General features: G+C 45.6%; 1 protein-coding gene across 1 annotated transcript; it reads left to right on the forward strand.

Moving 5' to 3' along the window:
* Positions 1-14,663: 14,663 nt before the first annotated feature.
* LOC115081136 (extracellular calcium-sensing receptor-like) lies at positions 14,664-65,705 on the forward strand. Its single transcript, XM_029585644.1, has 6 exons — positions 14,664-14,716; positions 35,431-35,722; positions 36,059-36,898; positions 48,013-48,240; positions 51,643-51,766; positions 64,432-65,705. Exons 1-6 carry the CDS (start codon positions 14,664-14,666, stop codon positions 65,379-65,381), a joined length of 2,487 nt encoding a protein of 828 aa, XP_029441504.1. The 3' UTR covers positions 65,382-65,705.
* The last annotated feature ends 78,474 nt before the right edge of the window (positions 65,706-144,179 follow it).

A 144,179-nucleotide genomic window follows, 5' to 3' on the forward strand; every position in this document is an offset into this window, starting at 1 on the left:
GCGTCCAAATGAAAAAAATGTCATCGATGTAACGAGACCACAGCAGAACAGATAGAAAATGTGGTGAATGATAAACATGCTTTTCTTCGAATCTTGTTACATAAAGGTTTGCAACATCAGGGGCTATGGGAGAGCCCATTGCAACCCCATGGGTTTGCAAATAGAATTTCTGTTCATACGAGAAAAAGTTGTTATATAATATAATCTCTGAAAGGGCCACTAAAAAATCGGATGGAATCCGGTGTGGTCTCAGCAACCGATGATTATTCAAGCCCAGTAGCCATACGAGCTTGCATATATAAGCCACTCAGCTTACTGTGGCCATGTATGATGGTTGCTAGAGAACACATATAGAGTTCTCTTTAGCCAAATCTTTGTGTGATAAAAAAGGGGCATGGTTAGAGTAATTTTCCAGATACTGTGTAGTTATTTTAGCTCAACACACATTAATTTTATTGCACAGTGTGGAGAGAGAGAGAGAACCTCTTTACAGTACTCTTATATATGAAAACTATATCACTATAAGAAGGTCAACTAGAACTCGGGATGAAGTTTTGGTGGTGGGCTAGGTTTAAGGGGGCAGTTTTACATGCACAGTCAGAGGTACAAAACAGCACAGTAGACAGCAGTGAAGATTTTATGTGATTTGAAGTGATGAAAGGTATAAAAAGTTTAAATTTGTACATTGTACTCTCAACCTAGCTTTCTGCACTTTCTACCTAGTTGCTATCAGGCATTCTAGGAGGAGGCGTAGCCTGATTGTTTGTCAGCAGCGTATATGCCCTGATGGGGAACTTGCAGCATCTGGAGGTGAGTGCAGCCAATCATGGCCCTAGCAAGGCCAGCCAAACATAACATGGTGCAGCATTCCCTCCACCAGGGGTCCTCAGCAAGCACCACTCCAAGCTGTGCAACTTACCGTCCTCGCTGGTCATCTGATGCCTCAGTCCCATCCCTACTTAATCCTACCCAAGAGAACAGTGTACAAATCTCAACTTTTTATTCCTTTTATCACTCCAAATCACATAAAATCTCCACTGCTGTCTACTGTGCTGTTCGCACCTCTGACTGTGCATGTAAAACTGCCCCCTTAAACCTAGCCCATCTCCAAAACCTCATCCCAAGCTCAGAATGGCCCCTCTTAGAATGGTATAAAAAGTTTCTAATAGGTGTCTCCCCAGAGGTGCTCTTTCTTTCTCTCTCTTGCTCTCTCTCCTCCCCCCCCCCCAAAAACGGGATTTGTGATAAGAAAGGCAGAGCTATCACACACAATGTTACGTGCCACTAATTTCCATTTACTCCACCCAGTCTGGAAACATTTTGAAATTTGCATATGCATCTTGAGATGCAACAGATAACGCCCTAACATGATTTGATAAATGACCCTGTAAGGTTGGCGAGGTCAGGGAGCCTAGGTCAGAGTGCTCCAAACTGTGTGTCGCGACACGTTAGTGTGTCGCCTGCCGTGTGCAGGGGCGGCGCGCAAGCCCGGTCAACTCCCATGCGAGTTTGGGCTTTTTTTTTCTAGCGATTCACTTTTTTTTTTTCAGTGCGTGGGTTGCTTATTATTGGGCGATTTTTGCTGTTAATCGCGTTTTTGGGGCTTGGTGGGTGGGACTTGGGTGCTAGTTGGAGAAAAGTTATTTTGTGGATTTGGTTGGAAGTTCCTTTGGGTGTTAGGATGATGAGAAGTTTGAATGTCAATGTAGACTTTGTGAAACAGCCATGTTTTTAGGTCTTTTTTGAAAGTTTTGAGGTTAGGTTGGGTTCTCAGATCTTTTGGGAGGGAGTTCCAAATTTTAGGGTAGGCAATTGAAAAAGCTCTTTCTCTGGTTGTTGTCAAGTGAGCATCTCTGATGGGGGGGGGACGGGACATTTAAGCGCCCTGAGTTGTTTGAGCGTAAGTTTCTTTGAGGATTCTGGGGGGTTATGTTTAAGCCAGTTTAGAATAGTTTCCACTAGTTTTCCTGGCACTAAAGTCAGGCTCACTGGTCTATAGTTACCCGGATCGCCCCTGGAGCCCTTTTTAAATATTGGGGTTACATTTGCCACCCTCCAGTCTTCAGGTACAATGGATGATTTTAATGGTAGGTTACAAATTTTAACTAATATATCAGAAATTTCATTTTTGAGTTCCTTCAGTATCCTAGGATGCATACCATCCGGACCAGGTGATTTGCTACTCTTTAGTTTGTCAGTCTGGCCTACTACATCTTCCCGGTTCACAGTGATTTGGTTCAGTTCATCTGACTCATCACCCTTGAAAACCATCTCCGGAACTGGTATCTCCCCAACATCCTCATTAGTAAACACAGAAGTAAACAATCCATTTAGTCTTTCTGCAATGGCCTTGTCTTCCCTAAGAGCCCCTTTAACCCCTCAGTCATCTAATGGTCCAACCGACTCCCTCACAGGTTTCTTGCTTCAGATATATTTTTAAAAGTTTTTATTATGAGCTTTTGCCTCTATGGCCAACTTCATTTCAAATTCTCTCTTCGCCTGTCTTATCAATGTTTTACACTTAACTTGACAATGCTTATGTTTTATCCTATTTTCTTCAGATGGATCCTTCTTCCAATTTTTGAAGGATTTTTTTGGCTAAAATAGCCTCTTTCACCTCACCTTTTAACCATGACAGTACTTGTTTTGCCTTTCTTCTACCTTTCTTTATGCATGGAATACATCTGGACTGCGCCTCTAGGATTGTATTTTTAAACAATGTCCATGCCTGTTGCAGCTGCACCTTTTAGTTTTTTTCTGACTATTTTCCTCATTTTATCAAAGTTTACCTTTTGAAAGTTTAGTGTTAGAGCTGCAGATTTACTTATTGTCTCCCTTCCAGTTATTAGTTTAAATTTGATCATGTTATGATCACTATTGCCAAGTGGCCCCACCACCATTACCTCTCTCCCCAAATCCTGCATTCCACTAAAAATTAAATCTAAAATAGCTCCCTCTCTTGTTGGTTCCTGAACCAATTGCTCCATGAAACAGTCATTTATTACATCCAGGAAATTTATGTCTCTAGCAAGTCCTGATGTTACATTTACCCAGTCAATACTGGGTAATTGAAATCTCCCATTATTATTGCACTGCCAAATTGGTTAGCTTCCCTGATTTCTCTTAGCATTTCATCATCTGACCATTTTGTCCAAGAGGACGGTAGTATACTCCTATCACTATACTCTTACCAACACACATGGGATTTCTACCCATATAGATTCTACTGAGCATTTAGTCTCTTGTATGATCTTTATCCTGTTGGACTCTATACCCTCCTAGTGATAAAGTGCCACACCCCCACCAAGTTGATCCTCCTTATCATTGTGATATAATTTGTACCCTGATATAGCACTGTCCCATTGGTTATCCTCCTTCCACCAAGTCTCTGTGATGCCAATTATGTCAATCTCATCATTTACTGCTATACACTCTAACTTTCCCATCTTACTTCTTAGACTTCTGGCATTGGCATACAGACATTTCAAAGTGTGTTTTTTGTTAGTATGAACAACCTGCTTTTCAGTTAGGGATAATTAGGGAATCATTAGCTTCGGTGATTTTTTACATATAGGCACATGGATTACGTTTTCTTTTATTGGAACCTCTCTGTTGGGATGCCCTAACTCTCCTGTTTCATTAGTATCCTTCAAGGATACATTTCTCCAAACCATGCACTGCTGAGTGACTGTTGGCTTTCCCCCTTGTTCTAGTTTAAAAGCTGTCTATTTGCTTTTTGAAAGTTAGTGCCAGCAGCTTTGTTCCACTCTGGTTAAGGTGGAGCCCATCCTTTCGGAAAAGTCTCCCCCTTCCCCAAATGTTTCTTCTGTTCCTTACAAAACTGAATCCCTCTTCCCTGCACCATCATCTCATCCACGCATTGAAACTCTGGAGCTCTGCCTGCCTCTGGGGACCTGCACATGGAAGAGGAAGCATTTCAGAGAATGCCACCCTGAATGTTCTGGATTTCAGCTTCCTACCTAAAATCCTAAATTTGGCTTCCAGAACCTCTCTCCCACATTTTCCCATGTTCTTGGTGCCCACATGTACCATGAAAGCCGGATACTCCCCAGCTTGTCTATAATCATATCTAGGTGACGCGTTAGGTCTGCCACCTTAGCACCAGGCAGGCAAGTTACCAGGCGGTCCTCATGTCCACTAGTCACCCTGCTATCTACATTTCTAATAATTGAATCACCAACTATGATGGCCGGCCTAACCCTTCCCTGCTGGGCATTAGCCCTGGGAGACTTGTCCTCAGTGCGAGAGGACAATACATCACCTGGAGAGCAGATCCTTGCTACAGGATCACTTCCTGCTACACTAGGGTGATGTTCTCCTACTGGGAAGCCTGTCTGATCCAAGGCAGCACTGGGGCTGCCAGACTGGATTTGGGACTTGGCTACTATGTTCCTGAAGGTCTCATCAATGTACCTCTTTGTCTGCCTCAGCTTCTCCAAGTCTGCTACTCTAGCCTCCAGAGATTGGACTCATTCCCTGAGAGCCAGGAGCTCATACAATCTCTCACCGGCGGGTAAAAAGTCATACATGTGACACTCAATGCAAAAGACTGGAAAGCCCCCCTCTTGCTGCTGGACTGCTGCCTTCATATTAGTTTTATTGAGTTCCTACTTAAGTTTAGGATACTAAGGGAGTTGGAATTAGAGTCCTTTAAATTTACAGGTGAATTTACTAATTAATCAGCTAGTGTCCTACAAGGGGATGATTAAACTTTCAATAAGGGCTGGTACAATAGTATGATTTAGATAACACCCTGATTGATTTTTAATGAGAAAGTGTCTCTTGCCTAAAAATCAAGGGTTGAGTGGGTGGGAAAGACAGACACTAGAATTAACTAGGGATGTGAATCGTGTCCTCGATCGTCTTAACGATCGATTTCGGCTGGGAGGGGGAGGGAATCGTATTGTTGCCGTTTGGGGGGGTAAAATATCGTGAAAAATCGTGAAAAATCTAAAAATCTAAAAATCGCAAAACCGGCACATTAAAACCCCCTAAAACCCACCCCCGACTCTTTAAATTAAATCCCCCACCCTCCCGAACCCCCCCAAATGAGTTAAATAACCTGCGGGTCCAGCGGCGGTCCGGAACGGCAGCGGTCCAGAACGGGCTCCTGCTCCTGAATCTTGTTGTCTTCAGCCGGCGCCATTTTCCAAAATGGCGCCGAAAAATGGCGGCGGCCATAGACGAACACGATTGGACAGCAGGAGGTCCTTCCGGACCCCCACTGGACTTTTGGCAAGTCTCGTGGGGGTCAGGAGGCCCCCCACAAGCTGGCCAAAAGTTCCTGGAGGTCCAGCGGGGGTCAGGGAGCGATTTCCCGCCGCGAATCGTTTTCGTACGGAAAATGGCGCCGGCAGGAGATCGACTGCAGGAGGTCGTTCAGCGAGGGTTCCGGCGCCTCGCTGAACGACCTGAATCGCTCCCTGACCCCCCGCCAAGTCCCAAATCCAGTCTGGCAGCCCCAGTGCTGCCTTGGATCAGACAGGCTTCCCAGTAGGAGAACATCACCCTAGTGTAGCAGGAAGTGATCCTGTAGCAAGGATCTGCTCTCCAGGTGATGTATTGTCCTCTCGCAGGAGGTCGTTCAGCGAGGGTTCCGGCGCCTCGCTGAACAACCTCCTGCAGTCGATCTCCTGCCGGCGCCATTTTCCGTACGGCCGGCGCCATTTTCCGTACGAAAACGATTCGCGGCGGGAAATCGCTCCCTGACCCCCGCTGGACCTCCAGGAACTTTTGGCCAGCTTGTGGGGGGCCTCCTGACCCCCACGAGACTTGCCAAAAGTCCAGCGGGGGTCCGGAAGGACCTCCTGCCGTCCAATCGTGTTCGTCTATGGCCGCCGCCATTTTTCGGCGCCATTTTGGAAAATGGCGCCGGCTGAAGTCAACAAGATTCAGGAGCAGGAGCCCGTTCCGGACCGCTGCCGTTCCGGACCGCCGCTGGACCCGCAGGTTATTTAACTCATTTGGGGGGGGTTCGGGAGGGTGGGGGATTTAATTTAAAGGGTCGGGGGTGGGTTTTAGGGGGTTTTAGTGTGCCGGCTCACGATTCTAACGATTTATAACGATAAATCGTTAGAATCTCTATTGTATTGTGTTCCATAACGGTTTAAGACGATATTAAAATTATCGGACGATAATTTTAATCGTCCTAAAACGATTCACATCCCTAGAATTAACTATCTCTGGCTTGCTTATTACCTCAGACACACACAATCTCTAAATAATATATCCCTCTATTTCACCTTTCACCAAACTTTTATAAGTCCAAAGATTTCCCAAAGCTATACTTACCAATCCTCTTTACCACCATTAAATTGATCTTCACTCAGTTAATTGAAGGGTTTGAGATTTGCGGTCCTTTTCTACTGCAAAGGGTGTGGGGCCTCTGGAAGCTGGGGCTGTGGAATTCAATCCCTGGATCACTTGCGGTGACCTCTGGACTCCTCTCCTGGGGGATGCTGGGAGCAGTATGCAGAAGAGCCTTCTGGTCCTCTTCTACTGTAAAGGGTGCGGGGCCTCTGGAAGCTGGGGCTGTGGGAATTAAATCCCTGGATCGCTTGCGATGACCTCTGGATGCCTCTCCGGGGGGATGCTGAGTGCAGTATGCAGATGAGTCTTCTGGTGCTCTTCTATTGCTTTCTGTTATGTCTATGTAATGTTGCTTTAACATGTGAACCACATGGAATTCAGTCTAAATAAACTACTCTAAACTTAACCTTAACTGAAGAGGAAATTAGTATAGTCATTCATACCATTCATTCTCCATGCATTCAATAGCTGTTCTTTTGTTTTTACTAGGTTTCCTATACTTATTAGGCCTTAGATGAGAAGAAGATCAGCAGCACCTCCTCTCTCTTCAACAGCCAGCTCCTAAATGATCTAGTCTTCTAACCGTCACTTGGTTTCACTGCTTGGGTTATCGCTGCACTTGATGATGTCATTGTAAGAAATAGTGCCAGGGGCTGTGTAATTAATACTCTTACTGCTGTTTATTTGGGTCCTTTCTAATGTATTTTAAATACTGTTGTTGTAGACAAATTTTTAATTCTATTGGTTACTCTTGATATTTTCATAATTTTAAATTACCACTCCATGCTTTATCCATTGTTTGTATGCTTATGCTGGACTCATCACCTCTATCTAGGGGAGCTGTTGTCATGGATCCCTAGATATGGCTTCTCTTCCCCACTTGGTTGCCAAGGTGGTACCCAACTTCCAATGATGCTTTAGACTATACTATGTAGTATGGGGGTCCATGGTTGATACCACTGTCAATTTTATTAAAGATTTTTCTTTCCATTTAACTCTAAAAAGCTTTATATTCACTATTAAAATATTATTGTGCTCATTTAATTTTTCTTAAGCCATTCAAATCCTTTACAAAGCCTCAAAAGTGTTTAGTAATATTTTATTTATTTATTTTTTTAAATCTGTCACTCCTAGAATATTTTATTTTGCTTTCTGAGTCTTTTTATAATTTTTTCTGTTACCTCTGGCTGGAGTTTTTTACTGTTTTGAGTAGCTTCTTGTTTGTAAATAGTAGTAGGGATGTGAATTGTTTTTTGACGATTTAAAACAATTGTCAGATATATTTTAAATGGTCAAAAATCGTTAGAGCCGCGATACAATAGCAATTTCCCTGATTTATTGTCAAAAAATCGTAAATCGGGGGAGGGGGGAGGGCGGGAAAACCGGCACACCAAAACATACGGGTGACATAGTGAGGGCAAAAGTAGCGCCGGCGCTATTTTGAATATTGGCAATACGGCCCGAGTGCAGGAGGTCACTCCCGGACCCCCGCTGGACTTTTGGCAAGTCTTGTGGGGGTCAGGAGGCCCCCCCAAGCTGGCCAAAAGTCCCTGGGGGTCCAGCGGGGGTCCGGGAGCGATCTCCTGCACTCGTGACGTCGAGTGACAGGAACCAAAATGGCGCCGGCACTAACTTTGCCCTGTCATATGGTAAGGGTAAAGGGCCACCTGCGCCATTTCTATTAACGCAGCCATGGCCCGAGAGCGGGAGATCGCGCAGGGACCCCCCCCATTGGACCCCAGGTAATTTAAAACATTTTGGGGGGGTTCGGGAGGGTGGGGGATTTGTTTTAAAGGGTCGGGGTGGGTTTTAGGGTGTATATGGGAGTTGTGTGAAAACTCAGCCCAGTAGGGAAGCCCAATCATCTTGGCGATGATTCACGAAGAGACGTAAAAACATCTTTAGTCCTCTATTGATGCGTTTCGCCTGACCGTTCCCTTGCGGATGAAACGCCGTGGTAAAATCTAATTGTATGCCAAATTTCTTGCAAAGCGCATTCCAGTATTTGGCTGTGAATTGAGGGCCTCTATCAGAGGTTATATGAAGAGCGAGTCCATGTAGGTGAAAAATATGTAGAGAAAATAGCTCAGCCAATTCAGGCGCAGATGGCAACTTAGGCAAAGGCATGAAATGAACCATTTTCGAGAACCGATCGACCACAACCCATATTACTTGATTCCCATCAGAAAGAGGGAGATCTACAACGAAGTCCGTGGATATGTGGGTCCAGGGTTCTTGAGGAGGCGGAAGGGGCTGGAGGAGGCCCCAGGGTCGACCAGGTAATGGTTTTTGATGAGCACATTTTGGGCAAGAAGTCACGTAGGCCCGTACATCTCCCTTCATCTGCGGCCACCAATAGTAGCGCGATAGCAGCTCCAAGGTACGTACTCTCCCAGGATGGCCTGCAGAGAGAGAGTCATGCGCCCAGGAAAGCACTTTGGAGCGAAATCGGAGTGGTACCACAGTCTTCCCGGGGGGTATGGTCTCGGTAGAAGCGAGCATCAGCTTGGCAGGATCTATAATATAGTTAAGTCTCTTGAGTGTCCTCTGTTTCATAAGATCTGGAAAGTGCTTACGCGCGGCTATTCTTGACCGCCGGACGATATCGTAGAATAAAGTCAAATCGCGAAAAGAACAATGACCAGCGGGCTTGGCAAGGGTTAAGGTGCTGGGCTCTGTTGAGATATTCTAAGTTCTTATGGTCAGTGTATACAGTAATGGTGTGTTGTGCCCCTTTCAACCATTGTCTCCATTCCTCGAAGACCATTTTGATGGCCAATAATTCCTTGTCGCCGGTTCCATAATTCTTTTCGGCGGGAGAACATTTTCGGGAGAAGTAAGAACAAGGAAATAAGACGCCTTGATCCGAATGTTGACTGAGGACTGCTCCGACTGCAACTTCAGAGGCGTCTACCTCCACTATGAATGGTTGGGTAGGATCCGGGTGGTGGAGGCAAGGTTCTTGTAAAAAGGCAGTCTTAAGATTTTCAAATGCCTGTATGGCCTCACCGGGCCACTTCTTGGTGTCAGCTCCCTTCTTGGTCAGAGCGGTAATCGGTGCCACGATGTGAGAGTAGTGTGGAATAAAGTTCCGGTAAAAATTAGAGAAGCCAAGGAATCTTTGTATCGCCCGAAGCCCCACTGGTCGTGGCCAGTCTCGAATACAGGCCACTTTTCCTGGGTCCATTTGAAAACCAGTGGTAGATACAATAAACCCTAAAAAAGGTATCGACTGCCTCTCGAAGAGACAATTTTCCAGTTTCACAAATAGGCGATTCTCTCTTAGACATTGTAGAACTTGTCTAACATCCCTGCGATGGGTAGCCATGTCCTTCGAGTAGATAAGAATATCATCGAGATAAATAATCACCTGCTTATACAACATGTCCCGGAACACTTCATTCATTAAATTCTGGAAGACCGCAGGTGCGTTGCACAGGCCGAATGGCATAACCAGATACTCGTAGTGGCCATTACGGGTGTTGAATGCGGTCTTCCACTCGTCTCCAGGCTTAATTTGGACCAAATTATATGCACCACGTAAATCAAGTTTAGAGAAGATTCTGGCCCCGTGCAACTGATCGAGTAATTCAGGTATCAGAGGAAGAGGATATCTATCCTTGCGAGTGATAGCGTTGAGTCCTCTGTAATCAATGCAAGGTCTCAAAGACCCGTCCTTTTTAGGTATGAAGAAGAATCTTGCCCCTGCAGGGGACGTGGAAGGCCGAATAAACCCTCGTTCAAGGTTTTCCTTAATGTATTCTGCCATGGCCTGCGATTCTGGCCCAGAAAGAGGATAAACCCGCCCCCTGGGTGGACTGGTATTGGGAAGTAGGTTGATGGCACAGTTGAACCTTCGGTGGCAAGGAAGAATCTCCACTTTCTCTTTAGAGAAGACGTCCATGCATTCGGAGTATTGGGGTGGCACAGAAAACCTGGTGGTAGTTACCGGAATCGCCGGTTGGGGTCTCTGTTGGATACAGGTCCCCAGGCAGTCTGGACCCCAAGCAGCAATCTGGAGTGTCCTCCAATCTATAATAGGAGAGTGTCTTTGTAACCAGGGCAAACCCAGTACTACTGGGTGGACCGCTTTCTCTAAGATAAAGAAAGTTATCTCTTCTTGGTGGAGGATCCCGGTTTGGAGTACTATGGGAGCTGTAGAAGATGTGACTCGCCCCGAAAGGTTCTCACCCTGGATAGATGAAATGAATAATGGAGTCTGACGAGGACGTATCGGGAGCTGTAGCTGGTGGAGAAGTTCGGCCAGGATAAAGTTCCCCCCAGCACCGGAGTTAACCAGGGCCTGAGTGGTGAAGGGCCCCTGCTCACATTGCAATGTCACCGGAACTATGAAATGAGGAGCGAGGTTACTTCCTAGGGTCTGCTCCTCAGAGACACCTAGGATCTGTAGTTTCCCGGACGCTCCGGGCACTGAGTCAAAAGATGTCCTCTGTTGCCACAATACAAACACAGTCCCATCCTTCTCCGGCGTAGTTTCTCTTCTGCAGTCAACCGACTTCTTCCCAGCTGCATAGGTTCCTCTTTGGACTCTGCTGTAGCTTCCGTAGCGGTGGGAGAAACTAATGGACGGGAGAAGCTTGGGGCCAAAGGCACCAGACGACGAGGTGGTCTCGCTTCCTTGGCGCGTTGTTGCAGACGTCGATCAATACGTCCTGCCAAGTCAATAAGCGCGTCCAGGTCCTCCGGAAGCTCCCGGCCAGCGAGTTCGTCTTTGATGCGGGAGGACAAACCCTCCAGAAAAATGCCCCGAAGACAGTTCGTTCGCCATCCCAGTTGTGAAGCGAGGGTGCGAAACTCAATTGTAAAGTCTGCCAGGGTGCGGGTACCTTGTCGTAGATTTAGAAGCTCCGAAGAGGCTGTGGCTATCCGTCCCGGCTCGTCAAACACCTGGCGGAACGTCTGAACAAATCGAGACAAGTCACTCAAAATGGGATCCCCTCTCTCCCAGAGGGGAGAAGCCCATGCCATGGCTTTTCCGTCTAACAGTGAGATGATGAAGGAGGTCTTCACCTGGTCATTGGGGAATTGCTGCCCTTGCAGAGAAAATCTGATGAAGCATTGGTTCAGGAACCCTCTACATAATTTAGCCTCTCCAGAAAACCGAGGTGGTGTGGGCAAGTGAGAAACCGAGGCAGAAGTATTCGGAGGAGCAGGTGCAGCAGTGGCTGCCTCGGTTCCCTGAGCAGAATCCAGCCGACGGACCAGTCGTTCCACAGTGGTGGTTAACGCCTCCAGACTCTGCTGCTGTTGCTGTTGCTGCTGGCTTTGCTGCATCATCTGCTGGGCAAGACCTGGGATAGCCTGGAGACTAGATAGATCCACCAGGTCCATGGCCTTCGCAATCTGTTATGCAAGTGAACCCTTGAACTGGAGCGAGAGATGACACCCACCTGCAGGGCTCAGGCGAAATTGTCTCCGGCAGGTGAAAGTTCTGCAAGGCCTTGACATGGAGTCCTCGGTGAGGAGGCTGGTACGCAGACCAAGTACCAAACATGGGTCTAGGCAGGCGGCAAGCAAACAATGTCCAGATTCCAGGCAAGGGTCAGGGCAGGCAGCAAACAACGAAGTCCAGATTCCAGGCAAGGGTCAGGGCAGGCAGCAAACAACGAAGTCCAGATTCCAGGCTAGGGTCAGGGCAGGCAGCAAACAATGAAGTCCAGAAATCAAGCAAAGGTCAGCAGGCAGCAATCCAAACAAAGTCCAAAAATCCAAGCAGGGGTCGGGGCAGGCAGCAAACAATGAAATCCAAGGCAATCCAAAGTCGAACCAGGAGGCACAGGCAAACACAGAACACAGCCAACTACAGGAACCTGTTGCGAAGGCGTCCTGCTCCTTACTGAGGGAGTTTAAATCTCCCTCACTGATGACATCATCTTCCAGGGCCGGCCTCGCTTCCGCGTCGCAGCCCCTTTAAGAGGCGGAGCCAGCCGCGGCTTCTTCGACGCTGCTCCCTGACGTCTCCCTGCCTTCGCGCCGTGGCCTGCGCGCTGCTGACTGCCACGAGGGGGATCCAGAACGGCTCGAAAAGAGGAGGTAGGGAGGACTGGCCGCAAGTGATCACGGCCAGAACTCACAACACCTGCAGCAGCAACCATCCTCATCACTGCTGCTTGCTACTGGTCAGCTGATTTCTCCAGTTTTGGTTCTTCTTATTCCTGTCATCATGCTCTTTACCCGCTCCCCATTTGCTGGCAGGATTTCGATTGTGCTCCTTTCTAGGGGTGTGCATTCGTTTTGAACTTAAATGTAAAAAGCAACTTATTTTTTTTTTTTAACTTAAAAAAGTGATGAGGCGAAAACGATCGGATTTCCAACTTATTCAACATAGCTATGTTGAATAAGTTGGAAATCGCGATTGTTGATCCTAAATAAAAATTTAAACCCCTCACCCTCCTTAATCCCCCCCCCAAGACTTACCACAACTCCCTGGTGATCCAGCGGGGAGTCAGGACGCCATTTCTGAACTCCTTTGTGAGGAGCACGTGACGTCGGCGCCACGTCGGAGTGACGCAGCGTCACGTGATTCCCCGCGGGTTCGCTCCGGGACCCTCGTTGGGCCCAAAAGGAACTTTTGGCCAGCTTGGGGGAGGGGGGGGGGGGATTAAGGAGGGTGAGGGGTTTAAATTTTTATTTGCACGTATGGACATAGACTCAACTTATGGAATTCTCCATATGTCCATATTGACCGCAAATGGGACCCCCTTTCGACTTATGGACTTATGAACATAAACTTTTGCTCTGCACATCCCTACTCCTTTCTCTGCTTTTGTAACTGATTTCTCCTCATTGGTTTATCATTTTGGTGTTTTGCGGTCTCTTTTTGTGAGGAATCAGTGCAGCACTTCCAGGTTACTCATTCTGGCATCCGTTCCTTCTGTAGCCTCTCTTCTTTTTCAATCTCTTCTTCAATCTCTCTGCTTCTTACTAGTAGGGCTTGGTTGGAGTGGCTCTCTGATGCCGTACTCACTACTCAGGCCTCTCTTCATAAAGCTGTTCCGGTGCCTAAGTATCACAGTCCACCCGCTTTCATGAGCCGCAACGTCTGTTACCTGATGCCGGTATATTTTATTGTTTTGTTTTTTTTTTACTTTGCTTTTCTGGGTTCATTGTGCTTTGGAAGAACCAGAAGTGGCTTAAGCCCAATGTTTCACCTCTCGTTCAGGCTCCCCCTTCTCTTCCAATATGGCTCAACAACAAGGAGTAGAATCCAATTGCGGCCCCGATCATGGGCTCTACCTTGGCGCCACACTCCTTAGTTGCTTCCAGATATTTCAATAATAGAAGGGCCCGGCACTGATTCACAAACCCCCCTGCATTTCTTGGAGTGCCTGGTGTACCAGGGTGAAGCCAGTAGTGGGGCAGGAGATGGCTGTGGGCTACCAGAGGTAGTGGCATGGATGAATAGTGGTGGGGCCGCTACAGTCGAGAGTGCATCCAAATATGTGGACAGCCTGTCCATGGTGGCCATCAGGATCTCCAATATTATCTTCTGGTCTTACAGTTTATGGGTGAGATCCTGGATGGCCTGCAGAGATGTCAAGTCTACCGAATCTATGGCTTCAGAAATCTGTTGAGTTCATGTTCCCTTGAGGTGAGGTAGAGTTGATGCAACATGCAGGGAGGAGCCCTACTGGTCTCCACCATTGGCAGGAGGACCCAGATGAATCAGAGACCCCACTAGAGCTTCACCTTTACCAGCCCACATTCCCCTCGAGTTCAGCCTTTGGGTGTCGGGGCCAGCAGGTCTTCAGTGGGGGCCTCTGCTGATGGTGGAGAGAACTGTTGGGTTCGCTGGGTCAGATAAGACATAGGTCAGATGAATCTGGTAGCAGGTAGTAGTCAGTGGCCAGTGGTGGTCAAGAGTATCCAGGAACAGGCAGAGGTCAGTGGTCAGGAGAATCCAGAAGTCAGGCCAAGGTCAGCACTAAGTATCCATCCAGTGGGAAGGCAGCAGGGAAGGAGGATGAGGAGAAGATCAGGTGGGTCACATGTAGATAAAGATAACTGAAGAACTGAAGATTAGGATACTGGAACTGAAGATAGGAGACCCTGTGACAACACACACACTACTAGCAAGTAGGAAGACCTGTTGCCGAGGTATCAGAGGAGAGTCCACAGGAGTATTTTATAGGCCTGAAGGGATGATTTCATAAAGAGTAGCCTTCAGTACTTTCCTTCTGCTGGCCCTTTAAAACTGAAGTTGTCAGGTGCGCACCCTAGGAGGAATGGGGCTAGGCAGGGTCAGTGGCATCCTGCCGTGGGAGCTATCAGTACCATCCTGCCACGCTGTCATGTGGTGGCATGCCGCAAATATGCCAGGAGACTGGATCATGCCTGAAGCTGAAGAGCAAGGCCCAGCTGGGAGGTGAGTATGGCGGTTCATTGAAGGAACAGTGGAACTCCGAGTGCAACACCAACATTTCTAGTAATTGACCTTGCTATGCATGAGATTACTACATAAGAACATAAGAACATGCCATACTGGGTCAGACCAATGGTCCATCAAGCTCAGCTTCCTGTTTCCAACAGTGGCCAATCCAGGCCATAAGAACCTGGCAAGTACCCAAAAACTAAGTCTATTCCATGCTACTGTTGCTAGTAATAGCAGTGGCTGTCAAGTTAATTAATAGCAGGTAATGGACTTCTCCTCCAAGAACTCATCCAATCCCTTTTTAAACACAGCTATACCAACTGCACTAACCACATCCTCTGGCAACAAATTTCAGAGTTTAATTGTGCGTTGAGTTAAAAAGAATTTTCTCTGATTAGTTTTAAATGTGCCACATGCTAACTTCATGGAGTGCCCCCTAGTCTTTCTATTATCCGAAAGAGTACATAACAGATTTACATCTACCCATTCTAGACCTCTCATGATTTTAAACACCTCTATCATATCCCCCCTCAGCCGTCTCTTCTCCAAGCTGTAAAGTCCTAACCTCTTTAGTCTTTCCTCATAGGGGAGCTGTTCCATCCCCTTTATCATTTTGGTCGCCCTTCTCTGTACCTTCTCCATCGCAATTATATCTTTTTTGAGATGCGGCGACCAGAATTTTACACAGTATTCAAGGTGCGGTCTTATCATGGAGCAATACAGAGGCATTATGACATTTTCCGTTTTATTTGCACTTATCCACATTAAATGTCATTTGCCATTTTGATGCCCAATTTTCCAGTCTCACAAGGTCTTCCTGCAATTTATCACAATCTGCTTGTGATTTAACTACTCTGAACAATTTTGTATCATCTGCAAATTTGATTACCTCACTTGTCGTATTTCTTTCCAGATCATTTATAAATATATTGAAAAGTAAGGGTCCCAATACAGATCCCTGAGGCACTCCACTGCCCACTCCTTTCCAGTGAGAAAATTGTCCATTTAATCCTACTCTCTGTTTCCTGTCTTTTAGCCAGTTTGTAATCCACGAAAGGACATTGCCACCTATCCCATGACTTTTTACTTTTCCTAGATAAAAACGTAGGCTTGCAAGATTTGAATCTACTCATGGTGCTGGCAGCCACAGTAGAAACAGCGCAGAGCAGGCAGCAGTGGGGAGATTTACTCCCACTACTCAAGTTTTTTTTAATGAAATGACAAATCATACTGAAGGAAGATATGAAACCCCAATATCTAAAAAGGGCTCCAGGGATGATCCGGGAAACTATAGACCGGTGAGCCTGACCTCAGTGCTCGGAAAAATCATGGAAACTGTTATAAAGAATAAAATCACAAAACATTTAGATAGACATGGTTTGATGGGATACTGCCAAATCTACAAATGTACATTTGTAGATTTGTGAGGCAAGACTTCCCTTGGGTAAATCCATGCTGGCAGTGTCCCATCAAACCATGTGAAAAAACCATGTGAAAACATATGTGGACAAAGGTGAACCAGTAGATGTGGTGTATTTGGATTTTCAGGAAGCATTCAAGAAAGTCCTGCATGAGAGGCTTCTAAGAAAACTAAAAAGTCATTGGATAGGAGGTGATGTCCTCTTGTGGATGTTGCACTGGAAGAGGACCCTTGGCCTGGTGCAGGATTGGTACGGCCCTCTGGTCGGACCCAGAGACCGCCTGCCACCAGGAGGCAGAGCACACGAGGAGACAGAGGCTAGCTGGAGCTTCACCTATAACAGTCTGGGGTTTCCGGAAGAGCAATTTTTGGGTAATTGCCAGGTTCTTATGGCCTGGATTGGCCACTGTTGGAAACAGGATGCTGGGCTTGATGGACCCTTGGTCTGACCCAGTATGGCATTTTCTTATGTTCTTATGTTCTTAAATTTGGGTGATCCTAATTTGAAATTCACTTATACTTGGGACAAAACATTGGTGACCTTCTTGGATATGATTGTATATGTACAAAATCATAAATTGGTAACTACTGTATATCTAAAGACCACTGATAGGAATACCTTACTCCACTTTAACAGCTTTTATCCGAAACAGTTATGAGATAATATCCCGATTGGTCAATTTCTTCGATATAGAAGATTATGTACATCAGTTGATGAATATAAGACCCAGTCTCAGAAATTAAGAGACCGGTTTATTGCTCGGGGTTATAAGCCATCAATTGTTAAGAAAGCATATAAAAGAGCTTTATATGCAAACAGGGATAATCTCCTTGTACAATATGAAAAACAAACCCCTGAAAGAATTGCATGTACTATTCCATATTCCTCCAGGACTAAGGAGATTAAAAACAGTATTTTGAGGCATTGGCAGATGTTATCATCGATTTCTACATTCGGTGAAAATCCTATATTTGCCATTAAAAAAAGACAGAATTTGGGGGGATATTTGAAACATCGGAGATCGAAGGAATGGGCGGAGCAAGAGTGTGGTCAAATTACTTGTGGTACATGTTCGGTGTGCAAACATGTTTTGGTAATAAAGGAGTTTCATCACTCTAGTCTAAAATATCCATACCGACTGTTGGTTACTTTTTCATGTGACTCTGGCGGGGTTGTTCACGCAATAATATGTCCGTGTGGCTTGATCTATATTGGTCAGACTAGTAGAATGGTTCAATCTCGAATTATAGAACATAGAAGCCCTATTAAATCCTTGAAAACTAATGCACCCCTAGTTGAACATTGGATGGAACAGTCTCATACAGTAGACGATATAAAATTCTTTGTCTTGACGAAACTACATTTACCTAATGGAGGTGACCTGTCAGCATTGCTTAAGCGTCTTGAACAGCGTTTCATTTTTAAATAGGGTACGGTGGCCCCGGGTGGACTCAATGGTCCTATTGAATGGGAGGCATTCTTGCACATGAGTTGAAGATTCCACAGGTGTTACCCGTTGAGTATCGGTTTTTACGATATATAAGCCGGAAGAGATGAAGCTACGTTCATCACGTTTGTTTGACATGTGACTTCCATTGTCTTGGGAGAGAGATGTACACTTGGTGAAGGTAGGATATTGGGAGTTGGTTGGTTTGCTTAAGTTTAAGCCAGGTCTCTATTTTGTAGCTGCTTGTTTGAGGTATTGCGTTGTTTAAGTTTCAAGTTTGAGATATTGTTTTTCTGAATTTCAGAGACTTGAATGATAATCTGAAAGACATGAGTTGTGTTTAAACCCACTACATCTACGCAGATGATGTGCAAATATTCATCCCGGTTATGGAATCTCTACAAAAAACACTAGAATTCTGGAACAACTGCCTCCAAGCCATCAACAATCTGCTCATGAGCCTTAACTTAATCCTTAATTCCAAAAAAAACGAATTACTCCTCATCTCACAGGACTGTAACTACGCAATGTCTAACATACTCCCTACTAGTCAACCATCCTTCTCCTCTCAAGTTAGAAACCTCGGAGTCATCATGGACAATCAATTAAACCTAAAGAGATTTATTAATAATACCACTAAGGATGGCTTCTATAAATTGCAAGTCCTGAAACGGCTCAGACCGCTCCTCCACTTCCAAGACTACCGGTCAGTTCTCCAAGCAATCATTTTTTCAAAAATTGACTATTGTAATTCCCTTCTACTCGGCCTCCCAGCTAACACCATAAAACCATTACAAATGCTTCAAAACGCTTCAGCCAGGATTCTGACTAAGTCTAACAAAAGAAATCATATTACCCCCATCTTGAGAAACCTACACTGGCTCCCAATTAAGTTTAGAATCTCTTACAAAGTACTAACAATCATACACAAATCTATACACAAGCTCATTCCACTGGAACTCAATATCCCTTTTCAACCACATATACCCTCCAGACTGGTGAGAGCAGCTTATAGAGATACTCTCCTCAACCCACCCATCAAAACCTCATTAAATAAACGAACTCTATCCACAGCGGGCCCTGCGCAATGGAACTCTCTACCTCCAGAACTCCGGAAGGAACCTTGCCCAATCACCTTTAAAAAGAGACTCAAAACTTGGCTATTCGAACAAGCTTTTAATCCATACCAATAATCTCCCCTCAATCTATCCAAATATGTGCACCATGCATCGTGACTCCTAGATATTTAGCCAGGTTTAGTCTTAGCTCCACAAAAGAATCTCATTACTTTATTGTATTCATTGTACTTTATTCCCCAGTTCCTTGATCCAAGTTTATCTCCCTGTTCGATGTAATCACATTCTTACATGCTTGTTAATGTTATAATGTAAACCGAATTGATATGTAACATTGCTACATGAATTTCGGTATATAAAAATGTTAAATAAATAAATAAATAAATAAATAAATAAAGTGTGTTTCGATTCTATATTAGACTGAGTTTTGATAACCCTCATGTGGGAGTGAGGTTGGTAAAGGTCAGTAGATCTGATATGACTCATGATTTGAGTAATACATGGTTGGTAAGAGAGTATTAAGCATGTTATGTTTTTTTGACAGAAAAGAAAAATTATGATATTTGTTGCATTGAATAGTCCCTGATGAAGCCCCGGTGGGGGTGAAACACAGGATCCTTTGTTGGACGTAGTATATGTTGAACAGTGAAGACGAATTTAGCCCTTGTGAAGAAACGGGCACGGATTTTATTCATAGTACGTCCTTGAATGAAAAAACGGACTCAGTTCCTGTGGAGGAACGGGACGGATTTAACCCCATATATATAAGAAGATGAGAAGGGTGGATTGATAAAGAATGCTCTTTGAAAGTTGTATAAAAGTTGATTATATATTCTGTGGGTATTGCATTGTGTATTAGAGGAGAGCTGGGTGAGGACAAACACACTATTATATATTGTAACATATAGGGTGTCACATTGTTTCTTGATGTTAATTTTTAATGGTGTGGATGAAGTGAGTGAATGTGATTAGTTAGTTTTAACTCTGTCTAGTGAGAGTTATGTTTTTATATCAATAAAAATATGTTTTGCATGATACCATTGTACTTTATAGTAGATTCTCTCATTGTGTAAATTGTTGTACTTTTAATGCATGACACCACAAGAGAGAAGGGAATAGAAATGGTATAGATGTGAAAGGGGTGGAGAGAGAGAGGATGCTGGGGGAGTGGGTGTGTTGTGTGGACACTGTGATGAGCAGCATCAAGAGCCAGCCTTCAGGCTGGGCCATGGAATTTGGCCTGAGCCCCAGGCATCAGACCTGGCCTGGCCACTTCCATGGATACTTGGATCAGGTAAATTTGTTCAAGGAAGGGGGGGGGGGGGGGGGGGCTAATCCGAGGACCCAGTATTGGCCTGGAACTAGGCTGAAACCCTGGCATCATGTTCAGATCTAGGCCGTGGCCCCTACTTTTGGCCTATGTCTATGCACACTTCATGTGTAGGCCGAGGCGTCAGCGACATGCTCAGATGTAGGCAGTGGACCCTGCTTTGGGCTTCGGCTTATGCCCTAGGCAAGGCCCTTTCCTCAGACCTAGGTCTAGGCCATATGTATTCATTTAAAACTAATGCAACAAATAAGGTTTGTTTCATTTGGGGGAGGGGGGTCTCGATTCATTTCGAGGCCCCCAAATGAAATGAATTGGCTTTATTCATTGTGTTTTGCGCATTTGTTTTAAATGGATGCACATCCCTAGTGTATAAATATCTATCTATCTAATAACAACAGGAGCGCTCGAATCACAAAAAATCTTTAGAGAACATTTTTAACTTGTAAAGGCTTGGGAAAAAAAATATTGTATTATATTAAAGTGGGGGAAAAAGCCAGTTCATCACTTACCCCCGAAGTAGCAAGTCAACTTGTTAAGCCGTTGCATCAAGTGCCGACCAGCTTCAAGCTTTTATAATCACTACTGGCATAAAAAACCTCGCTTAGAAAACTTTTTTCTTCTTTTTTTTTTTTAAACTTGCTCGGTCTAGTCTTGTCTTAAGAACATAAGAACATAAGAAAATGCCATACTGGGTCAGACCAAGGGTCCATCAAGCCCAGCATCCTGTTTCCAACAGTGGCCAATCCAGGCCATAAGAACCTGGCAAGTACCCAAAAACTAAGTCTATTCCATGTAACCATTGCTAATGGCAGTGGCTATTCTCTAAGTGAACTTAATAGCAGGTAATGGACTTCTCCTCCAAGAACTTATCCAATCCTTTTTTAAACACAGCTATACTAACTGCACGAACCACATTCTCTGGCAACAAATTCCAGAGTTTAATTGTGCGTTGAGTAAAAAAGAACTTTCTCCGATTAGTTTTAAATGTGCCCCATGCTAACTTCATGGAGTGTCCCCTAGTCCTTCTACTATCCGAAAGAGTAAATAACCGATTCACATCTACCCGTTCTAGACCTCTCATGATTTTAAACACCTCTATCATATCCCCCCTCAGTCGTCTCTTCTCCAAGCTGAAAAGTCCTAACCTCTTTAGTCTTTCCTCATAGGGGAGTTGTTCCATTCCCCTTATCATTTTGGTAGCCCTTCTCTGTACCTTCTCCATCGCAATTATATCTTTTTTGAGATGCGGCGACCAGAATTGTACACAGTATTCAAGGTGCGGTCTCACCATGGAGCGATACAGAGGCATTATGACATTTTCCGTTTTATTCATCATTCCTTTTCTAATAATTCCTAACATTCTGTTTGCTTTTTTGACTGCCGCAGCACACTGAACCGACGATTTCAATGTGTTATCCACTTCAATGTGTTATCCACTTCTTAAATATGTTGGGGTCCATAATCAGAGTCTTATGCGTAGGAAAAAGATATGACATATCACGCCACCCTTGATGGATTTACATTGGTTTCCAATAAAGCAGAGAACTGAATATAACATTTTGTGTATCATACACAAATCGTTAAACTGTGACCAAAAGGAATGGCTAAATGCCTCCTTACATCTGCACACACCTGAAAGGAATCTTAGGTCCGCAAATAAAGGTCTTCTTACAGTGCCTTCCATAAGAACAGCACATCTATCTGAAGTGAGAGACAAAGCAATCTCAGTGGCAGGGCCTAAACTAGAGAACTCGCTATCAGATGAGCTTAGACTCCAAAAAGATATAAAAATATTTAAAAAAAAAACCCTTAAAACCTGGTTATTTAAAAAGGCTTATGAAAATTATGAAAACTGTCAAATACTATATAGCAGTCAGTCGCGATAATGTAAACTTTAAAGCAATGGACTAAGCAGCATTCTAGCAGGCAGATGCTTTTTCCTGTAAACAATTCTTTTCCCTTTTCCCTTGTTTTTCTGTATTACCTTAAATATTGTGTTATTATTTTATCCATATATTTTTTTTTTATTTTATCTTTATTGACGTAATCAAAAAGTTACAAAGGATAATCACTTTGTACAGACACTAAGAAATAATCAGCATAATTTCACAACTTTCACAATTATGTTACTTCAAAGAATAACAATATCATTAACTTGACCCCAAATATTACAAAAGGGGGCTTACTACCAGGACATAGGAGGAGATAATCTCTTAAGTAAATTCAAGAGGAATAAGCTATTCTTTCTCTATTGACTCCACAATAGTAGCATCCTGGACTAGAGGAGTGGGGAGTGATCTTTTTTCTATTTTCAAGCAAAACTTTCATTCCCTGTACGTACCAGGATCAGTCCAGACCGCTGGGTTATGCCTCCCTTTCCAGCAGATGGAGTCAGAGAAAAGCTGAAAAGCACCCCCTAGATATACCGGGGTGCCACTTGCGATCCTTCAGTATTTCTCTGACTCCAGCAGATGAAGGAAAGCATGACCTGCTGTCCTGTTCCTTGTCAAATTCTGTGATAATCCTGTACATTGGGAAAGGTTTTGGCATTTGAGATATCCCTTAGACCTTTGGCTAGATCAATCTTCATTAAAAAAAATAAAAAAAATAAATATCTATATAACTAATAATAAATACTGTCAGGAAAGGCAAGTGTACTGATAGTGTCCTGAAGGGGAGGCAAGGCAGGGCAGTGCCCTAATGCCTTTTAACCCAGAGATTGTGTCCCTACCCGGTGAGCCGGGGGAGTATTTACTGGTGGGCCGGTCACTCTTCCCCCCTTCTATACAAGCCCAGAGATGATAAAATTCCTCTGGTGGGTGCCAGCTTGTGCTAAGGTATCCCTGGAGGTGTTTCCCCTGCTTGGTGGCTGATTATTTAAAAGGGTATTCAGACCTTTTCTTCAGCCCTAGCCTGCCGTAGTTTCCCGGGCCTCCGGAGGGGGTGGATTACTTCACTGTAGGAGTAATGAAGAAGCCTCAGACAGCTTTCATGGCAGGCAGGAAGAGAGAAGGCAAAGAGGGTTTGCCCTCACGAGCCTTTTCCTTTTATTGTACATTCATACAAAGGCAGATGATGTGTCATTACATGATTGGCTACTTTCCCATAGCAACAGAAGAGTCATTACACCATTGGCTTTGGCTCAGGGGGTGTGCACGGATCATATCATTGGCTGCTGAAATCTATACCTCCTGACTTTGTCCTGCCTCTGACTAAGGAACACCCAGCCCCTCCCCCAGGAATTCAGGGCCAACAGGTATCCTTTCCCAGGCAGAGACTTAAGCACAAGTGATGCTTTTATTCAGGCAAAGTTCAGGGAGAAGGGAAGTTAGTGTTTAAACCCTGAAATGGCTTGCTGGCAAGCGCATATTTCCCACACTTCACCCAGCTGCCTTTCATTTTTAATGCCGCGTGGGTTGTGTTGCGGGACTTGTGGGGAGTCGTCTTTGCGGCTCCTCCGCGAAGGCCTCTGCTCCCGTTGTATCCCCGAGGGCGGGGGGGAGGGGCCTTCGCAGAGGCCGATTTCTCAGCAGTTTTTTTTTTTTCCCTGCCGTGACCACGCGGCTCAAGGAACGATCAGGCAGCTCGCAGGCAGAGGCCTGCCCCCTCCCCGCGCGGCGCGGGTGCGGCGGCCATCTTGCCTGCTCCGGGTTCTGAAGCTGCACAAGGCTCATGGGGAGGAGATCTCCCTTCTCTCTCCCTGCCGTCTTTGAGCCCTCAACGGCCCCGCAATTGGCAGCCGGATGCAGACCCTCCCCCGTTTTTGCCTCCGGGGGAGGGGGACCTTATGTAGGCAGCGCCAATTTTTGTCCCAATGTTTTTCTTTTTACTATATGACGTATATATGCAAGCTGAGGCTGACTGGGACACACAGTATCCTGCCCCGGCTAAACAATTTAGACCGGGTGCAGACCCGGGAAAAGCTTGGCCTCGGCTCCCCCACTCAGTTCTGGACGGGGGGGGGGGGGGGTGTTTCTCATGCCCTCCATGCCTTTGGCTCCATCGCCTCAGGATCCCCTCGTGCTGCAGGAACGGCAGATTTTTTGCCTTCCCCACGGGAGGGGGGGGGGGGAAGAAGAGGAGCTGGGTGCAGGGGGATGGGTGGTCCAGTCCTTTTCCCGTGGAGACCCCTGTCAAGTTTCATGCCTCAGGCCTCTGGTCAGAGAAGTAACATTCCTCTGTCACTTAAGACCCCCTGTGAACCTTCATGTCTCAGGTCTCTTGTCACTGGCTCTTACTGTCAGAGAAGTAAAATTCCTCTGTCACTTTAAGTTGTCTGGGGGGGAGAAAAAAAAAAAAGAGGAAAAGTTTTTACTTTTTATTAATCAGTACCCTGTACAAGGACCGGCAGCTTACGGGGGAAGGAGCGGAGAGCAGTTTTCTCTCTCTCCTGCTCGCAGCAGCCGGGCACAGAAGGACTTTGCCGTTCCCTTGGCAACTCCTCTCCCCCCCCCCCCCCCCCTCCCTCCTGATGCCTCGATCGCCATTTTGTGGAGAGCCGTGGAACCCGAACTGAAGGCGTGGAGTGACTGAAGAAGAGGCCCTTAAATAGGGCTGCAGCAGCAAGTTGGCATCAGGTGGAGCCCGGGGTATATCCGGCCGTGGGCCCTTTAAATGAAGTGAAGAGGTGTGTGCCAGCACCTAAGAGGAAGCAGGAGAGGAAACAGCACCAGGGACAGCGGCGTCCCCCTGCTCGCAGACGCGAAGGAGCAGGGAAAGGCAGGCTGGCTGCAGGCACCGGCAGGGACAGCCTCCCTGCCGGTCGAAGACCATGGCAGTGGCGAGGACTGCTCTCTGCCGTCTGAGGACCCCAGGAGGAGCTCCCGACGGCATCAGTCCTGCCGCGCAGGGCAGGAGACAGTCGTGGCCTCCGGGCCACGGTCAGCAGCGTCTTGCCGCAAAGAATAGACGTCGGTGGCCTGACTGGCCACAGGAGTTAGGAGACCTGACTGCGCTCCTCGTGGGCAAGTTCACAACAGAAACAGACTTTTCAAATTAGGATTAGCCAGGAACTTCCATGTGACATGCACTGGCCAGTGCTGGAAAACAGGATGCTGGGTGCCATGGACCTTGGTTCTGACCCAACATGGCATTTCTTATCTCCTAATTCCTTAACCTGAGAAGAAGGTGCAGGTCTCCTTTGCACCTCCCTCATGCTGATTCCAGACTATGGACACTGGCAGGTCTCCTTTTAACACTGCACACTCATGAAACAGTAATGTCCCTTCAATCTACTTTTCAAAGTTTGTTTCTTTGTTTATCAATCACATCTTCTGTCCCCAGGGCCTGCGACAATCATAAAACAATTAGCAATTATCCCATCATGAAAATTGGTCCTTGTGATGGGGGAATAAGTAAAAGTTATAAGCCGGTAGTTGGTAGCAGCTGCATCAGACCCTGTGTGTGAGAGCTCCAGCTTTGCTCTGAAGGACGTCAGATGGCAGTGAGTAAGATTTTAAAATATTTCTTTAAGATAGCATTTGAGAGTCTGTCACTAAGATGAATGATAGCACAGAACAGCAAACTGCAGGATGGGATTTAGGTATCTGGCTTGGAAACAAAAGGAGCCAGCGAAAAACCTGGGATAAAGGAAAACCACTGCAGTCAGAAGCCCCCCAGGATGTCCACAAAGTTATTTTTTCCTCCTTCCAGATGCTGCAGTCAGGAGCTGTGCAAATGAAACGAACAATTTCCTGGCTTTCTTTTTTTGCCTAGCATTTAAATCTGCTCCATAATCTTTCAAGGGATGGGAAGAACATTCCTCTTTACTAGAGGTTTGAATTCTATTTTAGATTTTCTAGCAAACTCAGGCCTGGATTTATCAAAATGTGATAAGTATTGCATGTGATAGCAAAAGGGGTGTGTTTTATGCTGATAGGCAGTTTAGCACAATTTGTGTGATAATGTTTTCAAACTTTGTGATATGTGCCAGACCTGTTGTATTTTCTGCATACAACCACTGGGGGACCATTTTTAATGGAGAGAGAGAGAGAGAGAGAGAGAGAGAGAGAGAGAGAGAGAGAGAGAGAGAGAGAGAGAGAGAGAGAGAACCTAACCATAAAGCCCTCTCCCTAGATAGGTATTTATATCCCTATGGGAGGCCCACCTAGAAACTCGAGGTGAGGTTTAGGAATTTGTGTAGAGGGTTAGGGGCCACTTTGACATTTAACGTGAGATTTACGAACAGAACAGTGATCTCTTGTGAAGATTTGATGACCTTCGGAGAGAGGAAACTCACCCAAAGATGAGATTGGTGCATTGATCTCTCCACCTAGCTTGATGTTACCCAGATAAAGAGTCCATCAAGCTAGATGGAGAGAACATTGCACCAATCTCATCTTTGGGTGAGTTTCCTCTCTCCGAAGGTCATGAAATCTTCACAAGAGACACACTGTTCTGTTCGTAAATCTCACGTTGAATGTCAAAGTGGCCCCTAACCCTCTACACTAATACCTAAACCTCACCTCTAAAACAGGTCTTTCAGGAGACAACACAAGCTGTCACATGGCTTAATGCTATTGAAAAAGGTGTAGCTAAAATCAGTCTGTCTGTGCAATAGGACTTTGCAAACTGGTAAACCCAGCCCACTCCTCCTCTTTTTTGGATTTCCATCGCACCACCCAATATGGTGCTATCACATGCGTTAACAGGGCTTTTCACATGCGATAAGCCCTTTAATGTCGGTATAAAAAAAGCTGTTAAATAAATAAATAAATAAATAAATAAACATATGCAAAAACACCTTAGCGCATTTTGATAAATGACTCCCTCAGTTTCTGGTGTCTGCTCTACCTGCTTACCAGCCCCCTGCCCCTCTATCCCCCTAGGAGTAGTTCCTGGATCTTCAATTGTTGCCCCTGCTTATCTCCTTCTGCCTTACCCTCACAGTTCACTGTTCCTATTTCTCTAATTATTGCCCATGCTATTCCCATCCTTACCTCTCTCTCCCCTCAAGGCTCTGACTATATCTCTGATTATTGCCCCTAATATTCTACTCAATGCCCTTCTCTCCCCTCACTGCTCCTATATCTCTGATTACTGCCCCTCCCTGCTCCTCGTTTTACATCTGCCCCTCACCAGGTGCCCCTCTATATCTCTGATTAGTTCCCTCCCTGCCCCTCTCTCCCCTCAGTAGTTCCTGTATATCTGGATATTGCCCCTGCTTTCCCTCTCCCTGCCCCTCTCTCTCTCTCCTCTCAGTAGTTCCTGTATCTCTGGTTATTGCCCCTGCTTTCCCTCTCTCTGCCCCTCTCTCCCCTCAGTAGTTCCTGTATCTCTGGATATTGCCCCTGTCTTTTCTCTTCCTGCTCCTCTCTCCTTTGTTACCTGGCACTTCCCTTTGAAACCTCCTCTCTTGGTGAGGGGCAGATGTAAAACTCTCCACCTTAGGACAAAGTCCTTGCATTCTGTTCCCCCATGGACTTTACCCCGGCTCTCAAAGAGGAAGGATGTGTGTGGGCTTTCATGCTGAACCTTGCCCTGGGTCACTGCTCCTGGGGACATCTCTGGTTATTGCCCCTGCTTTCCCGCTTCCTGCCTCTCTCTCCCCCCTCAGTGGTTCCTGTATCTCTGGTTATTGCCCCTGCTTTCCCTCTTCCTGCCTCTCTCTCTCCCCTCAATGGTTCCTGTATCTCTGGTTATTGCCCCTGCTTTCCCTCTTCCTGCCTCTCTCTCCCCCCTCAGTAGTTCCTGTATCTCTGGTTATTGCCCCTGCTTTTCCTCTCCTTGCCTCTCTCTCCCCTCAGTAGATCCTGTATCTCTGGTTATTGCCCCTGCTTTTCCTCTCCCTGCCCCTCTCTCTCCCCTCAGTAGTTCCTGTATCTCTGGTTATTGCCCCTGCTTTTCCTCTCCCTGCCCCTCTCTCCCCCCTCAGTAGTTCCTGTATCTCTGGTTATTGCCCCTGCTTTTCCTCTCCCTGCCTCTCTCTCACCCCTCAGTAGTTCCTGTATCTCTGGTTATTGCCCCTGCTTTCCCTCTCCCTGCCCCTCTCTCTCCCCTCAGTAGTTCCTGTATCTCTGGATATTGCCCCTGCTTTTCCTCTCCCTGCCTCTCTCTCCCCTCAGTACTTCCTGTATCTCTAGTTATTGCCCCTGTCTTTTCTCTCCCTGCCCCTCTCTCCTTTGTTACCTGGCACTTCCCTTTGAAACCTCCTCTCTTGGTGAGGGGCAGATGTAAAACTCTCCACCTTAGGACAAAGTCCTTGCATTCTGTTCACCCATGGACTTTACCCCGGCTCTCAAAGAGGAAGGATGTGTCTGTGCTTTCCTGCTGAACCTCGCCCTGGGTCACTGCTCCTGGGGACATTTGCACTGGCTTTTTGTGATTTATTTTCTGATCCTGCCTGAGACAATCCCCAGGATCTCCTCCTGTAAATGCCAGCAGATGAACAAGTTTACTTTCAGCTGGACTGAGGGAGGGCAGTTTCCAGAGGGTCAATTAACTGGGATAGATCACTAATTTAGTGCCAAATTACTTTGAACCTTCCCCTCCCAATGTTTATAATTTTTGGTGGATTATTTTTTTAAAACAGTTGTGGGAATGGAGTGATTTCTTTTATGAGATCTTGCATGCAGTTTTTCATAAATTTCACTCCTGTTTTTAATCATCAAGAGAAAAGCTTCATAAACCAGAACCCTATGTGGTGCAACCCTTCACGATTGCTATGATGAAATGGAACCCTATTACTAGCCCTATCCCAAATCGTGACCCTAATCTTTACATCCATCCATTTCTTAACCCTAACCTTGATCCTAACCATCTGTTTAACCATATACCAAATCTAACCTTAACCGTAAGCCTGATGGATTATGACCTAACATTCGCTCTAACCCTAAACCTTCCACTAACATCAACCCTATCCCTTCCCATAGCCCTTTACATTCACATGTGATAATCTGGTTTATTTTTTGCTCCACCCAAGGAAAAAACTGAAGGAAAGACAGGTTGAGACCAGCACAACTCGATGCAGGAAATTATGCTGATGTTACTAATTTATTTCCTGATACTGTCAGTCCCTGTTAATAAATCTGCTAAAGTCAACTGTGGATTGAGCAGTGTGAATGTGACAGGATATATAAAGCAGGGAGACATCATTATAGGGGGGATCATCCCTGTTCACAATGCTAAAACCTACCCCCCGATTCCCTTCACCGAGACTCCCAGCATCCAGTATTGCAACACGTAAGTGACAGATTATTTCCCCTGTGCTTTGTATTTCTCATTTCCATGCTGTTCTATATATTTTCTAGGGATGTCATTGTGTGATTCTTAATATATATTTCTGCCCAGGGATGTGCAGAGCAAAATTTTATGTTCATATTTCTTATGTCCGAAAGGGGGTCCCACTTGCAGCCAATATGGACATAAAAAAAATCCAATGAGTTGGGTATATGTACATATGTGCAAAAAAAAATTTAAACCCCCTCACCTTCCTTAATCCCCCCCCCAGACTTACCACAACTCCCTGGTGATCGAGCGAGGAGTGAGGACATCATTTCTGCAATCCTTGGCGAGAAGCATGTGACGTCGGCGGCACGTCGAGTGACGCGGCGTCACGTGATTCCCGGCGAGTTCGCGCCGGACGGCTCGTTCGGCCCAAAAAGAACTTTTGGCCAGCTTGGGGGGGCCTCCTGACCCCCTCAAGCTGGCCAAAAGTTCTTTTTGGGCCGAACGAGCCGTCCGGCGCGAACGAGCCGGGAATCACGTGACGCCAGCGTCACTCGATGTGCCGCCGACGTCACATGCTTCTCGCCAAGGATTGCAGAAATGGCGTCCTCACTCCTCGCTCCATCACCAGGGAGTTGTGGTAAGTCGGGGGGGGGGGATTAAGGAGGGTGAGGGGGTTTATATTTTTATTTTGGCTCAACAATCGCGATTTCCCACATATCGAACATATCTATGTTCGGTATGTGGGAAATCCGATCGTTTATGTCGAATCAATTTTTTAAGTTAAAAAAAAATATGAGTTGCGTTTTACTAATGCGGTCAATCCGAATGCACACCCCTATTTCTGCCCTCATTTAGGAGAATTGAAGACATGCCATGCTGGGTCAGGCCTGGCCTATAATTGCTAATGGACTTTTCTTCCAGGAACTTGTCCAAACCCTTTTGAAAGTCAGCTCTGCTCTGCCTTGACCAAATCCTCTGATAACCAAGTCCACAGCTTAATTGTGCACTGAGTGAAAAAAATACTTTCTCCAGTTTGTCTTGATTCTGCTCTCTGGTAGTTTCATGTCTGTCTTCTAATCTTTGTGCTATCTGAAAGAATGAAGAACCATGTCCTCTTGCACGCCACTCATATTTTTATCATCCTATTATTATATCTCTTCTTATTTGTCCCTTCTGCAAACTGAAGATCCCTAACCTGTTTATCTTTTCTTCATAAGTGGGTAATTCCACGGCTTTTATCATTTTTGTTCTTCTTCTCTATACCTTGTCTAGTTCCTCTATATCTGAGGGGAGATATGCTAGAGGTCTATAAAATGAGTGGAATGGAACGAGTAAATGTTAATCAGTTGTTTACACTTTTGAAAAGTACAAAGACCAGGGGACAGACAATGAAGTTACTGGGTAGTACATTTAAAACTAAGAAGAGAAAATATTTTTTTACTCAATGAATAATTAAGTCCTGGAATTCATTGCCAGAGGATGTGGTGAAAGCTGTTAGTATAGTTGCATTTAAAAAAGGTTTGGACAAGTTCCTGGAGGAAATTAAGTCCATTAAGAATTACGATAGTGTTGCAGAAATCCCCTGCATATTCTTATTTATTTTATTTATTTAGGTTTCTTCTATACCGGCATTCATGAACAGATCCCATCATGCCGGTTTACATTCGATCAAGGGGTGCATAAAACAATAAAACTATAAACTGGTGCATCAGGGTTGCAGTTACAATGAAACAAGGTAATAAAACTGGGAGAAGAAGAGGAGAGCAGTAAAGGTTAACATAAGTTAATTATTTACATTGACAGGAGGCTGCATTGTTTGGGTGGAACTGGAGGTGGTTAAGAGTTGTCTGGGAAGGCTTGCTTAAATAACCAAGTCTTGGTTTAAGCAGCTTGGAATCTCTCTATCCCTTGGGATCCCGCCGGTTACTTGTGACCTGGATTGGCCACTGTTGGAAACAGGATACTGGGCTTGATGGACCCTCGATCTGACCCAGTATGGCAAGCCTTATTGTCTTATGTTATCGTTTCTGAAATGGGCTGACCAGTATTGAATGCAATAATAGATACATAGAAACAAGACAGTGTAAAAAGATAATGTGGTCCATCTAATCTGCCTAACTAATGTAGCTTTACAATGCCCATCACTCCCTCAGAGATCTCCTGTGTTTATCCCACGCTTTCTTGAATTCAGATACTGTTTTTGTCTCCACCACCTCCACTGGGAGGCTGTTGCAAGTATCCATCACCCTCTCTGTAAAGAAAGATTTCCTAAACTTACTCCTGAGTCTTTCCCCTTTCATCCTCAACCCATGACCCCGAATTCTAGAGCCTCCTTGATTTAGAACCTCCCGTGCATGGAAACCTTTGAGATATTTAAATGTCTCTATGATATTTTCCCTATATTGCCTTCTTCCAAGGTATAATAGTTTAGATTTTTTCCTCTCCCTGCCCCTCTCTCCCCCCCCCCCCCCCCTCAGTAGTTCCTGTATCTCTGGATATTGCCCCTGTTCTTTTCTCTCCCTGCTCCTCTCTCCTCTCTCCACTGATCATTTTAGGAGCCACTCTCTGGACCAACTCATCCTGTTTATATCCTTTTGAATATGTGATCTCCAGAATTGTGCACCCTATTTAAAATGAGGTCTCACCAGGGACCTATTCATGCTGTGATTGCAGTATAGATCTGTATGGCGGCATTATGACCTCCATTTTATTCTTCATTCCTTTCCCCAAAATTCCCGACATTCTCTTTGCTTTTTTGAACACCGCCACACACTGTAAGCTGAGAATTTCAACATATTGTTCTCAACCATGGCACATCAAGATCCTTTTCCTGAGTGATGACTCCTAATACAGAACCCAGCGCTGTGTACCTGCAGTTAGAATTATGTTTCCCCGTCTGCTTCACTTTGCAGTTGTCCACACTGAATTTCATCTGCCAATTAGATGCCCAGTTCTCGAGGCTGTAGTTCCTCACAGTCTATTTGTGTTTTAACTACTTGGATTATTTTTCTGTCATTTGATCTCCTTATCCAGAGGTGAATTTTCAAACAATGTGCATGTGAAAAAACACGCGCATGTGTAAAATATTAGGTGTGCCAGTGCACACTATTTTGTAAATTACTACATAGATGCATAAAACAGGCACCGCACGTACATTGGTGCATCTAAAAAATGGGTGAACCAGGGGGCGTTCTGGGCAGGTGCAAGCATGTATGCACGTAAGTTGCTATTTTAAAAGCTGACAAAGTGATGTGTGTCCATCTTTTACTTGTGTATTATTTTCTTCTGCTCAATAGCTGGTGTAAGTGATCATAAAGATCTTAACATTGCAAAAATGACTGGGTGAGTGATTTAGGTGGTCTAGGGGGACTTCAGGCTGAAGAGCCAGGAGGGTCTGCACGAACTGCAGCTAGAGTGGGCAGACCGGTGGACTAATTGGTAAAATTGGTCATTTCCTTATTGCACGCATATTACAAAATCAGAGGATTTACAAGCATAAAAGCCAACAGTTGTTAAGAAAAATGTGAGTTAAATCTTCACTTTTAAATGATTAAAATTAGGAGCACAAGTAAACACATATAGCAGATTTCTACCACTTATCTGTATACATTTTCTGCCATTCATTCAGATAAGTCTAAAAAATTGCTACTTATCCGGCTAAGTAGGATAGTCTAAAAAAAAAGGCTATTTATCTGACTATGTTTACTATTACATGCTGCATATCTTCTAGATATGCAAATATGTTTTGGGAAGAACTAACCATATTTTGTATTGTGCACAAGCATTTGCACACACAATATAAAATACATGTGCATACATGCGTGCATGCATCCATATACCTGCATACATGGGATTCCGCACACATGTTTTAAAGTTATCTTTCTTTTGCTCCCTTTTCCAGAGCATTAATGATTTATGGTCCCAGTACAGATCCCTGAGGCGCTCCACTGTTTACCTCGTATTATTGGGAGCACTGACCATTTAGTCCTGCTGTTTGTTTCCTATCTTGTAACCCATGACCTATCCACAGCACCACCTCTCCTCCTGTTCCTTGACTTCACTTTCCTGAGGACTCCCTTGTAAGAGACTTTATCAAACACCTCCTGAAAATCCAGTCCTAGTATTGTCTGACAGAGAACATAACTGTTCCCTTATTGATTGTTCTACATCACTCATGATTTTGTAAGCTTCTGTCATATCCCCTCTCAGAGGTCTCTGCTTCAAGCTGAAGAGCGCTGGCCTGCCAAGCTTTTCCTTGTAAGGGAGCCCTTCCATCCCCCTTAGCATTTTGTTGTCCTTCCCTGCACTTGTTCTAGCACTGCTACATCTCTCTTCAGATGAGGTGACCAGAAGTGCACACAATACTCCAGGTGCAGTCACCCAATGGACTGACATGGAGGCATTATTTTAACCTCTGATTTGTTCTCTATTCTTTTCTGTATTATTTGCACTCCATTTGCTTTTTTTGTATTTCATGAAAGCTTGGGATAAGCCCAGAGGATCCCTCAATGTAAAGAAGCAAAGAGAAAGCCAAAGATCACCTGGGGTCCGTGGCACTGCAACAGGCAGTAGGAATGTGTGGGTCTTGCGGTCCTTATCTACCATCATATTCTGTTTCTCAAAGATCACCTGGGGTCCGTGGCACTGCATCAGGCAGTAGGAATGTGTGGGTCTTGCGGTCCTTATCTACCATCATATTCTGTTTCTCAAAGATCACCTGGGGTCCGTGGCACTGCAACAGGCAGTAGGAATGTGTGGGTCTTACGGTCCTTATCTACCATCATATTCTGTTTCTCAAAGATCACCTGGGGTCCGTGGCACTGCATCAGGCAGTAGGAATGTGTGGGTCTTGCGGTCCTTATCTACCATCATATTCTGTTTCTCAAAGATCACCTGGGGTCCGTGACACTGCAACAGGCAGTAGGAATGTGTGGGTCTTACGGTCCTTATCTACCATCATATTCTGTTTCTCAAAGATCACCTGGGGTCCGTGGCACTGCAACAGGCAGTAGGAATGTGTGGGTCTTGCGGTCCTTATCTACCATCATATTCTGGTTTTCAAAGACTTTAGCACCCTCTCCATGGGGAAAACTGGAGTTAACCCTCATTATCTTGCATAACTGGGTAATTGCAATGTTAGTCCTCAGAAAGTATGCTCTCAGTTGCATAACTCAGGTATGTTCACCCATACAGATAAAAGGCACTCAAATGTGAAAGCATTTTAAGAAGCTATGGGGTAGATTTTTTTAAAAAGCGCGATCGCGTACTTTTGTTTGCGCAGCAAGCGCAAACAAAAGTACGCTGGATTTTATAAGATACGCGCATAGCCGCGCGTATCCTCTAAAATCCTGGATCGGCGCGCGCAAGGCTGCCGATTTTAGGCAGCCTGCGCGCGCCGAGCCGCGCAGCCTGCCTCCGTTCCCTCTGAGGCCGCTCTGAAATCGGAGCGGCCTCGGAGGGAACTTCCTTTCGCCCTCCCCTCACCTTCCCCTCCCTTCCCCTACCTAACCCACCCCCCCCTGGCCCTATCCAAACCCCCCCCCTTACCTTTGTCCCTAGATTTATGCCTGTGAGAAGCAGACGTAAATCTACGCGCGCCAGCGGACTGCTGGCGCGCCGTCTTCCGACCCGGGGGCTGGTCCGGAGGCCTGGACCTCGCCCCCAGGCCGGCACCACGCCCCCCGGTCCCACCCCCAAAACGCCGCATCATCCGGTCCCGCCCCGACACGCCCCCGACACGCCCCCTTCGAAAAACCCCGGGACCTACGCGCATCCCGGGGCTCTGCGCGCGCCAGCGGCCTATGGAAAATAGGCGCGCCGGCGCACAAGGCCCTCCTCGCATAAATCCGGGCGGATTTACGCGAGCAGGGCTTTTAAAATCCGCTCGTATGTGCATGCACTGAATTTTTTTACTACTTTGTCACCATATATAACTTTATTCACAAATTAAGCTTATATTTAAACTCAATGTTTGCAAGTACCTTGTGTTTGTAAATCAGCTGGGTTTGTGCATTGCCTTTTGGGTGCCATATTGAAAATAAACTCTGTGGAGATAATTTTCAAAAGGGTTTACTCGTGTAAAAAGATAATGAAAAATTGCCACTTTAATGCATGAACGCCTTTGATCATTCACTCCATAGGGCTGAATTTCCAAAAGATTTCACACAATTATGATAAATGCTGTTTTTACCTGTGTAACTTCTTTCAAAATTCACTCCTCAGAGTATTTGTTTGTCTTCTATTTATATTTTATGTTGTATTTTTAGACTACAATTCAATTTTTACCAACATGTGAATGTCATGGCATTTGCCTTGAATGAAATTAACAAAAGCAGCTACCTACTGCCCAGCATCACCTTGGGGCTCTGGATATACGACTCCTGCAATGCCCCATCCAGGTCCCTGCAAGGCACAATGTGGCAACTCAGCGGAAACAAAGACCCCATTCCGAATTATGCCTGCAGGGGGTCATCTCCATTAGCAGCAGTGATTGGAGATAACCAGTCTTGGATGTCCATAACCATAGCTCAGCTACTTGGAGTCTATAAACAGGCACAGGTATGGATCAGGTATAACAAATTATGGAATATCCTGCTGCTCTGGCTAGTTGTAAAGACAATGTTAATGCATTGTTTGCTACCCTTCAAAAGCCAGACTGAAGATGTGGTTGTATAGGAAGTTATTAGAGTTGCTATTACTTATTGTCAAGAAGGAAAATAGATGGGTTGAAGAGAAGAGGTTGATCACCTGTGATATAAAGAACACAGTTAAGTCAGGAAAGCTTAGTGTGTCTTGGGTTACCCTGAAAGAAAAAGGGAAAAAAAAGGTTATCACACTCATTAATGCTGATCAAGGGTAAGAAACTAATTAATACTGTTGGTGAAATTTTTCTAGATCAGCTATGCCTCAACTGTAGCCACACTTAGTGATAAAAGTCGATTTCCCTCTTTCCTCCGCACTGCTCCAAGTGATGAGTTACAGTCTTTGGGCATAGCCCGGTTAATCACTTTCTTTGGTTGGACATGGGTTGGAATCCTTGCTGAAGACAATGACTATGGACTGATTGGGAGTCAGATGCTAAAAGAAGAGATGGTCAAGGCTGGGGTCTGCATAACATTCTATGAAATCATCCCCCTGTTTTACTCTCAAGAGAAGATTCAGCGCATTGTGGAGGTGGTGAAGAAGATGACAGCCAGGGTCATTGTGATCTTTTCCAATGCCTATAATCTATATCCAGTGATGCTAGCAATTGCAAAGAGTGACATATCTGGGAAAGTCTGGATTGCTTCGGATGGCTGGGCTGTCAGTCCAATATTTACTGAAAAAGATTTCTTAAAAACTCTGAAAGGAACCATTGGAGTCTCTGTTCCTACAGGCAGCATTCCAAAGTTCAAAGAGTACCTCTATGACCTTCATCCTTTCAGAACTACTGAAGATATCTATATTGGTGAATTTTGGGAGGAAGCCTTTGGATGCAGGTGGGCTGACCCCAACTCACACCAGGCCACTCTTGAAGAACTAAGCATAAAAGGGAAACTCTGCACAGGGAAGGAAGACTTCAGGACCCTTAATATCCGTTTCTTTGATACAACAAACCTAAGGTCCGTTTATAACAATTATAATGCTGTGTACATGGTGGCCCATGCGCTACATGCAATGTATACCTGTGAACCTGGAAAAGGACCTTTCTTCAATGGGACGTGTGGTGACATCAAACACTTTGAGCCTTGGCAGGTATGGGACAATATTTGTTTGATATATGTGACTTACAGTAAGCATGATCTGTACAGTTCACTACATTACAATGGCACACAGTATAAAGTACATTTTTAAAAGGGCATCTAACTGCAGAAGTACGAGTACTATATACTCTTCAGCCTAGAGAAACTTAACTGGTCTTAAAACTCCAGCTACTTGTGTACATTCTGTTTCAATATTGACTTGCTATGTGGCTAAAAATGTGTATGGCTAATAAGTGGTATTCCAAATTATGATTATTAATATGTCATGTTTGTATACTCCCATCTGTCAGACTGGCTCCCTCTGCACTTTACAGCAATTGCATAACATTTTCTAACAAATATATTTAACCAGCCCCATTCACCCTTGCTGCTGAGCCATAGCCAAATCATTGCAGCCTCTGAAGAAATGCATGGCTTTGTGCTGTGGGGAGCAGGATTACCTGCGGGTCCCAAGGAATTTAAAAAATGTTGTCCATGCAACTTGGCATTCCAAAGAAGAATACATTTATTTCAAAAAGACAAAATATCCAAGATGCATTCAAAGCAGATTCCATAGTTTATGAAATAATCCAAAAGCGCAAAACACTTATTCAGTCTCTCATGCCACTTGAGTACAGTCCAAATGAAGAGTTTTCCCTCTCAGGTCCCCAGTAAGGCCATTTCCTTCCTTAATGTCCCACTGAAGAACAGGAAACTTCTCCTCCTTCACCACACAACTCACTGAGATGGATGATGTATTAGGAGTTCCTCTCCTTCCGATTGGTCTTTACTCTTTAACTCATACCAGAGAGAGACACTTGTACTCTGTCCAGTGAATAAGATATCTCCACATCCTATCCCTGACAGGGATAGATTCAGGTTCAAATACTTCAGAAATCCTTTTAATAACTCCCCTCCATGACATAAGGCTCCATCTTATATACACCACTTGTATCAACTTTGGGGGAAGGATCCTCCTCTCACTCAGTATCTCCACCACACTGCCACCTTTTGGACCTCCCATTGCTGGAAGGATCCTAATGATAAAAACATTTTAAACATAAATCAATACATTTAGCCAAACATGACACTAGTCACATATAGATTGAGACAGAGTAGGTAAATCAAGCCAGGTATACAGCAAAGATCAAATAAATATGGTGGCTTAATAAATAGGTGTAATATTATAATAATGAAAAATATTATGTAATACAATTACAATTCAACAAGAAAACATCATATGTGGAAACAAAATATTTTACTTAATATGAACGGAAATCTCAAATTGTTCTTTAAAACAGTCTATAACATTAGGACTGTTATGCTCGATTTTTTAATCATTGATTTCCATTCATTATATGGTATAGTATGGGAATACTTCACTTTAGCTTCAACTTATTTCTTGCCTTCTTTAGTGTCAAACCGTAAAAAAATAAAGAAGGCCTTCTTTAAAAAATTTATGGTTTGACACTAAAGAAGGCAAGAAATAAGTTGAAGCTAAAGTGAAGTGTCCCATACTATACCATATCAATGATTAAAAAATCGAGCATAACAGTCCTAACGTTATAGACTGTTTAAAGCTTGTACAGCTAATGCTACTATAAAGAACAATTTATGAGATTTCAGTTCATATTAAGTAAAATATTTTGTTTCCACATATGATGTTTTCTTGTTTAATAAATAGGTGGGCATTGGGCAATAAGTATTAAATATCAGCATAAGAATAGGTAAGAGATTGGTGCATACGGCAGATGTTCTGTCCATACCCGAGAGCTCTCCATATGTGGCCTGTATACTCCAAAATTCAAAAGCAATTACCTGGGTGTTGCAGCAGAAGCAAGTTCTGGAATTCAAAGTTGCCTAGGCCATGCAGGATGAATGTCAGACTCAGGCCATGTGGCCAAAAAAAGGAGCATCAACCCCGGCATAAGGGAAGAAGAAACAGGAGGAGCCTGAGCTCTGCACGGCGGAAGGCAAGTGATATATGGCTAAACTATCTCCTTGTACTACAACATGTTCTCTTTGTTCTTCTCAGATGGGTCTACTTTCTTTAACTTCACCTACTGTGATTCGTCTAGAATTGACTAGAGATTCTTCTTTCAGTTACCAAGCTTCTCTGTTTTGGAATGCATTTCCACTGAAATTTGTGCTGAGGCTAACTTTACTAAGTTCAGGAAGGCAGTTGAAGCTTTACCTTTTAAACAGGCATTTAATACCTCCCTATATATAGGTATTTAACATCTCCCTGCAAACAATTTAGCTGTAAACAGGTATTAACATCTCCCTGTATATGACTTATATTGCTGTGTTGTTTTAAATTAATGTGTTTATTAAATTTGTTTTGGTTTTATTTTCTTATTTTAGGTAATTGTATTATTAGAACTGTTCTTTTATTGACTGTTCTTTTAATTTAGTTTTATTATATTCCCCTGTTTTTGTTTTATCTCTGTTTTATCCTTTTTTCATTTTTAATGTATCCCTGCTTGGTTAACATGATTTACAAGTGGTATATAACATTTTAATAAATAATAATAATAGAATCATTAACCCTGTATAGTGGATGAAAAGATATCCCCACCCCCATGGCAGAAGAATTAGGAGGAGATCCGTGGACCTCAATGGTGGTTTTGGTGTGAGGAGAGAGAATTAGTGAGCATGTGTGTGAATGAAAGAGCGTGAATATTTGTATGTGGAAGAGTGAGATAAGTGAGTCAGTGAGATGTGAGAGACTGTGTGGGTTAGAATGAGAGGAATGAGAGTTAGTGTTTGTGTGAGAATGAACATTTATGTGTGTGAAAGAGAGGATGAGTGTGAACATGTGAGTATATCAGTTTGTCTATGTATGAAAGGACATTTTTATGCATGCTGCTTTAGACCCTACTGCCCGCTAATCCATGATAACCTCAGGATCAGTGGAAATCAAAAGTTGCTAGATATGGGCATGCCTTTTATTTGTTTTGGCTGTTGAGGCTTGGGCTGTGGATGGGATACTGAATGGAGAGTTTGGTCTGTTGTCTGTGTTATATAGAGTTAGCTATTCCCTATAAAGTTCACCTAATAGAGGTTTGCCTGCTGTGAACATATATTTTTTAAACTTAGATAGAGATTCCAACCACACCTCCAAAGTGCTCCATGGAATGTCCCTTTTGCCTTCAGCTGTCTCCAATTAAAATGGAGCTAATTCATCCGAGGGAGGAATTGTCCGGGTTTCAAGTAACCTCCCCTTCTTTGAACCATCCAGTATCTCTTGCTCATCTCCCACAGAGGTTTCAGAAACCCAGGAAAAAAATGGTTTACAGAGGGCTTTGGTAGAACAAGACATGTGACAGACACTCACTTTCTCCAACTTTGCAGCACCCTGTGCATCAACCCCCCACTCCCACAGAGATGACAGACATCCAGGATTCAAAAACCCAGGAACAAGTGGACTCTGGCAGAATGAGGCCTGTGATGAAAAGGCACCCACTCTCCCCACTGTTACCCCTACATAATGCCTTTTCTGCATTGGAGAATGAAGAAACCTCAGCAATAGAATCTGAAATGATGTCTGAAAATGAAGTCACCCAATGCACCCATAACCCTTTCAACAGGATCAAAGGTCATAAAAGAAAGCTGCTTCTGCTGCAAGACTCTGTCACCAGAAGAACCAATTTAGGAGGGCATTTTGATAGTGACACAACTGTTAAATACCTTCCAGGATCCTCAGCTAGCAGAAATGCAAGCCAGATAGTCAAAGTCACTGAAGAAGAAAGTAGGAACTTTGATATCAATGTTATCATCTATCTAGGGACCAGTGGCCTCAATACAAATGGTATCCATGAAGTACAGAAAGATTTCAAAAATCTAGGAAAGATGATAAGACATATGGCAAAGACTATTGCCTTTTTGAAAGTTTTACTGTTCATGGAAAGGGAAATGAGAAGCTATGCCATATAGATAACTTCAATTCCTGGCTCAAAACCTGGTGTACAGAAAGTAGTTTTGGTTACATTGGAGGCTGGGGTCAGGTATGGAGCAGTAAAAGGCTATATGGTAAGGATGGCCTACATTTGTCTGTAGTCAGAAAGAAGGATGCTAAGTGAGAAATTCAGATCATATATTATCAGATATTTAAACTAAAGAATGGGGGTGGCAGCAGATGGTCAATGAAATTGTCATGTCACCCCCAAGCAATACAGGAAGTGGGAAGAGAAAATAACAAAACCAATCAGCTAAAAAAAAAAGTAAAGGTGACTAGGAATTGCAGCAAATAAAGGGAGAAAAAATGGAAAGCTATGACCACAAATGTTCACAGTTTGGGCAATAAAATCCCAGACCTGCAGGCCCTAATGGTGGAGGCGGACTTTGACATTGCTGCTGTTACAGACACATGGTTCACAGATTCTCATGATTGGGATACAGCCATACCAGGCTATAACTTAAGGAAGGACAGAGAAGACAGAAAAGGGGGAGGAATAGCTCTTTATGTCAAATAAAATATCCAAGCAACTGAACTGCAAAGAACGTGGGGTAGAGAAGAAGCATTATTTATTTATTTATTTATTTATTTATTTATTTATTTCGAATTTTTATATACCGACATTCTTGATACAATATCAAATGAAATTGGTTTCCAATATAACAAAAACAGTCGCTGTTGAGGCGTTACATTTAACAAGGTATCAGAACTATAGAACTTAACTTATTATATTATATAGGGATACATGAATCATAGAACATCATTAAATAGGGATACATGAGTCATAGAACATCATTAATAGGTGTAATAAATAAGGAAACAATAAACAAGATAAGGTAAAAATAAAGTAGCAAACTATAAGTAGCAGCGATCTATGTTAGTGGGTGTGACATGAACTGAACTCTCAGATAGGGTATCTTTAGTAACATATTGATTGACTTAATCTGGCGTACGCGGGTCTTAATGGTAACGAGCGGGTCCTAAAGGGAAGTGGGAAAGATTATGGGTCCCATAGAAGACTGTTATGTCCTTTGGCCAGTGTCAGAGTGTTCTTGAGATTCCGGGAAGGCTTGTCGAAAAAGCCAAGTTTTTAGTTGTTTCTTAAAAATTTGATGGCATGTTTCTTGGCGAAGCTCTGGAGGCAGTGAGTTCCAGAGGGTGGGTCCGGCTGTAGAGATTGCTCTTTTTCTTAATGATGTTTTGACCGGAGGGGCATAAAGAGATCCTTTGTAAGCGTGTCTTATAGGTCTTTGTGATGTGTGCGGGCGGATTTGCGAGCTTAACTTGAGGTGAGCAATGCCAATAATGTCCTTGTGGATCAACATTAATGTTTTGAAAGTGATCCTTGATTTTATAGGGAGCCAGTGAAGTCCGTGTAGGATTGGTGTGATGTGGGCTCTTTTATTTGAATTAGTGAGTAACCTCGCCGCTGCATTCTGGACCATCTGTAAAGGTTTGATAGTTAAGGCAGGAAGGCCTAGGAGAAGAGAGTTGCAGTAGTCTAACTTAGTAAGTATGATAGACTGAAGTACTAAACGGAAGTCGCTGAAATGTAGGAGGGGTTTCAGATTTTTGAGCACTTGGAGTATGAAAAAACAATCTTTAGTAGTGTTGAGGATGAAAGCTTTTAAGTTGAATAGATTGTCTAGTCGTACCCCTAAGTTTCTGACCGAGGGGGAGTGGTTAATGAAAGATTTTGCATTATGGGCCATTCTAAAAGGATGATGGTGATATATTTTTAGTGGAGTGGTTTATAGGCCTATGACTCAAATGGAAGAATTAGACAGAGATCTGGTTGAAGACAGACATCCAAAAGGTGGAAAAGAAGGGAGAAGTGTTGATTGTTGTTAATTTTAAACTGCCAGACGTAGACTGGAGAATCCATTCTGCAGAATCTACATGACGCAGAGAGATAGTGAATGCCTTGCAAGAGGCTTATTATGGTTTTGAGGTGTTGGAGTGGATTCTTGGGTACTGCGGCGATGGCCACTCCCACTGGGAGGAGCCCTGTAAGGAGCCGCAGTACTAGGCTAGACTCAGACACATAGACACAGATGATAGAATTTATTATACAGCTTGATAGTACTACCAGGAGGTGGCAGCAGTGAGGTAACCCAGTTGAAGAAGTCCAGGGACCCTCAGCAGAGGAGTCTAGTCTCACTCTGGATAGATGATAGGCAGCGCGAGCAAAGATAGAAAGTCCCAGATGCAGGCTCCCAGCGCTGAGCTGTAGGTGAGACAGACTTGAGAATGGTTAGATTACTCACAGTAGTTGGTAGCTGTAATGATGGAAATTCTGGCAGGCAGAAGAAGTAGAGATGCAGTCACCGAGCAGGGAGCACAGGTCCTCAAGGAGCGAGTACCTGGTATTCCCCAATAGGCACCAGGAAGGAAACAGAAGGGCCCCCGAGGAGCGGGTACCCAAGTTAGCGATGACAGCCCCGGAGGGCAGAGAGAGCTTTCAGCGGCAGCAAGGAAGTGGCAGAGTAGCTTAGACCGGAGGCAGGCAATCCGAATCCGAGTACTTGCTAACTCGATTAGTCAGCAATGAAGGGAAGGCTAAATACCCGGATGGCGTGAAGTCAATCGAGGGGGACGCCCCCAAGGTTCACACCATGATGTGAATAAAGACATGGGTGGCATGCACGCGCGCACCCTTGGAGGCCCTTAGGAGAGATATGGCGGATAGCCTTGCCATAGCCATTCCGGGGACGCTGGGGAGAGCGGCATGAAGACGCAGCGGTCGCCATATTCCCAAGGCTAACGGGGAGAGCAGAGGGAAAGGTAAGGCATAGAGGATGAAGCCGTCTGAGTCCGACGGTCGCAACAAGGCTATGCTCAAACAAATGGTAATGGAACTCATGAGGAATGGAGTTATACTCAACCTAGTGTTCACTAAGAGGGATAATGTTTCTAATGTCCAGGAAGGTGCCCATCTGAGTACCAGTGATTGTCAAACGGTATGGTTTGACATCACAAATAAGACACAGAGAGGTCACATGAAGATACAAGTTTTGAATTTCAAAAATACAGACTTTGTTGAAATGGGGACATACCTGGAGGTAGACCTAGAAGACTGTGAGAAAATGAGAGAGGTGGAACAACAATGGATCAAACTAAAAGGAACAATTACAAAGGCAACAAATTTATATGTTACAAAAGTAAGAGAAATGAGAAACCAATCAGGTTCTCAAAGGAGGTGGCTGAAAAAATAAAGCAAAAAGAACAGCAGTGAAGAAATATAAACGATCCCAAAAAAGAGGAACACAGGGAAGAATATGTGGTGAAACTGAGGGAGACAAAGAAAGTAATCAAGAAAGAAAAAAGTCAGGTGAAAGAAAGGATTGCCAAAGAGGTAAAGTGACGTGACAAAACATTTTTCAGATACATCAGAGAAAGGTCTGAAGTAGTATAATGAAATTGAAAGATGACAAAGACCAATGTGTGGAGAGAGATGAAGAAATGGCAGAAATATTAAACAAATACTTCAGATCAGTGTTCATTAAAGAAGACCCTGGAAAAGGACCATTACAAGTTGATAAGACTATGGATGAGGGTGGAGTAGATGAAACTCAATTTACAGAAGAGAATGCATGGGAAGAACTAGGAAAACTGAAAGTGGACAAGGCCATGGGTCCGGATGAAGTACATCCCAGGATACTGAGAGAGAGAGCTCAGAGATGTGCTGGCGGGTCCACTGAAAGACCTGTTCAATAGATCCCTGGAAATGGGAGTGGTGCCACGAGATTGGAGGAGAGTGGTAGTGGTCCCTCTTCACAGGAGTGGGAGCAGAGAGGAGGCTGGAAACCACAGGCCAGTTAGCCTCACCTCAGTGGTGGGAAAATTAATGGAGACTCTGCCGAAGGAAAGGATAGTGAACTATCTACAATCTGGTGGGTTGCTCAACCCAAGGCAGCATGAATTCACTGGGGGAAGGTTTTGTCAGTCAAATATGATTGATTTTATTGATTGGGTAACTAGAGAATTGGATCAGGAAAGAATGCTGGATGAGATTTACTTGGATTTTAGTAAAACTTTTGATACGGTCCCACATAGGAGACTCATGAACAAAATGAGAAGCTTGGGATGGGTGGCAAAGTATTAGCGTGGATTGAAAACTGGGTGACTGACAGCGTGTATTGCTAAATAGAGCCTATTCTGAAGAAATAATGGTGTTAAATGGAGTGCTAACTACTCTGTTGCACTTAGTGTAACAGAGGTGGATAAAAGCTAGCATGATATGGACCAATGTGTACAGTTATTCTGAACAGCAGATTACAGAAGCACTCCAGGGGGCTTTATTGTTAGATGACACAGGATCGGTGGCTGAAGGAAAGACATGGGATCAATTATTGACATCGCAGAAGCAATTGATTAGGTCAGAATTGCATTTGGCAACTTTGTTACAATATATCAAGTCTGAAAGAATACCTTGGGGACTGAGGATTAATTTGGAACCTTCCATATATCCGGAGAATGAAGAATTTTTTCAGAAATGGATAGCCATTCTGAACAAATGTTCGTTAGACTTAATGTTGCTGCTGCTGGTGGAAACCACCAATCAATTGGCAGATTCTATACGTCCAGAGTGTCAAGAAATGAAGGCAGCTTTACAACAACAGGGATCATTGGAAGAATATGATCATAAACTACATGAATTTAACCAAACAATTGACAAGATCAGAATGGAATTAAAAAATAATAAAATCACGAAGTTTAAACGCGATGAGAAGGATTATAGTACTGGGAGCATATATCCGTGGCAACGACGGGCTAATTCTAACCAGCCCAAAAAAGTTGCATCTGCTGGGTCCTCGGAGGATTCGTCAGGTTCAGATGAAGATATACCTCAAGTCTCTAACACAAGTTACAGTAATACAGGTAGAGGTAATTTTAGACCAACATATCGATCTCAAAATAGGCGTTTTTCTTGATACACACGACAACCCACTGGACCAGAGACCATTCACCCAGTCACAGAATTGCAATGCAATGTGATAAATCTGTCGAATGCTCAATTTTCAAACAAACAATTTAATCTTTTGCATAAAGGATTATCTTTTATTTCTTATCATCGCTATGATGCCCTTTAATGTAGACGGGATCTACACTTGGTTTTTTTCGGAAACTCCAATTGAGGCTATATTTTGCACAAAATGCACCTACAGTCAACTCATCTATTGTACATCCAAAATCCAACTGGATACCCATGGGAAATATTGACCTGTACATTAAAACATATATAGATCTAGTTTTGATGGATTTGGAAGGTATTGAAGCATTGGATATAAGACCAAGATTTAATATGTCCAAGGCGGAATTTAGAGCACTTCAATCTCTGAAGCAAGATGATACCATCATCATCAAAAAAGCTGATAAGGGCGGTGGTGCAAGATAGAAATGTGTACATTTCAAAAATTTTACAACATATACAAGACCCTGATAAATATGAAGTATTAAGTAAGAATCCAACAGATGATTTACAAATGGCGATCAAAACTTTAGTGAATGATGCGTTTTAATTGGGCTGCCTTACAATTAGAGAAGATTTATGTGTGTTCAAAGCCTGGTGGCTCCCACGATATATATGGTCCCAAAAGTGCATAAAGATCTTGCAGACCCCCCTGGCAGACCTATAATTACAACCATAGGATCTCTTTTAGAGCCGCTATCTACTTTTGTAGATTTCTTTCTTACAGCCATTTGTCTCTGTTGCTCGTTTGTTTTGTAAAGATACTAAACACATGTTATCTAAATTAGAATCGATTAACAATGTTAAACATGCCACCTTTGTCACCATGGATATCCAAGCTCTCTACACCAGCATTTCACAGAGAGAGGCATTGGAAGTAATTTATTTGACATTAGAGAAACGTACTCGCCCCCTTCGGATATCCACTGAATATTTAATGGCTCTTACGGAAAAAGCACTATGCCATAATTTTTTTTTTTTTCAGGAGGTTTGGTACAAACAAATTCATGGAACTGCAGGAAATCCGCTTTTCCCGTGGTTCTAACTGCTTTTTTTTTTTTCGGCTGTCCCTAGCTGAAAAAATGGCGCGGGCCATCCATTGCTCCTACCATGTGATAGGGTCGGCCAATGGCACCGATAGCCCCTGTAACATGGTAAGGGCAAAGGCCCATCGGCGCCATTTTAATTAGTGGCAGCCGATGGCCCGAGAGCAGAAGATCGCTCCTGGGACCCCCTCTGAACCACCAGGTACTTTAACAATGTTTTTTGGGGTCGGGAGGGTGGGTGATTCTAAATAATTAGATTTAAAGGGTCGGGTGGGTTTGGGGGTTGTTTTTCTGTGTTCCCTTTCTTCCTGCCCCCCCCCCCAAAAAAAAAAACAAAATGATAAGAAAACCACACGAAAATTTCATGGGGTTTTCCTATCGCTTTCCTATCGCCTGCCGATACCTGACGGATTAGAAAATATTGTACGATATTTTCATCCGTCAGAAAACCGATTCACATCCCTAATACTCTGTGCTACTAGGTGACTATAAAGAAGCCACAGGAGAACCCTGCTCTTCAGAGCTGTCTACATATTTATACTGAAACTTGAAACAATGTTAGTTGTCTGTGGTGTGTTTCAGGGAAACAAATCAATTACACTGAGCAATCAATGAGAAATACTATTGTAAATCTCCCCCTGTACCTTCTCTCCTTGTCTCTAACCTTAGCATTGTAGGAACTCCCATGCTAGAGTCAAAGGATCCATCCTTTTTGCCTTATACAGGCTTAACGTCCAACCATCCACTCCCCCCCCCCCCCCCATAAAAAACAGTATTTATATTTATCTTTAATTAAGAAATATTGGAGGGTTTTTCTCTTATATGGGGCTTAATACATATCAGAGAAGTTAATTAATTCCATGGTCATATTTCAACTGCTTACTGAGCCTAACAAGGAGCCCAGAATCCCAGATTAACTACCTGGTAAGCTCAGAATGAAGTGGGATAAACATAGTCAGTGGTGCTGAAGTGATATTTTAAGCCACATTCTCAGTGATTATCAGGGTATTTATACTTGGCTAATTTGCCTGTTTCTCAGGAAGAAATGCACTACAAATTCTGGATACAACTGGCAAAGGTGAGGAACACCTGTGAAATCAGACTGCCACTGTATAAAATCAATGGAAGCATGTTTCCTTTTCATGGCACAGCTCCTGCATTATGTAAAGAAGGTGCGTTTCAAGAACACCATGGGCCGGGAGATTTTCTTTGACCAAAATGGCAACCCGCCAGCTGCTTATGACATTCTGAACTGGCACCTGTCTTCGAGTGGTTACTTTGATTATATAAAGATCGGCCACTATGACTCTGGAGCAGCCAATGGCCAGTACATCAAAATCAACACCAGTGACATCATGTGGACTGAAGACTATGCACAGGTTAGATGACTCTCCATAAACAATTCCCTCACTCTCATCTTTATAGAAAACTGATTGATAAGATACTCAATAGTAGTGATGGGAGGAACCTTCTTTGACATGACTGAAATCCAATTTCAGACACAGTAATATTTGACTTGTATGAACTTGATCAATCAAGGTCATCTTCACATTGCTTTGAATCTACTCCTATTGATTTTTCAGTAATTATAAGCTGTCAGTACAATCAGCACCCCAGAATCCAGGGTTCACCACTTTGTATCTTGGGAAGGCTTCTGTCAGAAGATATAGCAAAACTCAGTACAAACTTTTATTTTCCAATTTCATGACACTTCAAAGTAGATTAATTCAGGTATTGTATGTTATTTCATTATCCACAGAAGGTTTACAATCTAAGGGGATCATTTCCTAAGGCATGTTATTTTTCCTGGAGGTGAAAACACCACGGGACTTACAAAGCGGCAGTACTCAGTACTACTGATTTGCAAATCCCATGTGTTGTGCCTGTGGACCCTTGAGCCGCGATGAGGGTGGAGTCTCCACCAAGGGCAAGCCCCCAGTGATCCTCATCATCGGTAGGTGGTACAGATTGTTGCGCAGGAGGTGGACCCTTGGGCTGAGGTGGGGTTGACGCTACCCGCAGGGCAAGCCCTATGGGTCCTCACCGTCGACAGGCGGAGCTGGCTGACTGACAGAGGCCGGCTGGAGCTTAACCAATACCAGCCCTCGTACCCTGCAGGTTGGGCAATTGGGTACCGGAGCCGGCTGGACTTAGGTGGGCCTCTGTCCGAGGTTTTCTCAGGGACGATGAGGAGGTCAGCCAGGGGTCATCAGCAGTAGGAGTTGATGGTCTGATCTGGACAAGGCGGAGTCCCGGAGACCCGGGCGCCAATAGGAACTGAAGGCAGACAGGGGGTGCATGAGCAAGAACAGGCTGAAGTCTGAAAGGCCAAGTCCAGCGTGAATTTGAGAGGAGAGTCATAGAGCAGGCTGAAGTCAGAGCAGGTGTCAGGCAAGGAAGAGTGGCAAGACAAGCGTGGGTCAAACCAGAAGACAGCGAGAGAATAGACAGGCAAGGTAAAGGTCAAACCAAGGAGCAGTCAATAGCGTGGTCAGGCAAAGCAGTGGTCAGATCCAGGAGGCAATCAGTAGCGTGGTCAGGCGAAGCAGAGATCAGATCCAGAAAACAATCAGTAGCGTGGTCAGGCAAAGCAGTGGTCAGGTCTAGGAGTCAGTCAGTAGCAACAAACAGGGTAGACACGGAACACAGGAGCAGGAACAGGTACCAGGATCAAGAACAGGAACAGAGACAAATCAGGAAACAGGAACACGGAGGTATCGCAGGAAGGAGCAACTAAGCACACGACTAGCGTGGAGACATGTTGCCAAGGCAAAGAAGCAGTGGCAGGGCCTGGCCTTATATACCAGGACCCAGTGACATCATCTGGGGCCACGGGTTGGATTCCTGCCACGGCACCTTTAAAAGGAGAAAAGATGCGCGCGCGCCTAGGAAGGGGTGCGATGCGAGATTGTGGCGTCTCCCCGCGGACCACACGGGGAGGCCCGCCACAGAGCTGGGGCTTATGCTGCGGGGCTGGGAGCACGGGGAGTGGCTCGGAGTCAGAGGAGGTGGCCCCTGACTGCAAGGGGGGCAGAACCAGGTGCTGGAGCAGGTGAATGGGTTAAGAGGGCCTGGCCATGGGCCTGCCACGGCTGGCATATGCAACACAGATGGGGAGGAGCCCGGGATGGGCTGTCGGGAAGGAGCGTCAATGTGGGCATCTGAAAGAGGTAAGGGAGTTCGGACACGGTGGCCCACGACCGGAAACCCCAACAGTACCCCCTTTACACCCCCTCTTAGAAGGACCTGGTTTGTTGGGGTGTGCTAGATGGAACTTGAAAGCCAAGCAGAAGTCAAAACCAGGAAGTCAGTCCAAGGACGGGTGCAGGAGTAGAGATGGAACGAAGACACAGGAACAAGAAGACGAGCAGGTACGCAGGATCAGGAACACAGGATCAGGAACACAGGCTGGAAGCAAGAACTAGGAACAACGCACTCACCAAGGAGCAGGACCTGTTGCCAAGGCAGGGTGCAGGAGTGTGAGCTGGGTTTAAGTACCCTGGTTCAGTGATGTCATTTCCCGGGGCCGCGGAGAAGTTTTCCGCCACAACCCCTTTAAGGGGAGGAGCGAGGCGTGCACGCGCGCCTAAGGGAACACAAGGAAGGAAGGAGTCGGCGGCGTCCAGGGCCGCATGGGCAGGCCGCTGCTGCAGTGCTCGGGACTGAGCCGTCCCGGGCCGTCGGGAAGGAGCGTCAGCGCAGGCGTCTGAGAGAGGTAAGGGGGCCTGGACGTGGCGGCCCGCAGCCGGGATCCCCAACACCATGGTATTGTCTCGGTGGAAAGATACTGCTGCATTACTTGTCCCCACAATTTCACATGACAAGTGTAGGGGCTCTCAGTTCATAAAGGGGTTGATCAGCCATGACTAACACTCCCTTACATGTGTAAAAGACTCTGGGGGTCTCCATTAGACACCTTGGCCTCTCCCAGTCTTCCAGGGTGGCTTTTTTTTGCAACACTGCCACTTCCCAACCTTCTCCTCTGTTTCTATGATAAACATGCTTGAATTCACTCACAGTACTGATGGATAATTCAAGGCATCGTCCATCCTCTTAGTAAAAAAATATTTTTGCATTTTTTTGACTCTGAACTTTCCTCCTTCCATCTTCATTTCATGCCTTTTTTCCTTGAAACTCTTTTTCTATGAAATATTTCACCATCCTGTACTATTGAAGCCTGTCAAATATTTTGTTTTATCATATCGTCCATTTCCCTTCTTTCCTCCAGCATATTCATTTTTGTGTCTTAAACACCTCTTGGTAGAGTTTCAGTTTCAGGCCTTGTAGCAGTTTAGTAGTGTGTTCTCAATTGCTTCCATCCCTCCAGTGTCCTAAAGGTGGAACGGTCTCTAGCGATCAACAGAGTACTCAGGATGAGGGTCTCACTTGTGATCGATGCAAATGCTATATAATCTGTTTCTCCTGCTGATAAACGTCTGCTTATGAATCTAAGCATGCTATTCGCTTTTCCTGTCATTTTATTACTTTGACTGGCTACCTTCAAGCCAATGCAGATGAGTACTCCTACATCTCTTCCTAATTTAACAGTTTCCAGGTTTTGTCCTCAAATGATATGTAATTTGTAGAGTTTTGTGCCTCAAATTCATGCTTTTACAATTTTTAGCATCCATGTTTATTTCGAGATCATTCATCCAGTCTTCATTTTTTTCATCTCTTCCAGTGTGTCTAATTTTATGCACCACTCATGAAATAGAAAGCATCTTAATTCATTATCAATGGGTAAATTTGCTCTGTTTTCCTCTACATTTCTCTCTGTTAAGGTTCCTGTCTCTATCTGCAGTGAGAGCTGCGGTCCTGGGTACCGGAAGGCCATTCTGGATGGGCAACCTGCCTGCTGCTTTGACTGCGTCCCCTGCTCTGAAGATGAGTTTAGTAACCAAACCGGTGAGTGCTATTAATTCCTCTCAGTAGTGAGCAGTTCTTGTAGGATGGAGAGTTGGTATTAGAGCGCACAATGGTTCTGTCTAGGTCAGTTTAACGGATAAAAGTGTTACAGGCCTAATGCATTTTTAATCCATACAGATGTTTATAGACAGACATGATCCGGCATACATACTACAATTTTAAATAATACATTTCTCAGGAAGAATTGCCTTGTACTGTATGCATTTATTTAAAAAAAAAAAATATACAAGCCAGCCCCAAATTTTTGGTGGTGTACAAAAATATATTTAATAAAAGTAAGATGTCTACCGATAGAAATCAATATATGAATAGATTGCATCACAGAACCAACACCGGCCTTACGTGAACTTAGATGAAGCATCCCAATGGAAAAGAAGACCATACTAATGGTGTTATCCCTTAGTTACTAACCAGAAATTAATCCCTCTTCATGGCCAAAACCTTGCCTGAAAAATAAGGTTTTCACCCTCTTTCTGAATGTTTTAATACTCTAATTTATACTATTGCTTCTGATATGTTTTCCAGAGTTGGTTTATAGATCTTATGGTGTGACATCTTCAAGATGAGACCTAGAAGCTAACAATCTATATCTATCATATGCATGGTGATATCTGTTTGTTAGAGGGGAGTTGCACGGTGTGCACAGATGCACCAGTAGCCACTAGGAAGCACTAACTGTCATCTAATGTACATATTATACAGTGCTGCACAGTGGCAATGATCAATAGAGTGAGGGGCCTGAAAGACTAAATGAGAGAGGAACTCTGCAGACTAGAAAACATGTGGGGTGACAGGAAAAATGTCTGGGGGTCAGAGACTACTCAGGGTCTGACAGGGGATGGGCTAGAGTGGTGGGTACAACTGTAATTATTTTCTGCTGAAGTTTCAGTGGGTGTCAGCTGGTAACATTAATTATCTCAGTTATTTTGGATGGTTGAATAAAGGATAGACCCAATGTAAACTCTATGTCTGCTGGTTAATAAATGTCAGACCTTTATCAACTGAAATAAACTACATGTCATTCAAACTTTGGAGAATCGATCAATGTAGAGCCCTAACATGCCAAAATGAGGGCTACCCAAAGCATAGGTCCGATTTAATCTATTTTTTAGGATTTTTCATTGCATATAAAAGAAGTCATATGTCATTTTGTTAACAATGTAATTCAAAAGTGCTCTCAGTGAGTTCAAATAAAATCCAATGTTAGAAAGCTATACTTAGCTTATAACTCCATTCTCGATATCACCCCGACAAGGATCCTTGTTTCGAGCGATGTCTGCATCAGGGGGGTCTGTAGAATTTTCTTAATACTGCTCACTGATAGTCTGGTCAGCCTTTGAAGCAATGCTGTAAAACATGGAGGCAACGGAAAAAAGCTTTAAAATCCACCAGGAAATGACATAATACCAAAGAGAACCAATGAGACAAAAGTGAAAACAAAGAATACTAGTTAATGATTTAATTGAGACCACGAGGGGCTACGGTATCTAAATGAGAAATCCCAAACTGTACCCTCTTGACGGTAACTGAAGTTGTTCCAATTCAATCAGAATTAAGTCAGAATTGCAGGCAATGGGAGACCTTCAGCGCGGTAATTTTTGCTGTGTTAATAAGCTCCTATGTTCAATAAGTCTGACCCTAACAGTTCTTTTTGTGCAGCCAATGTAAAACAGATTACATGGGCAGATTATCCCAACGAGTGATTTATTTGATAAACAATTTGTATTTGAACATAGGGCTAGTTTGTGATGAAAATTAGGATGTTGCCACTCTGAACCTGATAATGACAATCGACACATATCACAGCTTCCACATGGAAAGTGTCCAGGTATTGATTGGAAGGCCATAAATTGGAATGTACAACAATATACCGAATGTTACACCCCCATGAAAAATATTTTCTTAGAAAGGTGTTAAAAATATCATTTAAAGCCAAAACTGGACAATGTGTAGATAAAATGTTAACAATATCCTTTGCACAATCAGTATAATGTAAGGTACAAGTCAATTAAGGATTCGCGGATCTAGCTTTGTATGTTAACAATAATGAACGATTTGCAAATAGTGCTCTTTTGTAAGCCCTTTTTATTACTGAATGGGGGTACCCACTTTGGAGAAACCAAAAGTACAGGTCACTTGACTGAGTTTTAAATTCATCCACTGAGAAGCAAATGTGCCTAAGCCAGAGAAACTGACTGATCGGTAAATTATCTTTCACATTTTTAGGATGAAAACTGGAATATGATAGATAATTATTCCAATCAGTACTTTTCCTGAACAAGGTAGTTGTGAAATGGTCCACGTCTTTAAAGACCATAACATCCAAAAATGCCACAGACATATAATTATGATGAATGGTGTTGTGCCGGGAGGTGGACCCTTGGCCTAGTGCAGGATTAGTAGGCTCCCTGGTCAGACCCAGAGAGCTCCTGCCACCAGGAGGCGGAGCACAAAATGAGACAGAGGCTAGCTGGAGCTTCACCATTAGCAACCCGGGGTTCCCTCAGGTTGAGCCCTTGGTTACTCGGGCTACCTGGTCTTAGGTGGGCCTCGCAGGATCTCCTTGAGAGAAAGATCAGAGGTGTGCCCACCAGGATCAAGGGTGCACGGTCGATGTTCAGGCTAGAAGTCTGGGGTGCCAGAGAAGGCCAAAAGAGAGTCTCTGAATGTATAGCAAGGATCAAGGCCAGAGTCAAGGAAACATGGTCAGCAAATGCAGGGGTCAGTGCCAGTGGTCAGTCCGTGGATAGTCAACCAAAGCAGGGGTCAAATACCAGTAGTCAGTCCGTGGGTTGTCAGCCAAAGCAGAGGTCATGTTCCAGGGAGCAGTCAGACGTGGTCGAGTTCAGGCAGAGGTCAGTTCCAAGCAGCGTGCAGACGTAGTCGGTAATCAGGCAGAGGTCAGTTCCACGCAGCATGCAGACGTGGTTGAGGAAACAGGCAAGAGGTCAAATCCATGCGGCGACCAACGTAGTCAAGAACAGGCCAAGGTCAGTACCGATAATATAGTCCGAGAGGTACTACCTGGAGAGAAGAAGGAACAGAAGGATGCTGGAACAGGAGGATGCTGGAACAGAAGGATGCTGAAACAGAATTGGAATGAGACTGGAACAAAGACTGGAAACACAGAGGCAAACTAGAAATCACGATGTGATCGACCCGATTGCCAAAGCAAGGAAATGAAGGCAGGGACTTCCTCTTATACGCAGATCAATCAGGGCGCACCACGGAGCTGGGAGCCGCCCCTGTTCCTTTAAGGGACTGGACGGTCTGCACACATCTAGGGGCGGGGCCAACGCCGCCCCCCACCGTGAGGCCTGGCTGGAGGTGAAAGGCCCGGCGACCGCCGCCGCAGGACGCTAAGGCCTGGCTGTGCTCGCTGCTGCTGCAGGGGAGGATGACCCAGGACCCATGGAGGAGCTGGTGAGGTGAGCAGGCCCAGGCGCGGGCTGAGCGCGGACGGGACTCGCAACAGTACCCCCCCCCCCCCCCCCTTCTAGGCCGCCCCCTCCTTGGGCGAGGCTTGTCTGGATGTGCCCTATTGAAGGCCTTAAAGAGGTCCTTGTCCAGGATATTCTGTGAGGGCTCCCAGGAGTTCTCTTCGGCTCCGTACCCTTCCCAAGAGAGTAGATATTCCCAGCGTGCTCGACGCCGACGGATGTCGAGGACCTCTCTTACCTGAAGAGTGCTGTCTGGTTCGGTGGTGACTTGAGGCGGAGGAGGATCTTTACGGGAAGGCCAGGAGACTATGACTGGCTTTAACAGGGAGACATGGAAGGATGTGAATACCCATGGATAGCGACAACTGCAGTTGGTAAGTCACCACTCCAACCCAATGGAGTATTCGGAAAGGCCCAATGTACTTTGGTGCTAGACGATGTGAGGGGAGTCACAGTCTGATGTGTTTTGTCTTTCCGGCAGGTACTATGGTGGTAACCGCAAGGGACACACAAGCTGGATCTATGATGTGTCTTGGGGTGTCTGGAGTGTCTTCAGGCTCGAGAGAGAGCGAGAATGCGTCTACACGGAGGTTCTTTAAGGTTGGATGGTAGCACAGCTCGAAATTGAATCACTCGAAGAATAGTGCCCATCGGGCTTGTCTAGGATTTAATAATTGTGCCTCTTTTGGGTGCTCCAGATTCTTGTGATCTGTGAATATAGTAAATCGGTGTTGGGCAGCTTCCAGACAAGGACCACTCCTGGAGTGCTAGTTTGACATCTAGGAGTTCACAATCTCCAATGGTGTAGTTTTGCTCCACAGGCGAAAATTTATGAGAATGAAAAGAGCACGGTACCAAAGTACCTTTAGAGGAGTACTGGCTCAAAACCGCCCAGGCTCCAATGGCAGACACATCGACCTCTACGACAAATAGGCGGTTCGGATTGGGGTGTCGGAAGCAGGGACCAGAGCAGAATGCTTCTTTTAATGTGTGGAATGCAGCTTGAGCCTGGGGACTCCAAACATAGAGATTGGTTCCTTTCTTGGTCATTGCGGTGAGTGGAGCAGCTAATGTGGAATAGTTGGCAATAAAGCTCCTGTAGTAATTCGTGAATCCCAGGAATCTTTGTAAGTCACGGAGGCCTACAGGCTGGGGCCAGTCACGGATTCCTTGAAGTTTTTCGGGATCCATTGTTAATCCTTGATTAGAAATGATGTACCCAAGGAATGATAGATGATTCTGCTCAAAGATGCATTTCTCTAGTTTCGCGTAAAGGTGATTCTCTCAGAAGCGTTGAAGAACAGTTCTGACATGGGAATGATGGGACTTCAGGTCTTTTGAGAATATCAAGATGTCATCTAGGTACACCACTATGAATGAATAAAGTAGATCTCGGAGAATTTCATTTAGAGATGTGAATCGTGTCCTCGATCGTCTTAACGATCGATTTCGGCTGGGAGGGGGAGGGAATCGTATTGTTGCCGTTTGGGGGGGTAAAATATCGTGATATATCGTTAAAATCGTTAAAACCCGCTAAAACCCACCCCGACCCTTTAAATTAAATCCCCCACCCTCCCGAACCCCCCCCAAATGACTTAAATTACCTGGTGGTCCAGCGGCGGTCCGGAACGGCAGCGGTCCGGAACGGGCTCTTGCTACTGAATCTTGTTGTCTTCGGCCGGCGCCATTTTCCAAAATGGCGCCGAAAAATGGCGGCGGCCATAGACCAACAGGATTCGACGGCAGGAGGTCCTTCCGGACCCCCGCTGGACTTTTGGCAAGTCTTGTGGAGGTCAAGAGGCCCCCCCCAAGCTGGCCAAAAGTTCCTGGAGGTCCAGCGGGGGTCAGGGAGCGATTTCCCGCCACGAATCGTTTTCCGTACGGAAAATGGCGCCGGCAGGAGATCGACTGCAGGAGGTCGTTCAGCGAGGGTTCCGGCGTCTCGCTGAACGACCTCCTGCAGTCGATCTCCTGCCGGCGCCATTTTCCGTACGGAAAACGATTCGTGGCGGGAAATCGCTCCCTGACCCCCGCTGGACCTCCAGGAACTTTTGGCCAGCTTGGGGGGGGCCTCCTGACCCCCACAAGACTTGCCAAAAGTCCAGCGGGGGTCCGGAAGGACCTTCTGCCGTCGAATCCTGTTGGTCTATGGCCGCTGCCATTTTTCGGCGCCATTTTGGAAAATGGCGCCGGCCGAAGACAACAAGATTCAGTAGCAGGAGCCCGTTCCGGACCGCTGCCGTTCCGGACCCCCAGGTAATTTAAGTCATTTGGGGGGGGGGGGGTTCGGGAGGGTGGGGGATTGAAGGAGGTAGGATTTGGCAAGGAAATGTTTAAGTTATTTGGGGGGGGTTCGGGAGGGTGGGGGATTTAATTTAAAGGGTCGGGGGTGGGTTTTAGCGGGTTTTAGTGTGCCGGCTCACGATTCTAACGATTTATAACGATAAATCGTTAGAATCTCTATTGTATTGTGTTCCATAACGGTTTAAGACGATATTAAAATTATCGGACGATAATTTTAATCGTCCTAAAACGATTCACATCCCTAATTTCATTCATCAGGTGTTGGAACACCGCAGGGGCATTACAAAGGCCGAAAGGCATCACTATATATTCATAGTGGCCATCCCTGATGTTAAACATGGTCTCCATATGTCCTCAGGCTGGATGCATATGAGGTTCTACGTTCCTCATAGATCGAGTTTCATGAAGATCTGGGCTCCTTGCAGATGGTCAAACAATTCGCTGATGAGGGGAAATGGGTAGCAATCCTTGCAGGTGATGGCGTTTAGCCCTCGATAGTTGATACAAGGATGAAGTCCTCCATCCTTCTTCTTGACAAAGAAGAAGCCTGCTCCTGCCAGAGAGTCAGAGGGTCTAATGAACTCTTTCTCGAGATTCTCTTTGATATATTCAGACATTGCTTGGGTCTCCGGAAGCGAGAGTGGGTAGGTCCTACCCCTGGTAAGTGTAGTACCAGCAAGAAGTTCAATAAGGCAATTATACTTTCGTAGTGGAGATAGTGCGTCTGCTTTTTGTTTTGAGAAGACGTCCTCGAAGTTGGAGTACTGAGCCGGTAGGCCGGCGAGGGTTGTAGTCTTTAGGACGGTTACTGCTGGGGATACTTGCTTCAAGCAGTATTTCTGACATTGCAGGCCCCATTGAACCAGCTGGAGGGATTTCCAGTCAAATTGGGGTCCATGTGTTTGAAGCCAAGGGAGGCCCAGTATGACTGGATGTGTGGAATGTTTCAAGACATATAAGGATATTTCTTCCTCGTGGAGGTTTCCCACGGTGAGGCGGAAGGCCACCTTGCGATGTGCGATGCGTCCGGGAAGATGTTCCCCTTGGATCAATGTGATGCGGTGAGACACCTCTAGGAGTTGTACAGGGATTTTCAAGAGGTTGACGATGTCGTCCATGATGAAGCTGCCACTTGCTCTGGTATCGATGAGAGCAGTGGTGGAGAAGGAGTGGGACTCCAGGGACAGGGTAACAGGTAGCAACAGTTGGGGGCTGGTGACAGTAGCGCCCAAGCTCGGGACCCCTGCCGGGCTTAGGCCTTGATGTTTTCCGGAGGGTCCAGACAGGACTGCCTCAGGTGTCCGGAGGCACCACAGTAAAGGCACCTTCTTGCGCCAAAGACGCCAAAGACGCCAAAGACGCTCTTCAGGAGAGAACCGCCCACGGTTGACTTGCATTAGTTCCTCGGTCGAAGGAGGTGGTGCCGGTAAAGCCTTCATCTGAGGGCTAGGGGCACGTGCTGGGCGTTGAGCAGCAGGCGGGAATGTTTACTCCTCATGGTGCCGTTGCCGGAGGCGATGGTCAATTTTCCCAGTGAGGGAAATCAGGTCCTCTAGAGATATAGGAATCTCACGGACATCAAGCTTGTCTTTGAGAGTGGGAGAAAGACCTTCAAGGTAGAGTGCCCGGAGGCAATCCTCTTGCCATCTCAATTCCATGGCCAGTGTCCGAAACTCCACCGTGAACTTGGAGAGGGATCTTGACCCTTGACAGAGGTGGAGTAGGTGGTGACCTGCAACTGCCTGATGACCAGGGTCTTCAAAGGTTCGCTTGAAGGCGGTGATGAACTGGGACAGTTGCGTGAGGATAGGGTCAGAGCGCTCCCAAAGTGGAAAAGCCCATGCCAGGGCTTTCCCCTCTAGGCGTGAGAGGATGAAAGTGATTTTTGTGGATTCCTTCAGGAACAAGGAATGCTGAAGGGCAAATTGCATGAAGCACTGGTTGAGGAAGCCTCGGCAGAGGTGTGGATCCCTGTTAAAATGAGGAGGAGCTCACAGCGCCAGGGATTCTCTCGGTAGCAGGGTAGAAGTCAGGCCCGCTGGATTGGTCCTTGCTGCATCCTGCATTTGAGAGCGAAGTTCCTCTATGAAGGAGGCTAGAGTCTCTATGGCTCGTCGTTGCTCTTGGATAGTTGCGGCCAGACCCGGGATGGTCCGTATGTCCAGAGATTCCGCCGAGTCCATGGCCTTGGCAACCTGTTGCACCGGGAGGTTGACCCTTGGCCTAGTGCAGGATTGGTAGGCTCCCTGGTCAGACCCAGAGAGCACATGCCACCAGGAGGTGGAGCACAAGAGGAGACAGAGGCTAGCTGGAGCTTCACCACTAGCAACCCAAGGTTCCCTCAGGTTGAGCCCTTGGTTACCCGGGCCACCTGGTCTTAGGTGGGCCTCTCAGGATCTCCTTGAGAGAAAGTTCAGAGGTGTGCCCACCAGGATCAAGGGTGTGCGGTCGATGTTCAGGCTAGAAGTCCTGGGTGCCAGAGAAGGCCAAAAGAGAGTCTCTGAATGTATGCCAAGGATCAAGGCCAGAGTCAAGGAAAAGTGGTCAGCCAATGCAGGGGTCAGTGCCAGTGGTCAGTCCATGGATAGTCAGCCAAAGCAGGGGTCAAATACCAGTAGTCAGTCCATGGTCGAGTTCAGGCAGAGGTCAGTTCCAGGCAGCCTGCAGACGTGGTCGAGGAAACAGGCAAGAGGTCAAATCCAGGCGGCGATCAATGTAGTCAAGAACAGGCCGAGATCACTACCGAGAAGACAGTCCGAGAGGTACTACCTGGGGAGACGAAGGAACAGAAGGATGCTGGAACAGAAGGATGCTGGAACAGGACTGGAACGAGACTGGAACAGGACTGGAACAAGACTAGAACAAGGGTGGAACAAGACTGGAACAAAGACTGGAAATGCAGAGGCAAACTAGAAATCACGATGTGATCGACCCGATTGCCAAGGCAAGGAAGTGAAGGCAGGGACTTCCTCTTACACGCAGATTAATTAGGGCACGCCACGGAGCTGGGATCCACCCCTGGCCCTTTAAGGGACTGGGCGGTCCGCGCGAGTCTAGGGACAAGGCCGACACCATGGAGGATGCCGCGCTCCGCCATGAGGCCTAGCTGGAGGTGGAAGGCCCAGCGACCGCCTCTGCGGGATGCCAAGGCCTGGTTGTGCTCACTGCTGCTGCAGGGGAGGATGACCCGGGACCTGTGGAGGAGCTGGTGAGGTGAGCTGGTGAGGTGAGCTGGTGAGGGCGCAGGCCGAGCGCGGACGGGACGCACAACAAATGGTAAACCTCAAATACTGATCTTTTTATTTAGCCAACTGAAAAATTCCAATAATTCCTCCCTATTCAATGTCCAAATGAAAAAATTATCAATATAGTGGCACCACAAAAAAATCTTTTGATAGCATCTTGAAGCATATAAAAACCTTTCTTCAAACATTGCCACGTATAAATTAGCTATATCAGGGGATAATGTAGCCCCCATAGCAACCCCCCTGAATTTGTAGAGAATAGGAGGAATCAAATATAAAATAGTTATTAAATAATACCAATTGGGCTAATCTAATCAGAAAATCCATAGGAACTCTATTTGGACATGACCGTGATTCCAAGTTATCTCCAACTAAAACCAAGGCTTCATTCTGAGGGATATTTGTATATAATGCCTCTATATCAAAAGTGATCAGTATACAATCTGAAGGAAAGTTAGAAACACCTTGAAGTAAATTCAAAAAATGAGATGTGTCCTGTATAAACAATGTTGTCTGATGAACATAAGGTTTGAGAAAAAAATCCCAAAAATTTGAAAGAGGTTCCAAAATAGATCCATGACCAGCTACTTTTGGGCGACCTGGGGGACATCGGTATCGTATATAATACTGACACTATTGGATTGGTATCTTTCAGTGCATGAGCTTCTCTGGATGGCAAACCCCCAATTCAACCAGTTTAGAAATGTTTGTCTGTAATTGCATAGTCGGGTCTTCATTAAGAAGATAATGTGTGGTATTTTGTAATTGACGTTGTAGTTCCTGTACATAGGTCTACATATGTTGAAAAACAATTGCCCCGTCTTAGTCTGCTGGTTTTACTATTACATCTGAATTGCTGGCTAAAGTCATTAATGCTTATTGCTGAATAGAAGATAGAACAACTTTGAAAGTTGCCTGCCTTTCATATGACTTGTGAGGCAACCAACATTGTAAGCCATATTTATTTGAAGTGCTATTGTAAAAAGTCTCATGCCGTCTGGCTGTCTTTCATCCCTGCTTACGAGATAATGTTTCCATTTAGTCTTTATTGTATGTGTAACTCCTGTGATGACTAAACCCGGATAACATTTTCAGAGGCCATAACCCATGCTTATATTTTAGTTGGACACTACATATGGATTACACATGGCTGGACAATAAGCCTTTTTTTAATTTGCCATAGTTTAATTTAATTTATTAATTTACAAACTTCCTTTCCATTCATAAAAGACTCCTGAAGGCAGGATTCAAAATAGCAAAGCTCCACAAGCAAGTTACACTGAAAAAGCTACAACATCAATACAGTGTGGGCCGGATTTTAAAAGCCCTGTGCGCATAAATCCGGCCGGTTTGATGCGCGCAGGGCACTCGTGCGCCGGCGCGCCTATGTTGCATAGGCCACCGGGGCACGCACAGCCCCGGGACGCGCGTAAGTCCCAGGGCTTTGTAAAAGGGGCAGGGAGGGGGCTTGTCCGGGGGCGGTTCGGGGCGGGACCCGGGGGCGTGGCGCCGGCCCGGGGGCATGGTCGAGGCCTCCGGACCAGCCCCCGGGTCAGGTGATGGTGCGCTCGCTGGTGCGCCCGCTGGTGCGCCCGCTGGTGCGCCCGCTGGTGCGCGCAGATTTACGCCTGCTTTCAGCAGGCGTAAATCTGCCAACAAAGGTATGGGGGGGGATTTAGATAGGGCCGGGGGGGTGGGATAGGTAGGGGAAGGGAGGGGAAGGTGCGGTGGGGTGGAAAGAAAGTTCCCTCCGAGGCCGCTCTGATTTCGGAGTGGCCTCGGAGGGAACAGGCAGCGTGCGCCGAGCTCGGCCCGTGCAAGTTGCACAAATGTGCACCCCCTCGCGCGCGCCGACCCCGGATTTTATAAGATACGCGCGGCTACGCACGTATCTTATAAAATCCAGCGTACTTTTGTTTGCGTCTGGTGCGCGAACAAAAGTACGCGCTCGCGCAAATTTATAAAATCTACCCCTGTATGAAAGAACTCAATCAGAGTGAAAAAAGAAACAAATCCAAACATTGTAATTTCAACCCTCTATGCAATGCAAAAAAGTCTGAAAACACTTTATTTGACTGGACTTCATAAAAAAAGATACTGAATACTGCACCTTATGAGTGGTATACTATGTCTTGCATATAGAACAAGTGCCTACTTTGTATTATGGACCTCAGAAACAATGGCACTAAGACTGCCCCATTTAAACAGTGTTCTGTGTTTTATATATTAAAGGAGTGCCTACTTTGTATTTATAATCACGACTTGTGCTTTGATTTTTCAAGAAGTAGTTCTTGGACATTGGCATTTGCTTTTTCACCTGGTGCTAACCTTGACCCCTGAAGAAGAGTTAAATTCGAAATGCCGCAGCATCGGGTAAATGTTGGGTTTAGCATACTATTCTCGAGACAGGGATTGACCAAGTTACCAGTGGCTATCATGCTCATTCTCCTGTTGGAGCTACAAAATAAGTCACTTTGCTTTATTTGGCATTTTAATTGCATTATAAAATAATTAAAAATATATATTTGGGACTTGGACTCATATCAGATTGGATTTTTCCTTTGGTCCAATGATTAAATGAGTGCCTTGTAAATGTTTAGGGCCGGATTTTAAAAGCCCTGCGCACGTAAATCCGGCCGGATTTACGCCTGCAGGGCACTCGCGCGCCGGCGAGCCTATTTCGGAGCGGCCTCGGAGGGAACAGGCAGCGCGCACCGGGCTCGACGCACGTAGGTTGCACAAATGTGCACCCCCTTGCGCGCGCCGACCCCGGATTTTATAAGATATACGCGGCTACGCGCGTATCTTATAAAATCCAGCATACTTTTGTTCGCGCGCGCTGTTTTTGAAAATGTACCCCTTAGTGCTTTATCAAAAAATAAGTTTGTATTCCAAGAACCCGGTCATCTTGAGACTTTTTTGATGTATAAAGAGCCAGAATGAGCATGAGAACTGCATAGTAATAAGTGAGTACTCATAACTATTTGTTAAAATTACAAATAATACCTTATTATTTTCTTTTTGTATTCCTCCCATGATGGGGACTTGATTCTGATATACATGACTATGTGAGTGGTTATACATTGTTGATTTGTAAATTAGTTCTTATTATGTACACAGAATATTTCTTTTTTTTTTTTGCAATTGTAAAAAATAGTTTAAAAATGATAATAAAATATAAATTAAAAAAATAAATAAACGAGTGCCTACTTTGTGTTTATAATGTATAAGACACAAGACACCATTTAAATGGTGCAGTCTTAGTGCCTTTGTTTCTGAGGTCCATAATACAAAGTAGGCACTTGTTTTATGTGCAAGACATAGCATACCATTCATAAGGTGTAGAATTCAGTATCTTTTTTATGAGGTCCAGTCACATAAAGTGTTTTCAGATTTTTTGCATTTCATTGAAGGGTGAAATTACAATATTTGGATTTACAATATCAATACAAGCATATCAAATTAAATATGAAATAATAAGGCCTCCACAAACAGGTTACATAGATATATCTTGTAAGTCAACAAGTTGATAGACACAAAGAAAATGGGAAAAGATAAAGAATCTCTAAAGGTGAATGATACTCCCAATCTAATTTATTCTAATGAAATAATTTTTCCTCATCAAAGCCATGCATGGAATTGCTTCTTTCTCCAGATGCCACGGAGTGCATGAAGTGCCCTGATGACCAATGGCCGACCAAGAGACAAGATGGATGCCAGAAGAAGTCCATAGAATTTCTGTCCTATCAAGAACCCTTGGGCATGGTGCTGGCTGTTTTCTCTGTTCTTGGTGCCCTGATGCCAGCCACTATCCTTGTTGTCTTCTTCCAGAACTGCCAAACCCCAGTTGTGAAAGCAAACAACCGTGAACTCAGCTACCTTCTGTTAATTGCCTTAATCTTGTGCTTTGGGTGCTCTTTAGTATTCATAGGCCACCCAACGAAACTGACCTGCATGGTGCGTCAAATGGCATTTGGCATTATATTTGCCATCTGTATATCTTGCCTGCTGGCCAAGACCATCATGGTAGTCATAGCCTTCAAGGCCACCAATCCAAACAGCAATCTAAGGTCATGGGTGGGACCACGATTGCCCAATGCTCTGGTGTTAGCCTGCAGCCTGGTCCAGGTCCTCATCTGTGTCACTTGGCTAATTGTGGCTCCTCCATTTTCCCAAATAAACATGAAATCCCAGATGGGGAAGATAATCATTGAATGCAATGAAGGGTCATTGACTGCATTCTGGTGCATGCTGGGATACATGGGGTTTTTGGCTGCTATCAGCTTCATTGTAGCCTTTTTAGCTAGAAAGTTGCCCGACAGCTTTAATGAAGCTAAGTTCATCACCTTCAGCATGCTTATATTCGGTGCCGTCTGGCTGTCTTTCATCCCTGCTTATCTGAGCACAAGAGGAAAATACACAGTGGCTGTGGAAATATTTGCAATATTGTCCTCCAGTACTGGGTTGTTGGGTTGTATATTCTTCCCCAAATGTTATATCATCCTAATCAGACCAGACATGAACACCAAGGAATTCCTAATGGGGAAAGCCACAGGGAGCCTCAAGAAAACAAAGGAATTGCATTGTAACATATTGATTGATTAATATCTGAGTTTGCGTAATGTATTCTTGTTTTCTGAAAATAATTTTTATTGAAGCAGCAGCTGTAGTAAATAACAAAAAAACTTGGTTCACAGCTGATCTAAAAAAAAAATCACCCTTCTGTGAAGTTGAACATTAGAAGTTGGAAATAGCATGGCTGAGTCATCACATCACTTTTTTAACTGCACTATGATTTTGAGTTCATACGTTTCTTGTATTTATACTATACTATGTTTAATTTGTAATTTGTACTTTCCTCTATTGATCTAAAGTTCTAATGTTCTATGTAAAGCCCCTCCCCTTTTTTGGGCATTTCACTGTTATATGTAAACCGGAGTGATTTGTATTTCATACAAGAACATTGGTATATAAAAATTAAAAATAAATAAATCAATAAATAAATCACATGACCAACTCATCTCGTCTACTGTTATCAGAGATTGCAAACACTTCACTTACATTTTGTAAAGCATGGTGGCATCTCTGCAGTGAAAGATCAATTATTGACCAGTCTGTTAGAGTCAGATTACATCCTGACATTCACTTTATCCATCCTTACAGCCAATTCTCTTTCTCATCCTGTATGCCAGGATTTCCCAAAGCTGTCATGGTGACCCTATAGCTCAATGGGTTTTCAGAATATCCACAATGAATATGTATGAGACAAATTTGCATATACTTGTTCTCCAATGTATATAATTTTTGTATTTGTTTTTTGAAATGTATTCTTTATTAACTTTAAATCTTGTTACATAAAGTTAAGAAAGAAAATCATGATAATGCTAAAAACATTCAGAAGCGATAAAAAATAAAACAAATAGGGGCAGATTTTATAAATCTGCACACATGCGTACTTTTGTTCGCGCACCAGACGTGAACAAGAGTACGTGGGATTTCAATAGATACACGCGAGGCCGCGCATATCCATTAAAATTCGGGGTCGGCGCACGCAAGGCTGCCCAAAATCGGCAGCCTACGCGCGCCGAGCCGCACAGCCTGCCTCCGTTCCCTCCGAGGCCGCTCTGAAATTGGAGCGGCCTCAGTGGGAACTTTCCTTTGCCCTCCCCCCACCTTCCCCTCCCTTCCCCTACCTAACCCATCCCCCGGGCCCTATCTAAACCTCCCCCTACCTCTATCACGAAAGTTACGCCTGCTCGAAGCAGGCGTAACTTTGCGCGTGCCGGGCCGGCTGCCACGCTCCATGTTCCGGTCCGGGGGCTGGTCCAGGGGCCGCTGTCACGCCCCAGGAACGCCCGCCCCCGGACACGCCCCCAAAACACCACGTCACTCCCAGCATGCCCCCCGACACGCCCCCTGACACGCCCCTCCATTCAAGCCCCGGGACTTACGCGCATCCCGGGGCTTGCGCGCGCCACCGAGCCTATGCAAAATAGGCTCGGCACGCGCGGGGGGGGGGGGGGGGGGTTTGGGGTAGGTTTTCGGGGGGTACACGCCTATCTTACGCGCGTACCCCTTTGAAAATCTACCCCATAGTATTTACATATTATAGTCCACCATAATAATGGGGGGTGGCATACACATAGGTAATGAAAAATAAGGAAATAAAGAGGGGATTAGAGGGTAAATCTATTTATATCTACCATTAATATACAAATGCCTCTAAAGTCTTAACATAAAAAACACTCACCTGCTTTATCTCTCTAAAAGGTTTCTAGATGAGTATGGTCAGAGAATACAAATTTATTTTTCTGATAGGAAATTAAACATTTGCAAGGAAATTTAAGGAAAAAAGTTGCACCAATAGATATCACTCATTGTTCAATAAAATAAATGGTTTCCTTTGAATCTGAGTTGCATATGTTATGCCTGGGAAAACTTCTCTCTGCCTAAGCATCAGTTAATAATGGATTAGCGGACGGTATAAGGCCCAGACCTTGCAATAAAGCATTTTCATTCACAGTCAAATCCCTTCCAAGAGAAAATCTCTGCTCCCACCTCTCTCATCAATCCTTTTGTTATTACCTCTTCCACTAAAAGTCTCAGATCCATTCTTTCCACTGAACTCAGATGATTCTTCATTAAGTCTATCCTAACTAAGGAAAAGGTGGCACAATCACCTCCTTCAGCTACAGAGGGAGTCGACACATTATTTAAGACTTCAGTTTGATTAAAGCCCAGGCTCAATGACGTACCTGGTGACATGGAACACTCTAATTCTGTGCTCACAGGGGCTAAAGAAAAAGGCCACAACATATGATGATCCATAGGACCACAAGTTGACTTAGAGAAAACTGGCGTCGTACCGTTTCTCCCCATTACGGCAGCAAAGAGCGTTCTTTAAAAGCCCACCCTAGGCTGCAGGCCATTAAGGTCTTGAACGGCCATGTTTCATGACATCACCAGGCTCTCAAAGGGAGGGGGAGGGCAGACAACACCAGCATTGATGCCCAGCAGTTCTCAGAGTGGCAGACTCCTCGTCTCTACAGCTTTTGTCCCACACTAAACCGCAGGCCCACTGCTTTTAAGGTCTTGAACGGCCCCATTTGCAGACATCATCAGGCTCTCAAGGGGAGGGCAGACAACACCAGCTTCAATCCCAACAGCTTATCACAGTGACAACCTCATCCTTTTTACAACTGGCATCCTCCCAATGTATGTAAATTTATCTCATTCATATTCATTGTGGGTATCACACAACGACAACCAATATATCTTTCTAATTTTAAAAGCCATTTTTCTTCTTCAAGGTTATTGCATTCTTCCAAACAGGGTTTATTAAGACAAACTTAACATACTTAGAATTGTTTAGAGACCATTCGACCAACTAATTTCAGTAATCAAGCACCACTATTGTGGGGCCCATTTCCACTTGTGATTAGGCTTGAGTTAGATTATTTAAAATTCAGGAAGAATATTTGGGCTTGTTTTTTATCTCATTTATTTAACCATTGAGTGGTTTGAGACTATGGGGCGGATTTTAAAAGGGTTACGCACATATATTTTGCATGTAACCCCGAAAACCCGCTCCTGCGCGTGCCGAGCCTATTTTGCATAGACCCAGCAATGCGCGCAAGCCCTGGGCGCGCATATGTCCAGGGGCTTGAAAAAAGGGGCGGGGAGTGGGCTGGGTGGTCCGGGGGTGGGGCGGGGGCGGGACCGAGGCCTCCGGAGGCAGGCGCAACTTTAAAAACAAAGGTGAGGGGGGTTTTTAGGTAGGGCTGGGGGCGGGTTAGGTAGGGGAAGGGAGGGGAAGGTGGGGGGGTGGTGGAAGGAAAGTTCCCTCCGAGGCCGCTCCGATTTCGGAGCGGCCTCAGAGGGAACAGGGAAAGCCATTGGGGCTCCCCTAGGGCTTGGTGCGCGCAAGGTGCACAAGTGTGCACCCCCTTGTGCGCGCCGACCCCGGATTTTATAACATGCGCGTGGCTGCGCGCATGTTATAAAATTGGGCGTAGATTTGTGCGCGCCAGGTTGCGCGCACAAATCTATGCCCGCGCATAGCTACTAACCCTATGTTTCTTAGTAATAAGTTTTTAGCTTTCATAGTTTTTGTACTTCTGTGTTGTATGTGATATTAGAAATTTTATGCATGCATTTTTATTGTAAACTGCGATGATTTTGTTATTTATGTGATATATTCACATAGTATCTGTTACCCTTTACTTTTAAAAAATGAAAACCAATAAACTCTGTTCCATTCATAATTATTTTAAATTGTTTTGAGTATTTTTGATCTAAAAATGACCAGTGCACAAGTTGTCTCTAATTGTGAAGCAAGCTCTAGTTTAAAAGACTTTTTTTTTCTTCAGTTGTCAGGTCTGCAAAACCAGCCAGTGCTTTAGGAGTGATTTATGTTCCAGGCATGGCAGAGCTCCCAGAATCTGTAGCACAGATTTACCAGAGTCTGTCTTTGTTGCGCGTCCCGGCTGCATTGGCACCGCGGCCGGGCCTGCTCATCTTGCGCTTCCCTCGACCAGCTCCGATCACACCTCCATCGTGGCTGCAGCTAGTTCACGACGTCCTCAGGCTCTTCGCTCACCATCCTCCTCACAAGCCTCACGGCGAGCTCCCGTCGGGGCTCCGCATTGTCGGCATCCTCAGCCATGCCCCTAGGCGTGCGCGCGCAGCCGACATGCAGCCCTTAAAGGGTCCAAGGCAGGAAAACCCGCGGGGGTGCCTCCCGATGACGTCATCTAGTCTCCCTACTTAAGGCGAGGCCCTGTCCCTAGGACCTCACCTTGGCAATTGGGTCGACACCGTTAGTGTACTAGTTTGCCCTCGTGTTCCAGTGTCTCCAGTTTCGGTGTCTCCTGTTCCAACGTCTCCTGTTCCAGCGTCTCCGTGTTCCTGTATCCTTCCCAGGTAGTACCTCTCCAGACGGACCTTTGGTACTGACCACTGCCTGCTTGACCATTCTCTTGCCTGCTGCCTGGAACCGACCACTTCCTGCCTGACCATTCTCTTGCCTGCCACCTGGAACTGACCACTGCCTGCCTGACCATTCTCTTGTCTTCCGCCTTGAACCGACCCTCGCTTACATTGACTATGCCCGGACTGATTCTGGTATTGACCCCTGCTTTGGCTGACCTCTCCTGGACTGATACTCTGGCTTTGACCCTTGCGCTTCACTTGGACACTCTCTTCTGGCCTCCTGTGACCATTGTAAACCAACCGCAGCTTCCACTTGGCTAGACCCACAGGCGCTGCCTGTCTCGCCTGGCGGACCTCCCTGAACTGTCACCTCCCTGAGGTCTCCGGAGCTTCTGGTTCAGGTCTAGCTCATCCACTCTGCATCAGCCACTCACCCTTGCACGTGGTGGGCACACCTCTACGCTATCTCTCCAGGAGACCACCGGAGGCCCACCTAAGTCCAGGCGGTCCAAGTACCTGAGGGCTCAGCTTGCAGAAACCCCAGACTGTTATTGGTGAAGCTCCAGCTAGCCTCTGTCTCCTAGTGTGCTCCGCCTCCTGGTGGCAGGCGCTTTTTGGGTCCGACGAGAGGGCCATACCATTCCTGCACCAGGCCAAGAGTCCATCTCCATTGCAACAGTCTTTATGGACTCTGGATAAAAAAATAATGATGTCTTTTAACCATTTACATTTATGATAAACATATACTTATTGCATGCATTTAGTAAAATATATTTAAACAGAAGTATTAGAAGCTTCACATATACATACATACATACATGTATATATATATATATATATATTAGAGATGTGGTTCGGACTTCGTTATCGGCTCGCCGCAGGAAATTTCGTTTCTTGTGGTTTGGACAGATTTTTTTCGGCTGTCCTGAATCGAAAAGAAAAAAACAACCCACCCCAACCCTTCATATTTAATGAATTATAATCCCCCACTCTCCTGACCCCCCAAAACTTTCCTAAAGTCCCTGGTGGTCCAGCGGGGGTCCCGGGAGTGATCTCCCGCTCTCGGGCCATCGGCTGCCAGTAAACAAAATGGCGCCGGTGGCCCTTTGCCCTTTGCCCTTACCATGTAATAGGGGCTATCGGTGCCATTCGTCGGCTCCTGTCACATGGTAGGAGCAATAGATGGCCTGTGCCATTTTTTAAGATGGCACCAGCCTTCCATTGCTCCTACCATGTGACAGAGGCCGGCCAATGGCACCGATAGCCCCTGTCAACAGTAAGGGCAAAGGGCCATCGGCACCATTTTGATTAGTGGCAGCCGATGGTCCAAGAGGGGGAGATTGCTCCCGGGACCCTGCTGGACCACCAGGGACTTTAGGTACAATTTGGGGAGGGTCAGGCAAGTCTTGGGGGGTCAGGAGTGTGGAGGGTTGCAATTAATTAAATTTCAAGGGCTGGGGTGGGTTTGGGGTTTTTTGGGGTTTTTTTTACAACCCCCCATTGGAATTCATAAAATCTGTAGGGTTGGGGCGGGTTTCAGGCTTCGTTTCAGGGGCAGACGAAATAAAATTGTCCCGAACTGCAGGAAAACAAAATTTCCTGCAGTGGGCTGATAATGAAGGCCAAACCAAAAGGTTCGGCCGAATCACATCCCTAATATATGTATATAATTAGAGAAATTAAATCGTGTTTCTTTTGTTAATTAGATAGAATTTCTATACTAGATCAAAGCACACAGATGTCTTGACGTAGCGTATTTGATTTTATAAGCAATATTTTCCTGCACATTTAATAGTTTAGCAGCTCACGAGGGTAAAGGATTGCTATGTTAGCCAATTATATGCTAACTGTAAACTGTTAAAAGTACACAGCAAAGAAGGTATATATACTGTATATTCAAGATATTCGGGGCTGCTGCTGACTTATTCTGATCACGGTACGCTCAAGGCTTTGGCAAAGAATTTGAACTCTTGGTAAGCAATCACTTTGAATTTCATTTTTTTGTATCAAATGACTTGATCTGAATTAATTTGATTTAAACAGATTTAGTCTGAATTGATCTGACCTAATCAATTAAACTTATCAATTGAATTTAATTGTATACTTTTCTCATGTAAAATAAAAATATATTCTTCTTTTGAGAATATGTCTCTGACTGAGTGTATATATATTAGGGATGTGAATCGTATTTCTGACGATTGAAAAAATCGTACGATATTTTCAAAGTTGTCAGAAATCGGGGGCTCCCCGAAACCGATAGGAAAACCCCACGAAATTGTTCAAGGGGTTCTCATCGTTTTGGGGGAGAACGGGAAAAACGGCACACATAAACAAGCCCTAAACCCACCCCGACCCTTTAAAACTGCTCCCTTAGGTTCCCCCACCCTCCCGACCCCCCCCCCCCCAAAAAAAAAAACATTTTAAAATTACCTGGTGGTGCAGTGGGGGTCCCAGGAGCGATCTCCCACTCTCAGGCCGTTGGCTGCCACTAATAAAAATGGTGCCGATGGCCCTTTGCCCTTACCATGTGACAGGGTATCCGTGCCATTGGCTGGCCCCTGTCACATGGTAGGAGCACTGGATGGCCCGCACCATTTTTAAATATAAATATATATATATATATGTCTCTTATTTCATAATAATTAACTGAGCTCAATAAGTCCATTAACTCTTAGGAGCTCTAATGTGTTACCTTATGTGACATGATGTTGTCAGTGAATGTGACAGGGTAATGCTCTGCTCCAACCCTACCCAATTCACATGACCCTTCTGCCCTTATAAAAAAGTTTATTGTTTATACAGAGATGTAGATTCTGACTTTAGAGAAACGAACCAGTCTGAGTGAATGAAAATATGTTTTATTTCATATAAAAATGATAAAGCATATGAATAACTTTATGAAGAATTACAGTGCTTAAATCTCATGTATTTATTTTATTTATTTATTTAAAAACATTTCTATACCGTCTTTCACAAATAAAATTTGACCAAGACGGTTCACAAACTTGAAATATAAAAAAGAGAATAAAAGAAAAATAAATATCTAATTAAATAACCAACTACGCAAACACAAAAAATAAAAGTAAAATATAATATAAACAAAAGTAAAGTAATAGGAAAAAAAATACAATGTATACTTATCATGAATCATGCAGTGCAGAACTAGAAGTGTGAATAATGCAACAATAGTGACTGCCACAATAGAGATTAGATAAACATCTACTAAAGACATTTCTCTAGTAAAATAAATGCATTTCTAATACATATCTTGCTAATACTTGCTAGAAAGAATAGTACCTAATTAGAAAGGGTTCTCATATGCAGAAAAGTAAATTTTCTCACCAGATCTCATGAAGATATTAGCCCGCTATTGTCTGTCTCTCTCGTGCACGCGGTCAGTCAAAGTTCTGCCTGTATTGCTTTCTTTCTTTGTTAGCAGTAGTTTAAATAAACAGGAAAAAAAAAACAGGTAGGGGCTAGTCTGCTCCTTCTTTTTCAAAAAGTTAACAAATTTGCCCCCCTTCCTGAAACAGAGGGGTCTGGAACTGGAAGGCTTCCCAGCTCATTAAAGTTGCCTTCCTTGCCCCCCCTTCCGACGGGGGTAGTCAGGAAGAGCTCCCATTTCCTTCTAAACCAGAGCAGAGGTAAGAAATAAAATGATCTTCTACTTTTTTATTTTTCTTCTGAGCTTCCAAGGACGCAGGTGTCAGTTGGAAGACATCTAAAAGAGGCCCCTTTCTAGTACATGGCCTAAGAAAAGCAAATCTCATGTCTCAATACTGACTTAACATTACTGACTACACTGAATATACTTGATTACAAATAAACATTTTTTTCATATTTAATAACATATTTTTCTGACACCTCCCCATGGAGTCAATAAGGCAAATTCTAAACATAGCTAGATACATATAAAATCAGTGAAGCATTAATAAACTTGGGGGAAAAGTGATTACATAATAAGCTATATGTGATGAGCCATGTCAGTTCTCAGCATTACATAGATACAGATTAAAATACAAACGATATTATAGAAATGGTTACATTACCAGGTTGATATATAGAGGTATGAGCTTACACATCTGAGTTGGTTATTAATAATAAACAGGCCTAAGGAGTTTCTCTGTATCTCCTTACGGGAAGTACGAGAACATTTGTACCCAAGGTATTTAAAATAAAATGCTGTTCATCCACTCATTTAAGGATGAGGGTCCATAACAGCAGTCTCTATTGGCCAGAAATCTGATGATGAATACATCATGGATTCCATCATATATAGGATCTGTGGGCAACATTGCCAGTTCTACTTACCAATTGATCAGAGCAGATGAGCCAAAGTGGCAGAGGTGCATGATGAGTAAAACACATACCAGACCTTTCGATGGTGGACAGATATTGACAGTCCTTAGTGGATCCAGCTGGATCAGAAGTATAATGTACCTGGGAAATCAGCCTGAAAAATAATAGGTGGTGGGCACCATTTGCTCACGCATAGTTACCAGGTCAGTCGGATCAGGACTTGGTTGCCGTGGTCGTGGGATAACTGAGTAGCCACTCTCGAATGAGATGGCATCATCCAGCCAAACCTCAAAGTCACTTCCTTCATCCCTTGAAGAGTCAGTGGGAGTAGGGGGTGGCAGATCTAGTATCACCGACTCATTATCTGTTGCAAGAGACCATATAGTAGGCGCCAAAATCCAGGTCAAGTTAGTTGCCAAGCTGGGGGCTCTGGAGATTCCACCGGATACGCTGGGGGTAGCATCCAATGAGCCATGTCCATATCCTGACTGATAATCTGCCAGAGAGCAAATATTGAAGTAGCAGGGCACAAGTTCCCAAGGCACACACACTGGCAAAGGTGAACATTCAAGGCCCTTTTCAGTGCTCCACAGACGGATGATGGCAGTCTTTTCGGCAATGTCCAGGAAAAAGGATATTGGGGGAAGCTAAATACAGCACAGCAGTTTTCATGCAGATAGAGCAAGATGGTTCTCTGAATACATCCATCTCCCATGTGCTGCGTACTCATTTATGAGATCAGGTCCCAGGCTGATGATCATTACATCCTTCTTAGGATTTGTCGGAGGCTGTATCTTTGGGTTTTCACATGCCATCTCTGGTTAATGGCTCTTTGTTGTAATTCCTCCTAAAACAGAAGAATAGAACACCAATTATTACAATGATTTCCAGGATTAATGGGAATATATTGATTCCTAAGTCATGAAGGAGGCCACCTGCCCCTTCAGTTATAGCTCTGTCTAGTAACTACTCCTACAGCTGTTTTTATTATACCACCCACTAATCCAGAGAAGGCTTGACCCAGGGCATTGGAGAATACTTCTGGCTTCAGCAGCTCTTCCAGGATCAGTTCCCATTCACTAGCTGTTAATTCTATCATTCTCAGATGCTGCAAGAACTCATCCTCAGACATTAGCCAAAGTGAAGACAAATTTCACAATAATACGTTCACATTTAAAACATGAGTCAACAGCATTTTCAACTCAGTGAATTGTCTTGGCTTAAATTCCATATATTGTACAGTTTCAGTTGATCGGAAACTAAGCATAGGATAAAATTCCCATGGTCCACACTTAATGTCAGATTGTGCAGTGACTAGGTATAATATTCCTGGTTGAAACCCACCGTGCTTTATCTGACCGAAGGATATAGGATCCATTGGGAAGTTTCAAGAAAACCTCTACTAGTGGACCGGGATTCGGTTCCAGAGGGCAATCAGCCTCTCCTTCTAATGTTAGGCAGGTATTATAAACTTGCACCAGGGAATTGCACACGGTTACAGGAACTTTGTGGCAACCCTGTCTATAATCCAGTGATAACCAGCATTTTTAATACAAAAATGCATTGGTTCAAAGATTTTAATTGTCTTAATCCACTTATTGCTGCCCTGGCGGCTTTCTGTGTATTGTCCCCAGTTCTGAATTGCCCAGCATCTTTTCCAGACCTGTGTGGTGATAGGGAGAAAAATACATCTGACCCCCTTGTACTAACGTTGACCGCAAGGTTGCCCAGGGCTCTTTTCTCATTTCATGTTTGGTGACCTGCAAAATGACTTGTGAGGCCTCCACATGGGCATACTGAATTTGTTCTGCTGTGAGGCTTATTTCCTCTAACATTTTTCCCAATTGAAGGTTTCCCCACTTAGGTTTTGGGGAAGTGAGACCGTCTATAAAATGAGTTAACTGTTCTATTCTTGCTAGGACCTGTATTTTTTCATCAGTTGTGGTTATGGCTTCAATTCCTAATTGTAAGGTTTGAGCTAGATAATCCCTTAACTGAAAAACTCCTGCTTTTAGCTGATATTCATTAGACTGAATGCCTTTATTAGCAGTTTTGAATCTATCATTAAGATTAAGGAATGTTTTCTGAATCTCATGTTTCAAAACATTTCTGCATTTTCTACTAGCTGTTTTCAGTACCCAGTCGGGCAGGGGAAATGAATCATTCAGCCATTTAGTCTGTACAATAAGATCTAACACAGAAGTAACTTCAGTGTCATTCCTCCCTCAGATGTAGGCAGCCATTAACGATCTACCTTGCACTAGTCTATCTGAAAAAAAATGTGCTTCCTGAGTAAAGAAAGGTCCCCATACTCTATTAGAAAATCTTTTATTACAAAGATTAACTTGATAACGCCAATTAGGGCAATATGAGCATTGTGTCTGGGTAGATGAGGACTGGGCATAAAAGAACCTATTGTTCCCACAAGCATTATTCCACAGAGTAATATTACAATAAGGGATTCCCTATAAGTGAGTAAAAGTAATAGGCAAGTCATCACAAAATACATGATAATGTGTACTGTTTAAAAAGAGATTTTCATATGGTTGTCTACAAACATAAGACAGAGAATATCTAATCATTGGGAGGGGAAATCCTGTATCCTCACCCCCCATGTGGAATCATTTTCATAAGAGAGTGTTACTTCAGGAAAGAAGTCTATCCAGGAGAATACGAGACCTTTAAGCAAACCTGAAACTCTACTCATAGGACCAGATGAGGAGTCCTCCAGAAGCACTTCTGATAGGAGGTTTTGGCAGGCACAAGAGTCATTATTGAGGCATGGATGAAGGGCATATTTTCTCTGGATCTGTTCAGGAGCACCAAGATATGGTTGGGAACAGTGCTGCAGTTTCCATGAAGGTGATCTAAGGATCCCAGTAAGATTGACACTTTCTTTCCGGAAACCCAGGAACAAGCTCTGGTATTTAGATGAGCAGAACTCTTCACGGAAGCCATCAAGAGGGGATTCTGATGTGATTGAAGTAAGCTGCAGGGAGGATCACTCCAGTTGCTGGAACAGAGCAATAAGCCTGGAATCAAGACCCTCAGGTAGAGATTCCGGAGAAATGCCTTGCAAGATCTGGTGAGTGTAGTACCTAAAAGGAATATCAATATGCAAAAGAACAGGATCCTGCACCAACCAGCCATGGTACGGAACCAAAATTACATCAGATGGCAAAGGCAAAGTGAGGAGTGACAGTGGTTCAGAAAGCAAACATTTATTTATATACAAATAAGAGTAACGGAGTTCCTGGGAGGATTCGGGAAAAGTGGTGGAATGCACTTGGGTATGAGATAAGAGGCAGTAGAGAGAGATAGGAAATACAATTACCAAAAACACCCAACATGCAATAATAGACTTATAGTAAGGTTTATGAAAAGAAACCCCACATGCAAAAATGTACTGATTGGGGAATAAATTGCATAACATGCATTTAGAAGCTGCTGCTGGATGTGGGTTAGAAACGGAAGGCATTCAGACGTGGGACTAGTTAGGTTGAGAATGATCTGGTCTTCTTGTTCTGGGGTTGGCACAGTCATGTCACTTCTCAGAATAACATCAATTTCTTGAGCAGTGGGGGCACTTGGCAGTGTCGATCCCTCCTGTCTCATCTGCGTCATTGGAAACTGTGGATGCAGTAGAGACTGGGGCTCGAATGGAGGCGCTTGCACCGGAAAACCCCAGTGACTCGGGTACCAGTTGACATTTCTAATAGACACAACTTTTCTGTTCTCTGGATCCTCAGAGTTAGAAAGTAACAGTCCCGAGGTACCTAGAAGTTCTGTAACAATAAAGAGTTTCGACCAATATGGTTCTAACGAGTCACGAACATGCATTTTGCTCAATACTATGGAACCAATCAGAAATGGATTTGGATTCCAGGGAACTTCGTCAGAGTTAACCATAATCTCTGAGGATCCCATGTTTTCTAGCATGGAGAACCCAAAGAGAGACATAGAGGGCACTTCTTGATTGGCAGTTATGGTACTGTTTAGCCAGATTTGTATCTCCGGGAGATTATGGTACCAATCGTTGGGACTAGTTTTCAAAGCAAAAGTTTGCAGACTACGCTTAACCTCACCGTTCACCCGTTCAACCATACCATTAATTTCTGGACAGTGGGGGTATGATAAATGATGAGTAACAGAGTGATTGGCACAGAAGGTTTCAACCTCTAGATTTCTGAAGGCTGGACCGCCATCTGTGCAGAGAAACTGAAAAGGCAAGATACCAAAAGCAATGGCAAGGTGATTAACAGTTACCATTGCCATAATGCATTTCTGTGAAAATAGGAAAACAAAGCCAGAAAAAGAATCCAGGACTACCAAATTATGTCTGTACCCACGTGAAGAAATAAGTGGTCCAACATGATACATATAGACCACCTGTCCTGGTCTTATCCCCCGTGGAAGTGTTCCGTCTAGTAGGCATGTGCATTCGGATTGACCGCATATGTAAAACGCAACTCAAATTTATTTTTTAACTTAAAAAAAAAATGAGGCGTAAACGAGCAGATTTCCGACATATTGAACATAGATATGTCGGATACGGCGAATCGCCATGCGCGCGCTTTCTCGCCGCCATTACCTGCGACTCGAGCTCGGAGCCCCGGATTGCCTGAAAATGGCGGCGCCCCTGCGGTAACCATGCCAACCTGTCTGACCCTGTCCTGTGAGTCTCAGTGACTCACAGGAAAGGGTGGGACAGGTCGGCATGGATACCGGAACGCAGCGAATCTGCGTTCACCTTTTCAGAGAAGCACTGAATGCAGCGAATCACGCTGTCATTCCGTGCTTCTCTGAGGATTTCCTGACGAGCCAGCACTATAAAAGCAGCAGCAGCACGAGGACTGACGGACATTGTCAGGGATTCAGTGGGGAGGTGGGATCGGGATCATGCAGGGTGGGCTTAGGCAGGCTGAGGCAGAGAAGATAGCAGAACCAGATTTGATAGACAACACAGAACAGAACCAGATTTGATAGACAACACAGAACAGATTCTTTGTTAGGGAAAAAAAAAAAAAAGAACATTGTTATTGAGTGAGTCTGTACATTTTATCCTGGGCAGTGCCAGGCAGGGCTGGCAGTACTCTGCCTCATATTTGCTATTTTTAAACAGACTTAAAAGCATTCTCCTTGAGTGGTTCAGTGCTGGGTGGGCACTGGGCAGCAGTTCCAGGGCTGGGAGTACTCTGCCTCATATCTACTTTAGTTCTATGTGCACTGCAGTGCACACAGACAGACACATTCCGTGCATTGGCAGGCAGGCAGTGAGGCAGTGGGCATTGTAAACAGAGTGAAGATTGGCCTTCAGCGAGTCTGTTAAATTTGCTATTTCTAAACAGACTTAACCGCATTGTCCTTGACTGGTTCAGTGCTGGGTGGGCAGTGCCAGGGCTGGCACTGGCAGTACTCTGCCTCATATCTACTGAAAAGGAAGCTGGTTCTCTGTGCACTCACTGCACACACACAGACAGACACATTCCGTGCATTGGCAGGCAGGCAGTGAGGCAGTGGGCATTGTAAACTGAGTGAAGATTGGCCTTCAGCGAGTCTGTTAAATTTGCTATTTCTAAACAGACTTAACCGCATTGTCCTTGACTGGTTCAGTGCTGGGTGGGCAGTGCCAGGGCTGGCACTGGCAATACTCTGCCTCATATCTACTGAAAAGGAAGCTGGTTCTCTGTGCACTCACTGCACACACACAGACAGACACATTCCGTGCATTGGCAGGCAGGCAGTGAGGCAGTGGGCATTGTAAACAGAGTGAAGATTGGCCTTCAGCGAGTCTGTTCAATCTGCTATTTTTAAACAGACTTAACCGCATTGTCCTTGACTGGTTCAGTGCTGGGTGGGCAGTGCCAGGGCTGGCACTGGCAGTACTCTGCCTCATATCTACTGAAAAGGAAGCTGGTTCTCTGTGCACTCACTGCACACACACAGACAGACACATTCCGTGCATTGGCAGGCAGGCAGTGAGGCAGTGGGCATTGTAAACTGAGTGAAGATTGGCCTTCAGCGAGTCTGTTAAATTTGCTATTTCTAAACAGACTTAACCGCATTGTCCTTGACTGGTTCAGTGCTGGGTGGGCAGTGCCAGGGCTGGCACTGGCAATACTCTGCCTCATCTCTACTGAAAAGGAAGCTGGTTCTCTGTGCACTCACTGCACACACACAGACAGACACATTCCGAGCATTGCCAGGCAGGCAGTGAGGCAGTGGGCATTGTAAACAGAGTGAAGATTGGCCTTCAGCGAGTCTGTTCAATCTGCTATTTTTAAACAGACTTAACCGCATTGTCCTTGACTGGTTCAGTGCTGGGTGGGCAGTGCCAGGGCTGGCACTGGCAGTACTCTGCCTCATATCTACTGAAAAGGAAGCTGGTTCTCTGTGCACTCACTGCACACACACAGAAAGACACATTCCGTGCATTGCCAGGCAGGCAGTGAGGCAGTGGGCATTGTAAACAGAGTGAAGATTGGCCTTCAGCGAGTCTGTTCAATCTGCTATTTTTAAACAGACTTAACCGCATTGTCCTTGACTGGTTCAGTGCTGGGTGGGCAGTGCCAGGGCTGGCACTGGCAGTACTCTGCCTCATATCTACTGAAAAGGAAGCTGGTTCTCTGTGCACTCACTGCACACACACAGACAGACACATTCCGTGCATTGCCAGGCAGGCAGTGAGGCAGTGGGCATTGTAAACAGAGTGAAGATTGGCCTTCAGCGAGTCTGTTCAATCTGCTATTTTTAAACAGACTTAACCGCATTGTCCTTGACTGGTTCAGTGCTGGGTGGGCAGTGCCAGGGCTGGCACTGGCAGTACTCTGCCTCATATCTACTGAAAAGGAAGCTGGTTCTCTGTGCACTCACTGCACACACACAGACAGACACATTCCGTGCATTGGCAGGCAGGCAGTGAGGCAGTGGGCATTGTAAACAGAGTGAAGATTGGCCTTCAGCGAGTCTGTTAAATTTGCTATTTCTAAACAGACTTAACCGCATTGTCCTTGACTGGTTCAGTGCTGGGTGGGCAGTGCCAGGGCTGGCACTGGCAGTACTCTGCCTCATATCTACTGAAAAGGAAGCTGGTTCTCTGTGCACTCACTGCACACACACAGACAGACACATTCCGTGCATTGCCAGGCAGGCAGTGAGGCAGTGGGCATTGTAAACAGAGTGAAGATTGGCCTTCAGCGAGTCTGTTCAATCTGCTATTTTTAAACAGACTTAACCGCATTGTCCTTGACTGGTTCAGTGCTGGGTGGGCAGTGCCAGGGCTGGCACTAGCAGTACTCTGCCTCATATCTACTGAAAAGGAAGCTGGTTCTCTGTGCACTCACTGCACACACACAGACAGACACATTCCGTGCATTGGCAGGCAGGCAGTGAGGCAGTGGGCATTGTAAACAGAGTGAAGATTGGCCTTCAGCGAGTCTGTTAAATGTGCTATTTCTAAACAGACTTAACCGCATTGTCCTTGACTGGTTCAGTGCTGGGTGGGCAGTGCCAGGGCTGGCACTGGCAGTACTCTGCCTCATATCTACTGAAAAGGAAGCTGGTTCTCTGTGCACTCACTGCACACACACAGACAGACACATTCCGTGCATTGGCAGGCAGGCAGTGAGGCAGTGGGCATTGTAAACTGAGTGAAGATTGGCCTTCAGCGAGTCTGTTAAATTTGCTATTTCTAAACAGACTTAACCGCATTGTCCTTGACTGGTTCAGTGCTGGGTGGGCAGTGCCAGGGCTGGCACTGGCAATACTCTGCCTCATATCTACTGAAAAGGAAGCTGGTTCTCTGTGCACTCACTGCACACACACAGACAGACACATTCCGAGCATTGCCAGGCAGGCAGTGAGGCAGTGGGCATTGTAAACAGAGTGAAGATTGGCCTTCAGCGAGTCTGTTCAATCTGCTATTTTTAAACAGACTTAACCGCATTGTCCTTGACTGGTTCAGTGCTGGGTGGGCAGTGCCAGGGCTGGCACTGGCAGTACTCTGCCTCATATCTACTGAAAAGGAAGCTGGTTCTCTGTGCACTCACTGCACACACACAGACAGACACATTCCGTGCATTGCCAGGCAGGCAGTGAGGCAGTGGGCATTGTAAACAGAGTGAAGATTGGCCTTCAGCGAGTCTGTTCAATCTGCTATTTTTAAACAGACTTAACCGCATTGTCCTTGACTGGTTCAGTGCTGGGTGGGCAGTGCCAGGGCTGGCACTGGCAGTACTCTGCCTCATATCTACTGAAAAGGAAGCTGGTTCTCTGTGCACTCACTGCACACACACAGACAGACACATTCCGTGCATTGCCAGGCAGGCAGTGAGGCAGTGGGCATTGTAAACAGAGTGAAGATTGGCCTTCAGCGAGTCTGTTCAATCTGCTATTTTTAAACAGACTTAACCGCATTGTCCTTGACTGGTTCAGTGCTGGGTGGGCAGTGCCAGGGCTGGCACTAGCAGTACTCTGCCTCATATCTACTGAAAAGGAAGCTGGTTCTCTGTGCACTCACTGCACACACACAGACAGACACATTCCGTGCATTGGCAGGCAGGCAGTGAGGCAGTGGGCATTGTAAACAGAGTGAAGATTGGCCTTCAGCGAGTCTGTTAAATGTGCTATTTCTAAACAGACTTAACCGCATTGTCCTTGACTGGTTCAGTGCTGGGTGGGCAGTGCCAGGGCTGGCACTGGCAGTACTCTGCCTCATATCTACTGAAAAGGAAGCTGGTTCTCTGTGCACTCACTGCACACACACAGACAGACAGACACATTCCGTGCATTGCCAGGCAGGCAGTGAGGCAGTGGGCATTGTAAACAGAGTGAAGATTGGCCTTCAGCGAGTCTGTTCAATCTGCTATTTTTAAACAGACTTAACCGCATTGTCCTTGACTGGTTCAGTGCTGGGTGGGCAGTGCCAGGGCTGGCACTGGCAGTACTCTGCCTCATATCTACTGAAAAGGAAGCTGGTTCTCTGTGCACTCACTGCAAACACACAGACAGACACATTCCGTGCATTGCCAGGCAGGCAGTGAGGCAGTGGGCATAAACAGAGTGAAGATTGCCCTTCAGCGAGTCTGTTCAATCTGCTATTTTTAAACAGACTTAACCGCATTGTCCTTGACTGGGTCCGTTCATTTTGTTATTTTAAACAGACTGAGCATTCTTCTTGAGTGGGTCTGTTAATTTAGTTATTTTAAACTGACCGAACATTATTATTGTGGGACAGTGGGCAGTGTTACCACTAGTACTCATTGACATTAAATCCATAATGTCAGGGAAAGGGAGATGCAAGCGACTTAGTGGGAATGGCAGCGGAGGCACCGCAAAAGACACCAGTGCAACACCACCAGTACAGGTAAAAAGGCAACTGTCGCAATCAAACGTCTTTGTAGGGGATGGCAGTTCCATGGCAAAAAAAAAGAAATCAGACCATGAAACTTTGCAATCGCCACCACGTGTTTCTGGCACTGTAGTTTTGGAGGAGAGTGAAGAGGAGGCAGAGTCTAGCCAGACAAAAGTTACACACCCAAGAGCAGCCAGGGGACAGAAGTGTCCTGCAAAACTTCGCGGTGACAAGGTAGCGCTGGCACTGTTAGCTTCTGATTCAGAAGAAGAATCTTCTTGGATGGGATTCTCATCAGAAACGGAAGATGTAATACCTGAGCAATCTTCGGTAGAATTGTCAGTTAGTCCTGTTTTAGCCTCCACCTCCAGAAATCTGCGGCAGGGGAGACATTCCACTGATATCGAGGAGGAGGAAGAGCTGTCAGAAGGGAGACAGAGGGTGACTGTTGCCCCCGCTGGCATTGCTTCGCCGGGTGCAGTGGGTGCACCACCCACACCCAGTAGTACCTCAACTCCAGTGCCACCATCCACCCCCAGGGCGGGAAAGAGAGGAGGATCACAAAAGAAATCTGCGATCTGGGCACATTTTAAAGTGACAGAAGACCCGCGTTATGCTCGGTGTAATTACTGTGCCAGGGATATTAGCAGAGGCAAGCAACTGGGACATCTGTCAAATTTTGGCATGGAGTATCATATTAAGAGGCAACACCCAACAAGATTACTGCCATCTGGGGATGGTAGCATTTTCCGTCAGGGGACCCCTTCCCCTTCCAACCAGGGTGCAGTGGTAGGAAAGCAGCAGAGTCAGCCCACGCCCTCATACCCTTCTAGCAGTAAGGTGGCAGGCCAGAAACCCACTGACATGTGGGAGAAGCGACAATGCACCATGGAGGAAATGGGGTGGAGTGCGGTAACGCTATCCCGGGGTAGGAGGCAGGCAGCCACAAAAGTAGTAACCAGGAGCATTGGGGAAATGATTGCCCTTGATGACCAGCCCCTGCAGTCAGTGGAAAATGTGGGTTTCAAACGTTTCTTGAAGGTCGTACTTCCAAATTACAAAGTCCCCTCCAGAACCACATTTAGTAGAAAGGTCATCCCCAGCCTGTACAAGCACTGTGTCAGTCGCGTGCAAGCACTGCTAGGAAAGGCAGACGGAAGAGTGCATTTCACCTGCGATATCTGGACCGCCATGAATGCTGCACACTCTTACCTCTCTCTGAGAGCACACTGGTGGGACATGGCAGAGGCAGGGGCAGCCAGCAGCTCTATTACTGAACAAGCATCAGGGTGGAGGTGGGCTTTACTGCACACCCACCTGACGGACCATTCCCATACCGCTGCCAATATTCTAGCATGCATCAGAAAGATGCTGGTGAGCTGGAAAGTACACCAGCGAGACAGTAAAACGCGGGCAGGCTTTTTTGTCACAGACAACGGTGCAAACATGGTTAAGGCAATAAGCGATGGGCGGTTTAAGAACATCCGATGTTTTGCACACACTCTGCATCTGGTAGTGAAGTCAGGTTTGGGCTTGGAGTCCAAGGACAAGGAGACTGAACACCTGCGTCGGTTAATACACAAGTGCAGGAACATAGCAGCACACTTCCACAGAAGTGTCAGGGCGGGGCAGGTTCTCCGAGAAAAGCAGACTGATTTGGATATGGCAGAGAAGCGTCTCATTCAAGACGTTCCCACCCGGTGGAATTCCACCTTTATGATGCTGGAGAGGTTATTGGAGCTGCAGACACCCCTTCATGAACTTTCTGGTACAATAGACATAGGTGTACAGAATCCCCTAGGGCATCACGATTGGTTAGAAGCACATTATAAATTAGAAGGAAAGAGCTCAGTAACCCACATTCCAGTGGAAACACTGAGAGGAGAGGATCACCTTGCTGGTGGCTGAAAGGAATCAGTGCTATTCTTTGTTAATCAGCACAGCAGTGAGTCACTCAGGAAATCTAACTGAAAGGTCACGCAGGAAATCTAACTGAAAGGTCACTCAGGAAATCTAACTGAAGTGTACATCTCCTAAGGGATTATTTTGCACTAATTTACTTTAGAAGCACATTATAAATTAGAAGGAAAGAGCTCAGTAACCCACATTCCAGTGGAAACACTGAGAGGAGAGGATCACCTTGCTGGTGGCTGAAAGGAATCAGTAAGTTTTTGCTTGGGACATTGACATTGACTTTTTTAAAAGTATTGGGGCAAAGTTAACTATTTGGGAATATTATTTAGTGTGTTTGTGTGTTTGTGCCTTTAATAGTCAGTCAGTAAATAAAACAAGTTAGACTGTTTGCATTTTTAAATAGTCAGTCAATAAGGTAGCAGTAGGTAGTGTGTTTATTTTTTAAAAAGTCTGCCTGACTATTAAAGTGTCCTCCAGACTTTTAAAGAGCTAAGTGTTTTATTTAATAAATAACTGAGTGCATTGTATTGAAAAACAAAAAAAATCCACAAAAAAAAAAAAAAAAAAACCAACAAAAAAGTAGCCAGAAGCTAGAAATAAGCTAGGAGCAGTATATACCAAAGTAAAAAAGTTGAATATTTCAGCTCAGTTACTCACCTTGGAAAGGTGTTGAGGTAGTGTGATTAGGTTTGAATAGGGAACAACATTTGTTAATCAAGGGAGCTGTGAGTCACTCAGGCTGACTAACTAAAGTTAGACTGTTTGTAATTCCCAACCCTCCCAGCCCTCGCCCACCCACCCCAAGCTCATCCCTTAATTTATAGGCAGGTGCCACTTGCACAAAAAAAAACCCAAAAAAAAAAAAAAAAAAACCCCATCAACAAAAACTTTATTGAGAATTCGATCAGACCCCAGTAGGCCACTACCAGACATATAGTGAATTCACTAATACATTTAAAGGAACTTAGACACATTCCTAATCCCATAGCAACCTAAAACTTAACTAGGAACTGATCAAAATTGAGATGAAGGCAGCAGTCCAGCAGCAAGAGGGGGGCTTCCCAGTCTTTTGCATCGAGTGTCACATGTATGATTTTTTACCCACCGGTGAGAAGTTGTACATGTGCACGCGATGCAAAGAGCTCCTGGCTCTCAGAGAACGAGTCCGATCTCTGGAGGCTAGAGTGGCAGACCTGGAGGAGCTGAGGGAGACAGAGAGGTATATAGATGAGACCTTCAGGGACATAGTAGTCCAGTCCCAACTTCAGACTGGCAGCCCTGGTGCTGCCTTGGAGGAAGAAGGTCTCATAATGGGAGAGCACCAACCAGATGTAGCAGGAAAGGATCCTGTAGCAAGGACCTGCTCTCTAGGTGATGCATTGTCCTTTCGCACTGAGGATATCTCCCCAAGGCCTACTGCCCAGGAGGGAAGGGTTAGGTCGGCCGTCATAGTTGGTGATTCGATTATTAGGAATGTAGATAGCTGGGTGGCTGGTGGGCGTGAGGATCGCCTGGTAACATGCCTACCTGGTGCGAAGGTGGCGGACCTCACGCGTCACCTAGATAGGATTTTAGACAGTGCTGGGGAGGAGCCGGCTGTCGTGGTACACGTGGGCACCAACGACATAGGAAAATGTGGGAGGGAGGTTCTGGAAGCCAAATTTAGGCTCTTAGGTAGAAAGATTAAATCCAGAACCTCCAGGGTAGCATTCTCTGAAATGCTCCCTGTTCCACGCGCAGGTCACCAGAGGCAGGCAGAGCTCCGGAGTCTCAATGCGTGGATGAGACGATGGTGCAAGGAAGAGGGATTCAGTTTTGTTAGGAACTGGGGAACCTTTTGGGGAAGGGGGAGTCTCTTCCGAAGGGATGGGCTCCACCTTAACCAGGATGGAACCAGACTGCTGGCGCTAACCCTTAAAAAGGAGATAGAGCAGCTTTTAAACTAGAACAAAGGGGAAAGCCGACAGTCGCTCAGCAGCGCATGGTTCGGAGAGATGTATCTTTAAAGGATACTAATGATGCACTAGAATTAGGGCATCCCGACAGTGAGGTTCCAATAATTAGAAAAGTAGTCCAAATGCCTGTAACTAAAAACTCACCTGAGCTAAAAAATTCTAACTTATCCCTATCAATTAAAAAGCAGAATAAAAATACAATCAAAAAACAAACTTTGAAATGTTTGTATGCTAATGCCAGAAGTCTAAGAAGTAAGATGGGAGAATTAGAATGTATAGCAGTAAATGATGACATAGACTTAATTGGCATCTCAGAGACATGGTGGAAAGAGGATAACCAATGGGACAGTGCTATACCGGGGTACAAATTATATCGCAATGACAGAGAGGAGCAGTCGGGAGGAGGTGTGGCGCTTTATGTCCGGGATGGCATAGAGTCCAACAGGATAAACATCCTGCATGAGACTAAATACAAAATTGAATCTTTATGGGTAGAAATCCCTTGTGTATCAGGGAAGACTACAGTGATAGGGGTATACTACCGTCCACCTGGTCAAGATGGTGAGATGGACAGTGAAATGCTAAGAGAAATTAGGGAAGCCAACCAAATTGGTAGTGCAGTAATAATGGGAGACTTCAATTACCCCAATATAGACTGGGTAAATGTATCATCGGGTCACGCTAGAGAGATAACGTTCCTGGATGGAATAAATGATAGCTTTATGGAGCAAATGGTTCAGGAACCGACGAGAGAGGGAGCAATTTTAGATCTAATTCTCAGTGGAGCACAGGACTTGGTGAGAGAGGTAACGGTGGTGGGGCCGCTTGGCAATAGTGATCATAATATGATCAGATTTGATTTAATGACTGGAAAAGGAACAGTGTGCAAATCCAAAGCTCTCGTGCTAAACTTTCAAAAGGGAAACTTTGATAAAATGAGAAAAATTGTTAGAAAAAAACTGAAAGGAGCAGCTACAAAAGTAAAAAATGTCCAAGAGGCGTGGTCATTGTTAAAAAATACCATTCTAGAAGCACAGTCCAGATGTATTCCACACATTAAGAAAGGTGGAAAGAAGGCAAAACGATTACCGGCATGGTTAAAAGGGGAGGTGAAAGAAGCTATTTTAGCCAAAAGATCTTCATTCAAAAATTGGAAGAAGGATCCAACAGAAGAAAATAGGATAAAGCATAAACATTGGCAAGTTAAATGTAAGACATTGATAAGACAGGCTAAGAGAGAATTTGAAAAGAAGTTGGCTGTAGAGGCAACTACTCACAGTAAAAACTTTTTTAAATATATCCGAAGCAGAAAGCTTGTGAGGGAGTCAGTTGGACCTTTAGATGATCGAGGGGTTAAAGGGGCACTTAGAGAAGATAAGGCCATCGCGGAAAGATTAAATGATTTCTTTGCTTCGGTGTTTACTGAAGAGGATGTTGGGGAGGTACCCATAATGGAGAAGGTTTTCATGGGTAATGATTCAGATGGACTGAATCAAATCCCGGTGAACCTAGAAGATGTGGTAGGCCTGATTGACAAACTGAAGAGTAGTAAATCACCTGGACCGGATGGTATACACCCCAGAGTTCTGAAGGAACTAAAAAATGAAATTTCAGACCTATTAGTAAAAATTTGTAACTTATCATTAAAATCATCCATTGTACCTGAAGACTGGAGGATAGCAAATGTAACCCCAATATTTAAAAAGGGCTCCAGGGGCGATCCGGGAAACTACAGACCGGTTAGCCTGACTTCAGTGCCAGGAAAATAGTGGAAAGTGTTCTAAACATCAAAATCACAGAACATAAAGAAAGACATGGTTTAATGGAACAAAGTCAGCATGGCTTTACCCAGGGCAAGTCTTGCCTCACAAATCTGCTTCACTTTTTTGAAGGAGTTAATAAACATGTGGATAAAGGTGAACCGGTAGATATAGTATACTTGGATTTTCAGAAGGCGTTTGACAAAGTTCCTCATGAGAGGCTTCTAGGAAAAGTAAAAAGTCATGGGATAGGTGGCGATGTCCTTTCGTGGATTGCAAACTGGCTAAAAGACAGGAAACAGAGAGTAGGATTAAATGGGCAATTTTCTCAGTGGAAGGGAGTGGACAGTGGAGTGCCTCAGGGATCTGTATTGGGACCCTTACTGTTCAATATATTTATAAATGATCTGGAAAGAAATACGACGAGTGAGATAATCAAATTTGCAGATGACACAAAATTGTGCAGAGTAGTTAAATCACAAGCAGATTGTGATAAATTGCAGGAAGACCTTGTGAGACTGGAAAATTGGGCATCCAAATGGCAGATGAAATTTAATGTGGAAAAGTGCAAGGTGATGCATATAGGGAAAAATAACCCATGCTATAATTACACGATGTTGGGTTCCATATTAGGTGCTACAACCCAAGAAAGAGATCTAGGTGTCATAGTGGATAACACATTGAAATCGTCGGTTCAGTGTGCTGCGGCAGTCAAAAAAGCAAACAGAATGTTGGGAATTATTAGAAAAGGAATGATGAATAAAACGGAAAATGTCATAATGCCTCTGTATCGCTCCATGGTGAGACCGCACCTTGAATACTGTGTACAATTCTGGTCGCCGCATCTCAAAAAAGATATAATTGCGATGGAGAAGGTACAGAGAAGGGCTACCAAAATGATAAGGGGAATGGAACAACTCCCCTATGAGGAAAGACTAAAGAGATTAGGACTTTTCAGCTTGGAGAAGAGACGACTGAGGGGGGATATGATAGAGGTGTTTAAAATCATGAGAGGTCTAGAACGGGTAGATGTGAATCGGTTATTTACTCTTTCAGATAGTAGAAGGACTAGGGGACACTCCATGAAGTTAGCATGGGGCACATTTAAAACTAATCGGAGAAAGTTCTTTTTTACTCAACGCACAATTAAACTCTGGAATTTGTTGCCAGAGAATGTGGTTCGTGCAGGTAGTATAGCTGTGTTTAAAAAAGGATTGGATAAGTTCTTGGAGGAGAAGTCCATTACCTGCTATTAGGTTCACTTAGAGAATAGCCACTGCCATTAGCAATGGTTACATGGAATAGACTTAGTTTTTGGGTACTTGCCAGGTTCTTATGGCCTGGATTGGCCACTGTTGGAAACAGGATGCTGGGCTTGATGGACCCTTGGTCTGACCCAGTATGGCATTTTCTTATGTTCTTATGTTCTTATGTTAAAAATCCTGCAGCCCTTCAAGGACGTCACGGAGGAGCTGAGTTCCAGAAGTTCCACCTTGGCTGACATCATCCCTATTGTGAAATTCCTGGATGACCATTTGGAAGGCATTAAACGGCAAGAGGGAATGACTGCTGAGGTGCTGCAGTGTGTGGACGTTTTGCAGCAGCAGGTGAAAGACAGATTAAGGCCTTTAACAGAGGACAGCACATACATGCTCGCCTCTGTCTGTGATCCCCGTGTGAAAGGTAAACTCGCCCTACAGACCAATTGTCTGTCATTTGTGAAGGAGCTGTTGTTAGCACAGGTCCGTGAACAGGAGCACCATAGGCGGAGACAGATTAGGCTTGAAGCACAGGTGGAAACAGCAGGCACGTCACAGAGTTGTGCTGCTGCTAGCCCTGGCAGGAGAAGGACTGTGTCAGTGACAGATACTATTATTAGTGCGTCCTCCTCAACGTCAGAACGCCCAAGGCATGTTGGCCATAAAGATACATCAGTTGTGCAACGGGCGAGAGAGAAAGTAACTGGATTGAGTGACTCTCAGCCCTCCCAAGCACAGGAGGAGACAGCAGCAGAGCTGTCAGTGACACGGTATCTCTCAGAGCCGATAGACAACACGCAGACAGATCCGCTGGCATATTGGGCACACAAGTCCACTGTCTGGCCACACCTAGCCAATGTGGCTGAAGGATATCTGTCATGTCCACCAACCAGTGTGCCCAGTGAACGTGTTTTTTCAATGACAGGGGATATCATGAGCCCTCACCACTCAAGGCTGTCACCGGTCTTGATGGAAATGCTAGTGTTTTTGAAAGTAAACCTGCCATTGCTTGGCTTTCCCGATTTTCCTTGTGAATGGCAAGATGAATAAAAGCTATTGAAAGGAGCCTTGCAGCAGTTCCAATTGCCTCCTATGCTCAAGATAATGTAAGCACTGCAGCACATGTTCTTGACATGAATCGCTGTGCCTGACCGGCATCTACTGTGCAGCCCTTGTGTTCCCACAAGTGTTTTAACTCCGTTGCTGTTCCTGCCTGTACCTCCAGGCATTGTGTTCCTACTGGTGTTTTAACTCCATTGCTGTGCCTGCCTGTCCCTCCCGGCCTTGTGTCCCTAGCCGGGATTGACCTCTGTCCTCCAATGATATGCCTGTTCCTCCAGGCCTTGTGTCCCTAGCTGGGCAGTTCCATTTTGTTATTTTAAACAGACTGAGCAATCTTCTTGAGCGGGTCTGTTCCATTTTGTTCTTTTAAACAGACTGAGCATTGTCCTTCAGAGTGGGTCTGTTGATATTGCTATTTTAAACAGACTGAGCATGGTCCTTCAGAGTGGGCCCGTTCATTTTCTTATTTTAAACAGACTGAGCATTCTTCTTCAAGGCCGAAGTGGAGAAGGGTTCCATGTGAACAGCAGTTCCACATGGGTCAGCCGGTCCGAAGAGATAGGCGAGCGCCGTTCGGAAGGGACGGGCGATGGCCTCCGTCGTCCTCGGCTGATCGAAAGGGAGTCGGGTTCAGATCCCCGAACCCGGAGTGGCGGAGATTCGGCGCTGGGCTCTTCCCTCTTCACTCGCCGTTACTGAGGGAATCCTGGTTAGTTTCTTTTCCTACGCGGCTTGTGTCCCTAGCTGGGATTGACCTCTGTCCTCAAATGATGTGCCTGTTCCTCCAGACCTTGTGTTCCCACGCGTATTCTTATTTCTGAGAGATTTTCCGATTCCTTTGTCATCAGCTAAAGTGCATAAGATGCGTTGATGAATAGTTTTGAAGATGACACATATGGCTTTATAGATGATATGGAAGTGGACGGGTAGCCAATGTAACTCTTTCAGAATGGGAGATATGTGGTCTCTCTTTCTTGTGCCTGTTAGTAATCGGGCTGCTGAATTTTGAACCATCTGTAGTGGTTTGGAATAGGATGAGGGCAGACCTAGCAATAGGGAACTGCAGTAGTCTAATTTCGCAAAAATGACTGCTTCGATGATCGTTCTGAAGTCTTGAGCATGGAAAAGAGGTCTTATCCTCTTCCGAACCTGGAGTTTATAGAAGCAGTCTTTGGTTGTTTTGTTGATATGTGCCTTGAAGTTTAGCTGGTTGTCTATTATCACTCCTAAGTCTCTAACTTGTGTGGTAGGTAGGTTGGTGGGAAGAGTAGTGTTGGAGATATTGTTTTCAGGAGAGATGAGTAGGATTTCTGTCTTGGATGAGTTTAAGATGAGGTGTAGGTTGTTTACTACTTGTTTGATTTTCTGGTGGCATGTTTCCCAGTACTCAAGAGTTTTACAGTATGTGTCTTTGATAGGGATGATGATTTCAATATCATCTGCGTAAAGGAAGTACTTTAGATTGAGGTCGGTAAGAAGTTGGCAGAGAGGAAGAAGATAGATATTAAATAGGGTCGGAGACAATGAAGAACCTTGAGGGACTCCTATGACAGAGTCAAATCTTGAGGATTCCTTGTTTTGGAGTTTAACTTTGTAACCTCTGTAATTGAGAAACGTTTTGAACCAGGATAGGACGGTGCCGCTGATTACTATGGACAAAAGCTGGTTTAGGAGGATGGCGTGGTTGACCGTGTCGAACGCTGCGGAAAGGTCTAACAAGATCAATAGGAAAGAGTTTCCTTTGTCGAGGCCCATTAAGATATAATATTATATCTTATAGTTGTGGTTTGGATCATATTCTTTAGGTGAAGACGGTTGTCTATAATTACTCCCAGGTCTCTCACATGGTTGTGGGTGAGAAGGTGTTTGTGATGGATCTGAGATGGGAGGTTTTCTTGCTTGTAGGAAATGAAGAGGAGTTTAGTTTTAGAGGCATTGAGGACCAGGTTTAGACTGTTGAGGAGATTAGTGGTGGCTTGTAAGCTGTTGTTCCAAAGTGCGATGGCTTTGTTAATAGATTCTGTTATGGGAATAAGAATCTGAACATCGTCTGCATAGATGTAGTGAATGAGGTTAAGACTACTTAACAGTTGGCAAAGGGGAAGGAGGAAACGGCGGGGGAAACGGCAAAGCTGCTGCCAGGGGGGGCTATAACACGCGCCGCCGGAGCGGCGGGCCACCTGCCCCCCCTGGGCCTTCCCAGCCGACACGGAGCCGGTTGCGGCGCTCCGCCGCGGAGGAAATGCGCCCTGCGGCCGTCCGGGAGGCGTTCCCCGCCCCCCCGCGAAAGGGGTGGGGGATCCGCCGAAACCCCGGTCCCACCAAACCCGCCGGGTTGAATCCTCCAGGCGGACTGCACGCACCCCACCCGTTTAACTCTTAACGGTTTCCCGCCCTTTTGAACTCGCTCTTGAAAGTTGTTTTCAACTTTCCCTTACGTACTTATTGATTTTATTGATTTACTTTATTTTTTTTATTCCTGGACGGGGCCGGGGCCGTCCGGGAGGCGTTCCCCGCCCCCCCGCGAAAGGGGTGGGGGATCCGCCGAAACCCCGGTCCCACCGAACCCGCCGGGTTGAATCCTCCAGGCGGACTGCACGCACCCCACCCGTTTAACTCTTAACGGTTTCCCGCCCTTTTGAACTCGCTCTTGAAAGTTGTTTTCAACTTTCCCTTACGTACTTATTGATTTTATTGATTTACTTTATTTTTTTTATTCCTGGACGGGGCCGGGGCCGTCCGGGAGGCGTTCCCCGCCCCCCCCGCGAAAGGGGTGGGGGATCCGCCGAAACCCCGGTCCCACCGAACCCGCCGGGTTGAATCCTCCAGGCGGACTGCACGCACCCCACCCGTTTAACTCTTAACGGTTTCCCGCCCTTTTGAACTCGCTCTTGAAAGTTGTTTTCAACTTTCCCTTACGTACTTATTGATTTTATTGATTTACTTTATTTTTTTATTCCTGGACGGGGCCGGGGCCGTCCGGGAGGCGTTCCCCGCCCCCCCGCGAAAGGGGTGGGGGATCCGCCGAAACCCCTGTCCCACCGAACCCGCCGGGTTGAATCCTCCAGGCGGACTGCACGCACCCCACCCGTTTAACTCTTAACGGTTTCCCGCCCTTTTGAACTCGCTCTTGAAAGTTGTTTTCAACTTTCCCTTACGTACTTATTGATTTTATTGATTTACTTTATTTTTTTTATTCCTGGACGGGGCCGGGGCCGTCCGGGAGGCGTTCCCCGCCCCCCCCCGCGAAAGGGGTGGGGAATCCGCCGAAACCCCGGTCCCACCGAACCCCCCGGGTTGAATCCTCCAGGTGGACTGCACGCACCCCACCCGTTTAACTCTTAACGGTTTCCCGCCCTTTTGAACTCGCTCTTGAAAGTTTTTTTCCACTTTCCCTTACGTACTTATTGATTTTATTTATTTATACCGGCATTGCATCCTCTGTAGGCTTCCCTGGTGGGTCTTGTGCATTTGAATAAACGAAGAGGAATTTGTAGGTCGATTATGGTGTGTTGGTGAATGATTTCTTATATCAAGGTGATGGATTTGTAAATGACTCTGAACTGAATTGGTAACCAGTGGAGGTCTTTTAGGACTGGGGAAATGTGGCCTCCTTTCCTAGTGTTTGTTAGTAGACGGGCTGCTGCATTTTCAACCATTTGGAGTGGTTTTGTGTATGAGGAAGGGAGTCCAAGTAATGTAGAGTTGCAGTAGTAGAAAATGAGGGCTTGGAGGATGGTTCTGAAGTCTTTGGCGTGGAAGAGTGGTCTTATCCTTTTTTAAACTTGCAGTTTATAGAAGCAGTCTTTGGTGGTTTTATTGATATGGGATTTCAAGTTTAGTTAATTGTCGATTAGCACACCTAGATCCCTCACATGAGTAGTTTGTAGGTTGGTTGGGAGACAAGCTGTGAGATTGTTGTCAGGAGTTATGAGTAATACTTCAGTTTTAGAGGAGTTTAGTACCAGATTTAGGTTTTTGAGGAGGCTTTTGATTTCTAGGTGACAGGAATCCCAGTATTCGAGGGTTTTTGTGTATGATTCTTTGATGGGGATCAGGATCTGGATGTCGTCAGCATAGAGAAAGTGTATTAAATTGAGGTTGGTAAGGAGTTGGCAGAGTGGTAGGAGGTAAATATTAAAGAGTTTAGGGGATAAAGAGGAACCTTGTGGGACTCCGATGGCCGAGTCGTGGCGTGGTGATTCTTTGTTCTGGATTTTTACCTTATAACCTCTGTTGGTTAGCAACAATTTGAACCAGGCGAGCGCCAATCCAGAGATTCCGATTGCTACTAGCTGTTTCATCGGTCTCGTGCCAGTATTCAGCCTTACACGGAGTTTACCACCCGCTTTGGGCTGATTTCCCAAAGAACCCGACTCAGAGAAGACCCGGTCCGGGCGCGCCGGGGGCCACTACCGGCCTAACACCGTCCGCGGGCTGATCCTCCATCAGAAGGACTTGGGCCCCCGAGCGGCGCTGGGGAGGCGGTCTTCCGTATGCCACATTTCCCGCGCCCGCCGGACAGGCGGGGATTCGGCGCTGGGCTCTTCCCTCTTCACTCGCCGTTACTGAGGGAATCCTGGTTAGTTTCTTTTCCTCCACAGCTTGTGTCCCTAGGTGGTCCCTGCGGGTCGGTACGGCAAGAGCGGTATTCAAACAGCAAGCACTGGGGTATGAAAATACAGACCCCTGTGTACTTACTTGGTAGAGGCTTTGCTAGGAGTAAGAATTTGTTGAGGATAATGTCAGTTTCTTAATAAGATCTCATGCTTTGACTGTTGAGGAGATTAGTGATGGCTTGTAAGCTGTTGTTCCAAAGTGCGATGGCTTTGTTAATAGATTCTGTTATGGGAATAAGAATCTGAACATCGTCTGCATAGATGTAGTGAATGAGGTTAAGACTAGTTAACAGTTGGCAAAGGGGAAGGAGGAAACGGCGGGGGAAACGGCGAAGCTGCTGCCAGGGGGGGCTATAACACGCGCCGCCGGAGCGGCGGGCCCCCTGTATATACAATATATACAGCTTCTGAGCAGAGAATTTATTGATGGTGCGTGTTAGGTGGAGTTCGGGAAGGCTTGCCTGAAAAGCCATGTCTTGAGTCTTTCCAGAAAGGTTAGGAGGCGAGGTTCATTTCTGAGATCTCCCCGTGTACAACATTTTGAATTAAACATGCCACTTTATATTGTATGCGATATTGGATGGACATGCACAGCATTCCAGGTCAAACCCTTTTAGAGACATCAAGCCTCGACAGACAAAGTAAAGAGTAAGAAATTGTTGAACTTGGAGGTGGACCCTTGTCCGGGGGAAACGGCGAAGCTGCTGCCGGGGGGGGGGGGGCAATAACACGCGCCGGAGACGGTATTTAACCTTAGATGGAGTTTACCACCCACTTTGGCCTGCATTCCCAAACAAACAGACTACGAGAAAACCCGGTCCCGGAGCGCCGGGGGCCGCTACCGGCCTAACACCGTCCGCGGGCTGAGGCTTGATGAGAAGGACTTGCGCCCCCGAGCGGCGCCAGAGAGGTGATCTTCCGTACGCCACATTTCCCGCGCCCGCCGGACGAGCGGGGATTCGGCGCTGGGCTCTTCCCTCTTCACTCGCCGTTACGGAGGGAATCCTGGTTAGTTTCTTTTCCTCCGCGGCTTGTGTCCATAGGTGGGATTGACCTCTGTCCTAGAATGATGTGCCTCTTCATCCAGGCCTAGTGTTCCTACTGGTGTTTTAAGTCCATTGCTGTGCCTGCCTGTTCATCCAGACCTTGTGTTCCCACACGTATTATTATTTCTGAGAGATCTTCCAATTCCTTTGTCATTTTCTGAAGTGCATAAGTAGGGTAGCTAAATGAGGAGAATATTGGAGGGGCGAAGTTCCATATTCAAAGCTGAGTAGCTGTACTTATCTAGTGAAAGTTTGAAGGATCAGGGAAGGCTTGTAAGAATAGCCAAGTTTGTTAATAGATTCTGTTATGGGAATAAGAATCTGAACATCGTCTGCATAGATGTAGTGAATGAGGTTAAGACAAGTTAACAGTTGCCAAAGGGGAAGGAGGAAACGCCGGGAGGGGGGGCTATAACACGCGCCGCCAGAGCAGCGGGCCACCTGCCCCCCCTGGGCCTTCCCAGCCGAACCGTAGCCGGTCGCGGCGCACCGCCGCGGAGGAAATGCGCCCTGCGGGGGCCGGGGCCGTCCGGGAGGCGTTCCCCGCCCCTCCCCCACCCCCCGCGAAAGGGGTGGGGGTGGGGGATCCGCCGAAACCCCGGTCCGACCGAACCCGCCGGGTTGAATCCTGCGGGCGGACTGCACGGACCCCACCCATTTACCTCTTTACAATTTCACGCCCTCTTGAACTCCCTCTTCAAAGTTGTTTTCAACTTTCCCTTGCGGTACTTACTTATTTATTTTATTTATTTAAGGTTTTTTTATACCGGCATTCATGAAATCGTTCACATGATGTCGCTTTACAGAAAACAGGGGTGCAAAGAAAACAACCTATAACATAAATACACGTGGTGAAGAGATGCAGTTACAATTAACTGGGGCTATGAACTGGGAGTGTAAGAAATAAAGAGGGATAGAGGAGGTTAATTATATACATGTGTAGAATATAAAAATATACAAGAGTACATTACAAATATGGCGTCCAATATATACAGCTTCTGAGCTGAGAATTTATTGATGGTGTGTGTTAGGTGCAGTTCGGGAAGGCTTGCCTGAAAAGCCATGTCTTGAGTCTTTTCCGAAAGGTTAGGAGGCAAGGTTCATTTCTGAGATCTGGGGGGATGGAGTTCCATAACGGTGGACCTGCTGTGGAAAGGGCTCAATCTCTAAAGGTGCTGTGATAAGTGGTTTTGGAGGGTGGAACAAGGAGGCATCCTCTGTAGGCTTCCCTGGTCGGTCTTGTGCATTTGTATAAACGGAGAGGAATTTGTAGGTCGATTATGGTGTGTTGGTGAAAGATTTTGTATATCAAGGTGATGGATTTGTAAATGACTCTGAACTGAATTGGTAACCAGTGGAGGTCTTTTAGGACTGGGGAAATGTAGTCTCTTTTCCTAGTGTTTGTTAGTAGACGGGCTGCTGCGTTTTGAACCATTTGGAGTGGTTTTGTGTATGAGGAAGGGAGTCCAAGAAATGTAGAGTTGCAGTAGTCTAATTTGGAGAAAATGAGGGCTTGGAGGATCCTGGTTAGTGTCTTTTCCTCCGCAGCTTGTGTCCCTAGCTGTGATTGAACTCTGTCCTCGAATGATGTGCCTCTTCATCCAGGCCTTGTGTCCCTAGCTGGGATCGACCTCTGTGCTCGACTGCTGCGCCTCTTCATCCCGGCCTTGTGTTCCCACAAGTGTTTTAACTCCGTTGCTGTGCCCGTTACTGCAGGCCTTGTGTTCCTCTGGGCATAGGGAAATACATACAGTAACTGAGTGTAAGCAAGTATGATTTGCATTGAATACAAGAATGTCAGTATATAAAAATGACAAATAAATATAAAAATAAATGAAGTGCTATAAACTTTTTAAAAAAAGAATATAAATCCATAAAAAAAAAATTGTACTATCCGAGTATCAGTGTTCATCCATGTTCCTACTGGTGTTTTAACTCCATTGCTGTGCCTGCCTGTTCATCCAGGCCTTGTGTTCCCACAGGTGTTTTAACTCAGTGGCGGTGCCTGTTCATCCAGGCCTTGTGTTCCTCTGGGGATAGGGAAATACCTACAGTACCTGAGTGTAATCAAGTATGACGTGCTAGAAACGTTTTCGAATAAGAATATAAATACATTAAAAAAACACATAATTACTATCCGAGTATCCGTGTTCATCCAGGCCTTGTGTTCCCACAGGTGTTTTAACTCAGTTGCTGTGCCCATTCTTCCGGGCCTTGTGTTCCCACAGGTGTTTTAACTCAGTGGCGGTGCCTGTTCATCCAGGCCTTGTGTTCCCACAGGTGTTTTAACTCAGTGGCTGTGCCTGTTCATCCAGGCCTTGTGTTCCCACAAGTGTTTTAACCTGGTTGCTGTGCCTGTTCATGCAGGCCTTGTGTCCCTAGCTGGAATTGACCTCTGTCCTCGAATGATGTACCTGTTCATCCAGGCCTTGTGTTCCCACACGTATTCTTATTTGTGAGAGATCCTAGGCTCCAATTAGTTTGTCATCAGCTGAAGTGCGTAAGTACAGTCTGAATTCACTAGACGCCAACGGAATTCACTAGACGCCAACGATATTCACTGGACGCCAATGTAAACACCGGGTACACACAACTCTAGGGGTGGACCCGTTCCAGGGAGTCCTTCCCTGAACAAGCATGAGGGTGGAGGTGGGCTTTACTGCACACCCACCTGACGGACCATGCCCATACCGCTGCCAATATTCTAGCATGCATCAGAAAGATGCTGGCGAGCTACCAGTGTTTTAACCTAGTTCCTGTGCCTGTTCATGCAGGCCTTGTGTCCCTAGCTGGGATTGACCTCTGTCCTCGAATGAAGTGCCTGTTCATCCAGGCCTTGTGTTCCTACTGCTGTTTTAACTCCATTGCTGTGCCTGCCTGTTCATCCAGACCTTGTGTTCCCACACGTATTCTTATTTCTGAGAGATCCTCCAATTCCTTTGTCATCTGCTGAAGTGCGTAAGTACCGTCTGAATTCACTAGACGCCAACGGAATTCACTAGACGCCAACGATATTCACTGGACGCCAATGTAAACACCGGGTACACACAACTCTAGGGGTGGACCCTTTCCAGGGAGTACTTCCCTGCACAAAGGAAAGGGAACTCTCTCCTGGGCCAATTGATAAGAAAACCACAATTCTGCAGCCAAAAATAGGCTGGAAATCCTTCCCCCATTGACTTTAATGGGCGACATATGTACATATACCCAACTCATTGAATTTTTTTTATGTCCATATTGACCGCAAGTGGGACCCCCTTTCGGACATAAGAAATATGAACATAAAATTTTGCTCTGCACATCCCTACCGTCTACATAAGGGGGTCCTGTTCTTTTAGGGTTTGTGCACTGAGATTCTAAACAGTCACGAACCAGTTTCTTAGCCTGACATCTGGTTAAAATCTCATCTGAGTGCTGGCACAGAGTTGCTGCATTTAAATGTAATGAACCATGTCGAGCGAGACGTGCCCTCACTCTGGTCTCTTGCTCAGAGGCCGCTCTTTTGGCCGCTTCATCAACCATATTATTAAAATGAGCATACCAATCTTCAGCCCGGTGAGCTGGCACATGCAAAACCATTACCTGGACTGTAAAGGTTTTTGAAGAAGAAAATATTAATCTCCAGTGTCTCTGTGTGTTATTGGCTTGCCAGTAACATCTAAAAAGTCATTATTTTCCCAGACTGTCATGGGTGTGTTGTATCCAGCCTCAACATAAGTGGAATCTGAACAAAGCACTATGGATCTTTCAGTGTCCAAATTGGTCATGTGTTCGATATGTGTTAATGCCTTTTGAAATGCAATGAGCTCAGCTTGTTGAGCTGTCATGTCCCCCCGTGGCCAAGTGTGTGTGTCAGACATCTTCCACTGTCCCCTCTTATTAGGAGTTAAAATTACATTGGCTGCTCCTGTTGCGGTTCTGGCCACAAGCGCCGCAACCAGACCCTTACCTCCGTTTTCCTGGACTTGTTTCCGCTTTCGTAGGCCTAATTCCTGGCCTGTTCGGCGGCGTCCCTGCGAGGGCCGCGCCGCCGGGAAGCCTTCCATGGACGCCCTGTCTCTAGGCACGCGCACCACTTGTGTGCTTTTCTAGGCCATTTCCCACCAGTGGTGACTCCGCCCAACTCCTGATGTTAGACGCCGCGGCCTTGATAAGCCGGCCACGGCCACCCAGTCTTTGCCTTGCAACGGGCTTACCTACCGGATCTGGGGTCAGCACGCACAAGGGGGTGCACATTCGTGCACCCCCTTGTGCGCGCCAAGCCCTGCGTGCGCTGCCCGTTCCCTCCAAAGCCTCTCCGAAATCGGAGCAGCCTCAGAGGGAACTTTCCTTCCGCCTCCCCCCACCTTCCCCTCCCTTCCCCTACCTAACCCCACCCAGCCCTATCTACATCCCCCCCCCTACCTTTATTCCCAAAGTTACTCCTGCTCGAGGCAGGCATAACTCGCATGTGCGGGCCGGCTGCCGGTGCACCAGGCTCCGTTCTGGGGGCTGGTCCGGAGGCCGCGGCCACGCCCCCGGAATGCCCCCCGGCCGGAACCACGCACCGCCGTGACACGCCCCCCACACGCCCCCAACACCCCCCCAGGAAAGCTGCGGGACTTACGCGCGTCCCGGGGCTTGTGTGTGCCGCCGAGCCTATGCAAAATAGGCTCGGCATGCACAGGGGACTTTTGGGGTAGGTTTTCGTGGGTTACGCGCATAACGTCCACGCGTAACCCTTTGAAAATCTACCCCGATGCGCGTAACCCTTTTAAAATACGTCCCTAAGTGCTTAAATTAGTTGTATTTCTGTAATCCAAGATAAAGGCTTTAAAAATTATTTCAAAAAGGGAAAATGAGATTTAAAAAGTCAAGGTTACATTCAAGGAAGAGTTGAACATCTGAGTGGTAAACTTTAATTGAATGAAATTTCAGGGGAAAAAAAGTGTTTTAATTTTAATCAGACTTGCCTCAATTTTAGTATAAAAATGGGTGCAATAACGTTTTAAACAATAAAAACTTTGCACAACACTTTAAAAATGATTGTTCCATAAAGTCTGAGAGAAAAATAATGTGGAAGTTTAATTTTATTGAAAAAGTTTGCTACACACCAGTAATTTTTGCTGATCCAGTCCAGGATTTTGTTGTCTCCAATCACTGTAAGCAATGTTTGGCAACATTCCAAGTGTCTTCAATGAGGGAGCTGAAGGAGGAAACAATGTGAAGCAGTTGATTTTGTTACACCTGTCGGTCGCAGACGGCTGCGACCTCTCATGCTCACCTCTTTTTTCCCTGCTCCTTCTAGTCTGGGAAGAATGGTGGTCTCTGCTAATCCCCGCCGACCTCTCCGGCATTCCCAGGACAGCATGGGCTCTGCCGACCGCCATCTTGGACCCGGAATTACTTAGGCGCGCACGCACAAGGGCCTATTTTGAACATGTCATGGCAGGAACCTTAGGGGTGTCCCCTCCCGATGACATCAACCCGCTAGTGTATTTAATCCGACCAGCCCTTGCCTTCCTCGAGTTAACAAGGAGTTCCGTTTTGCTGAATCCACCTCATTCAAGGACTTCCTATTCCTGACTTTGGTCTTGGTATCTAATGCTCTGAGTACCCGTTCCTCGGGGGCTCCCCTGTGTTCCCGGCTATCCGCTCCTCGGAGGGCCTACCTGCCTGACTACTACTCGACTTGCTTATCAGGTCTCTCTCTCTCCAGGAACCTCAGCAGCAGTGATCATCAAACGGTATGGTTTAATATCACTAAAAGAATAGGGAAAAGAACCACAAAGACCCGAATTTTACAGTTCAAAAACACAGACTTTGAGGAAATGGGGAAGCACCTGGAGGAAGAACTTAAAGGATGGGAGAACGAGAGAGATGTGGATTAGCAGTGGACCAATCTAAAAGGAGCAATCACCAAGGCAACTGCTCTATATGTTAGAAATGTAAAGAAAAGCAAAAGAAAATTGAAACCTATCTGGTTCTCAAAGGAGGTGGCTGACAAAATTAAAGCTAAAAGAACAGCATTCAAGACATATAAAAGATCCCAAAGGGAGGAACACAAAGAAGAATATTTGTATCAACTGAGGGAGACAAAGAAATTAATCAAGTTGGCAAAAAGTCAAGCGGAAGAGAGGATTGCCAAGGAGATAAAAAATGGTGACAAAACATTTTTCAGATACATCAGCGAAAAGAGAAAGGTCCAAAGTGGTATAGTGAAATTGAAAGGTGGTAATGATCAATGTGTGGAGGGAGACGAAGAAATGGCAGAAATATTAAACGAATACTTCAGCTCTGTGTTCACTAAAGAAGACCCTGGAGAAGGACCATCTCTACACAACAAAAAACTGGAGGGAAGTGGAATGGATGAAAATCCTTTTACAGTAGAAAATGTGTGGGAAGAGCTAAAGAACCTGAAAGTGGACAAAGCCATGGGGCCTGATGGGATTCATCCAAGGATATTGAGGGAGCTCAGAGATGTTCTGGCAGCTCCGCTGTGTGACCTGTTCAATAAATCCCTAGAAACGGGAGTGGTGCCGAGTGATTGGAGAAGAGCGGTGGTGGTCCCGCTTCACAAGAGTGGGAACAGGGAGGAGGCTGGCAACTACAGACCGGTCAGCCTCACTTCGGTGGTGGGAAAAGTAATGGAGTCACTGCTGAAAGAGAGAATAGTGAACTATCTAAAGTCCGGAGAATTGATGGACCAGAGGCAACATGGATTCACCAGGGGAAGATCCTGTCAGACAAATCTGATTGACTTTTTTGACTGGGTAACCAAGGAATTTGATCAAGGAAGAGCGCTCGATATCATATACTTGGATTTCAGCAAAGCTTTTGACACGGTTCCGCACAGGAGACTGGTGAATAAAACGAGAAGCTTAGGAGTGAGTGCCGAGGTGGTGACCTGGATTGCAAATTGGTTGACGGACAGAAGACAATGTGTGATGGTAAATGGAACCTTCTCTGAAGAGAGAGCGGTTTTAAGTGGTGTACCGCAAGGATCGGTGTTGGGACCGGTCCTGTTCAATATCTTTGTGAGCAACATTGCGGACGGGATAGAAGGCAAGGTTTGTCTTTTCGCGGATGACACTAAGATCTGCAACAGAGTGGACACGCCGGAAGGAGTGGAGAGAATGAGACGGGATCTAAGGAAACTGGAAGAGTGGTCGAAGATATGGCAGCTGAGATTCAATGCCAAGAAGTGCAAAGTCATGCATATGGGGAGTGGAAATCCGAATGAACTGTATTTGATGGGGGGGGGGGGGGGGAAAGGCTGATGTGCACGGAGCAGGAGAGGGACCTTGGGGTGATAGTGTCTAATGATATGAAGTCTGCGAAACAATGCGACAAGGCTATAGCAAAAGCCAGAAGAATGCTGGGCTGCATAGAGAGAGGAATATCGAGTAAGAAATGGGAAGTGATTATTCCCTTGTACAGGTCCTTGGTGAGGCCTCACCTGGAGTACTGTGTTCAGTTCTGGAGACCGTATCTACAAAAAGACAAAGACAAGATGGAAGCGGTACAGAAAAGGGCGACCAGGAAGGTGGAGGATCTTCATCGGATGACGTACGAGGAGACATTGAAGAATCTAAATATGTACACCCTGGAGGAAAGGAGGAGCAGAGGCGATATGATACAGACTTTCAGATACTTGAAAGGTTTTAATGATCCAAAGACAACGACAAACCTTTTCCGTAGGAAAAATATCAGCAGAACCAGGGGTCACGATTTGAAGCTCCAGGGAGGAAGATTCAGAACCAATGTCAGGAAGTATTTCTTCACGGAGAGGGTGGTGGATGCCTGGAATGCCCTTCCGGAGGATGTGGTGAAGACCAGAACTGTGAAGGACTTCAAAGGGGCGTGGGATAAACACTGTGGATCCATAAAGTCAAGAGGCTGCCAATGAAGAGTGGGTGACTCGCCAGAATCATGGCTATTGCCTGGAGACAATACCCTTATTCAATAAACGTACACATGCTTACTGTGACTCCAACATCGTTCTAGCTTCAACAGCAAGAGGAAATGTGGAATAAAGGATTTGCACTCACAAAGAGGGGAGTAGCTGGCTTGTTACGGCGGTTACTACCCCAAACCAAATAAGCCTGATACTTCAATTTCTATGCATATACAGCATAGTTCTCTGCTTCAACGGCAGGGGAGAAGAAAAACTGATACTACACACATCCAGCAGAGCTCTCTGCTTCAACAGCAGGGGAGAAGAAAAAAGGGTTCACACTCACAAAGCGGGGAGTAGCTGGCTTGTTACGGCGGTTACTACCCCAAACCAAATGTGCCTGATACTTCACTTTCGATGCATATCCAGCATGGCTCTCTGCTTCAACAGCATGGGAGAAGAATAAACTGATACTTCAAACATATCCAGCATAGCTCCCTGCTTCAATGGCAGGGGAGAAGAAAAACAACCAATAAGGGCTGTATAACATAGTCTGGGTAAAACAAATAAGCATGGGTGTAGCTTGCTTATTGCGGCGGTTACTACCCCTACTACCCCTAACTAATCAAGCTAGATATTTCACTTGGATGCAGCTCCATCACTGCTTTCTACATTAATGGTGGGGGTGGAAGGGAAATAGAACCAAGAGCTAAGAGAAACAGATAAGTATGAGAGAAAAAAACGCAGGAAGCTTGCTGGGCAGACTGGATGGGCCGTTTGGTCTTCTTCTGCCGTCATTTCTATGTTTCTATGTCATTTCTATGTTTTTATTGTACCTCTACTGACCTCTACTATACGAACTGTATTGAGGATTTCACGAGGTGTACCCCAAACCTTGGGCTACTACTGCCTTTCTTCAGTAGAAGCTATTCAGCTTTCCTGCACTGCAGAGTATCAACACACCAACTATGGTAGCCACTTCCAGGTTCCGGCATCTCTACTAGTTCTTCAACATCTACTGTACAGACATCCTCGGCATACCCCGCTCCGCGGGCCACTACCGGATCTGTATTCCTGAGCTGCCTACATTCGTCAGAGGGGATCCCCGGCGTACCCTGCTCTGCGGGTCACTACTGGATCTTCTCATCTGTGGCCTCGCTCTGGGTATTCCCCATTGCTCAGGATTGTACTACTACATTTCCAACTCTGTGGACATTACTTTTTCCTTCCTTCATAATAAAGTCTCTACTTCTAGCTGTGTCCCTCATACTGAGACTACACCTGCTGATGGTGAGGCTCACAGGGCTCCTCCCTGTGGGCGGAGACACCTCTCATCTCAGTCCAGGGTTTACATTCTTACAAAAACATAACAGATTGCTAACTCCATGGACCCAGCTCAGGTCTCAGCCATCCAGGCCATCCATGGCCTGGCCCAGCATCTGGCTGAACAGCAAAGGACATTAGAGACACTGGCTAACGCCTTCAATCAGCTAAGTTCTCGACTGAACGCTGCATCTCTGCCTGACAAGGCTACCTTCTCTTCACCTGCTGGACCTGTAAGACTTTCTGTGTCTTTGCCTGCACCCACTCATTTTACAGGTGATCCTCTATTATGTAGTGGCTTCCTGAACCCGTGCTGTTTGCACGTCTCCTTACAGCCTACCTATTTCCCAGACATAGTGTCCAAAACTACGTACATCCTGTCTCTTTTAGATGGGAAAGCCCGGGCCTTGGCTTCTCCTCTCTGGGAGCGTAATGATCCAATCCTCAGTGATTTGACGGGTTTCCTTACTCTCTTTCATTCTGTGTTTGACGACCTCGCTCTTAAGACCGTCGCTGGATCTGCACTCCTACACCTTCAACAAGGTACCAAACCTCAGACTGACTATGTTATTGAGTTTAAATCCTTGTCTTCCAAGTTACTTTGGGACCTAGGTTGACTGTGGACTATTTTTCTGGAAGGTCTTTACTATCGCATCAAAGATGAATTAGCAGCCCGTGAGCTCCCTGATACCTTGGACTCCCTCACTGATCTTGCGGGACGAATGGCATGGGAGTGAGCACTTTGTGCTGTGGTGTAGTTGATGCAGCATCGTAGGCAAACCTATGAGGCCTACACCAGGAGCTGGTGAATGCACCCTGTAGCTGACAGTCTGGAGCTTCACCTATACCAGTTGCATTCCCCATGGGTTGAACCCTTAAATTCTGGAGGTCGGCAGTACTTTGGTGGGTCCTAGGGAGGTGGAGAGAACAAGAGTCCAAGGACAGGCCAGGGTCAAAAGGCATCAAGCTGTAGATACAGAGACGGGCCAAAGGTCAGGGCAGGCAGCAGGCAAACTTGGCCAGATCTAAGCAAGAGGTCAGGTCCAGGTGCCAGGCAAACATGGTCAGGTCCAAGCAAGAGGTTGATATCAGGAGATCAGGCTGGAATGGACGAAGACACATTAGGGTACTGTATGAGACAATGAGAAGAAAATGAGTCTGGCTGAGACAGTGTATAATTCTGCCTGCTGGACTGATGCACTAGGACTTGTAAAGCCTGTGCCAATACGAGCTATGCTGTTTGCTGTAATTGCAATTACAGAATGTGGGCCTAGGTCAGCAAGAAGTGAAGGACTTTTCAAAGGACATGTGTGCGTAAGCCATCTGAGATTCAACTACAAAGGAGAACAGAGACCGATAAGAGATGATCTATGTCTTTCTATAAAGTGTTGCTGGAAGATGGAAAGTTGGACATGAATGAAAGAAAGGAAGGAGAACGGATGTTGGGTTCAGGTGGTTTAGGGAGAGTAAGCCAGGCCAGAATGACATATTTAGAAATGATCAATACTTGGCAAAGGTAACTAAAAAAAAAAATGTATATAAGCCTTATAAGATTATAATATGGGGAAGGATGAATTACAAGGAGTTCAGTGTACTTTACTGATCCTGTATTCTCCTTCCCAGACAGACACTTGCTGTGATTGGCAATCATTTATTTCCTATAATCAACATTTCTATAAATTACTAAATTTTCTCTGAGTCTTGCGTCTGGTATACAGAGGACTAAAACCTTACATTTGTGGTGACCCCGACATGATAGCCAGGCGTGTCCTGGAGGGCAGATGGGAAGTACAGTGATACCTCAGCTGAGGCATCCGAGAGGAAGTGAAGGATCTTGGGTACCCCAGGAAGTGCATTGGTACCTTGGCTGAAGCGTCCGAGAGGTAGTGTGATAATTTTGATCTTGTATGAAGCTCCATACTACTGGAGATTGTAAGTATAATTTATTTTCTTTTTACTTCTTTATGAGTGTATACTTTATTTAGTTATTTGTAGGTGAGGGAGTGCTACTGATTTATTTTGCTGTGGGGATGCCCACTTTGTTTTAGTTGTTTTTTGTTGTTTGTGTGCATATACTGAAATTTGATCATTTCTTACTTTACTGCTAAGCTGCCTATAGATTTAGTTTGTGCTGCATTTCCGCTGAATAAAAAACTTATACAGGAATTTTGTAAGGAATGGTTTAAAGCCACCAAGTCTAGCCCTAATGTTAGTTGACCAGAAGAGGGTTCCCTTGCGAGCTCTGATCTTGCTGGATTGCACAGCTTTCTTACTGAACATAAACAGGGTAAATCTCATGACAAGCATTTGCAGATTTTCGGGTTATGGTATCTAGTGCAGAATGAAGCCAAGCTGCCACTGCAAGGACTTAGGATACTTAGCCCCCCACCCTATGATTCCCAGGGCTCTGCTGGAATCAGTCCCTCAGCCCCTGTAGCCACCTCATTATATCCTAATTTGCCTTTGTCTTGTGGGTATGCACCACTGCCAGAGACCCTGTTGCCTGACACATCGCAGACATCTCCAGAAAAGAAAGCCCCTGCTCAAATTCAAAAGGTTTATCCCCTGAATCAGGATCCCCAGCTAGGAGACTGTTTATTGGGGGAGGGTCCTGAGAATCATGCTTGGTTTGAGGTAGATGGGTTTGTGCAAGCCTTCCCAGTTCAGGATCCACAGAACATGGGAGCTATAGGCAAGTTGCAGTCTGTTGCGGTCCCGGCCCGCGGAGATCCGCGGTCAGCCCCTTCTCTTACCTCAAGGCTGCTCCAGGGACCGCGGCTCTCCGTTCGGGCCTTGCTAGGTGCTGCCCATGGCGATCCCTACTTGAGGGAGATGCCGATGATGCTCTGCAGCTGGTCCTGCCCCCTAGGTGCGCGCATGTGCAGGGGCTCAGAATTTAAAGGGACCAGCGCGGGAAAGACGGCGGTGCCGTCTTTCCCGCGCTACTCACTACTGCCACCAGAGGTGGCAGTAGTGAGTAGATTCCTGCAGCAGCAGTCTGGGGTCCTCAGCTGAGGAGACCCGTCCCACAATGGTGGTATAGGGAGCTCCGATGCAGGTTTCCAATGAGGAGCTGTAGGTGAGATAGACTTTACTTTACCTGGCACTTGGCTGCGGGCTTTGCCCGCTGCATTATTGGCTCTCAGAAATTCCCAATGAAACAAACAGGGTTGACCCCATTTCAACTTTGTACTGGATGCTCTATGCGCCTTGAGGACCATTTGTACACCTCCTGTTGCTGTCCAATATCCTGATTCGTTGTTCACTTATGTTTCTGGATAGCAGAAAGACCTTTGGGAGCTGAGGTCCCGATAGTTGCAGACTGACTGGGCACCACCTCCAGACTGTACTACCTATGCTCCAGGGGATTTGGTTTATCGCAAGAATCACGCCCAAAAGCAGTGGAAAGGTCCAGTGTATCTAGCTCCCTATAAACTGACTACACTTACCCCTACTGCAGCTCAGCTAGAAGATTCAGGTCCTTTTTACCATCTTATGGACATTTGTCCTTGTCCATTTATTCAGAAAGAATGAAGTTCCCTGTGGTTTCTCTGTTGGTGACTTTTGATTTTTAATTTTGTGTGCATGGGATTGGAAATGTTTAGCAATGTTACTTGCTATGATGACAGAGGTTTTATTTTAGTAAGATATCACATGCGATTGGTAGCATTTTCCAGTCCTATAACTTCTAATACTTAGATGTATTTACTTGCTGAGTCAGCTAAGAAGCTAGATATAAATGATTATTTGATTTGTTCTCCTTTACCTTTATCTATGGAAGCCGGTCTGATCATGCTAACCAATCACCCTGTTCCACTGCTTGCCACTTTACAGTGTGATGTGCTTTGGTGTGGATCAAATCTTTCCTGAGCTAGGATTAATCAAGCTATTCTGAAGCCATTTCCTGTCACTGCTAGTTTATTTCTTTCTAACTTTACCACCGGTGAGGCTTCTTTTGCCTAGTCTCCAGGCAGCTTCTATCCCTTCTGCTTGTGCTGTAACCTATTTCTTTAAAGGACGACAACTGAATTTTTTTCCTCCTCTCCCTTCCCATATGTGGGTGCAGCCAATTTTGTTTCAGGTCCTAATTGTACTTCTCCTTTGTTGCTCTGGGATCTTACTTCTCAGCTTTCTACCTGTCTCTGCTTAGGTAGCGTAAATCTCCCAAATGTTACTCCTACTTATAAGTCCCCATGTCAGCCTATTTGTTAGGGATGTGAATCGTTTTCCATATCGTCTTAACGATAGAAATCGTGTGGCAGGGCAAGAAAATCGTCTTAGGCACGATTTTTTAGTTAAAAAATCGTTAAAAATCGTTTTTTCCGATTAGTGCGCACTAACTCGAGTTAGTGCGCACTAACGGGAGTTAGTGCGCACTAACTGGGAGTTAGTGCGCACTAACTGAAAATGATACAATTTGACACTTTTCAGGTCAGTTAAGGTCAGTTTAGGAATGAATATGTATTCCTATTGGCTGCCCTCTTATTTATTCATGTTACCAAGTTTCCTACTGACAGTATATGGGGGATGGGAAATGGAAACAGTTGGTAGCTTGACAAAACAAGTAATGTGATCAGTCAATGTGACTAGAACTTGTGCCCTAACCCTGATACCAGGGGTATTGTGATCTTCCTGCACACAGTGCCCTATCCCTATTAATACCAGGAGTGTTGTGATCTTCCTGCACACAGTGCCCTATCCCTAATACCAGGGGTGTTGTGATCTTCCTGCACACAGTGCCCTATTCCTGATACTGGGGGTGTTGTGATCTTCCTGCACACAGTGCCCTATTCCTGATACCGGGGGTGTTGTGATCTTCTTGCACACATCCCGGTATCAGGGATAGGGCACTGCATGCAGGAAGATCACAACACTCCTGGTATTAATAGGGATAGGGCACTGCATGCAGGAAGATCACAACACTCCTGGTATTAATAGGGATAGGGCACTGCATGCAGGAAGATCACAACACCCCTGGTATCAGGGATAGGGCACTGTGTGCAGGAAGATCACAATATCCCGGAGGAGTGAGGGTCAGGCAGCTCCCCCCTGTCTGTGAAGCCAGCCTCTCACTAGTAATGCAGGGAGGGAGCTGTCTCAGACTTCACCATCCTCCCCCCCCCGCCTCAACCACACACCATTCACTAGCTGGGACATGGTGGAAGTCAGGAGTGAGGGTCAGGCAGCTCCCCCCTGTCTGTTAAGCCAGCCTCTCACTAGTAATGCAGGGAGGGAGCTGTCTCAGACTGGTATCAGGGTTAGGGCACTGTGTGCAGGAAGATCACAACACTCCTGGTATTAATAGGGATAGGGCACTGTAAGAGATGACTGTAGTAGATTGAATAAAGATCTGATGTTTCTGCTCTCCTCACACCAAACAAAAACAACACACAAGCAGAGAAGCCCTTCTTACAAAGCTGAGCTAGTGAGTTAAGTAGGAGGAAAAGTAAACATACTTGTGCCAGTGTGGCTACTTAAAAAATACACTTACCAACAATCAATTACATATATTTGAACTGTGTACAGTTCCAGCCAGGACCACCTTTCTAAAATGCACAGTGATTGGCAAATTCAACATGCACTAGCATTTCAGGTGCCTGCTAACAAAAATAATAAACAAACAAGTTCTAGTCACGTGAGTGCTGATCATTACATTACTTTTTTTGTCAAGCTTCCAACTGTTTCCATTTCACATCCCCCCAACCATTAGGGATGTGAATCGTGTCCTCGATCGTCTTAACGATCGATTTCGGCTGGGAGGGGGAGGGAATCGTATTGTTGCCGTTTGGGGGGGTAAAATATCGTGAAAAATCGTTAAAAATCGTTAAAAATCGAAAAATCGAAAAATCGAAAAATCGAAAAACCGGCACATTAAAACCCCCTAAAACCCACCCCCGACCCTTTAAATTAAATCCCCCACCCTCCCGAACCCCCCCCCCAATAACTTAAATAACCTGCGGGTCCAGCGGCGGTCCGGAACGGCAGCGGTCCAGAACGGGCTCCTGCTCCTGAATCTTGTCGTCTTCAGCCGGCGCCATTTTCCAAAATGGCGCCGAAAAATGGCGGCGGCCATAGACGAAAAAGATTGGACGGCAGGAGGTCCTTCCGGACCCCCGCTGGACTTTTGGCAAGTCTCGTGGGGGTCAGGAGGCCCCCCACAAGCTGGCCAAAAGTTCCTGGAGGTCCAGCGGGGGTCAGGGAGCGATTTCCCGCCGCGAATCGTTTTCGTACGGAAAATGGCGCCGGCAGGAGATCGACTGCAGGAGGTCGTTCAGCGAGGGTTCCGGCGCCTCGCTGAACGACCTCCTGCAGTCGATCTCCTGCCGGCGCCATTTTCCATACGAAAACGATTCGCGGCGGGAAATCGCTCCCTGACCCCCGCTGGACCTCCAGGAACTTTTGGCCAGCTTGTGGGGGGCCTCCTGACCCCCACGAGACTTGCCAAAAGTCCAGCGGGGGTCCGGAAGGACCTCCTGCCGTCCAATCTTTTTCGTCTATGGCCGCCGCCATTTTTCGGCACCATTTTGGAAAATGGCGCCGGCTGAAGACGACAAGATTCAGGAGCAGGAGCCCGTTCCGGACCGCTGCCGTTCCGGACCGCTGCTGGACCCGCAGGTTATTTAAGTTATTGGGGGGGGGGGGGTTCGGGAGGGTGGGGGATTTAATTTAAAGGGTCGGGGGTGGGTTTTAGGGGGTTTTAGTGTGCCGGCTCACGATTCTAACGATTTATAACGATAAATCGTTAGAATCTGTATTGTATTGTGTTCCATAACGGTTTAAGACGATATTAAAATTATCGGACGATAATTTTAATCGTCCTAAAACGATTCACATCCCTACCAACCATTACCTCAGTATTAGCCTTGGTAACATCAATAGATAAGAGCACAGCCAGCCAATAGGAATACATACATACATATTCATTCCTAAGTGACCTTTACTGACCTGGGAAGTGTGAACACTTTGTTTCATTTTCTGTTGGTGTTCGTTAGTTTCCAGTTCCATTTCCCATCCCCCCAACCATCACCTCAGTGGTAACCTTGGTAACATCAATAGATAAGAGGGCAGCCAGCCAATAGGAACACATATTCATTCCTAACTGACCTTCAGTGACCTGGAAAGTGTTTATTTGTATCATTTTCAGTTAGTGCGCACTAAATCGAGTTAGTGCGCACTAACGGGGAGTTAGTGCGCACTAACTCGAGTTAGTGCGCACTAACACGATTTAACGATTTTTAACGATAAATCGTTAGAATTTCTATTGTATCGTGTTCTATAACGATTTAAGACGATATAAACATTATCGGACGATAATTTTAATCGTTGAAAAACGATTCACATCCCTACTATTTGTAATAATGGATCACACATTCCTTTGTCCCCTGTCCCTTATGCTTTGAATTGGACAGTTGTGATGACTTGTATTGGTAATTACCAAATAATTTGTCATAAGGGAGCTTATGATATCCTCTTATTTTACTAATTAAGAAAATGTATGACCCTATGAATGCTGAAACCTACACTCAAGAATTTATAAACCCCTGTGAGGAGCAGAAACTTTGAAACAATCAACAATCTAACAATTCTGCTCCTGTGGCTCAAATATTATTATCTTTTATTATATGGAGGATATGGATGACCATCATATGTGTCATCACTGGCTCATAATTGAAGCCTATAGTGACACTAAGACCTGGTATGTGTGGTGTGACAGGCTATGAATATTCAATGAAGCCTTAAAGCACAATATCCAGTTTAATCATCGGTCATTCCTCACCCCAAGATTTTTCATATAGGCTCAAGATCGCTTGGCTGTATAGAATATAAGATAGTGCACAAATCAAATCATAAAGTGCACTTATCTGAGTCCTGAAGTAGATCCTCCTACTCTGCAGGGTTTCGGAGTGTGCAACACTCCTTCTTCAGGGAGCTTCAGGATATCTTGAATGGACAGCTTAAGCTTTCATTAGCCTATATCATATGAAATAAAATCAGAGCCTGTAAAAGCTTCACAAGGTTAGCGATTAAGTTATGGCTGAGGATCAGTGGGACACTCTTTTGCTGTTAGAAAAAATGGTTAACAGAACTCGTGAGTAGTTAATTACGTAAAGAACAGCACTACTACGAACAGCAACAGCGTTTAAAATGCACAATGAGCTAACAAAAAACTTTCCACAATGTATTGGTAACATTTTCTAATAAGGCAATACCTGATTGCTGAGGACTCGCTAAGAGTCTCTTACGTGCTTTTGACAGCTTCAATGTACGCTGTATCTGTCTTTGCCGCGTCAAATACGGTAAGTTTGCTATCAGGTCGCTGATTTAAAGGGAATTCTATCAAGCAGAGTCAGTGATAACAGGAAATGACGTTTAGATTCCTAATTTGGTTAGCTCCAGATATGGGCATTGACATAGAGATGTGGCGGCCATCTTGAAATCAGCCGTCCATTCAAGATATCCTGAAGCTCCCTGAAGAAGGAGTGTTGCACACTCCAAAACCCTGCAGAGTAGGAGGATCTACTTCAGGACTCAGATAAGTGCACTTTATGATTTGATTTGTGCACTATCTTATATTCTAGACAGCCAAGCGATCTTGAGCCTATATGAAAAATCTTGGGGTGAGGAATGACCGATGATTAAACTGGATATTGTGCTTTAAGGCTTCATTGAATATTCATAGCCTGTCGCACCACACATACCAGGTCTTAGTGTCACTATAGGCTTCAATTATGAGCCAGTGATAAGACACATATGATGGTCATCCATATCCTCCATATAATAAAAGATAATAATATTTGAGCCACAGGAGCAGAATTGTTAGATTGTTGAAACCTACACTCAGCAGGGACTCCCTATTTGCGATTCTTTGACACCCTGGATTCCAGTAACCCCTATGTTTCTTGCTAAAGTGCTTAGTCATAAGGTGAATTGTCATAAACGTGCTACTGATCAGAAGGCTGTCTCCTGCAATCCCTTGACTTATACAGAAAGGGGTTATCTTATTGCAGCCTCTGCTCTTATCTTTGATGCTGGGCATAGCACAGCCCGCCTCTCCACTAGTATTCTGTAGGGATGTGAATCGTGTCCTCGATCGTCTTAACGATCGATTTCGGCTGGGAGGGGGAGGGAATCGTATTGTTGCCGTTTGGGGGGGTAAAATATCGTGAAAAATCGTGAAAAATCTAAAAATCTAAAAATTGCAAAACCGGCACATTAAAACCCCCTAAAACCCACCCCCGACCCTTTAAATTAAATCCCCCACCCTCCCGAACCCCCCCCAAATGAGTTAAATAACCTGCGGGTCCAGCGGCGGTCCGGAATGGCAGCGGTCCGGAACGGGCTCCTGCTCCTGAATCTTGTTGTCTTCAGCCGGCGCCATTTTCCAAAATGGCGCCGAAAAATGGCGGCGGCCATAGACGAACACGATTGGACGGCAGGAGGTCCTTCCGGACCCCCGCTGGACTTTTGGCAAGTCTCGTGGGGGTCAGGAGGCCCCCCACAAGCTGGCCAAAAGTTCCTGGAGGTCCAGCGGGGGTCAGGGAGCGATTTCCCGCCGCGAATCGTTTTCGTACGGAAAATAGCGCTGGCCATACGCGCCGGCAGGAGATCGACCGCCGGAACCCTCGCTGAACGACCTCCTGCAGTCGATCTCCTGCCGGCGCCATTTTCCGTACGAAAACGATTCGTGGCGGGAAATCGCTCCCTGACCCCCGCTGGACCTCCAGGAACTTTTGGCCAGCTTGTGGGGGGCCTCCTGACCCCCACGAGACTTGCCAAAAGTCCAGCGGGGGTCCGGAAGGACCTCCTGCCGTCCAATCGTGTTCGTCTATGGCCGCCGCCATTTTTCGGCGCCATTTTGGAAAATGGCGCCGGCTGAAGACAACAAGATTCAGGAGCAGGAGCCCGTTCCGGACCGCTGCCGTTCCGGACCGCCGCTGGACCCGCAGATTATTTAACTCATTTGGGGGGGTTCGGGAGGGTGGGGGATTTAATTTAAAGGGTCGGGGGTGGGTTTTAGGGGGTTTTAGTGTGCCGGCTCACGATTCTAACGATTTATAACGATAAATCGTTAGAATCTCTATTGTATTGTGTTCCATAACGGTTTAAGACGATATTAAAATTATCGGACGATAATTTTAATCGTCCTAAAACGATTCACATCCCTAGTATTCTGCGTCTGCAGGCTATTGTGGAAATTTTTAATACTACTGTTGAGGTTTTAAAGCATACTGCCCTCCAGTTATGTGATATTACAGAAACCCTTCAGGATCACCATTTAGCTTTAGATTTGCTCTTGTTATCTCAAGGTGCTTTGTGTCATACTTTACAGACTAATTTTGGTCGCCAGTGTGGTGAGGAAGTTACTGACCATATTCCTACTATTCTTAATCTCACCAAACATCTCTCAGACAATTATAATTTACCTCCTGGCTGGTTAGCTGACTCAGAGAGGCGCAAAATACTTATATATTTTGCTATGGGCATTGGTGGTTGTATTATTTTAGCTTTGTTTGTAGCTTGTGCTAAATTGCCTTTTGTCTGTGACTATACCTGCTACTATGCCACAGTCACCACCGCCTTTTCCTCCATTGCTGTTATCGTTGTGGACCCTTGAGCCGGAGCGAGAGGTGTTGATCGCCGAGGGATCCCCTCAGTGGGGCTCGTCTCCGGGAGGTGGCGTAGGCGAGAGAAGGACACACAAGGACTGGTTCTGAAGAATCAAGCAACACGGCCCTCTGAGGAGTGGATAGCCTATGAATGCGGAGGAGCCCCCAAGGAGCGGGTACTCGGAGCATTCACCCAGTAAGATAGGAACCAACCTCCTTGAAGAGACGGCATGGAGTCCAGGCCGAAGGTCCTGGGCAGGCAGCGAACAGAGAGGTCAAGAGGCAGGCCGAGGTCAGTACCAGAGAGACAGCCCAAAGGTACTACCTGGGGAGAAGAACAGACAGTCACAGGAACACGAAGACACTGGAGGCACGGAGACACAGGAGACACTGGAGGCACCGGAGATGCAGAAGGCATGGAGACACAGGAGACACTGGATGTACCGGAGACACTGAAGGCACGGAGACACAGGAGACACAGGAGACACTGGAGGCACTGGAGGCACGGGAGGAGCAGCACCGAAGCACAGGGAAAGCAGCCAAGGAGCAACAGAGGGAGTCTGTTGCAAAAGCGAAGAAAGGAAGCAGCTGCAGGGTTTAAATACCCCTCCTGCAGAGACGTCATCATCCGGGGGCGGCTTAGCTCTTCCACCACAGCCCTTTTAGGAGATGGGGCCTCCCGCACGTGCGCGTCAAGGGAGGCCCCGATGGTGGCCGGGAGAGTGATGCTGCAGTCGCCGTGCGGCCCAGCACCCGCGGCCTAATGTGGGAAGGAGGCCGCCGCACCGGCGGAGCAGATAAGATAGGGGGGCTGGCCGGTCGCGGCCAGACGCCCTAACAATTGCTACCATTATTTGATGATTTTCCTCTGGAGGTTTCTTCTATCCATACTCCTATATATGCTGAATCACTTTCTGTTTCTGAAACTTATCCCTGTGTTCTGCATGGTTGAGAAATGCAAGCTTTAGAATTGCAAGTTTAAACAATTCATATACTTCTTTCTATGTACATGAATGTATTACTTATTTTTAAAATTCACTACATTATTGGTAATTTACTACATTATTGGTAATTCACTGTGAGACTGTTGTATTTTAAGTCTCTTGCCAAGTGTTTCTCAATGAACTATTTTGTTTGCTGGCTCTTTGTTGCGTCCATCGGTCTTCGACGGCTTTGCCCCGCCTACCTCTCTCTACTTTCGGCTCCTCCCGCTAACCTTGGACTGATGGCCACCACGGCGTCTGCTTGCCGTTCTCTCCGGCGTCCCCGGCCCAGCTTTGGTGCTGCCTCCCGCCATTCTCCTTCAAGGTACCTCTAGGGCGCGCGCACGCATGCCGCCCTCATCTTTAACTCTACGTTGGCGCGAACTTCAGGGGCGTCCCTCTGTTCTGACGTCACGACTTTAGGGCTCTACACCTCTACTCACAACCGCTACCTCTGGTGGTCATTCAAACTGTCTAATAAAAGATTCAAATCTGTGTTTGTGTGTCCAGATTCTAGCCTGACACCTTGGTCCCTGACGGGACTGCCCCCCGTGGGCGTGGTCAGCTGCCACAGTGTCCAAGGATCCACCCAAACACCATTAACCATAATAGATTGCTAACTCCATGGATCCAGCTCAGCTCAACACCTTGCAGGCCATTCTAGGCCTGGCCCAGTGTGTTGTGGAACAACCAGATGCATTAGAGAATCTGACTACTGCATTTCATCAGCTGCACGCACAGAGGAATCAAGGTTCTACATCTAGTCATGAAGGTCAGTTACCTGAAGTAACTATAAAGACTATTGTGCCTCTTGCTGCTCCAGTACATTTTTCTGGGGAGATTCAGAGAACTAGAGGCTTCTTAAACCAGTGTTGTATGCATTTTTCATTACAACCCACTCATTTCCCCACAGCCTATGCCAAGACTACTTATATTCTATCCTACCTGGTTGGAAGGGCTTTGACTTGTGCTTCCTCGCTGTGGGAACACAAAGACCCCATACTTCAGGATATTGCCGGATTTTTGGACTTGTTTAAATCTGTTTTTTATGATCCTGCCCGATACACTGTTGCTGGTTCTGCATTGGTGGACCTGAAGCAAGGCAACCGACCACTGGCTGATTTCGCTATAGAGTTCAAGACTCTTGCGGCTGAATTACATTGGGACCCTTGATGCCTGAAAACTCTCTTCTTCAAAGGTTTGGATTCCCGCTTGAAGGTCGAGCTGGCTGCTCGTGAAACACCTGACTCGCTGGATGAGCTAGTGGCCTTAGCTACTAGAATTGATCACCGGCTTTGTGATAAGGTACAAGAACTCAAGCCTTGTAAAGGACCTGTTGGGAAGGAAGTTCATGCTAAACCTGCACTCAGGATGGTTCCTTTGTCTCCTGTTGCCAGTGGGGAAGAACCAATGCAACTTGGTCGCAGTCACCTGACATCCAAAGAGAGAAGACTTCGGAAGAGGAATGGATTATGCATGTACTGTGGACAAGCTGGTCATGCAGTTCTAACATGCCAGATATGTCCAGGAAATGGACGGGCCTAAGTCCTGTGGGAGGACTCTTCTTAGGCCTCACTACGCCCTCTCCTCCACTCTCTCTCCCTGTCTCTCTGATCTGTGGACCTCTGGAATTTCAGACCCTTGCCCTGGTGGACTCAGGGGAAGGAGGTAATTTTATTCTTCAACGATTAGTGGAACATTTGAGGATTCCCCTCACCACTATGAAGAGTCCACTACTCTTATCATCTATACATGGGGAGCCTTTACCGGGTGCTTTTACCTGTTGTACCGAACTGGTATTCCTCCACACCGGAGCTCTCCATACTGAATTAATTTCCTTCTTTGTTTTGGAGAAGGCCATGCAGCCCATCATTCTGGGGTTACCCTGGTTGCAGCTGCATATGCCGCAATTTAATTGGGCCACGTTGGAACTTTCCCGTTGGGGCCCAGAATGCCATGGCAAATGTCTAAAGGAGGTTACTCCTATTCTCTGTATGCCTACAACTCCAGTGATGCCAGGACTGCTGCCTCAGTATGCATCATTTCATGATGTTTTCTCCAAAGAAGCTTCTGACATCCTTCCGCCACATAGATCTTATGACTGCACTATAAGACTGAAACCTAATGCTGAACCTCCTAAGGGACGTGTCTACCCATTGTCAGTGATGGAGAACAAAGCCATGTCTGAGTACATTGAGGAAAATTTGCAAAAAGGTTTCATTAGACCATCTAAGTCTCCTGCGGGTGCAGGCTTCTTCTTCGTGGGGAAGAAGGACGGCACACTGCGTCCTTGTATTGACTATCGAGGTCTGAACGAGATCACGATTAAAGACAGATACCCCTTACCTCTGATCTTGAAGCTTTTTGATCGACTTCAAGGAGCCAAGATATTCTCAAATCTTGACCTGAAGGGAGCCTATGACTTGGTTCGCATTCGCAAAGCCGACAAGTGGAAAACAGCTTTCAACACTCGAGACGGTCATTTCGAATATTTGGTGATGCCTGTGCAACGCCCCCGCCATGTTTCAAAATATGATGAACGACATTCTGCGGGACCTTCTGTACAAATTTGTCATTGTCTACCTAGATGATATCTTGATCTTTTCACAAGATATGTCTACTCATCTAGCAGATGTCAAACAAGCATTACTTAGACTTCGAGAACACCATCTCTACACCAAATTGTCAAAACGCGAGTTTCACAAAGAATCTGTGCCTTTTCTTGGCTATATTGTATCAAAACAAGGCTTCCAGATGGATCCCCAAAAATTAGAGAGTATCAAGAATTTTTCTCAACCTACCAGTCTGAAGGCCCTGAGATGATTTTTGGGGTTTACAAACTACTATAGAAGCTTCATAAAGAACTATTCTTCTTTAACAGTGCCCTTAACTACTATGACATGGAAAGGGGCTAATGTTTCAAAGTGGTCTGCGGAGGCCATTTCCGCGTTCGAGAAATTAAAGACTGCCTTTTCCACTGAGCCATGTCTGCGTCACCCGGACCCCAACAGACCCTTCATCATAGAGGTTGACACTTCAGATGTTGGAGTAGGGGCCTTGTTGAGCCAAACCGGATATTCTAAAAAAAGGATATCCCTGCTCCTTTTTCTTGCGGCACTTTTCTCCTGCAGAGAAGAACTATGGGATCAGAGATAAAGAGCTCCTGGCTATTAAGATGGCATTCGAGGAATGGCGGCCTTGGCTCAAAGGCGCCCAACATCAAATTACTGTATTCTCGGACCACAAGAATCTAGAGTATCTCCGTCATGTGCAACGTCTTAACCACAGACAAGCCAAATGGTCCTTGTTTTTTAATCGCTTTGACTTCGTGCTCAAATACTGTCCCAGAGACAAGAATACCAGAGCTGATGCCCTGTCTCGCTCTTTCCTCTCTGAGGATGTTCCTGAATAACCTCAGCATATCATCGACCCGAAGAAAGTCATCTTGCGGCTACCCATTCTGTGCCTGCTAGTAAATCGATTGTACCGAGGAACCTCAGAAAGAAACTACTACACTGGGCTCATGATTCCAAGCTGGCTGGCCATCCTGGTCAACGCCGTACCCTGCTGAAATTACAGAAGTACTATTGGTGGCCTACTATCAAGGAAGACACGTACTCCTATGTAGCGTCATGCTCCAACTGTGCTAAACATAAGCCTACTTCTGGTCAGCCTTGGGGATTTCTGCAACCGCTGCGAGTTTCGGAAGAGCCGTGGACTCACATCGCTACAGACTTTGTAGTTGATCTGCCTCTTTCTGGAGGAATGAATACTATCTGGGTAACGGTTGACCGTTTCAGTAAGATGGCCCATTTTGTGGTGCTGCCTGGCTTACCCTCAGCCTTGGAGCTTGCTAAGCTCTTTATCATACACATCTTTCACCTACATGGCCTACCGAAGCACATTGTCTCTGATAGAGGATCTCAATTCAAAGGCAAAATTCTGAAAGGCTTTGTGCAATATTTATTTATTTATTTTTTATTTTTTATTTTTATATACCGACATTCTTGCATACAATGCAAATCAGGCCGGTTTACAGTGAAACTGAATAAGCAGGAAATATAATTCCTTAGTCTAATACATTGAACATCTAAAACGAAACAAATGTTAACAAAACAAAAACCTAAACAACTTTAATAATTGTATTTATGTTTTTCTTTTTAATTAACCTTTATTTTAAAAGAAGCACATCTCTCTGGATTATACATGTGCCTATCATCCTCAATCTAATGGACAAACTGAGTGGATGAATAGGACCCTAAAACGGTTCATTCGTGCCTATGTGAATTGCCGTCAGAATAACTGGGCCGAACTGTTGCCATGGTCAAAATTTGCCATTAACTCACATCCAGCATCATCCACTGGATCAATACCATTCAAAGTGGTTTATGGACGATTACCTTCACCGCCACTTCCACTGACTCTCTCTATGTCGTCCCCAGCAGCCCAATCCACTGCTGATGATATCCATCAATTATGGACTCAGACTAAAGACATGCTAATGAAAGCGGGTGAACGAGCAAAGAAATCATACGATGCTCATCACTCTAAAGCGCCTGTATTTCAACCTGGTGACAAAGTCTGGCTGTCAACTAAGCATTTGAGACTAAGGTTACCTTCTACTCGATTTGCTCCACGATTTGGACCGTTCTCAATTCTCCGACATCTTGGCAAAATTACGTACAGTCTGAAGCTACCACCTGGATTGAAAATCCACAACGCATTCCACGTTTCACTTTTGAAACCACTCATTCTCAGTGAGTTCTCATCCAAGTCTCCAGAACCAACTTCTATTACCACAGAAGAAGACCTTGAATATAAGGTTGAAGCTATTCTGGATGTAAGAAGATGTGGCAAAACTTGGGAATACCTTCTGTCTTGGGAAGGTTAAGGCCCCGAGGAAAATTCTTGGGAGCCGATGCCAAATATCCTGGATAAGGAGATGCTTCTTCAGTTTCATCAGATGCATCCACACAAACCTAAACCTGGTAAAAGTGTTGGAGGCTGCCCTTTGAAGGGGGGTACTGTTGCGTCCATCGGTCTTTGACTGCTTTGCCCCATCTACCTCTCTCTACTTTCGGCTCCTCCCGCTCACCTTGGACTGATGGCCGCGGCGGCGTCTGCTTGCCATTCTCTCCGGCATCCCCGGACCGGCTTTGGTGCTGCCTCCCGCCATTCTCCTTCAAGGTACCTCTAGGGCGCGTGCACGCACGCCACCCTCATCTTTAACTCTACGTTGGCACAAATCTCAGGGGCGTCCCCCTGTTCTGACATCTCGAGTACATGACATATCTGCCTACAGTATTTTCTAGCTCATTGAGTTAGCAACAGGATTCATACGGATGGGATTCACTTTCCGTTCCTAAGCTACTCTGCCACTCCAGCGCTATCTGGAACTTTTACTAACCTTCGAGATCTTTAACGGGGTACCTGCTCCTCGGGGGGCCTCTCTGCTTCTTTCAGGTGCTATCAGGAAACCGGTAGTCGCTCCTCGAGGGCCCATGTTCCCTGTGTCGCTTCCTGCAACCTCTACCCTTCTACTTGGAAGAACTAACTTACAGTTGCCATCAGTGAGTACAGATACCATCTCTTTCCACAATACTGCTTCACTGGAACCAGGTACTCGCTCCTCGAGGGCCTGCTCTTTGCTCCGTGCCAGACCTCTCGTCTAGTGGAATCTCTATTACTGCTAAGTGAGTACAACGCTACTGAGTCTCTCTGCTCTAAGGGATCAGGTACTCGATCCTCGAGGGCCTGCTCTCCCTGCCTCGGAGCTTTTCCTATTTCTACATTGGGACTCTGAATGTTATTCTTATTGTGTGCTCATAACTCTCAGTCTCTTTCCACTACAGCACTGCCTTACAGAGGATCCGCTGTTCCAGCATTCTGTGTGAGACGCGCCCAGCCGGGCTCTACAAACAATACTCACTACTGCCACTTCTGGTGGTCATTCACACTGTCTAATAAAAGATTCAAATCTGTGTTTGTGTGTCCAGAGTCTAGCCTGACACCGTGGTCCCTCACGGGACTGCCTCCCGTGGGCGTGGTCAGCTGCCACAGTGTCCAAGGATCCACCCAAACACCATTAACCATAACACTATTTAATTGGTTTCACCTCTTGGTGATTTTAAATTAGGTTTAGCTTAATTAGGGGTGGTGATAACATTGATTCTCTTTCTTCTTGACTTTCTTATTCCTGGTCTATCCCTGCCATGCGGTTCCTGCTCTGCCTCTGCCCTGTGTGCTGTGCAGTATTGACATGCTGCCATGTTCTTGATTCTCTGCCCATCTGTCTTTTTCTCTAGACTTTCCCTTCTTTGTTGTGAACCTCATTGTTTCAGCGGTGATTCAAGGCTCAAGAGGGTTCATTTGCTGTTCCTCATCACCTGCTAGAGCCAGCTTCTTTTTGTGAGGAAAAATGATGGTTCCTTATGCCCTTTCTTTGACTACCATGGGCTCAACGCTATTACCAAAAAGAAGCGATATCTTCTCCCACTGATCATGGATCTCTTGGACTGTCTCAGAGGGGCACAGGTATTTTCCAAGCTTGACCCGCGGGAGTCATACAACTTGATTAGGATATGAGGGAGACAAATAGAAGATCACTTTTAATACCTGAGGCAGACACTACAAATACTTGGTGATGCCCTTTAGGTTATGCAACACACCCACAGTCAGTGGTTGCACCTTACCAAAAAGCAATCACAGAATGTGTGATGGCACCCTCCTCATCAGTTTCCCCTAGCACCCAATAGTGTAGAAAAGATGAGGAAGCTGATACCTTGACGTGGTGATGGCAGAACCTTGGCATGGCTGTGTACCATGCCGACAGAGAGAATGCTGCCTGCCAGCGCCTGAGGAACTTGGAGGAATAGATGACCCCCATGGTACCATACCGTACATACTGTGCTCCACTGTCACACTAACTCCTAATGGAGTCAATAGGTAAAGTGTGACTACGGTCTCCCCAGTACCACTGGGGCTCTGATTATGGCTTAATGGTGGATGGAATTCTGTGAATGGATCACTGGCCTTTCCATAATGTAACAGCAGCAGCAAATTCCATGGTGACTGACAGTGCCCATGGTGCTCTGCATTAGTGTCTTGCAGTATCTGAGCATGTCCACTGGTGCCCAGCATGGTGACGGCAACCATGGTGCCCATAGCAGTCTCACACTCACCAATGATGGATTGCATCAATGGTATCAAATTATGCTCTGCCTAGGGCTTTGACAGCACTTGACCATGCTGCAGGCTTGCAATGCGATTGTATAGTGTGCCAACAATGGTGCCCCATGCGCCTGCGCATGTTGACAGCAAGGCAGCACTCATGACCCTGGGCACCTGAAGGCACTGGTGACTAACACTGAAGTCTGAAAATGTTTTGGGTTCGTCGGCGCCGATTGAAACCCCGCGGTACCAAGGACACCTGTGGTGCCTGAAGGGAGAGGATCTATGGTTCCAACACTGCATTGACATGCTGCATCGGTGTCCAAAGGAATTGATGACTCCTGTGCCATCAACTGTTAGCCTTGACTGCAACCCTAGTGCTCCTCAGCACTGTTGGTGTTCAAAGCACAGCAGGGCCTCTGGTGCCTGCTGATCCCAGCAACTCATGCCCCCAAGATCATCGGCATCCATGGTGCCTGGCAGCCGTAGTGTTGGGACACCAAGATGCCCCGCGGTGTCCCATCTGGACACCTCAAAGGGCCTCAAAGGCACCAGACCACAATGTACCTGGGTGCCTTGATGCTCCAGGGTTCCTTGGGTCGATGGTGACCCCGGCGCTTGATAGCTTCAAAATCATCCAAGGTCCAAAACCCATATGAATCTTGCCCTCAATATGGAAAAAACAGAAATTATACCCCTGGACAGAAAACCTAAAACCAACAATAAAAATAGTCTATCCCTACCAAATAATATTAGGCTAAACTTAGTTGATTCAGTTAAAGACTTGGAAATAATCATCGACTGCGAATTAAACTTTAAGAAGCACATTTCCACAAAATTAAGAGAAGGGTACTATAAACTGTTGGTCCTCAGACTGCTAAAACCTTTATTAGATTTCAATGACTTTTGTTCTGTTTTACAGGCTCTTATATTTTCATCACTAGATTATTTGTAATTCACTACTACTAGGCTTGCCACAATCCTCACTACGACTGTTACGGTCCCGGGCCGTGCCCTGGGACCTACACTCACCACGCAGCCAGTCCGGCCGCAGGAACGCCTTCCCTCTGGCCTCCCAGGCCGAAGACGCGGCCCTCCGCGGCATTCTCCCTGCAAGTTATTTCCATTGAAGGGCCAAGCGTATGGAATAGCATGCCAGCAGAATTACGATTGGAGACAGAGTTAAAAAAATTCAAGAAAGGTATAAAGACATGGCTCTTTGAGCCAGCCTTTGCGGATTACCTACAAACAAATCATTAATGTTTAGAATCAACCATACCTGCTTTGTCACAATCTATATATCTTTTAATGTTAATTGCTTTATGCCTCTTTTAAAGTTTACTAATTGTTATTCCAAGCAATGTATTTCTTTGAATGCTTTAAGGTTCTTGTACACCATTGTGATGTAAACACGAACGACGGTATATAAAATCTTTTAAATAAAATAAATAAATAAAAAATAGGCTCAGTCACATGTATTTGCATGTGATGAGCACTATCTCATTCGCTCCGCGTCGGCCGCGCGTTAAATAGGCGGTAATCCCCATATTGCATTAGGGAGTGGATTAGCGCCTATTTATCCCACGTCTGACTGCGGGTTATACAGTGCACTCGGCTGAGCGCACTGTATTGCTTCGGCCCCCATAAGAGGGACGCTCGATTTTTAGAAGAACCTAGAAAAAAGGAAAAGTACCTACAAAGACTTAATTTCTTATGACGCCAGTATAAAGATTAAACACAGAGGGGTAGATTTTAAATGGGTTACGTGCATAAGTTATGCACGTAACCCTTTAAAACCCCCCTGCACGCGCCGAGCCTATTTTGCATAGGTTCGGCGGTGCGCGTAAGTCCCGGGGCTTTGCTAGGGGGGCGTGTCGGGGGGCGGTATGATGGGGCGCGGCGCGACGTTCGGGGCGTTCCGGGGGGCGTGGTTCCGGCCTGGGGGTGTTTCGGGTGCATGGCCGAGGCCTCCAAAGTCGCTCCCAGGCGTAACTTTCGCGATAAAGGTAGGGGGGGTGTAGACAGGGCTGGGGGGTGGGTTAGGTAGCGGAAGGGAGGGGAAGGTGGCGTATCTTATAAAATCCGGCGTACTTTTGTTTGCGCCTGGTGCGCGAACAAAAGTACGCGCGGGCGTACTTTTCTAAAATCTACCTCAGAGTAAAGTGAAGACCAACACACAAAAGAATAAAAGAAATAATTATTATCTGACTTGGAGATGAATCCAGCAGAAGGTTCCTGGAATCTAGAGAATAGAATTGTAAATATTGTTTTTGCACTGCTACCGTAAAACAAAATTTGAAAAGTATTTTACAATTTCTGTCTAATTGTCTACGGTTAACAAGATGAAATATAAAATGAATGAGTACAACGTAAGGCGTAAGGGGAGTGCTGGCTAGGGATGTGAATCGTGTCCTCGATCGTCTTAACGATCGATTTCGGCTGGGAGGGGGAGGGAATCGTATTGTTGCCGTTTGGGGGGGTAAAATATCGTGAAAAATCGTGAAAAATCGTTAAAAAATCGAAAAATCGAAAAATCGAAAAACCGGCACATTAAAACCCCCTAAAACCCACCCCCAACCCTTTAAATTAAATCCCCCACCCCCAAATAACTTAAATAACCTGCGGGTCCAGCGGCGGTCCGGAACGGCAGCGGTCCGGAACGGGCTCCTGCTCCTGCATCTTGTCGTCTTCGGCCGGCGACATTTTCCAAAATGGCGCCGAAAAATGGCGGCGGCCATAGACGAAAAAGATTGGACGGCAGGAGGTCCTTCCGGACCCCCGCTGGACTTTTGGCAAGTCTCGTGGGGGTCAGGAGGCCCCCCACAAGCTGGCCAAAAGTTCCTGGAGGTCCAGCGGGGGTCAGGGAGCGATTTCCCGCCGCGAATCGTTTTCGTACGGAAAATGGCGCCGGCAGGAGATCGACTGCAGGAGGTCGTTCAGCGAGGCGCCGGAACCCTCGCTGAACGACCTCCTGCAGTCGATCTCCTGCCGGCGCCATTTTCCGTACGAAAACGATTCGCGGCGGGAAATCGCTCCCTGACCCCCGCTGGACCTCCAGGAACTTTTGGCCAGCTTGTGGGGGGCCTCCTGACCCCCACGAGACTTGCCAAAAGTCCAGCGGGGGTCCGGAAGGACCTCCTGCCGTCCAATCTTTTTCGTCTATGGCCGCCGCCATTTTTCGGCGCCATTTTGGAAAATGGCGCCGGCCGAAGACGACAAGATGCAGGAGCAGGAGCCCGTTCCGGACCGCTGCCGTTCCGGACTGCCGCTGGACCCGCAGGTTATTTAAGTTATTTGGGGGGGGTTCGGGAGGGTGGGGGATTTAATTTAAAGGGTCGGGGGTGGGTTTTAGGGGGTTTTAGTGTGCCGGCTCACGATTCTAATGATTTATAACGATAAATCGTTAGAATCTGTATTGTATTGTGTTCCATAACGGTTTAAGACGATATTAAAATTATCGGACGATAATTTTAATCGTCCTAAAACGATTCACATCCCTAGTGCTGGCATTCATTTTAGGAGTTACAAGCCTGGGAAGAAGATCCTTGGGGGTCAGTTTGGGCCAAACATTAAACTCTACAGTTAATGCCTGTTGATAGCCAAAAATGAAATAGAATGTTAGGATTTATTAAGAAAGAGAATTGAAATGGGAATGCAATGAGACCCTCTGCAATGCTCCATGCAGGGACCACACCTTAATTAGTGCGTGCATTTGGCGGAGAGAGCAACATAAAAGAGGTTTTCAAATCTGGATTTGCCGGGAACTTCTGAGCAACTCAAACTTGCCAGTACTGGGAAATGGGATGCTGGGTTTGATGGACCCTGGTTCTGACCCAACATGGCATTTCTTATCTCCTAATTCCTTAACCTGAGGAGAGGGTGCAGGTCTCCTTTGCACCCCCCTCATGCTGATTCCAGACTATGGACACTGGCAGGTCTCCTTTTAACACTGCACACTCATGAAAACAGTAATGTTCATTAAAATTATTTCAAAGTTTTGTTCCTTTGTTTATCAAGCACATCTTCTCCCCCCAGGGCCTGCGACAATCATACAACAATTTAGCAATTATCCCATCATGGAAATTGGTCTTTGTGATGGGGAATAAGTGAAAGTTATAAGAGGGTAGTCGGCAGCAGCTGCATCAGCCCCTGCGTGTGAGAGCTCCAGCTTTGCTCTGAAGGACGTCAGAAGGCAGTGAGTAAGATTTTAAAATATTTCTTTAAGATAACGTATGAGAATCTGTCATTAAGCTGAAAGATAGCACAGAACAGAAAACTGCAGGATGGGATTTAAGTATTGGGCTCAGAAACAAAAGAAGCCAGTGAAAAATTTGGGGTAAAGGACATCCACTTAGGTCAGAAGCCACCCAGGATGTCCACAAAGTTATTTTTCTAGATGTTTTCCTCCTTCCAGATGCTGCAGTCAGGAGCTGTGCAAATGAAACTGAAGATTTCTTGGCTTTCTTTTTTGCCTAGCAGCACTTACATCTGCTCCATAATCTTTTAGGGGATGGGAAGATCATTCCTCTTCACCAGAGATTCCAAATGTGTTTAAGATTAGAGAGCAAAATCATCTTTTGATGTCCATACTCTACTCCTACCCTCTCTCTTCCCCAGCAGCAGTTTCTGAGTCTCCAGGTCTTATCCCTGCTTATCGCCTCCTGCCCTGCCATTATCCCTCAATGATTCTATATATCTGGTTATTGCCCCTGCTTTTCCCCTCCCTGCCCCTCTCTCTCCCCTCAGTAGTTCCTGTATCTCTGGTTATTGCCCCTGCTTTTCCCCTCCCTGCCCCTCTCTCTCTCCTCAGTAGTTCCTGTATCTCTGGTTATTGCCCCTACTTTTCCTCTCCCTGCCCCTCTCTCTCCCCTCAGTAGTTCCTGTATCTCTGGTTATTGCCCCTGCTTTTCCTCTCCCTGCCCCTCTCTCTCCCCTCAGTATTTCCTATATCTCTGGTTATTGCCCCTGCTTTTCCTCTCCCTGCCTCTCTCTCCCCTCAGTAGTTCCTGTATCTCTGGTTATTGCCCCTGCTTTTCCCCTCCCTGCCCCTCTCTCTCCCCTCAGTAATCCCTGTATCTCTAGTTATTGTCCCTGCTTTCCCTCTCCCTGCCTCTCTCTCCCCCCTCAGTAGTTCCTGTATCTCTGGTTATTGCCCCTGCTTTTCCTCTCCCTGCCTCTCTCCCCCCTCAGTAGTTCCTGTATCTCTGGTTATTGCCCCTGCTTTTCCTCTCCCTGCCTCTCTCCCCTCTCAGTAGTTCCTGTATCTCTGGTTATTGCCCCTGCTTTTCCCCTCCCTGCCCCTCTCTCTCCCCTCAGTAGTTCCTCTATCTCTGGCTATTGCTCCTGTTTTTCCCCGCCCTGCTTCTCTCTCCTTTTTTTCTTGTCACTTTCCTTTGAATATTCCCCCGTTGTTGAGGGGCAGTTTTAAAACTGTCTGCCTTTGGACAAAGTCCTTAGATTCTCTTTATTCGTGGACTTTCATGCTAAAACCTACCCTGGGCACACAGTACCTAGGGGCATTTGCACGGGGGTTCTGTGACCTACTTTTTTCTGATTCTGTGCAAGACACTTTTCCTAAATGTGTCTAAATGAATGTGTGTACTATAGCTGGATTGAGGGAGGGAAGTTTCCAGAGGGTCAGTTTACAGAGATAAATCCCTTATTACCCCTGGTAATGGCTGGGAACCTTCCCCTCCCAATGTTTATCATTTTTAGTGGATGATTTTTGAAAAGCTGTTGTGGATTTCTTTCATTAGATCTTGCATGCAGTTTTTAAGACATTTCACTCCAGTTTTTCTTATTCTTTGGAAGAAAAGGCCACTCTGTGATGCAACCCTTCACAATAACTATGACCTAATCCTTACACTGATTATTATCTTAGCCCTAACCTTGTTCCTAATCTTCACTGTAACCCTAACCTTCTCCCTATCCCAAAATCTCACCATGACCCTAACCTTCACTCCAACCTTAATACTAACTTAAAGCCTTACCCTACCCATAGCCCTTTACATTCACAAGTGATAATCTGGTTTATTTTCCAATCCACCCAAGGTAAAAGCTGAAGGAAAGACAGGCTGAGACCAGCACAGCTCGATGCAGGAAATTATGCTGATGACATTGACTTATTTCCTGATACTTTCCATCCCTGTTAAAGATACTGCTAATGTCAACTGTCGATTGAGCAGTGTGAATGTGACAGGATACAAAATGCAGGGAGACATCATTATAGGGGGGATCTTCCCTGTTCATGATCCTAAAATCTACCCCCCAATTCCCTTCACCGAGACTCCCAGAATCCAGCCTTGCAACACGTAAGTGACAGATTATTTCCCCTGTGCTTTTTATTTCTCATTTCCATGCTGTTCTATATAATTTCATTATAGTATCATTGCAGTTACCTCTCTATATTTCTACTCCCTTATTCATAAGAATATAAGACATGCCATGCAGAGGCAGACCAATGGTCCATCAAGCCCAGCATCCTGCCTTCAACAGTGGTCAGTCTAGGTCACCTGGAAAAACTCACCGGATTCTAATAGGAAATGCCATTCCTGTCGCTCATTTCCAGAAGCATAAAGTGAAGACACCCATGTCTATCTGGCTAATAGTTTTTTATGCGTCTGACCTCTGGAAATTTGCCATCATCACATTCTTTGTTAAAATTTCTATAGCTTAATTTTTTATTGACTGAAAAGAAATGCTTATTAAAATTTAGTTTTAATCTGCTACTTGTTAATCATGGGGAATGTCCTCTATAACATAACAAAGCATGCTGGGTCAGACCAAAAGTCCATCGAGCCCAGCATCCTGTTTCCAACAGAGACCAATCTGGATCTCTACTCTCTAGTAAGTACCTGGCAGATCGCAAAGAGTAGAACAATTTCAGGGGTAAGCAGTGACTTTTCCCAAGTCTGCCTGGTTTTCTGTATAAGCACCATGAATATACTTTAAATAAAATGTGTATGCTATGGAGGAGGTACATTCAGATAGGTCTTAAGGAAATTCATTATGGATATCGTGAAAACCTGACTGGTTGGGGGTCCTCTGCGACAGGTTTGGGAACCACTGCTTTAGAACACAGACCACTGATCATTTTAGTAGCCACCATCTGGATCAACTCATCCTGTTTATACATTTGTAAAGATGCAGTCTCCAGAACTGTACACCCTATTCCAAATGAAGTCACACCAGGTGCAATATCATGCTGTGATTGCACTATAGATCTATACGGAGGCATTATGATGATCTCCATTTTATTCTTCATTCCTTTCCAAAAAAGTCCTAACATTCTCTTTGGCTTATTGAACACCACCACACAGTAAGCTGAGAATTTCAACATATAAGAACATAAGGACATGCCATACTGGGTCAGACCAAGGGTCCATCAAGCCCAACATCCTGTTTCCAACAGTGGCAAATCCAGGCCATAAGAACCTGGCAAGTACCCAAAAACTAAGTCTATTCCATGCTACTGTTGCTAGTATAGCAGTGGCTATTTTCTAAGTCAACTTAATTAATAGCAGGTAATGGACTTCTCCTCCAAGAACTTATCCAATCCTTTTTTAAACACAGCTATACTAACAGCATTAACCACATCCTCTGGCAACAAATTCCAGAGTTTAATTGTGCGTTGAGCGAAAAATAACTTTCTCCGATTAGTTTTAAATGTGCCACACACTAACTTCATGGAGTGCCCCCTAGTCTTTCTATTATCCGAAAGAGTAAATAACCGATTCACATCTACCCGTTCTAGATCTCTCATGATTTTAAACACCTCTATCATATCCCCCCTCAGCCGTCTCTTCTCCAAGCTGAAAAGTCCTAACCTCTAGTCTTTCCTCATAGGGGAGCTGTTCCATTCCCCTTATCATTTTGGTCGCCCTTCTCTGTACCTTCTCCATTGCAATTATATATTTTTTGAGATGCAGCGACCAGAATTGTACACAGTATTCAAGGTGCGGTATACAGAGGCATTATGACATTTTCCGTTTTATTCACCATTCCCTTTCTAATAATTCCCAACATTCTGTTTGCTTTTTTGACTGCCGCAGCACACTGAACCGACGATTTCAATGTGTTATCCACTATGACACCTAGATCTCTTTCTTGGGTTGTAGCACCTAATATGGAACATAACATTGTGTAACTATGGCATTGGTTATTTTTCCCTGTATGCATCACCTTGCACTTATCCAAATTAAATTTCATCTGCCATTTTGATGCCCAATTTTCCAGCTTCACAAGGTCTTCCTGCAATTTATCACAATCTGCTTGTGATTTAACTACTCTGAACAATTTTGTATTATCTGCAAATTTGATTACCTCACTCGTCGTATTTCTTTCCAGATCATTTATACATATATTGAAAAGTAAGGGTCTCCATAAAGATCCCTGAGTCACTCCACTGCCCACTCCATTCCACTGAGAAAATTGTCCATTTAATCCTGCTCTCTGTTTCCTGTCTTTTAGTCAGTTTGTAATCCACGAAAGGACATCACCACCTATCCCATGACTTTTTATTTTTCCTAGAAGTCTCTCATGAGGAGCTTTGTCAACCGCCTTCTGAAAATTCAAGTACACTACATCTACCGGTTCACCTTTATCCATATGTTTATTAACTCCTTTAAAAAGGTGTAGCAGTTTTGTGAGGCAAGACTTGCCTTGGGTAAAGCCATGCTGACTTTGTTCCATTAAACCATGTCGTTCTATATGTTCTGAGATTTTGATATTTAGAACAATTTCCACTATTTTTCCTGGCACTGAAGGCAGGCTAACCTGTCTGTAGTTTACCGGATCGCGCCTGGAGCCCTTTCTAAATATTGGGGTTACATTAGCCATCCTCCAGTCTTCAGGTGCAATGGATGATTTTAATGATAGGTTACACATTTTTACTAATAGGTCTGAAATTTACTTTTTTAGTTCCTTCCAAACTCTGGGGTGTATACCATCCGGTCCAGGTGATTTACTACTCTTCAGTTTGTCAATCAGGCCTACCACATCTTCTAGGTTCACCGTGATTTGCTTCAATCCATCTGAATCATTACCCATGAAAACCTTCTCTGATACGAGTATCTCCCCAACATCCTCTTCAGTAAATACCAAAGCAAAGAAATCATTTAATCTTTCCACAATGGCCTTATCTTCTCTAAGTGCCCCTTTAACCCCTCGATCATCTAACGGTCCAACTGACTCCCTCTCAGGCTTTCTGCTTCGGATATATTTTTTAAAGTTTTTACTATGAGTTTTTGCCTCTATGGCCAACTTATTTTCATTCTCTCTTAGCCTGTCTTATCAATGTCTTATATTTAACTTGCCAACGCTTATGCATTATCCTATTTTCTTCTGTTGCATCCTTCTTCTAATTTTTGAATGAAGATCTTTTGGCTAAAATAACTTATTTCAACTCCCCTTTTAACCATGCTGGTAATCGTTTTGCCTTCTTTCCAATTTTTTTTAATCTGTGTAAACCATCTGGACTGTGCCTCTAGAATGGTTTTTTAAACAATGACCATGCCTCTTGCACACTTTTTACCTCTGTAGCTGCTCCTTTCAGTTTTTTTCTAACAATTTTTCTAATTTTATCAAAGTTTCCCTTTTGAAAGTTTAGCACGAGAGCCGTGGATTTGCTTACTGTCCCCCTTCCAGTCATTAATTCAAATTTGATCATATTATGATCACTATTGCCAAGCAGCCCCACCACCATTATCTCTCTCACAAAATCCTGTGTTCCACTGAGAATTAGATCAGATCTAAAATTGCTCCTTCTCTTGTCGGTTCCTGAACCAATTGCTCCATAAAAATTTCATTTATTCCATTCAGGAACTTTATATCTCTAGCATGTACCGTTGATACTTTTATCCAGTCAGTATTGGAGTAATTGAAATATCCCATTATTACCGCACTACAATTTGGTTAGCTTCCCTAATTTCTCTTAGCATTTCACTGTCAGTCTCACCATCTTGACCAGGTAGACGGTAGTATACTCCTATTAGTATAGTCTTCCCCGACACACAAGGAATTTTTACCCATAAAGATTCAATTGTGTCTGGTGCAGGATGTTTATCCTGTTGGACTCTATGCCATCCCGGACATAAAGCACCACACTGTCTCCCGGGTGCTCCTCTCTGTCATTGCGATATAATTTGTACCCCAGTATAGCACTGTCCCATTGGTTGTCCTCCTTCCTCCATGTCTCTGAGATGCCAATTAAGTTTGTCATCATTCTCTGCTATACATTCTAATTCTCCCATCTTACTTCTTAGACTTCTGGCATTAGCATACAGACATTTCAAAGTTTGTTTTTTGTTTGTATTTTCATTCTGCTTTTTTATTGGTAGGGATAAGTTAGAATTTTTTTAGCTCAGGTGAGTTTTTAGTTACAGGCACTTGGACTACTTTTCTTATTATTGGAACCTCACTGTCAGGATGCCCTAATTCTAATGCATCATTAGTATCCTTTGAAGATACCTCTTTCTGAACCATGCACTGCTGAGTGACTGTCGGCTTTCCTCTTTGTTCTAGTTTAAAAGCTGCTCTATCAGCAGTCTGGTTCCACCCTGGTTAAGGTGGAGCCCATCCCTTCGGAAGAGACTCCCCCTTCCCCAAAAGGTTCCCCAGTTCCTAACAAAACTGAATCCCTCTTCCTTGCACCATCGTCTCATCCACGCATTGAGACTCTGGAGCTCTGCCTGCCTCTGGGGACCTGCGCATGAAACAGGGAAAATTTCAGATAATGCTACCCTGGAGGTTCTGGATTTAAGCTTTCTACCTAATAGCCTAAATTTGGCTTCCAGAACCTCCCTCCCACATTTTCCTATATCATTGGTGCCCACATGTACCCTGACAGCCGGCTCCTCCCCAGCAAAGTCTAAAATCCTATCTAGGTGATGCGTGAGGTCCGCCACCTTTGCACCAGGTAGGCATGTTACCAGGTGAATCTCATACCCACCAGCCACGCAGCTGTGTACATTCCTAATAATCAAATCACCAACTATGACGGCTGACCTAACCCTTCCCTCCTGGGCAGTAGGCCTTGGGGAGATATCCTCGGTGCGAAAGGACAATGCATCACCTGGAGAGCAGGTCCTTGCTACAGGATCCTTTCCTGCTGCACCCAGTTGATGCTCTCCAATCATGAGACCTTCTTCCTCCAAGGCAGCATCAGGGCTGCCAGTCTGAAGTTGGGACTTGGCTATTATGTCCCTGAAGGTCTCATCTATATCTAGTAGGGATGTGAATCGTTTTTCGACGATTAAAATTATCGTCCGATAATTTTAATATCGTCTTAAACCGTTATGGAACACAATACAATAGAGATTCTAACGATTTATCGTTATAAATCGTTAGAATCGTGAGCCGGCACACTAAAACCCCCTAAAACCCACCCCCGACCCTTTAAATTAAATCCCCCACCCTCCCGAACCCCCCCCAAATGACTTAAATAACCTGGGTGTCCAGCGGCGGTCCGGAACGGCAGCGGTCCGGAACGGGCTCCTGCTATTGAATCTTGTTGTCTTCAGCCGGCGCCATTTTCCAAAATGGCGCCGAAAAATGGCGGCGGCCATAGACCAACACGATTACACGGCAGGAGGTCCTTCCGGACCCCCGCTGGACTTTTGGCAAGTCTTGTGGGGGTCAGGAGGCCCCCCCCAAGCTGGCCAAAAGTTCCTGGAGGTCCAGCGGGGGTCAGGGAGCGATTTCCCGCAGCGAATCGTTTTCCGTATGGAAAATGGCGCCGGCAGGAGATCGACTGCAGGAGGTCGTTCAGCGAGGGTTCCGGCGCCTCGCTGAACGACCTCCTGCAGTCGATCTCCTGCCGGCGCCATTTTCCGTATGGAAAACGATTTGCGGCGGGAAATCGCTCCCTGACCCCCGCTGGACCTCCAGGAACTTTTGGCCAGCTTGGGGGGGGCCTCCTGAACCCCACAAGACTTGCCAAAAGTCCAGCGGGGGTCCGGAAGGACCTCCTGCCGTGGAATTGTGTTGGTCTATGGCCGCCGCCATTTTTCGGCGCCATTTTGGAAAATGGCGCCGGCTGAAGACAACAAGATTCAATAGCAGGAGCCCGTTCCGGACCGCTGCCGTTCCGGACCGCCGCTGGACACCCAGGTTATTTAAGTCATTTGGGGGGGGGGTTCGGGAGGGTGGGAGATTTAATTTAAAGGGTCGGGGTGGGTTTTAGGGGGTTTTAATGTGCCGGCTCACGATTTTACGATTTTTCACGATATTTTACCCCCCCAAACGGCAACAATATGATTCCCTCCCCCTCCCAGCCGAAATCGATCGTTAAGACGATCGAGGACACGATTCACATCTCTAATATCTAGAATGGCACACCAAGATCCTTTTCCTAGCAGTGATTCCTTAATACAGAACCCAGCGTTGTGTACCTGTAGTTAGAATTATTTTTCCCTGTGTGCTTCATTTTATAGTTGTCCACATAAAATTTTATCTGCCATTTAGAAGATGCCCAGTTCTCAAGGTTATTTTTGTTTCATTTGATCTCCTCACTCGTGTGTGAATTTTCAAACGATGCCCGCTTTAAAAACAGCACATGCACACATAAAATAGTACATGTGCCAGAATGTGCTAGTTTGAAAACCACTGCATACATGCATGAAACAGGGGCCATGTGTACTTTGGTGCATGTAAAAAAGGTACGGGCCAGGGAGCATTCCAGGGAGGAGTAAACATGTAGGCACATAAGTTGCTTTTATAAAAGCTGCCAAAGTAACACTCATCTGTTTTTTACTTGTGTATATTTGCTTCTGCTCAATTGCTGGAGTAAATGATTGAAAATATCTTAAACGTGCACCAATGACTGTTTGAGGGGTGTGGGTGCCATGGGGGGACTTCAGGCTTGAAGAGCCAGGAGGGACGACATGAGCTGCAGATAGACCTGGGCAAATGGTGGAAAAAATGGTTAAAACTGGTCATTTCTTTATGGCATGCATATTACGAAATTAGAGGATTTATGTACGTAAAAGCCAATTGCCAAGAAAAAAACACGTGTTAAATCTCATTTAAATGATTAAAATTAGGAGCTCAACTACATGCGTATAGCAGATTTGCACTTCTTATCTGGATACATTTTGACTTATCTGGAAAAGTGGCAGCAAAGCTGCGACTCAGCGGGACAAGTCTAAAAAACTGATACATGTCAGGCTAACTAGGAGAGGCAGATAAGTATTAAAATGCTGCTTATCTGGCTATGTTTAACATTACAAGCCACGTACCTTTTAGATAATGCTGTTGAGTAGAACTGTGCATATTTTATATCATGCACATATATTTGCATGCAAGATATATAATACATGTGTGTGTGTGTGTGTGTACATCCATATACTCACGTATATGGGCTCCCACACACTTGTTTTAAATTTATCCTTACTTTTTTCCCTTTTCCTCGTCATTAATGAATTGTTAAATAACAGAGGTCCCAGTACTGATCCCTTTGGCGCTCCACTGTTTACCTCTTATTATTGGGAACACTGACCATTTAGTCCTGCTCTTTGTTTCCTATCTTGTAACCCATTACCTATCCACAGCAAAACCTCTCCTCCCATTCCCTGACTTCACTTTCCTGAGGACTCCCTTGTGAGAGACTTTACCAAACATCTCCTGAAAATCCAGTCCTAGTATTGTTTGATATAGCACACAGCAGCTCCCATAGGGGCCGATGCAATATCGGGCATTCTGCTTAGCTTGGCGGTAAGCGTGCAGTTGGACACACATTTTTCGAGCGCAAATGGAACACAAATGCAATATCTGAATTAGAGCATCCAGAACGAGCACACAAAATCTGTACATAGGGAATGGCGCCAACGGCATGCAAATCTTATTTAAATACACCCATTAGGTATTAGTACCCGATGCAGTAACGTGTGCCGACATTTTGTGCGTCTTTAGCAAGTTATTTTGTGCCAGCTTTACGCTGGCGTTACTGTGCTGGAGCTAGTGGTGGCTGGCAGTTCCTGAGGGTTTCCTGCTTTTTTTTTCTAATGAATATTATTTATTTCCTTGTCATGTTGACCTTCTTCTTGCATCTGCGAGCAAGAATTAGGGCAGCTACATGGGCGATAGCAAATAACCCTGCCGACAACAGAAGACCAAAGGACCATGCAGAGCAGCCACAGGTTAGCAAATTATTTTAATCCTTTTAAATTTGTAATGAAACCTGTTGACTGGACATCCAATTCTGGGGCCATCAGGATAACCCTGGACTTGGATGTCAGTGACATCGACGCGTAACAGTTAAACGTTCATTAATTTGGCATCCATTACTAGAATAACGGACACTAAAGTCCTCAGCCCCAGGCCTCGAGCCTCAGGCATCTTTAACTAACAAGGGCCTTTTTAGGAATCCTTTAGTTTTGGGTCTGTTTACAAACATGCTCTTTTGTACCCCACCAGCCACACAGCTGTGATAAGCTGAGGATGTGGTTGGCCTAACTGTTAGAAAAACACCTGATGCACCTTTGGTCTGACCCAGTATGGCATGTCTTATGTTCCTTCTGTTATTATGTTTCCAGGTGCAGCCAGGAGCCAGTGTGTTATTCAGCCATGCACAACTCTCCTAGGATTACCTGAGTCTGAAGTGATGCGAAGATACCGTCTCAGCTCTAGAGCAATTGAGACCCTGTATGAGGACCTGCACAATGATATTGATCCCATCACCTCTCTCAACCATGTGGTTCCTGGACTGGCAAAACTTCTGGTCGCCCTGCATTTTTTTGCAACAGGAAGTTTCCAGAATACAGTAGGACTGGTTTGCGGGATGCATCAGTCCTCAGTCTCGTGGCACTTTGGACAAGTCTTGAGGGCTATGATGAAACATATGCGACGGTATTTTTATTCCCCAGTGGACCCAGGGTAACTGCAGGAGATCTGGCGTGGATTCTTTGACATAGCTGGGATGCCCAATGTATTGGGCACAATAGACTGCACCCATATTGCACTTACCCCCAGCTCGGATCAGGAGAGTACATTCTGCAATCAGAAGTCATTCCATTCGATGAATGTGCAGGTGGTATGTGATGCGCATCAACGGATCCTGAATGTAGTTTCGAGCTTTCCGGGGAGCTGCCTCGATTCCTACATCCTTGCTTGTTCATCACTTAGAACAAATTTTCCCGAAGGGAAATATGGTGATGGCTGGTTGTTTGGTAAGTAACAGTAGCTATCGGAAGTCTTGATAGAAAACCAGGTGGCAAAGAGGAATGCACAAGTACAAGTTAAATGTTTTATCCTAAAGCATTTTGGTGCTATTGTATTGCTAAGGTGGGTGTAGTATAAAATGAACCAGTTATGTATATGCCGTATGAAGTAGTGTATATATGTGTTTCCTGGTGTTTTATCAGTGTCTTTGATGCAATATTTATTACCTCTTTTATAGGTGATGCTTGCTACAGCTGTAAGCCATGGTTGCTGACTCCGCTCCTGGCCCCACGCATTGCAGCAGAAAGATGGTACAACGAGGCACATACCAGTACTAGGTCTGTCATCAAGCGGACATTTAGTGTGCCGAAAGGATGATTCAGATGCTTGGACCGGTCAGGTGGTGCCCTCCAGTACAGTCCCAAAAAGGTTGCATGCATTGTTATGGCCTGCTGCATGCTACATAACCTCGTGTTGTGCTTTGGGCTGGAAGTGGAGGTCCCTGAAAACTTGCCCCCAGATCTACCTCTACAATCAGCTGTGGAAGCGGACCACACAGTGCGAGGCTCGGAGGTTCGCTGAAGGGTCATTGTGGAGTATTTCTCATGTAGGTTCTTGGAGGTCTTACAAATAACCCCCTCCTCTGTGAAAAATATTTACAATAATCTAAATCCATTCTTTTGTGTTTTCTATTTCAGGAGTTGTAATTGCAGTCTCAGAGGCACTGAAGGATGTTCCAGGATTTTCTAATGTTATATTTGTTTTCTGATTTATTTTTAGTTAATAAATAATGTTTCTACAACTGAGTGTATCTGTGGTTTAATGTAGTTCCTTAATATCCTCTGACCAGGGTCCCTTCCAGAGACATACTGAAGTTGGACATCTTAGACTTGGATGCTTACCCTCCATCCTGGGCCCCCGCAAGAAGTGAACACCATCTTAAATAATAAAAAAGAAACGGAACTATCATCAGGAGGTGAAGGGAAATGGGTGACTGCGCTGTGTGACCATGCCCCTCCCCCGACGTCAACTCTTTGTGCTTAATTTACTATTTTTTATTTTACGTTTTCTGTTAAGTAACCTTTTTTCAAGTTCCTACCTTATGCCTTTGTTAACAATTTTATTATAAATGTTCTCTGTATTTGACAATGGAAATATTTTTTCCTGCTTTTTCTGTTTTATGTAAACCGGTATGATTTGCATTTTAATGTAAGAATGTCGGTATATAAAAATTATAAATAAATAAATAAATAAGGCATCCCTTAAAGGCTCCAAACTTGGGCCGACAATCTCAGATTATTTGAAAGCCCAAATTTTGCACCTTGAAGGGACATCGTGGACATCTACGTCCATGAGGGGCCACATCAACGGATGCTTAAGTCCAGGGTGTCCCTTAAAGGTGCCAAACTTGGGCCGCTGATCATAGGTTGTTTGGATGCCCAAATCTGGCACCTTTAAGGGACGCCCTGGACTTGGACATCCCTTTACTTCCTCATGTGTGGTTCCTTATGCGCATGTCTTATGACATCCATCTTCCACGGTCATGTCCGGACATCCATTTTGAGCGGAATCCTTGGCAGCATGCCACATGGCCACTTGCCTAATTTCTCCGAGGGAGATGTGCAACTGCTAGCCCACCTAATCGTTGAAGATGAGAGGCATCTATTCTTTTGCCCTGGGCACCAGCAGAACCAAGAAAGGGCAGATACTGCCTGGCTGGCACTCAGGGCAACATTTAATGCCCAAACAACATATCAAAGAGGTGAGTATGGGTGAGGCCTAGAATTGTAGCTTGAATTGTAGAATGGGTCTGAGGTGCAGGCTCTGCATTATTTTCTATAATTGTAATGTTTGCATTTTTAATTCCTGCTGCCAAGCATTGAAAAAGAGGGCCAGGCGTCTGCGATGGGAGGAGAAGGACTGGCTCCTGGCCCTCCGCGCCAGACGGTGAGTATAAAATAGCGATTAATGGGCGCGCTAGTCCATTGACTTCTCTTTCTCCTTTAAAATTATTGTTGTGAGTATAAATAATAAGGTTTATTTATATCTGTTGTATAAAATCGATGCATCTTGAACACCACCTTCCTTCCATCCATCCTTCTGTCTTCCTTTTCCCCAACACTTTGCTATTTGCTATTTCAGACACCTCGAGCACAGAGGAGGAGGTGGAAGAAGACGAACATGAACCACCTTGGTCATCACTACCACTTCTGCCATCACCCCCCCCCCCCCCCAACACCACCACCTCCAAAACCACCACGGCCCGGGACCCCGCCCCCTCTGCCCATTTCCCACCCTGTGTGCTGGAGGGAGGAGGAGGTAGTCGTCATTGTCAATGAGAAACCCTCCATTGATGCTCCATCTGCGGCCCGTGATCAGTAGAAGCAAGAGGCAGCATCTGAGGACGTGCCTGATGAGGAAGGAAAGCTTTCTTCAATCGAGGGATGCTTGGATGCTGTGCTCGCAGTGCTCGGTTGGCTGGACTGCAGGGTGAACATAATGCAAGGGCTCCTGGTGTATGTGGGGGCCAACCTGGCAGAGCTGTTTCAAGGCCAGCAGCAGATGATTGAGCTTCTGTCATCTATAGCAAGAGCTCAGTTGCTGATGGTCCTGTCCCAGCCCCGGCCAAGTGGGCCCCCGTCGCCCCACCATTGACACTCCTCCTCATCTCCAGGGACACCAGCACAATCCCTGAACTCCATCCCAACCCCCATCCTGGTTTTTTTTTTGTAAGATTTCTAAATTTGATGCTAGTCCTGTTTGCTCTCCAGTATTATGATCAGCACCAGCCTCCAGTGCTGTCCCTGTAATGTGCAAGGGCAAAAATACGATGGAGTGGGAAGAAGTTAGGGGAGAGGATGATGATAATGGTAATGCCACAGTTGGGTGGGAATTGGGGAGGGGGTAGATGAAGATACCATGTGAGGGGTAGGGGTGTCTAGGTAACAATGTCTAGGGGTTGGGGGAAAAGGGAAGAAAAGGGAAGAAAAGTGAAAATAGGAAAGTTGGCCTTCTGCTACAATAAAGTGGCTCCTTGAGAGGTTGTGCCACTATCTCTTCTGTTTTTCTTCGCAGGCTTCCCACGCTTGGGGAAAGGCTTAATCCTAGCTGAATAAAACATATGAAGGTATAAAATAGACAACTTTAAAACTCTGGAATAATGAGAGACATTGTAGCCTTTAAAAAACACAGTACAATTTTACTGCAAAAACTAAGAAATAGAGAACTGTCACTGTGGGTTCGGTGATATTAAGGCTTTGGTTAAGCCCTCCATGGCCACAATCAGTCGGCCCACCAGTGCAGTCATACTGTTGATGAATTCTGTGCTATCATGCTGCATTTGCTGGAGGACCGAGTGGACTGCAGTCCATCTCTTGGCTACAGCAGTGTTGTAAACTTGCTGCCGTTCGATCAAGTCGGTCACCATGTTGTTTGCCAGCTCATCCAGGCAGATGATGGGCATGCAACCACTTCCTCCTGCTGTTGTACTTGAGCCCCTGTAGTCTCCACCGACTGTGTTTCAGGAGTGTCCTCCTGTAGTGTTAGTGTCCAATCTTCTGCAGGCTGGGTCTCCTCGACCAGTTCGCTCTCAGTGGGAGGGTGCCCATCTGAAATGTTGGGGAACATAAATTCTGGCATGGAAGGAGAGTTTGAACCTCCTTCCACACCGTCATCCATATTCTGAGTGGTCATGTTGTTCGCTGGTGCAACTGTAGGAATGGATAAGATGGTAAATAATTAGTTATGTTGATCACCCAAGCACCAGAAAAAGAAAAAAAAACAATGCAAATATGGTAGTCAGTTCGAAAATTGTACCTTCTGGTTGCCCTGAGTCACACCCGTCGGGGGCAGACACTCCATCCACCACCTCTGATTACAGAGTTGACGGGATCAGCTCCTCCAGGGGAGTCAATGTTAAAGCAGGTCCACCACCTGTCCATTTTTATGGAGCCGCAATTTTCCCCGCTTTCTCCTTCACCTAACTGTAGGTGTCATGCCAGGGGTGCTGAATCTGCTTGACATCCTGTGTCTTGACCCCCTGGAGACTGACCTCTCATGCAATCCGTGCCCAGACTTGCTTCCTGGTCGAT

Source organism: Rhinatrema bivittatum, chromosome 19, assembly GCF_901001135.1.
Source record: "Rhinatrema bivittatum chromosome 19, aRhiBiv1.1, whole genome shotgun sequence".
Taxonomy (NCBI): domain Eukaryota; kingdom Metazoa; phylum Chordata; class Amphibia; order Gymnophiona; family Rhinatrematidae; genus Rhinatrema; species Rhinatrema bivittatum.

Excerpts from the sequence above, each read along its gene's own strand:
- LOC115081136 (XM_029585644.1), top strand. The coding sequence starts at position 14,664 with ATGCCAGGAGACTGGATCATGCCTGAAGCTGAAGAGCAAGGCCCAGCT. Across the intron at positions 35,723-36,058 it reads GAGTCTATAAACAGGCACAG|ATCAGCTATGCCTCAACTGT; the intron begins GTATGGATCAGG and ends AAATTTTTCTAG. Across the intron at positions 36,899-48,012 it reads AACACTTTGAGCCTTGGCAG|CTCCTGCATTATGTAAAGAA; the intron begins GTATGGGACAAT and ends TTCATGGCACAG.